Below are 144,179 nucleotides of genomic sequence, written 5' to 3'. Positions count from 1 at the left end.
GAAGCACACATGCCTTTAATCCCAGGAAGTAATTTGGCAGGACACAGAAAGATACATAAGGCATGAGGAAATAGAAACTCTCTTTTTAGACTGAGGATTTCATAGAGGTAAGAATGTGGCTGGCTTGTTCTGTTTCTCTGATCTTTCAGCTTTCACCCCAGTATCTGGCTCTGGGGGGTTTTGTTTGTTTGTTTTTTAGTTATAAGACCTTTTAAGATTTGTGTTACAGGCACCAGAGCTTCATGCTACCCATGCCCAGTGCTCTTCTCCACAAATGCTGGCAGATTCTTACAGAACATTACAAGAAACCAGAGTTTGCGATCTTACAAGCTTCTTCATTTTTGTGTGTAGACCGCATGTGTACGGGTGTGAGTGAGCCGCAGGTGTTCTCAGCACTAAGGACAGAGTCCCTGTTGATCCTTGCTGCTTACCAGACCAGTTGGTCTTCAAGCTTCCATTTGCCACCTCCATGAGAGCACGCACGGGGCTGGCAGCCTCCTAAGTGGGCACTACTACATCCAGCTTCGCTTGGGTTCTGGGGATTCGAACTCAGGTCCTCACACCTAAACAGCCAGCACTTTACCCACTGAACCATCTCTCCAGACCCACAATTTATACACACCCCCCACATACATGTACGTCTATGTGTGTATTGATTTTTCTTGAGGGGAGAGCTGGGTACTGAACCCAGACCCTTTGGCAAGCTGTCTTCTACCTCTTGAGCTAGAGTCCAAATCCTGTCCCCGGTCTTTATAACAACACTAAGAAATATGTCAGCTGCACCGGGCCTGTTTCGGGTGCCCGAGTTGCTATATGCATTTAGCACACAAAATCGATCCCACTCGATCTCTTCAATGCTTTTATACACAGGTCCTGGCTAGCACCTCGGCAAAGTACTCCGGAGGAAGTCCAGACACCGAATTAGGATGAAACAGTCGCAAACACGCAGCTACTTTGGGGACTCGGTGGGCAAACCTGGACTGGTACTCTTCTTTCGGTGGGCTCATTTTCCTTTTCTTTGGGGGGGGGGCGATGGGAGAGGGGAGAGAGAGGGTTGGAGACAGGTTTTCTCTACACAGCCCTGGCTGTCCTGGAACTCGCTCTGGAGACCAGGGCGGCTTCAAACTCACAAAGATCCGCTTGCCTCTGCCTTCCGAGTGCTGGTGCACTATCACACCCGGCTCATTTTCTTTTCTGAAAAGAAGACTCAATGTGCAGGGATAGGCGGGAGAAGAAGGCATCCATGTATTTCTCTAAACTTCTTTCTCAGCCTCCATTTAATGCTTTGCATCCAAAGACAGACAAAGAAAAGCAACATTTTGTTTTAGAAAACTACTAGATTTTCTAATTGTTCACAAATGTTCAAGGAGACGGGCATTCTTCGCTGCATAGCTAGTTGAGGGCGAATCAACTGTAGCAAAATCTGCGGGGCAGAAACGTGATTACAAGAGATGGAGGCTGGGAGTGACGGCAAAAAGCACTACATGATGTGGCTGGCCACGCTGGCCATGTGCACACACCCCGGCGGCACTCCTCGGGGTCCCGGGTTCTAGCGGCCCGCTTGGCAGCGGGGCATTCCCCCAGCAGCAGGGGTGGGGGCTGTGGGAAGCGCGTTCCGGGGGTGCACGTCCCACAGCTCAGGGAAGCCACCGCAGCCGGACCTGATCCGTTCCTGTGCTTGCGGCGCTGGCCGGGCCGGCCCCAGCTCCCGCGGCCCGCGGCTGTCAGAGCAGAGCTCTTCACGGCGGCAGCGGGGCCCAGGGCCCCGGGCCGGCCGCGGCCTCCCGGCGGGTGCGGAGCTGGGCGGCCCGGCGCCGCAGGCCTCCAGGCTCGCGCCTGCCGCTGACGTTTTTGTGCTGAAGAACACAATGGCACGCTGCGAGGCCTGGCCTTCCGGCCCGCTGGAAGTCAGCGAGGAAAACAGCGGGCAGGGAACGGGGAAGCCAGTCCGCAGCCACAACCTCCTCAGGGTTAGACGAGTGCCCGCCGGCCCGCCCGCCCTTAAATACCCCGCGCCCGCGCCCTGCTCTCGCCCGCGCCAGCACTCTCGCGCGCACTGGCACTGGCGCTCTCTCTCGCTCTCTCTCTCTCTCTCTCACTCTCTCTCTCTCTCTCTCTCTCTCTCTCTCTCTCTCCTCTCTCTCTCTCTCTCTCTCTCTCTCTCTCTCTCTCTCTCTCTCTCTCTCTCTCTTTCTCTCTTTCTCTCTCGTCTTTCTGTCTCTCGTCTCTCTGTCTCTCTGTCTCTCTCTCTGTGTGTCTCTGTCTCTATCTCTGTCTCTTTCTCCCCCTCTCCTTTCTCTCTCTTCTCTCTCTCCTCTCTCTCTCTCTCCTCTCTCCTCTCTCTCTCTCTCTCTCTTCTCTCTCTCTCTCTCTCTCTCTCTCTCTCTCTCTCTCTCTCTCTCTCCCCTCTCCCCCTCCCCTTTCTCTCCCCCCTCTCTCCCCCGCCTCTCTCTCTCTGCTTATGAAATATTTTAGACACCTTGGTTTTCTATAACCCCACCCCCACCGCCTGGTTGGTGGCACTTATCTTTAATCCAAGTACTTGAGAGACAGTGGATCTCTGAGTTTGAGGTCATTCTGTTATACATAGTGAGTTCCAGAAAGAAAAAGGGAAAGAAAGAAGAAAAAAAGAATTTGAAGCCGGGCGTTGGTGGCGCACGCCTTTAATCCCAGCACTCGGGAGGCAGAGCCAGGAGGATCTTTGTGAGTTCGAGGCCAGCCTGGGCTACCAAGTGAGCTCCAGGAAAGGCGCAAAGCTACACAGAGAAACCCTGTCTCGAAAAACCAAAAAAAAAAAAAAAAAAAAAAGAATTTGAAGGGTAGGTGGCACAAGCCTATAATCCCAGCATTTAGGAGGCTGCGGCAGGAGAGCAGGAGATCATCGGCTCAAGGGCACCGAAAGATTAAAAATCTCTTTTGTTGTTCTGTTTTCAAGCTGAGTTACTTGCTGCCCATCCTTTTCACACCTCAGTTTTGTTTTGCTTTTCCTTGACAGTTCTCTTCAGAGCAGGGAAGAGGGCCACAGAAGACATGGAGGGTACGGAGATGGAAAGAAAAAAAAAAAAACCTCACAGTCCTTCCGAGCACCGCTAGGGTCTGAGAAGGACAAATCCAAAGATTCATCTGCATAAATTGGCAGGGTGGCTCCTCGCTGCAGGATTCAAAACTAACAAACAGTTCCCGGGTGAATTCAGTTCAGTGGGTAAAGGTGCTTAACAGCAAGCCTAAAAACCTGAGCTCCATCTCTGGAACACACATGGTAGAAGGCAAGAACAGAGTCCTACTAAATAAGTAAACAAACAAACAAACAAACAAACGACACACAAGGGGAAAAACTCACATAAGCCAACTAACTGGTCATCAGAAGTCCGATATAATGTGGCTAGCACAGAGAAGTCATTTTGACGCTGAAGAGGGAGTGTTATTTCAACTAGACCTGTAAATTAGTTAATCTTATAAACAAAACCCCAATATTTGTTGTCCTTTTACATGGCTTTAAATATATTTATCCCAGTTGAATTTCACAATGACCTTGAAAGTCCCACCTTATCAATGAGGAACCTTAGCTTCAAAACTTTAAAAGTTTGCTTAAGTCAGATAGCTGGTGCATAGTCTAACCTAAATGTCAGGGTCCAGATGATCTGCAGGTCCCTTCTCAAGCACAAATCTTGACCCAACTGTGGCCCAAGGACCACAGAAAACTACATGCACACACAAAGCCTAGGAAGAATGTCCTCCAGGCCAAACAAGGTCGGCAAAGTGCAGAAGGGAAAACCATACTCTCTGCTCAAGCTCTGCTCGCCTTGTGCTCTCTCCAGCAGCTACCTACACCATAGATGAAGAACAGCAGGAAACATACAAACTCTTCACTCTTTTGTTTTGTTTTTCCAGACAGGGTTTCTCTGTGTAGCTTTGGCACCTTTCCTGGATCTCGCTCTGTAGACCAGACTGGCCTTGAACTCACAGAGATCTGCCTGCCTCTGTCTCCCAAGTGCTGGGATTAAAGGCATACACTACCACTGCCCAGCAAATTGTTCATTCTTGAAGTGAAAACCTGGTGTTTTGTGTCCTTTCCAGCTTCCTGTGGCACCCATGGCTGTGTTTGCCACAGCACCTAAATTCAGTTGGAATGACACTCTTCATCATATGTACCTTTGGCTGCCTCGGAACTCACTTAAGTGGACCAGACTGACCTTGAATTTGCTTCAATCCTCTGCCTCTGCTTCCCTTGAGTTACAAGGAGCTGGGTAAGCCACCACACCCAGCTTCTAATGTGTTTAAATTCTAAGCATCCTTTAAGCCTAGCCTAAGAGCCAAACCTCCCAGGGCCTTCCTTAAGCATGGACTTGTATTGGACCCTGTGATCATTTTATGGTTAAGTACACTAAATCAACTCTTTACTAGAATGGAAATTTAGTGTTGAATGCTGCATTTCTCATTAGACTGATGGGGTTTGGTTGCTTTGTTTTTTGACAGTTTCTGTATGTTGTAGGGAGTGGAGGAAGCCCTGAATGAGTGAAGCTGAGTAAATGTATATTATTGACTGGGCACAGCTATGACAAAGACCACGTGTTAGCGTTTAGACATTACCTGGCCAGCCCCTTGGGAATCTTGCAAGTAAGCAGGCAGTACCTTGGCCCGCTCAGGGTCCTGACAACATCATCCTATGTAGCCCCATTTGCATAGCTCGTTTGTGCATTGCCAGTAGTCAGAAGTTTTCCTGTATCCAACCCGGTCCCGCAGCCACTCAGACCCAAGTAAACACACAGAGGCTTATATTAATTATAAACTGGATGGCCTATGGCCCAAGCTTCTTGCTAGCTAGCTCTTATAACTTAACTCATTTTTATTCATCTATAAGTTGCCATGTGGCCGTGGCATTAACAGTCTGCTGGCATCTTGCTGCTCCTTGGGTGGTGGCTGGCATCTCCCCTTACCCTCCTTTCTCCTCTCACTATCTCTCTTGGATTTCCTGCCTGGCTCCATCCTGCCCTGCCATAGGCCAATGAAGCTTTATTTATCAACCAATCAGAGCAACACATATTCACAGCATACAGAAAGACATCCCACAGCATGCACAAGCCCCCTTTAAGAGGTAGGTTCCACCCGCCTTTCTCTCTCTTCCTATGAGACTGCATCTGCACCCTCTTTCTGCCCCCTTTCCTGACTCTTCCTCTTCTCTCCTCAGCTCCCCTTTCTCCCTTCTCCCCCAATAAAACTCTCCATGTGGGTGCTGTCTGCATGGCATGTGTCTCTTTCTCTCTCACCCACCATGAGGCACCTTGGCTCCAACTCACCAAGGTCTCTCTCCTGACGCTGTACAAAACATATGTCTCAGACCCATGGCAAATTGGCAAAGCCATTTTCCTACATGAGCCTGATTCATTCGTCTTCTGGTCCAAGTAGAAGTGTTTATAGAATCAAAATCCAACTTATATGTGAAAATTTATTGTTGGACCTAAGCCAAATAACAAAAATAATTCTAATGAACTCAATACACAATAGCTAAGACCCAAACTGGGATCAGATACCCCATTATGCTTAGCATTAAACCTTAATAATTCACTAATGAAACTATTTGCCAGAGAACTACTAGCTACAGCTTGAAACTCAAAGGACTTAGCAGTACTTTATACCCATCTAGAGGAACCTGTTCTATAATCAATAAACTTTTGTACCTCACCATCTCTCTCTAATTCAGCCTATCTACCATCATCTTTAGTAAAACCTAAAAAGGAGCAACAGTAAGCAGAAGAATAGCCATAAAATTGTTAGTGTAGTAGGTAGAGGTGACCTGGTGCTGAGGGCCGGTGGGGGGCAGTGGGAGTTCCTGGTAGGCCTAAGCCATGCTTGTGTCCTCCTTCCTTAGAGCTGCAGCCACCATAGGCCGCGAGTTTGGGAAACTGGCGCGGATGCGGCACGTGATCTTCTACAGCTTGTCACCCTTTGAGCAGCGCCTTCCCAAACTACTTCAGCAAAGGCAAGGCATCCCCAACGTGCTGCGCCGCACTCGCGAGCGCATTCTGCGCGTGGCTCCACCATTTGTAGCATTTTATCTGATCTACACATGGGGGAACCAGGAGTTTGAATGGTCCAGAAGGAAGAATCCAGCCATGTATGAAAATGACAAGTGAGCTGTAACACATCTGGATGCCAGTTCCCTGCCTTTGAAAGACCCTTCTCTGGGAGAAGAATCTACATTGTAGTGTCTTGAAGACACAGTAAACTACTTATGGGCTTAAAGAAAATTGTTAGTGTAACCTAGGTGATGGGAAATCAAGGGGCAGCCTATGAGATGGGAAGCAATGGGCTACATTTTCTTAACAAGAACACCCTTTATGAAACTTAAAGGACTAAGAAGGATTTAGCAGTAAATTAAGAAAAGAATAGAGAGCTTAATTGAATAGAGCAATGAAGTTCACACACACCATCTGTCACCCTCCTCAAATTAGATACATGATATCTGATATATAACCACCCATCTACTGTTCTACACTGAAGCAGTCAGCATCACATCTGAATCATCCTTGTTGGCAAATTTGGTGAGACAACTGGGATTTCTTAAAGGGAGAAATTAGTTAAAAAATATTTTCCCACATTAAAAAATGGAAAACATTTTTACAATGAAAAGAATTTAGTCTCTGTTTGATAATACAATTGACGGTCTGAAAATGGAACAATTAAATGAGAGGATAATTAATGTTGATAGGATAGATGTAATGTAAATTATAAATATTATTTGCTTGATCATTTAAAAAGTTGGTTAATATGAGTGCCAAGATAAAAATTTTAGAAAAACTTGTTAAACAGATCATAGAAAAACTCAGACCCAGACAGAGGAATTTAAAGGTGAACCAATCTCAGCGTTACATTATATACATTTACAGAGAAACAGCCTAAGACTTTCAAACAGCCAACCTTAATCTATCTGGTAACATTATAAGAACTGTCAAATGCTCAAGGCTGTGTAAGAGCTGACTGGACTCCTCTGCAAATGTTAGATTTGAGGAGATTCAAGGAAGCTATAGTCACATATGGTATGCATTCCCCATTTGTGAAGCAGATGTTAAATTTGTGGTCAACTTGTAATAGAATTATCCATCAAGACTGGAGAGATTTGGTTACAGCTGTCACAGAAGCTGGTCCCAATTACAATGGAGGTCCTGGTGGAAGGATGAGACTAAGACCATTGAACAATGAAGCAGGGCTAGAGGTATAGAAATCTCCCAAGATCAACTTCTTGGAGAGGGAGATCATGCTAAAGTAGAAAGGCAATCTCTACATGATGACCACACCCTGGCTTTATGCCGAATGGTTACCTTGAATGCTTGGGACAAAATTGAAGAAGTAGGAAAGAAAGTTGAGTCATTTGCAGAAATTATACAGGACCCACAAGAAACCTTCACTGATTTCCTTTTTTTTTTTTTTCTTTCTTTCTTTTTTTTTTTTTCAGAGCTGAGGACCAAACCCATGGCCTTGTGCTTGCTAGGCAAGTGCTCTACCACTGAGCTAAATCCCCAACCCCTAAAGCTTTTTTTTTTTTTCTTCAAGACAGGGTTTCTCTATGCAGTTTTAGTGCCTGTCCTGGATCTCACTCTGCAGACCAGGCTGGCCTTGAACTCACAGAAATCTGTCTGGCTCTGCCTCCAAGTGCTGGGATTAAAGGCATATGCCACCATGCCCCTGATTTCTTACAAAGGCTGTCTTCAACAGTAAATGGAATGATACCAAATTCAGAAGCTAGATAGATAATAATTGAATCTATGGCTTTTGAAAATGCTAATACACAATCCAAAAGGGTAATTAGGCCATTAAAGGCAAGATCAGCACACTTGGAGGAATGGATCTGAGATACAGTGAATATTGACCATGATGATGCTTGGATAGAAGAGGTGATTTCCAGAGGTTTGAAGGAAAATAATGTCAAATGTTTCAATTGTGGTAAACAAGGTCACCTAAAAAGGGACTGGAAACAGGGCATTCCTACAATGTTTTTTTCAAGGAACAATGGCAACAGAATGCCCCTCCCTTCTGGATTATGTAGAAGGTGTGGCTAAGGCAAACATTGGACTAAGGAATGTAGATCAACAAGAAACAAGGTAATCCTTTGCCTTTGCCATTGGAAAACTCCCCAAGGGGCCTCTCACAGGCCCCCATAACAAATTCTGTTCAGTCCTTCCTGTCATCATGGAAGAAACTCCTTCTCATAGCAATTAAAGAACCTAAAGTCTATTGTTAAAAAATAAATAAATAAATAAATAAATAAATAAATAAATAAATAAATAAATAAAAACCCATACTGCTCTGGATGATAGAACAGCTATAAAAGAAAGAACAAAAAGTTCAGGAAAAAACATGAATCAAAATTTATAAAGATTAGATTTGGAAACTCCCCAAAGTTAGGGTTGGGGAAGGGTTTTGTTTTTGTCTTTCAGGAAAATAAAAACAACCATCTTGAAGAATTTAAAGACCTTTGAACAAATAAGCAAAGAAGAAGAGAGAACTACCCAGAAAAAATTACCAAGGAGAGAAATAGTCTGACCCAATGTGATTTTTAAAGTCTCCAAAAAAGATGATGGGATCTCACAACAATGATTCCATCAGGATGATGATACCACTAAGCTGACCAACACCACCCAAAGATCGGTTTTGGACTACAAACTGCTCAGGACAATTTCGAGATAGCTAGCTTAGATGATCCAGCCTCACAGATTTCTCGAGCAAGGACTTGAGACAAGCTCTGTACTTTCAAATTATGCAGAAACTAGACAATAAATGATACAGTTACCTCTCCCAGAACTTGACAATTAACCCAAAATTTTTCTTTTCAGGATCCCCTAAAGATGCCTTTGCCCCTAGACAGGAGGAAGTGATTTTAAAAACACAATATCCACATTCCCAACAGTGAAGTGGGTAGTTTTTGGTCTTTCAATAGGTCATGGATAGTTGTTATTGTTTAGGATGGTTGGTGACAAGCTGTTCATTGTTAATGGTCAGGGAAAAAACTAAACAAGGGAAATTAGATTCAGAGTTCTTGTTTTAAAAAAGAAAACAAAAAAGAGGGTATAGATATGATAAGACAAAAGGTAGATTATTGAATCTACTATCAAAAAAAGACATAAAAATGATGAATAAAGAGTAAATTATTGAATCTATTTTGAAAAGAAAAAAGAGGATATGGATATAATAAGATAAAAAAGTAGATTATTGAATCTACTTTTAGAGAGTAACTACTCGTTTTAAATATTTTACATTGGATTGGATTTTGTATATTGTATACAAATTTTGCATATTGGTAAAAATTTGAGATTAATTTTGTTAGAAAATACTATATATATATATTTCTAATCTTGTTGAAGGTATTATACCTATACAGCACATTTAACAACAGAATGCAAATTGCTAGTCCTTAGAAGTTATTACCAACTAAATAGGATATAAAGAAATACAAGTTAATATTTAGTCACCTATTACAATTGAACTTGTAGTCATACTAGGTATGTTTTCAAGGTCAAACAGAAATATATTTTAAATAAACAGGTCAACTTCAAACACTTCAGAGATCTACAGAATATGGCATTTAAAATGTTTTAATAACATAGATTATTTTTTATGACAGTGAGACATGTCTGCTCATGGCAGCACCAGTATATTTCAGAGAAGATGATGGATGGGCATTGAAGAAACTCCATATGGAGTTTACTTTCATTGTGGCAAAAGTTAGCCACTGGACAAGAAACTGCCCTTGCCTTGACTGCTGACAGTATGTTGTCCAAAATGGACAAACAGAACACAAAAGAAAGTGACTGCCAATCCTTGCCAAGGTAAGGTAGGAAGTTCCTTTAGAAAATCCTGCTTCACAGATGAGTCTGTCAGATATGCTAGGTCTGTAGGCCAAAGATGGATGCTCCAATGTTGCAGAGAAATCTTGGGGGACTATCCAGGCAGCCAGCTGTTTCTGTCATTTCTCACATTTTTTGGAAGTCGCTTGTTTGCATTTCCTTCTTACTTAGGTAATATTATTTCCTTCTTGGGTCTCTTAGGGAGTTGAAGATCAGATAGTTCTAGTTTTCCTTGTTAACAAATTCAGAAAAGAAACTCACCAAAGAGGTGTAAAGTGTATTTTTGAAAGATATCAAAAGATCTAGGCATAACACATATATCTAGAAATGAGCTCAAATTGTGTTGTATTTTAAAAATGGTGTGCTGCAGGCATGACAGGTGGCAGCCATGGAGAGAGATGCACCATGCAGATGGTACTCATGTGGAGTTTTATTGAGGGGAAGGGAGAGACCGGCGCTGAGGAGAAAAGTGGAAGAAGAGAAGAGAAAAAGAGACAGGAGAGGGGGGAGAGAGGAGGTGCAGATGCCACCTCATGGGAATAGAGAGAAAGTGGGTGGGGATCCACCCTTTTATGAGGGGATGCCACACAATGTGCAGAGAGACCATGTAGCAATGAGTGTATGATGTCAGGACTGTGAGCGGGCCCAGGTATTGCCTGCATGTTGGCCAGGTCCCCAAGGGGTGGGTTTGAATGCTAACAAGTTGGACTATAGGGGCATTTTTGATAGTTAGATAAAGCCAGCATTCTACAGGAACCCCCCCCCCAGCTGCTCATCTTCTTTATGGTGTAAAGTGAGGACATAACCTCTCAAAGATATGAGAGGTTATGCTGCAGATATGAGGGACAGAACTGCCAGAGGCATCTGGAAGAGTCCAGAGCAGGGAGAGAAGTGGTACACTGCACATGACCAGCGGAGTGCACTGGGCCATGAGTAGAGGAGTGGAGGAGAGCGAGAGGTAAGAGTGAGGGGACCAAGAAGAACAAGGGAGCACATGGCTGAAATTGCAGCAGCATTGTACAGGAATGAGAAGCTGGGGGAAGGGAAGGCCATGACTGGCAAAGTTCAGGGTAGGGGGCAGGTGAGAAGAGCTGAGAGGAGCCACGGGTGCTGAGTGAGCCTAGAAGCCAGCATGCACTTTGGTATGCTGATAGGCACCAGGGTTAGCCATTTGCCTACCCCTGCTCTCTTTTGCCTCTCTTGCAGACAGCCCTGGCCATACCCAATCGGCTTCTCTTTCTGCGTTGGACTTTTCCAGAAGGCTCTGGATATTTTCTCTCTCTTACTCACATTGAAAACCTTCCCCCAATGGAGCGGCCATTTCGGCTGTTCCTTCATTGCGTTCCCTCTCATGCAACACTGGCCGTTATTATTACTGAATGAAAAAAAGAAATAAGAAAAAGAAAGGATGGACATGACTGCTCCCAGGTATAGTGGAGGAGAAAGTTTATTGTAGATAAAAGGGAGACATAACCAGAGTCAGAGACATCTGGGAGAGTCCAGAGTGGTCATGACCCTGAGCCATGTGAGGGCAAGGGCAGAGTGTAACCGGTGTAGCAGCCAGGAGGCCTAAAGAGAGCAGGGGTAACCAAAATGGTTGGATTATATAGGGAAGGGCAGCTGAGAAAAAGGGAATAAGAAATTTAGGGGAGAGGTAGGGTATGCGAGCCAGGAGGGCCCTGTAACGGGTAGGGATTGAGGGATGCAGGGAGAACCTGGCAGCCCGAGTCCACTTTGCTACATTAAATAGGCACCTCAGCTGTTTGCTCTGGGTTTGAAAGCTAACAATTACATTGTTTCCTTCCCTGTTATAGTGAGAACCAGGCCCAAAGTTGCAAAACGCTAATTCCAGCTACCTGGGAGACTGAAGCTAAGGATTACGAATTGAAGTCCAATGTGGGCAATTTAGCAGGAGATCCTATCTCAAAAAGAGATACAAAGTTAAAAGAGGGCTGGGGAGACCGGTCAGTGGTAGAGTGCTTAGCGTGTGTGAGACTCGTAGGTTTGATTCCCAGAACAACCAAAAACATTTTTAAAAAGTAAGTATAACAGAAATGTTTTTTGTTCTCTCAGAATCAGAATATCCAGTCTTTTGTTGTGTATACTCAAAACATGTTTTACTCATTGTTTTGTCTGCATTTCAGAAGCATCTTTGGTGTACTATATTGGGTCCAACTTCTTCAAATTCTGCAGCAGTGATCCACATGTCTTGGAAGGCAGACAAGGATGCAAGAATAGAGCCCCCCATCCACACTGATATTTTCCTTTCTGGGGGAGCTATAACCTGTACAGCGGTATTGGCAGGTGCCACCTTGGCCACATCCCTAATGAGTCGCTTATCCAAACCAGGAAAAGAGGTGGATCCTCCAGCAAGGATAATATTGGAGAAGAAGGAATTCCTGAGATCTGTATCACATCTCATTATGCTGCTGAAGCACATCTTATCTATGCCAGGAGCATCAACATTCACAAGCCATGGAGAGAAGAGAGCCTCTGGGCAACGAAAGACCTGGTTATGGAGTCTGAGTGTCTTCCCATCAGGAAGTGTGTACACTTTTTCTAGGCCAGGCTCCTTGGCCATTTCCTCCTCATAATTCATTGCCACATAACAAATATTCTCCTTAATGTCTGTAATGATCTTCCTGTCCCCAGTTCTGAGCAGCATGACACCATCGTCCTTCAGCAACATCATGAGGTAGTTGGTGAGGTCAAGCCCTGCCACATTTAGCTGCTTTACACCATGAGTTAGACAGTAACCCTCAAAGACAGGCACACACTGAGTAATCCCAGCCCCTGAATTCAGCACCAGGCCAGTGGTGAAGCCAGCAGCAAAGAGCGCCAATACAGCCTGGACTGACAGATAGAAGGCAGGAACTCCCAGGTTTTCAAAAAACACTTCAGAGATGCGCTGCCGGTTTGCCAGTGGGTTCAGTGCCGGCTCTGTGACTAAGACTGGGCCATCACTGGGCTTCATGCTCAGGTTGTAGTCATAAATATGCTTCCACATGGTCTCCATGTCCCCCCAGGAAGAAACGAGGCCCCGGTCCACGGGATAGCTGGGGGGGAGAGCAATGAAACATGTTAAGTCTTGTGCTTCTGTGGTTGTTGTTAGGTTGTTAGTGGTGATTTTTAGATTTGGCTTTTACACACACACACACACACACACACACACACACACAATTATTTGATAGTTCTTGTTTTGAGACAGGGTTTTACTGTGTAGCCCTGGCTAAGCCTAGAACTCTATGTGCAGACCAAGCTGGTCTGGAATTCAGCCTCCTGCCTCTGCCTCTGCTGGGATTAAAGGCACCTAAGTCTTTAATACTTACCCTCTCTGCTTTTTCAGCTAAAGTAAGTATCAGTATTGCTTTCCTGTCAGCAACGGAAGGTAAGTACCAGTAAACGGCATAGCTACCTTTCTCTTCAGTCACTTTGCTTGGCCAGTTTTCTCCTCTTGGGAGAATGTGACTTCAAAAAGTTGGGAAATTCCTACATTCTGGTAGAGTTGTAAATAGTTCAAGAGACAACACCAAATGACAAAGCTATAAATTAAGCCACATTCTTAGGCGGACACGCATAGCACGAACTATATACATTTGAATACATCTGTGTACAGAGTACAGAGGTTTTTGCAAGTGGGGTAGGGCTGGCTGAGGCCTTCAGGTTCCTCTCCCTGGTCCTTTCACGGTGGCTTTAGCTCTGGACTCTTTGCCCTCTTCCACACCCACCCAGGCCGCAGCATCCTGCGGTACCTGATGGACAAGAAGCTCCTGCGCTCCTGTGCTTGGTCACCCACACACAGCTCCAGCGCGCAGTCCACGGCAGTGTTGTGGCCCTTGGTCCGGCCTAGAATGTTCGGGTAAACGAACTGGGGCTCCCGGGTCCCAGCCAGGCCCGCCTTGATCATTTCCGAGCCGTTGTCGATCACCACTGGCAGCTGGTATCCGCTCATGCCGCCGGTGCCGCCGCCTCTGTGGCCTCGGGGCCGCTGCTCCAGGGCTGTGCCCGGACAGGTGCCTGGAACGCGGCGTCACAGAGGACCCAAGCACCCGCTGGCTGTGCGACCGCTTCTCGCTCTGCCTCTGGGAACTCGCAACATTCAGACCAGAAAACTGGGCTTCCCTCGCAAAACATACAAAACTAACAATTTGCAAGGGACTTTCTCGAAAACTATGAAAAGCTATTATTATTATTTTTTTTTTAAATGACTGTCCCAAAGCCCTTGAACTCTAGTTAACAGGAGTGTTTCAGGGCCAGGGGGAAACTGGTAATGCCCTTGAAACGGGAGAAGGGCCTAAGAATATTGCAGGAAGGCATGGTCTTGCTTCTGAAACGCTCAACTTCGGGGGGTGTTGGAGTGTGAAAGAAGTTTATGTCCTCTATGTATAGTAGACAATGCCACGTCTTTCCTGCAGTTTCTAAAAATGTACGCAATTTAAAGGGCAGAACTTTTTGTTTGGTTTGCAAGACATTTTAGCACAGGCTGGCCTCGAACTCACCAGAATTCCCCTCTTCTGCCTCTGAGTTCTGGGGAGTTCGCTCCCCCCTCCTCCCTGCCCTTTCTCCTTCCTCCTCCTCTCTCTCCTTCCCCATTCCTCCTTCCTTTTCTTTCCTCTTTTTCTTCATCTTTTTTTGATTATCTCTCTAGGTCCTCCGAAGCTAATTTTCATTTCCTAGGGCTGATTTTTAAGACTAAGGACACGTCTGCCACTTGGTAAGAAAAGAAATTCCTTAGATCCTTATGAAGTTCAGTTCAAAGTACATTGCGCGGCAAAAGGAGCGTCTTTGGTGTCTGATCTCGCGCATCCCTGGTTTAGGGGCTTTAAAACTGGTACAGATTAGAACCTTTGGTAGGTATTCGGAAGCAGGATGGGGAAAAAAAAGTAATTTACACGTCCTCCGACTAGAAGCCGGCCGAGGCGTAGTTCTGCGTCATTTCCCGGGCTATGGGACCCTGGCGACTGCGCGCCACGGCTTCCCCAGCAGGAGAGCACAACCTGCCGGAACTGAGAGGAAAACAGGGCCTGGTCTCCAGCGGTGCACCCGCCGGGCTTTGCAAGAAGTTTGCAAACAAGTTCAGACTTTGGAAACAGTTTCAGCGCTATTCAGTTAACTATATGGTCCCCCACCCCACCCCCAACTGAAAATTACATGAGTCTTGAAACGTTTGTAAAGTGTGTATGAGAACATCACATATCAAGAACCTTTCAGCACTCCAGCACAGCCAAGTTTCCGTAGTGTAGTGGTTATCACGTTCGCCTAACACGCGAAAGGTCCCCGGTTCGAAACCGGGCGGAAACAGGTCCGTTCTTTTAACCAATGCTGTCTGGATTCACTTTTCAAAAGCTTGGCACTCAACAACCTTGAGGACAAATCCTGTAAGTGGCGACTTGCCCACCTGAAGAAATACGTTAAGAGAACTGTTTTCACTCAACTATGTTCCTGTTGGAAACAAACACCCTTATAGCCAGAAGAGAACACCAAACAAAAAGAGCTGATAAGGTAGCTATTGATCCTAGAGGGCTCAAACGAAACCAGCTGTTAGCGCTATCATCTCTGGAACATTTTTATATATAGCCTTTAGTTCTCCCTCTGGAGTTTTCCATTTTCCCTTTCCATGCCAGGCTATGTTGTATTCTTAATCTGTGTGTCAAGTTCACTATATATCGAAAAGGGCTCGACAAAAGGGTGAAATTAAAAGTAAATTTATACTCAGAAATATAAAATAAAGAAGCAGCCTCAACGTTATTCTTATAAACACGACTGTGGTTTTATTCACAAATTCTTACAGAGATGTTATAATGCAAAAAGATTCCGATATGGGAAAAGTCTCAGATTTTTTGAGACCGTCTTTTCAAATAAAGTCCCGGGCAAATTCCTTAAGGTCCAGAAACATAACTTTTGACAGCAACAAACATTTAAGTTGTGATTTTTAAGATTTATGACGTCCGCAGGTTCTAGGGAGGAATCTATCCGAACACATCAAAACTTCCTGGCACTTTCGTATAGTGCAGCGATAACTCTGCGCTTCTTCCTTTACGGCACAAAATCTGAATTCGATGTAAATAACTGTGCTAAAATTGTTCTGGTTCAAGCGTAGGAAAACCTTTTTCCGGTAGAAAGCCCACCTTCCTCTCATGTTGCGCATGCCCAGTGTGCCTTGCTGCTTTGCTTTGCTTTCGTGCATCTCTGCCTTCTGTCACCAGGTAAGGGCATCCTGGAAGATGAGCTTCAGTGGCCGGCTCAAACAGAACTCTGGGGGTCCCAAGAGCTTTCGGGAATGCAAAAGAGGAAGGAGTGATTGGTCTCGACTCAAGCACATCCCTCCCACCCGCCACGGTCAGGAGCCAGGGTGCACAGCGCCGCAGTCTCCGCTGGAGGGGCGCTAATGAAGAGAGGATGACAGGAGAGGGAAAGAACTACAATTCCCAGCATGCAGTGCGCAGCGCGGCTCCGGGCGAGGTCGGCCGTGCACTCGAGCGGGGTCTCAGCCCAGAATCCGGGCCCACGGCTGCGGGCTGACAAGGTGAGCGTCTGGCGTAGGATGTGAGTGAGCACGGAGGTGTGTTCCGGCGCCCCGGGTAGGCTTCTGGGAGCCAGCTCGCCCGCCCTGGCGGACCTCGGCAGTCCCATGGCCCGTGTCCCCACTGGTCCACACAGCCGGACGTGACGCTACAGCGGAGGAGGAAGGGAGAGGCGGAGCGTCGCGGTGACGTCCTCCCAAGATGGCGGAGAGAGAGTGAGGAAACTGTTTCCCTAGGGCGGCTACCGGTGAGTGCCGCCCTCTGCCTGGCCTGCGGTCCTCGCGCGCCTGGATCCCGGGGTCCGGCGGGGCCTGGCGCCTTGCAGCTCGGGCGCGCTTCGGGGTGGAGGCGGGTGTCCTGGGAGAGGCAGCCTCGGCGGCGGCTGGCGCTGCAGCCCGTGGGAACTCGCGGGAGTGCGAGCTGGGAGGAGGGCAGGGCAGCGGAGGCCGGCCGGGCGGCCGGGCGGCCGGGCTGGGGCTGTCACGCCGCGGCTGCCCGGCTTGCGGCGGCCGGCAAGGGGTGTGTCCTCCCCTGGGGAGTGACGGAGGCTCTGACAACCCGCGTCTGGTGCGGCGTTTCCGCCCCCTTGCACCTGCCTAGCGCTTGGAAGGGGCCGCACCGGCTGAGCCTACAGGTTTCCGTGATCAGAGAGCGATTTCAACAACTCGCGTCCCGTTCCTATCCCCGCGGCCTCAGGGAGTCAGTTCTTAGTTTGTTCAAGCACCTCCAGATAAATATTCCTCCTGAGCTTGAAAGTTTGAGGGGTCAACTATAACAGCTTAGGATTTTAAGACCCTTTTTACAACTCATGAAACTGGTTTCCTTCATTTATTGCATTAGTGTCCCAGTGCAGTAAAACAAAGAAAGGCACATAATCACCGTGTGTGTTTGATGAGGCTTTGGGGAAGGAAGGGGGCGCGGGAAGTGAGAACTCCATTCTTCCTGTTTAGTCTTGTTCCTTCTCCACTCTCCCGTCTCTGCCTGATCTGATGAGGGCTGATGGTTATTGATTCGCTGTTTCTTTTTGTCTTTTAGATCAAGGGTAAAATTCCATTCTGATATCAAAATGCAGTATTCACACCACTGTGAGCACCTTTTAGAGAGACTGAACAAGCAGCGGGAAGCAGGATTTCTTTGCGACTGTACCGTAGTGATTGGCGAGTTCGAGTTTAAGGCGCATAGGAATGTGCTTGCCTCCTTTAGTGAGTATTTCGGTGCGATCTACAGAAGCACTTCTGAGAACAATGTTTTTCTTGATCAGAGTCAGGTGAAGGCTGACGGATTTCAGAAACTGTTGGAGTTTATATATACGGGAACTTTAAATCTCGACAGGTAAAGTACACGTTTTTACTCAGTTATAAAAGCTAGTCAGTCTTCAGAGCTAAAATAGATTCATATTTTTTTTACCATTCACTCTCTACACTCATTCTCAATGTTGACATGCACTATTATATGCATACACATGTGTTTGTGTGTGTATGTGTATATATACATATATCTGTACATATACGTACTATACACAACATGCATCACACACACACACACAGCTTCATTAGCTTTGTTTAGGATGAAAAGATGTTTGATAACCACAAAAAAACCCTTAAAATCAAGAATTCTGTCCGACGTACTTATTCACTTGGGGGAAAAAAGCTCTCTATTTGAATTTTGCAAATGTGAAGTTTCAACAGTGACTTCTAAGTGAATTTGAATTTCCCGTTGCTTTTGGTCTTGGTGTTCCCTGGGCCTTCTCCCCCACTCTGTCCCTTGCTTCTTATGAGGTTTTGGAGTAGTGTTGAAAGAACCACCTCTGGCTCATGTCCTAGTGCTTTGACTGCTAACTCATGTAACAATGTGCACGACTTTCTGATCATGGTTCTAGAAGGTAACTTTGTGGGAATATGAGTAACAATAACTCTGTTACTGTTGTTAGCCTACCCAAAGCTCCAGGCAAGCCAGAGGTTTACTGTGCTGCTCTTCAGACTCTAACTCCTGGCCCCAGTGGCGCCTCCAGTGGTCAGGTGCTTGCCTTGCAAGTGTGAGAACCTGATTTTGGATTCCTAGCACCAATAGGAAAGCATTTGTGTAATCCCGATGCTGCTGGGGTGGAGCTCACTAGCTGGCCAGCCTGCCCAGCAGAATCTGTGAGCTTCAGATTCAGTGAGGGCACCTGCCTCACATAATAAGGTGAAGAGTCACCAAGGAAGATACCGAGTCAGCTGTGGCCTCCACACACAAATACACATGCATCTGCATGTCCATGTGCACACGAATGCACACATACTGCTACCTCCAAAGATGCTTGCTGCTGCCCCTTCAATAGCAAGTAGGTTTTCAGAGTCTCAGAGTAGAGATATATTGTTTCCTCTATATGAAAATTAGACTAATAGTGATACATTCCTAGTTGTAGAAGAAGAGGTAGAGAGGGAAAAAACGAAATCTGGTCACATTATACTTGCCTTCTTTCCTTCATTTAGACTATTGACTGATAGAACAGATTTACAGGTCAGTCATGGTGGTGCAGGCCTTTAATCCCTGAACCTGGCATGTAGAGGCAGGTGTATCTCTTGAGTTCCAGGCCAGCCAGAACTACCGAAAGAAAAAATTATAGACATTGGAATTGTATCTCTCTGGCTGGCTGATCATGTATCTCCATTAATAATGCCTCTCTGGGCCTTAATCTCCTCATAAAAGTGAGTAGTAGTAGCTATTGGTGTTATTTTAAAGATTAAGGGAAGATTCCTTGAAGCCCCCAGCTTACAACGAACATTAGTTTTCTTCATGTTTCATCTCTTTACTCGGTGCCCTGTTTAGGTCTACATTTCTTAAATGAAAATTAGAAGGGAAAATCATGAACTTCTGCTACCTACTGATAAGCACTGTCTTCGTACATAATCTCTTCCAGACCATCTTTACGGATGCATGCATATACACAATTCAGATTCTTTCCTTTGTCTTGTAGCTTATTGTGGAATATACTTCTTATACATGCTAGAATCAAGATGCCTCTTGATTGTAACAAGCAGAGATAAATTAATCTCCCACAGTTATTTAAATGTGGTAAATAATTGATTAATTGGATGCTTTGATGATTGAGTGCTTCTAGTTAAAGAATGTAGAATATTTACTAGTAACTTCAGAGTAGTGGATTTTGGTAAACTTTTTGATTTTTACCTTTTAGGGTTTTTTTTAGTTTCAGTTTCCTTTTTCTTTTCTATTTTTTTAGAGACAAGATCTCTTTCTGTAGCTTAGACTGACCAGAAAGAAACTCTGTAACTGAGGATGGCCTCAAATCCAGTCCCCAGACTGCTAGGATTACTGACACAAGCCTCAGCCTCAGTACTGAGATTAAAGACACACATCACCATCACCCGGCTGGTTTCTCTTTCTTTCTTTCTTTCTTTTTTTTTTTTTTTTTTTTTTTTTTTTTTTTTTTTTTTCGAGACAGGGTTTCTCTGCGTAGCTTTGCGCCTTTTCCTGGAACTCACTTGGTGTTCCAGGCTGGCCTCGAACTCACAGAGATCTGCCTGCCTCTGCCTCCCGAATGCTGGGATTAAAGGCGTGCGCCACCACCGCCCAGTGGTTTCTCTTTCTTAATTCACTGTTTGTGAAAAAAATCTTAAATTGACTTGAACATCCTGGAAGCACATTCCTTTGTGCCTTCATGCAAAGAGCCAGTGTAAAGAAGAGCAAGTGTTTAGTTCCCCCCACCCTCACCCCTACCCCCGCCCTCCACCTGTGTGTGTGTGTGTGTGGTGTGTGTGTGTGTGTGTGTGTGTGTGCGCGCGCGCGCGCGCGCACGCGCGCACCTGCCTATGCCTGCCTGTGTCTTTCCTGGTGAGTGGTTATTATACTGGTGTGAACCTAGCCTGAAGTCTAAACGATTTATCCTGAAATAGGAAGGACAGTATTTAGCTATTAACTTAGCAGGGCTGGACTCTACCAGGTCCAAGCCCTTCCCCCTTCTGTCTCTCTTGCTAAACCATTAGATTACATTCCTCAAGCTAGTCACCAAGGTCCAGTCCCTTATTTGGTCACTTCCTTATGCCCAACTCATTCCCGAGGCTGATCACCAAGGTCCAGCTATCAAAACATCAAGGTTCAGCAGCCAAAGTTCATTATTTGTCTACATTGGCTGACCTGTCCATCTGGACTCACCAAGTCACCCTGGCACTCACTTCCCCTTTATTCCTTAAAAACTCTCTCTTGCAGAGACGCCTGCTGATGTCTTTACCCCATCCAAAGGCAGCCACCCCCACCCCCTGCCCTGCCCCAATCTCAGGAGTAATGAAATCTCCTTTGGTGTCTGGGTATGTTCTGTGCCACCTCCAAGGCCGCCCCACCTCATTGATAACATAACTGGGATTGGTTTATAGGACCACCCTCCACCACTCAGTTCTTGCGCCTTCTGGACTACTATCTGGCACCTGCCGCCTTCATACAGCAGTGGCTATTGGTGAGTTTCCTGTTACTAGCCATCTTGAACACTCCCCAAAACATCAGGTGATGACTGTTGACCGTCCTACGCCCCTGCTCTGTCTAGTGGGTGGCATGCTCCCTGAGATGGCTGGCAGGCACATTCCATTCAGTTCAGCTTGGCTGGAGGTTTTCTGTTTTTCTTATCAAGGCTCTTCTGCCGAAATCTGGTGTCTGTTCCAAACAGTCCCAAAATGCCATCAGCAGGTCCCCGGCTTTCTCCTCAGACCATTGTGTCTCCGTCTTGGTGGCAGAACTTGGGTGACAGTCCCTCCTCCCCAGAGACCTCCCTATTAGCCATCAAACCCTCACTCACTGGCCACCGTTAGTGATGAGATGGTTCCAGCAACTCCACTCAAACCGACATTACTGGTGCGTCTTGGTACTCGAGAACGGCCCTTATACCCCAGACGGTCAGACAGAAAGGACCTTGACAACTCTCGTGGCTGTGGAAAGATGAAGGAGACCCCTTTCTTCTCCCTACCAGCCTTCCCTCACTGGATTCTGTATGTCTGCCCTTGTTCCAGGCCTTCTTCCCTACACCTTCTGTCCTATCTCATGTCCTGTTGGCCATCAAAATTTTCTGTTCTGTTGCTTTTTTCCCCCCTCCCTTCCTCCTTCTCTCCCTTCCTTCCCTCCTTCTTTCCAGAGAGAAAGAAAGACATTCATTTTGGGGAGCTATTAAGAGCCAAACTAATCCTTTGGTCCCACTGATAAGCACCCTCCCTGCTTCCACCCTCTCCCCCATCACAGCTACCTTCCTTTCAGTCCTTTCCCCTCCCCTCTGCCTCTCATCTTGCCCAGGCTTCTCCTCTTGGTTGGCAGCTCCCGCCCCCAACTCAGGTTCATGTTCACTCTGGACTCTACAGATGTCTCTGCCTCTAACTATGTCTCCCTTTTATCTACAGTAAGCCTTCTCCTCCACCATACCTAGGAGCAGTCAAGTCCATCCATCCTCCCTCCCTTCATTCATTCATTCATTCATTCATTCATTCATTCATTCATTCATTTATTGTCATTCAACTGTTCTTGCAGAGGATTCCAGTTAAGTTCACAGCACTCAGGGTGGCTCTAGAGGAATCTGATGCCCTCTTCTGGTTTCTGTGGACATCTGTATTCATATACACTTTTCCCAACACATACACGTGCACATAATTAACAAAAATATATCTCATTTTAAAAAAAACTATTATTGCATGTGTATGGGTGTTTAGCCTGTGGGTATGTCTGTGTATCATTTGCATGCCTGGTGCCCATGGAAGCCAGAAGAGGGCGTTGGGTCTCCTGGAACTAGAGTGAGCCACTATGTGGGTGCTAGGAATGGAACCCAGGCCCTCTGGAAAACACCCAGTGCTCTTAATTGCTGAGCCATCTCTCCAGCCCCCCAAAATGAATGTCTTTCTTTCTCTCTGGAAGGAAGAGAGGGAGGGAGGGAAGGAGGGAGGAAGGGAGGAAGGAGGGAAGGAGGGAAGGAAGGAAGGAAAGAAAGAAAGAAGCAACATAATAGAAAATAAGTGATCTTAAGAGTTAGATTGCTTTGGTTATTTCTTGGTTCTAACGAGTTACTTAAATTCTTTGGCTCTTTTGGGGGAGAGAGAGTGGGAGAGAATATGTGTGTATGTGTCTGTATTGATTAGAATTGAACCCAGTGCTTCATGTATGCTAGACAAGCATTCTCCCACTGAACTTCCCCAGCCACAGCCCTTGAGAATTATTATACTTAATTAAATAATCTTCAGTGACTATTTAAAAGGTAAAAATGAATTTGGAAGCACTGTAGCTTGATGCATGTAAAGAAAACCACATTTAAAAAAGACTCACTTTACTAATTTTTTTCATGTATTTATACATGTGTGGATGCTCTTGGAGGCCAGGAAAGAGCACTGGGTCCCGTGGAACTTGAGCCACCTGATGGAGGTGCTGAGAACTGACCTGTGCTCCTTTTTAAGAGCAGTGAGAGCACTTAACCTCCTCAGCCCCAAGAAGATCAGTTTTTCAAGTAAAACTATAATTGCTTTTCTTCATCTGGTGTCTTCATTGAGATTATAGGCTGTGGAATAGTTTGTGGAAATTATTGTTTTGGCATTGTATAGTTAGTATGTGACTTAATGCTAGTTTTGTTATTTTTAGAGTTTATTTCTCCCTGTTTTCTGTTTGATGGTTCATTTGATGGAACACAAAGCACAAATATACTTTGAGACCAATAGATTTATTTTAGTTAAATGTATTAAGTGGTAGAGCAGATTTTATTTTTATCCTATGAAAATATATATAATGAAATGTTTATCGTCAGTGTTGATGCTGTAATGTACATTGTAAAGTACAGTTTGTATTAGAGAATACACTTTCTAATATAGAGAATTAACTCAATTGTAAAGATTCATGATCTATTCTAAATCTATTCACAATGAGCCTATAAGAAAATATCTTGAATAATATTTTCTTATCTAGGGATGAGACTCAAACACACTATATGCCAGAAGTTGATATGTAATAAGTTTAAAAATTTGAATGGATTTTCCCAGAGAATAAAATATTTTCAGCTGGTGAATAGGTTTCCAAATTCCATACAGCTCTTTAGCCTACAGTGAGAAAATGATTGTCATAAAAGACATTTTAGACGGCCAGGAGAATAGTAAATGAGGTGAAAGTACAACTCAGTGGCATTGGAGACAAAGGTGGGACTAGATGGTGGTGAGAAGTTGTAGAGAGCAGTGCACGTGCAAGATAGTTTCGGAGATCCCAGACAGTCAGTGTTCTGGTTGTTTTTATTTTACTTCAAAGTTTATTCCCTCTTAAAAAAGCAGTAACAATATTGTCATTATTATATGTTATCAACTATAATTGGAACCTATTTCTGACTTACAGGGAAGAAAACAGAAGAGAGCTTTGTTAGTGAACCAAGTAACACTTGGCAAAATGGCCAGCAGGAAGTTTACTTGAGGGTGTGTATCTATATGCTTGTATTAGCTCAAGATGTCACACTTCAATCTTATTAGCAGTTTATTAATACCAACTAAACTCTTGTTTTTACAACTTAGGAATTTTAAGCCAGTGATGTCTCACCCTGGTTAATTCATAGAATGCTGGATCCAGTGCTAAATACACCAATCACCTCTTTTCTATACTATAAATGTCTAATAATACTCCTCTTGGTACCACTCTTGGTGGATAGTAAATATGACTGGAATGTTGAACAGTGTGACTTGTCTTTCCATACAAAGCTAGCATGATAAACTTTTCTGACAGTAAGCTGAGCTAGAGAGAGGTTAGCACATTATGAACTCTTGTCCCTCCCAATTTTAATCCATGGGCCAGCTACATTGACCTAACAGGGAGTGCATTACAGTTGCAGATTGTCTGGAACTATCATTGATGGCTGAATTTAGTCTTTCAGTCTTCATTAACAAGACCCCTCCATGATTCATATTGACAGTAAAGTTTGAGAAGCATAGATAAAAGTACCTCAGAGAGCAGAACAGAAAAGTAGGAAATATTTCATTGAACTCTGTTGCCAATCCAGAAAACTTGATTGGCATCTGAAGAAACCTTGGAAGAGATGGGAGGAAGCAGTGTATTGTCAACAACATTAAAAAAAAAAAAAAATAGCAGGGCATGGTACGCATGCCTTTATTCCCAGCACGCAGGAGACAGGGGCAGGTGAATGCTGAGTTTGAGGCCAGCCTGGTCTATAGAGTGAGTTTCAGGTTAGTCAAAACTACACAGTGAGACCCTGTCTCAAAAGAAAACAGATTTGTGTGTGTGTGTGTGTGTGTGTGAGTGCACATGCACATGTGTGTGCCACAGTGTACATGTGGACATCAGAGGACAGTTCTGGGGACTAGTTTCTCTTTCTTGTTGAGTCAGGGTCTTGTTTCTGTCTCTGTCTCACACCTTGGTGTAGGAACACTGAGATCCCAGGTATGTTGGCTCTTACGTGGGTTCCTTGGCTCTTTAGGCTTGCTCAGCTAACACTTCTACCTGTGGAGCCAGCTTGCTGACCACCCAACATCCAGTTTTCAATGCAAGTCTTTTTTTGCCTGTTTTTTAAGCAGCCAGAAAATATAACATTTTGCTATTCCATAATGGTTCATCAACATCTATAAGTAGGCATTCTTTTCATCTTTTTAGTATCTATAAAATTGGAGATACCTGCTCAAACAATCTGTAAAATTACATTTTATAAATTTGTTACTTAGTTTAAGTTTTTCCAGAATTCTGCTTCATTATTTCTTTAAAAGACATTCAAGTATATGTGCAGTTGCTTCAACTTTTCCTTTTGGTTGGAATATTGTCATCTAGCCTTGTTTCCTTACAGTTGGAATGTTAAAGAAATTCATCAGGCTGCTGACTATCTCAAAGTAGAAGAGGTAGTAACTAAATGTAAAATAAAGATGGAAGATTTTGCTTTTATTGCTAGTCCCTCTTCTACAGAAATATCTAGTATTACTGGAAACATCGAATTGAATCAACAGACCTGTCTTCTTACTCTGCGAGATTATAACAATCGGGAGAAATCAGAAGTGTCCACAGACTTAGTTCAGGCAAATCCTAAACAACGTTCATTGGCAAAGAAATCGTCTCAAAGTAAAAAGAAGAAAAAGGCTTTCAATTCTCAGAAACCAGGGCAGAATAAAACAGTGCAATATCCCAGTGATGTTTTAGAGAGTGCATCTGTTGAATTATTCCTAGATACAAATAAATTGTCCTCCCCTGTGGTCGAACAAGTCATCCAAGGAAATGATAATTCAGAACTTGAGTTGACCTCAGTTGTGGAAAATACTTTTCCAGCACAGGATATTGTGCAAACTGTTACAGTCAAACGGAAACGTGGAAAGTCACAGTCACACTGTGCTCTGAAAGAACACTCCATGTCTAATATAACCAGTGTAAAGAGTCCGTATGAACTGGAGAACACTGGGGAAGAGCTGGATCAGCGGTATTCGAAGGCCAAGCCAATGTGTAACACATGCGGGAAGGTGTTTTCAGAAGCCAGCAGCTTGAGAAGGCACATGAGAATACATAAAGGAGTCAAACCCTACGTCTGCCACTTGTGTGGAAAGGCTTTTACCCAGTGTAACCAGCTGAAAACACATGTAAGAACTCATACAGGTAAGACTGCTGTGTGATGGGTTTGTTTTTTTGTTTTCTGTTCTATTTTGGTACTAGGGATTGAACCCAGGACCTTACCTGAGCACACACCGTACTAAGTTGTATCTCCAGCCAGTAGAGATGATATGAACATACAGCATTGACAGCCTTGCCACAAAATTGGCCATATTCTTTTATTTGTAAGACGTTTTAGCATTAGACTCTTAAACTCTTATTTGTAATTGTAACCAAGTATTTAACAGCTCCTTGTTATAATTGACATTTTAAGTTCTAGTGCAATGGGTCCTTACGTCATTTTCTCTCATAACAAGCGCAAACTTGGTCCCAACCCCTGGCCCTAGCTGGGTATTGAACCTAGGGCCTTGAGCATGCTCTGTAGCTAGAGTTTTCCTGCCTTGCCCACAGTCAGGACAAATCTTTGTCACCCGCCAGTCCCACAGCCGCTCAGACCCAACCAAGTAAACACAGAGACTTATATTGCTTACAAACTGTATGGCCGTGGCAGGCTTCTTGCAAACTGTTCTTATAGCTTAAATTAATCCATTTCCATAAATCTATACCTTGCCATGTGGCTGGTGGTTTACTGGCGACTTCACATGCTGCTGGTCATGGCGGCGGCTGGCGGTGTCTCTCCGCCTCAGCCTTCCGCTTCCCAGAATTCTCCTCTCTCCTTGTCCCACCTACTTCCTGCCTGGCCACTGGCCAATCAGTGTTTTATTTATTGACCAATCAGAGCAATTTGACATACAGACCATCCCACAGCAATGCTCTGCAAGTACTCCCCCACTAAGCTATAGCCCTTTCCCTTCCCATGTGACTTTTTTTGTTTTGAGACTGTGTCTTGCTAAGTTGTCTAAGATAGCCTTGAACTTGCTGTGTAAGTCTTGGATTTGTAATCCTCCTGCCTCAGCCTCCAGAGTAATTAGGATTATAGAGCTGTACCATTAGGCCTGGCTTGGTTCTAGCTTTTAAAGTATTTAACAGAGACAATTATTAAAACTCAGTCCAATTTTCACATATTACCAGTACTTCTCATTACATGCTTCTAGACTTCACTGGTTTTTTTGAACATCATTCTCAGCTTCTCTGTTACCTGCTTTGCATGACCTGCTGGCAAAGTGTGAGCATCCATTGTTACATGTAGGCTTGTGTTTTCTCATTGTTCTTGCTGTTCACTGTTAGGATTAATCTCTTTCCTCCTAGTGTTTTCAATAGTCTGAAGGACTTCCCATTTGCCTTGGCTACTTAGAAGTTACCATTTTCTGAAAACAAAACCAGTACCATTGGTACTCTTAAAAGCCTGAAAAGTTTATGACCTTAGCAAGTTAAACGGGATTTTTTTTCCTTCCTAATACAAATGTTATTGATCTTTTAGGGGAAAGGCCATACAAATGTGAACTGTGTGATAAAGGATTTGCTCAGAAATGCCAACTGGTCTTCCACAGTCGCATGCATCATGGTGAGGAAAAACCCTATAAATGTGATGTGTGCAATTTACAGTTTGCAACTTCTAGCAATCTCAAGATTCATGCAAGGTAAAAAAAACAAACCAAAAAACACGAGTTGTTTGACCTTTAAGTGAGTTAATTATTGTGACCTAATGAGTCCATTTTTACAAGTACCCAGAGCAAGCCTCACATTACCCCATGCTGATCATTTGATGCTTGCCCTGCCAGGTTATCACCTTGCTTTCATCTTCCTTGCATTTCCTCATTCCTCTCCTTTGGAATGGGAATTGTACCATGGAATTGATGTAAACCGTGTTTTGATTTTTACAAATGCTCACAACTCAGAGTTGCCCCAAGTCTCGGAAACTTTAGACCTGGACTTTTGACTCTTAGAGATGGATGGATGCATTTTCATGTGAGATGGGCTTGAACATTTGGGGCTAGAGGTAGATTATAGTTTGGATCTGAAATACTTCCCAAATGCTCATTTGTGGAAGGCCGAGTCCCCAGTGCAGCAATGTTGAGGTGATGTTTGAGGAAGTGGCTCTGACCTCATCAGAGAGTTAGGGGAGGTGACATTTTAGGTGTGGAAACCTGGTTAAATAACTGAGTCCGGAGCTTCTAGGGATTGTGTCTTGCCCTGGCCACCCTTGCAAGCTCCTCCTCTGCCTCTTCTTCCTGATTGCTGTGATATCTCTACGGCGCCCCATGGACCATGACTACAGTGGACTCCAAATGCCAGTATGGAGCATGGCTACATGGGGCTATGTGGGCAGGGTGCCTAGTACTTTATTCTCAAGCAAGTGAATTGACATTTTCATACCCATAGCTTTTGATGGGTAAGATTTGGCCAATTTTTTCCTCTTTATTTATTTATTTTTTTGATTTTTTGAGACAGGGTTTCTCTATGTAGCTCTGGTTGTCCTGGAACTTGCTCTATAGACCAGGCTGGCTTTGAACTCACAGAGATCTGCCTGCCTCCGCTAAGATTAAAGGTGTGCACCATTACGCCCGGCTTTTTTTTTTTTTTTTTTTTTTTTTTTTTTTTTGAGACAGAGTCTTGCTGTATATCCCAGGCTGGTCTCTAGCCCCAAATCCCCCTACTTCTCCCTCCTGAGAGCTGAGATTACAAAAATATACCATTGATTGGAATTATCATTTGCTTGTTTTGTTTTGTGGTGCTAGGAATTAAACTTAGACTTCCAGCGTGCTTTCCAGCTGAGCTGTTTCCAGTCGTTGACTTTGTTTTCACTGTGCTCATCTGTTCTTCAGCTGTGTCCTCCTTGGCCCAACTTCACCTACAATTCTTTTCTAGCCAAACCTCCAAGTTTTTCCAAAGTTTCCACTTTGCTTTTACTCACTGTAAATCTGGCTAAAAGTAGCAAGTAATGCTTATAACATCTGTGTACTGTGCAGCCTTGAAATGTCTTCCACTGGAAGAATTAAGTCTTTAAACCCAGCTCAGAGTCTCAGAGCATGGATAAAATGTAAACAAGTTATTTGCCAGATGCAAAATTGTTCTCAAGTTCAGTTCCCGGTGGCGTTATTTCCTTCTGTAACTCATGAGCACAGTCTTTATTGTCATTTTTCATTTGCTGTCATTCTTCCTCCCTCTCTCCCCTTTCTAAAAACTGTGTTCCAGTTGACCTCAACTTTTTAAGGTGTCCGCCTCAGCCTCAGGAGTGTTTTCGGCAAGTGTCCATCATTCTTACTTCTGGCTTCTATCCACATTTCTATCAGAATTATGGTCTTCTAAATTTACATCAGAATGACCCACTAAGCTCTGCTTGCATCTTCTAGAACTTCTCTAACCTGCATCTCTAAACTTTCCCTAGCTCCTCCTAAAGTCAGTTCTAAAAGCTCCTGGACCACATTGTGAGATACAACCACAGTGAACTCATCACTGGTACTACTTTTTTTCTATATACCCAGCTGTTACTGAGACATTATCTGAGGCAATTACCCTAAGATGGAAAGTACTATGTTGGCAGATAGTTGCGGAGGTTTCAGCCCAAGGTCTGTTGGTCGCGTAGCGCCTGGGCCTTAGGTAAGGCTAACCAGTATGACAGAGAGGGCACGGTGGAGTCCACCTCTCATCTTATGGCAGTCCAGAAGCAGAGGCTGACGAGGGGACTTGGAACAAGATATAGTTCTCCAAGGTGTAAACTTGGAAACTCAGTGACCTAGTTCTTCTAACAAGGCCCTACCTCCTAGTTTCCATCACCTAAAGGGGACCACGCCTTTGGCACTTGGCCTTTAGGGAGCATTCTAGATTCAAACTATTAACACTCGGAGTTAGGGGATTTGTTTTAGCTGAACTAAAACAAATTTGAACTGTCATTTGAACCTTCAAGTGACAGTCAGAAAGAGAACAAGATATATATGTACAGATGCTCTAGGTAGGGTGCTATGATATGGAACTTTTCTTTCTTTAAATTACATTTTTGTTTATTCTGTGTGTGTTTGTGTATACCTGTACTATGGATGGCATGCCTGTGGAGGCCAGAGGACAACCTGAGTGATCAAACTTAGGTGGCAGCAGGTACCTTTACCTACTGAGCCAACTCACTGGCCCCAGATTTTCTTCTGATTAAGTTTTTCTCAGTAAACTATGTAGCAGCTGTCAGCTGGGGGTGAAGGTAGATGAGAAGGAAGAACTTTTGACCAGTAAGATGGACTGGCAAAATAATTGCTGTATTTGGGGTTTGGTGATAACTGTTGTATTAGTTGGTTTTTGTCATATGTAGGAAGTGGGAATCTTGGTTGAGAACATTCCCTCCATCAGGTTGCCTGTAGGCAAGCCTATAGGTCATTTCCTTGATTAACGATTAATTTGAGAAGGCGCCCCCCCCCCTCACTGTGGTTGGTGCCAGACATGGGCAGGTGGTCCTGGGTGTATAAGAAAGCAGGCTGAGCAAGCCATGGTGAGCAAGCCAGTAAGCAGCATCCCTCCATAGCCTCTAATTCAGTTCTTGCCCTGACTTCCCTTAGTGATGGATTATGATGTGGAAATATAAGCTGAAATGTACTTTAGGTTATGATCTTTATCACAGCAACAGAAACTCCAAGACAACTATATAATGATAGCAGAAGTTTTTTAACTTCTTTCTCTACTACTGTTTTGAGACGTAAAAAAAAAAATTTTGGAGCAGGGGGTGGGGTGGGGGGTGTAGGGTTTTACATAGAAACAACTATTGAATTTAAATGTGTAATCTTAGCCTATTAAGATGAAATAAAATGCTGCATGAAAAATTATGTAAGAAATCCTTCATCTATACATTGACCTCCAGATTGCTTTACTTACTGTTATATTACTTTGTATTTACTAATAGGAAGCACAGTGGAGAGAAGCCATATGTTTGTGATAGATGTGGGCAGAGATTCGCCCAAGCCAGCACACTGACCTATCATGTCCGTAGGCATACTGGAGAGAAGCCTTACGTGTGTGACACCTGCGGAAAGGCGTTTGCTGTCTCTAGTTCTCTGATCACTCATTCTCGGAAACACACAGGTAAGAGGGAATACAGAGAGGTACTGGCTGCGGTGAGGCTGTAGATAAAAGAGATGGGAATTGTTCCCTTACAAAAGATAGATTAGATGTCTTAGTTAGATATCTGCATTGGTGTTTTTGAAGTTATGTTCATGATTTCACATAACTCTTGGATTAAAAATCTGACATTTTCTAGAATAATACAAGGAAGATGAAAACTTACCTTGTAGCTTATACTTATTAAAGCAGGATAATTCTGAGGATATATAAATTGAATTGAGACATGTTTTTATGACTAGAGAAAACCTTGTTAGCCTTTTTTTTTTTTTTAATCTCCTTTAAATAGGCGTGTGAAAGGGGAGTTAAGTGGGAGCTGGGTTGGGTAGGAAACTTGTTTTGTGGCTTGCTACCTCCTTTGCATAGACATTCTGAGTTTTGCAACCCAGACATGCATCAAGTGCAAACCACAGCTCTGAAACCCGGTGACCCTTCACTTGTACGGTGGATTGCTGAGCATGGTCTTCTTAAATGTGCATGTTCGTCTTGAATAATAAAGTAGAAGCGAGATTTGAAATGTGGCTTAACTTAACATGCTCTTACTCTTAAGAAACACATTGTCCAGGTGATCTCTTCTAGGAGAGAAGAGACATTTGCAGAAGGAATGTTTTAGTATGTGAAAAGTATCAAGCTAGACAGATAATATAAAATAATAGTTTGTTATGTTGAATTACTGAAAATGCCTCTAAGATACAATGTAGAAGGCTTTCCTATAGATGATATTTTTAAAAGATTACTTTAGATCACTTGTGATTGATAAATATTATATTGGTATAGTACACCACTTCGCTATCTTTTATTTTCCATCTAGGTGAAAAACCATACATATGTGGTATTTGTGGGAAAAGTTTTATTTCCTCAGGAGAGCTCAACAAACACTTTCGATCCCATACAGGTCTGTGTTTAGGGAGAACGTATTATTTTTTGTTCTCTCTTAATTCCTTTGTATGTAAACCTTGGCTTTGAAACCATTGTGGGCTATATAGTATCTAGTCATTACTTCGTGATAAAAGTTTTTAATGTATACATATCAGGTTTTTATTTGTTCATTTCTTTCTTTTATCTTTTTTTAGTTGTTAAGAGTATAATTTAAATTTGGTTAAGAATTGTGTACATTTTCTAAGAAATATGCCAGATATCCATCAAACAAAAACACTTGCATTAAATTGAATAAATATATCAAAAATGAATAGATAATACCAAGGAACTATCAGAATTATAAAGTAGTGTTCTTATATGCAAGTTTTCAGAATAGATTATAATATCAACATGTTTGTTATAACATGTAATATGTAAATGGTATGAAGAAAATATTAAAAATTAAAAATTAAAAGAAAGGAAAATGCTACTCTTTGAATATACTGGCAATTTCTTTTCAAAACCTGTTTTCATAAATCTTATCCAAAGTAATGTGAATAGGCGGGCTTGGGGCATTCACTGCCAGCTCCTGTATTCTCATAGTCCTTGGGTTTGGGGTAAAGCATTAAATGGTTCTTGAGTCATCACCCAGCCCCATAGTGCTGGGGAGCAAACTCAGAGCTTAGCAGGTGCTCTGCTTGCCGTCTGCCTCTGAGCTACGGCCCAGCCTGGACAGTTCTTACTTGAAAACAATTATATGGTAGAATACTGTCAGTCTTTCTTAGAGGATTTCCTCATCTGTGAGGTGTATGAGAACAAAAATTGTAATTATACTTTTCCCTAGTTCTATAGCCAGGTTTTAGCATACAAATGGCATCCAATATGTATCTGATAGCAATAAAAAAGATTATTTTTGAGAATTTCAGATAATGAGAATGCTTAATTTCTCCTGAAATTGGGTTATACTTTTTATGAAGTAAAAGTGTATCTGTGTGTATAGGATTTCTCATCTCACTGTCATAACAAGTGATTAAAATAATTTTTTTGCTTTATTTTCATCAACATTTTGATAATTTTGTGTCAGCTAGCAATTTTTAAAATACTGAGTTTTTAAAGTTCTTACCTTGTTTTTCAGGAGAACGACCATTTATCTGTGAATTGTGTGGAAATTCTTACACAGACATTAAAAATTTGAAGAAGCACAAAACAAAGGTCCATTCTGGTAAGTGCGTGTGCAGAACATTTACTGCCCTGTTGGCACTGGTCCTGAGCATGCTGGGACATGCCTTCAAGAGTGTAAATTAGATGTATATTTAAAACCAGGTGTAGGCAGATGTGGTGGTTCACACTTCAAATCTTAGTACTCAGGAGGCTGAAGCAGAAAGATCTCAAATTCAAGGCCAGCTCGGCTACAAATCTAGTTGCTGGCCAGCTAGAGCCACATAGCGAAACCCTGTCCCCAAAAGCAAACAAATAAACAAAAAAATCCCCAACAAAACAGGACTCGAGGCTCCTGTGCTCAGGCCTAATAACCTAAATTCTATTCCCAGATCCCACAGATAACAAGAAAGAACAATTTCCTGAGAGCTGTCCTCTGAAGACACATATAGACACTAGCACGTACATACACCTAGTGAAGTAATTTTAGAAAACCACAAAACAGCAACGAAAACTTAGATATATACATATAAAGTAGCTTTATAATTTACAGAAAATTCCTCTTTCCACTTCTTTCGAAATATTGAACTTCATTAAAATAAACAACAATAACAACAAAACCAAAAACCTTCGGGGGCTGGAGAGGTGGCTCAGCAGTTAAGAGCACTGCTGCTCTTCCAGAGGACCTGGGTTAGAGTCCCAGCACTGTCATGGCAGCCCACCACTGTCTGTAACTCCTGTTCCCTCTACTGGCCCCACAGGCACCAGGTATACATGCAGGCAAAACACCCATGCATATAAAATAGTAATAATAAAATACTTCAGCTATTTCCTCCTTTAAAAATATGACTTGCCACAATGCATAGTGGCACATATCACACACAGAACTTAGGAGACAGAGGCAGGAAGAGTATGGTTCAGAGTGAGCTACATGGACATCCCTTTCTCAGAACAAACCATGACTTGTGAGTAGTTTCAAAAATGAAAGTAAATATAACAAGCTAAGTAACATTATTTTCAATAATGCCGTCTGGGTGATTCAGACAGTAGTTAGGAAGAAAAGGGCCATCATGAAGATCAACCTAGAAAAGTGGGAGGAAGTGGGTAGCTCAAAAATGATCTGTCAGTATAGGAAGTCATCCTGTAGACTTTTAGGCCTGAGACTCACCGTACTTATCATGGCATTCTACAAGAAGAAAAGTCTCACAAGCATGTAGATGATAATAAGTGGGTGTGGTAGAATGCTCACCCAGCATGCATGAGGTCCCAGGTGCAACATCCAGCACCACAAAACTAAACATGTTAATACCATTGTAAGGATTGAGGTAGAAACATCTAAAAACTGCAGTGATCTGTTCAACAGTCCATTTAATACCTACGGGGTTCACATAACTGCAGGGCATATGGAGTTGAACAAGAGCTTACAACCTTGATATAACATCAGAGATCTAACTAAATTAAAATTGTCAGACATTGTAAATACAAGTGCTAAAGAAGATAGTTCTTCTGAAGCATTAGAATGGGCTTAAGTTTAACCTGGACATGGTAGCCCATGCCTATCTGTAGTCCCAGTACTCAGGATGCTGAGGGAAAGCAGACTGACTGCAAGTTCAGAGCCATCTTGGGCTACATAATGACAGTATTTAAAGAAGGGGAGGGCTGTTAGGAAAGAAAAGACTTGTTTTTATAGAAGTTGAAGAGAGAAGAATTCAGAGGATGGAGATGGCAGGATGGGTTCATTCCAAGCAGCGGACATTGTGATGAGCCACTAAGACAAGACAGCACAGGTTGTTCCTTGACTGGTTCAACTAAAGAATACAGAGAATTGTAACTTAATGAAACACATAGTGCACTGTTGGCCATCTAATGCTGCTACTGAAGTCACATGCAGTTTTGGGTGGCAGCAGATGGCAGTAGTAAAGTGAAGACAAACTGCATCTCTAGTCAGTGTGGTAACTTGTCTAGTCAACAGTTTCTCACGTCTGGAGATAATGATAAGTGGTGTACTACAGACTTGAAGCCACAGAATAATATGAGCTGCTTATTAAAATATCCAGTGTACAAAGATTTATTTACTGCCCTTCTACATTTGGAAGGAATTAGAGAAGTCTTAACTGAGCATTTACCCTCAAGGAATGCATAGCCTAGTTAAGGCCTTGAGGCATGACTGAGTAGAGTATAAAACAAGAATAAGAGGGATGGGTGCCACAGGGCAGAATATGAAATTTGACAAATATGTAATAAGGTAGATAAGAAGAGGTTCACCCAGGTTTAGAATGGTTAAACCTATTTGTATAATGGCATTGGTGCTTGCTTGACCTTGCTCTTGAAGCCCAGACATGCCCAACACTAGTAGTATCAGTGCAAGCTTAAATCAGGCACATTAGTGAGAGAGAAACAGGTTGCACATGGGTGTGGAGGCCCAGCATAATTTCTAGGACCTGTATGTGGATTAGCCTCCCTCAGACAATCGTGTTTTGTATTGTTAAAGGCAATGTACTTTCTGACTTCCATTTCAGGTACAGATCAAACTCCAGATTGCAGTGTAGATGACCCTGCTTTAAGTGAACAAGATCCCACACAAAGAAGTCCTCTGTCAGAAACTCTAGATGTGAAGCCTTCTGATATGACTCTACCCTTAGCGCTTCCACTTGGAACTGAAGACCATATGCTGCTCCCTGTCACCGATAGTCAGTCTCCTACGTCAGACACACTGTTGAGGTCAACTGTGAATGGATATTCCGAGCCACAGTTGATTTTTTTACAACAATTATATTGACTTTGAGGACATGGAATTGCTAAGACATCCCTAGTAGTAAATATAAACGTCTCTGGTAAGGTGCATATTCATATTAATCCCCATTCATTTGAGCTGTGTGAACATTATTTTTCACTCCTGGAAGTAAAAGCACCTGACCTTGCATCCATCAGTGCTGGTTTTGACTTTTGGCTTTCACTGTAAGCAGCCTTTCCAGGAGTGATGTCCACTGTGGCAGCACTATTTTGGGTGGGTAAGTTGTAGACACTGTTCAAGCTGCCTTAATTCCATTTTTATTTTGCATTTTGGACTTCTTTGTTCCTGAGATAAAATCTGACCTGTGGGTTTTCATTGTTGTTCTCTTCTAACTGTTTAAGCAAAATCTACAGTAATATCAACTTCAAAGTGTTTCTGTTTATAAACCCTATGGAGCAGTAGGTAAACTGTTGGGGTTAAATTTCATATTTATACCTATGAAAATTTAGATACTAAGGAAGAATTGTGCTATTTATTAATATATTCCTTTAGAGGTAACTTTTTTAATGAAGCCAAAAGAAGTATTTCTCTTAAAACCCAGAAAAATGTATGTAAATTTTTGTTCATTTAGAATGAACTCAGTATTCTGGAGAAAACCAATAGTCCAATCAGTTTTTGTTTTGAGTTGAGACTATATTTTTTTAAATAGATATTTGGTGTTTTTAAGTGGTCAAAAGACAGTTTTGAAATTTGATTCATTTTATATTTTATTAGATTTGTAGATTATTGGAAGTGAATATATAACAGTTTGAAAATTTTTGATAAGCCTATCTTTTATCGGTTATGCACTTTTTAAAATAAATGTTCTAAAAAGAATTTTCTAGATATAAAATACATACTAGAAATCACTTGGCTTCTAAATTTGATATATTACATAGAAAAATCAACAATCTTGAGTAGCTTGCCTAAAGCAACACACGAACACACACAAATAGAATTACTATTCTAACTTCAATTATAAGCTACACTTTTTGGTTATCAGTTTATTTACCAGTTTATATTTGAGTTTTCTATAAGTATGGGTTTTTCAATTTTATAAATTACACTACACCTTTGGGTTGTTGGCTGTAGCTTCTTAGTGGTCTTTCCACTCCAGGTGGATGTAGAGGATTGAGTGACACCCATCCAGATACCTGCTGCCACTTTCCCCATCTCTCTATCCCCGCACATTAATTTATTTCACTGCCTCACCCCTGCATTTTAATTCTCAGTTCCAGAGAGTCAGTTCCCATAGCACTGATGAAAGTCGTGGTGACTATTTCTCATTTCTGCCGTGAATTAGTTATGCTTATTTGTTTTCATGATTTAAACTACACTGAAATAAATTCAATGTGTTTACCAATACTGAATTCTTTAGTCATAATTCCCTCTTTGGGTCCAAGTCTCGGAAATGAGAAGACATAATAAAAACACCCAATTCTTCCAGACTGAAGTAGTGATGCCATTTCTTAGAGCACATAGCATTTTCACAGTAAATTACCACCAGTGAGACTGACTTAACTGGAGAGAGTGAAAAATGCCTCCTTTGTATAATAAACTTACTATTTCATTATTTACCTAAGAAATCTGTGTGTACATTAAATGAACATACTAAGTTTGAATATAATTTGTAAGGTTATAAAATGGTCAGATAATCTATTCTGGTTTAAGATCAATGAAAATTTACTGGAATGTAACAAAACTAAAGAAAATTAAGAGCCAACCCTTTTTAACACATTTTCCAAAGTGGAGAGAGATTTAATTCACATCTTCATTAATCCAAGCATCTAACTGTAGTTGGCATTTTCTTTGGGCAGCCAGCTAGCTCCCAGATAAAGACATAGAGACTTATTATTATGAATGCTCAGCTTTAGCTTAGGCTTGTCCCACTAGCTCTTTTAACTTAATTTTACCTGTTTCTGTTCATTTTTGTTTTGCCTTGGGGCTTTTTACCTTTCTTTCATTCTGTATGTCCTACTTTCCTGCTTCCTCTGTGTCTGTCTGACCCCTGGCATCTCCCTGGCATCTCTTTTTCTTTCTTCCCTCCCCCTCCCTGAGTCTAAATTCCTCCTCCTATTTCCTCTTCCTGCCCAGAAATCCTATACCTCCTCCCTCACTATTGGCAGTTCAGCTTTTTATTAGACCAGTCAGGTGCCTTAGGCAAGGTAAAACAGCCACGAATCTTTACATAGTTAAACAAATATTCTGCATCATAAACAAATGCAGCACATCTTTGCATAGTTAAACAAATATTCTGCAATCTAATGAACATTTTTTTTAAGTGCTTTAGTTAGCTGGGCATGATAGCACATATCTGTAATCACAGCATTCTGGAAAGTTGAGGCAAGAAGATTAAAAAAAAAAAATTCCAAAAATCACTATGATGATGTCATAGTTATATGAGGGCAAAAATTGCCCAGTTTCCTCAAGTGTAATGATAGTCTTTTTTGTTAATTTATCTTTTTAAATTTTGAGATAGTCTTACTTCATAGCCCAGCCTGTCCTAGGACTTCTGTTTAACTAACCTGAGGTATCTATTCAAGATTCTCCTCCCTCGCCCTCCAGAACATGCAATACAATAGCCAACTTGGTAATTAGCATTTTGAAAGCTTCCAAATTTATTATTTTCAGTATTATTTCATATAATTGCAATATGGAATAGGTAGGGTTGGGTTTTTTTTATTTGCATTACCTGCATACTTAAAATTATTTTAAGTTGATGTGGCTTTAGTTATCGCTTGCTCTTCCATAATTACGTGTGAAGAAAGTTTAAAGACTGAATGTTCTCTCATCATTTTTTAATACTACAGTGTTACTTATTTGAACCTGTGTGTATTTTAGATGTGTCTGGTAATCATTCTAACACAAAGAATCACTGGGGTCAGTTGTTTATTTTGTTATGATGCTGTGTTTTGGGAAAGATTCTTAAGTATTACAGAAGGTTTTGAAAGTCTTTAAAATGCTGAATATCTTAGAAACTATTTTCTAATTTTGTTTTATACTTGTATTATTTTACTCTAGTGTTAGCTTTTAGACTTTTTAAAAAAGAAATTGTAGATTATATATTAAATGAATTTTGCTGTTGAATAGTATTCATGTTTAATTCCATGGGATCATTTCAATAGACAATTTTAGAAGCCTTTTTCAAGATTGAAAGTTCTGTCAGTTTATTGCAAAAATAGTTTAGCATTTCTGTACATTTTAATCCTACAGAAATGGCACTACCAGAGTAGTTAAAGCAGGTAGTTAATTATATACACTAATTTTTAAAATATCCTAGGCCAATAGTTGTAATGCCTTTACTCCTGTCAGAATGGAGTTTAAGAATAATGGCATTCGTACCCACTTCAACTTAATCTACTGAGTCAGATGGTGCTGGGGCAGATGGATGCTAGGAAAGCCCTACAGTTGATCTCAACATGTACCAAACACCGAGAACTATCATCCTAAGCACCTAGGTGCCCTCTCTTTGAGAAGCACTTAAGATGGAATTCTTGAATATAATCTATCTTTTTACCTGGAGATATTTGTCTATTATTTGGCTAGAAATACCACCAAATAAAAAGATTAAAGTCTGCATTTTTCACTCACTATTTTGATATCAATGAAATTGAGTTATTGGAACGCTGATTGGTTACTTTTTGTTTTAAGACAAGATTTTACTATGTGTCATTGTGTTGAGCTTGAATGTATTAAATAGTCCAGATTAGGCTGGAATCCACAGTAATCTTCCTGCTTGAGACTCCTCTGTCCTGGGATTGTAGCTCTGCATCACCACACTTTGCATTAATCTCTTGAGACAATGGTATAATCTGTTTTCTTGCCCTCTTCAACCCCTGCCCTGTTTATTGATGGAAGACTTGCTGCATTTAAGGATTTATCATGTAAACATAATAACCTTCCAGAAAATGCACAAAAACAAGTAACTCTACCCACCTTACAGTTGAGCCAGAAAGATCAGTAACAGAAAAATAAGCCATAATGCTATGAGAGTGGTGTAGCACAGGAAGTTAAGGAAGGAGGTTTGGGCAGTCAAGAGTATAGTGGGATAGAGAGAGAAAGGGCCATTTTCACCTAGACAGACCAGTGAAGTGACTGATGGTCACATGTGGCCGATGGAAGAGGAGCTGGACAGAATGCAGAAAGTATCAAATGAGAAGGAGCTAACTGTCAGCTATGTCCAGCCCAGCGTCCATACTGACTTACTTGAAATAGTTCTTGGACAGGGTGACCTACCTAGCCACATTTATAACCCATGATGTCACATCCTATGGTAGTTGACTGCTAGAGAGCAGAGATTAGGTTTGCAACATGATTCCATACTAGTGACCTCAGGTGACCGAGTGCCTTACCAAGGAGCATCAGTCCTTAGGCTGGCAGCTGGGCACATTCTTAAGAACTGGGGCCGTGAAACACAGCAATGGTAAGTAGACGTGTAAAGGAAAAGGTCCTTCAGAAAAGTCCAAGTCTGAAGGAAGTGAAGTGTGCCAGAGAACCTGGTGTTTTAACACGAGATCACGTCTCAGACAAACAACAAAGGCACAGTGAGATAGTTTCACAGAACAGTGTGAAAATGAGAGTAGGGGGTAAAAAACGGTCAGCGTTACCAGGTTTGGTTTGGTTTTTTCTTTTTTCATACTGTGTATTCTGGTCATGGTTTTCCCCTCCCTCACTCCTCCAAGATCCTCCACACCTCCCTGCCTGTACCTAACTCCAGGCCCTTTCTTTCTCTCTCTCTCTTTAAAAACCAAACAAACGAAAAGAAAAACCACATACACAAATGGAAACCAAAATATACAGAAAATACCCAAAGCAATTTGAGACAAATTGTCTATAAAAAAAAAAATACTTGAGTTCTTTTTTTCGGGACAGGGTTTCTCTGTGTAACAGCCCTGGAACTCACTCTGTAGCCCAGGCTGGCCTCAAACTCACAGAGATCCACCTGCCTTTGCCTCTCGAGTGCTGGGATTAAAGGCGTGCGCCCACTGCCAAGCCCATTGAGTTCTTTTTGTATTGGCTGTCTAGTACTGGGCATGGGGCCTATCCTGAAGTGTGGGTAATCTACCCAGTGGGACTCCGTGGGAGAAATGAATATTTCTTTTGCAGGTAGATGTTGGTAGCAGAGAGCCTCTCAGTTAGCGCTGTGAGCCCATGTCTACTCCCTCTCGGCACTGGGACCTGTTCGACTTGAACTTGTGCAGGCCCTGCGTGTGCTGCCACAGTCTTTGAATCCTTTTTTTTTTTTTTTTTAACCATTCTCTGAAGATTTATTTATTGTGTATACAGTGTTCTGCCTGCATGTATGCCTGCATACCAGAAGAGGTCACCAGAGTTCATTACAGATGGTTGTGGGCCACCATGTGGTTGCTGGGAATTGAACTCAGGACCTTGGGAAGAGCTGCCAGTGCTCTTAACCTCTGAGCCATCTCTCCAGCCCCCAGTCTTTGAATTCTTATGTGCACCAGTCCTGTTATATCTGGAGGATGCTGTTCCCTTAGAGTCGTCCATCCATCCTGGTCTTAGACTCTTTTTACCTCCTCTTCTGCATAGCTCCCCGAGCCTCGAGGGGAGGGTTGATGAAGACATCTGTTTTAGGACTGCGTGCTCCAAAGTCTCTGTTTATGCTGCCCAGGTGTGGGTCTCTGTGTCAGCTCCCAGCTACTGCAAGAAGCTTCTCTGGTGGCTGAGTGATAAATGACACACTGATCTGTGGGTACAGCAGAATGCCAGTAGGAGTCATTGTGTTGCTGTGTCTCTTCAGCAGAACAGTAGTATTTGTTTTTCCCTGAGGCCCATGGCCTATCCAGTCTCCAGTTCTTGACTCCTCGAGTGTTGTCAGACATGCATTTCTTCGCGTGAAGTGGGTCTTAGATCCGTCCGGAGCTGGCTGGGTACTGCCCACTGAGTTTGTGCCACTGTTGAACCACCGCACCTTGCAATTGCCAGTGGAGATCCAAGCGTTGGCAGCTGCGTTGGTGGCCATCTTTCTCTGGAAGTAGTGCATTCTGGTGCCATGAATGCTGATCAGTATGAGGAAAGCCTCCAGCTAGACTTCCTTCTCTGTGTTCCTGACATGTGTGAGTGTCTCTTCAGCAATAGGGCCTTACCGTCAGTCTGTAGAGAGCAGCCAGTAGTCTTGGCAACAGCTTGAGTTGTTTGGGGGCTCCCATAGGGTCCTTTGGTCGACATTTGAATTCTCTGAAACCCATTCCTGGCACTGGAAGTTTCACCTGGTGGTGGAATATGTCTCATTGGGGCATTCTCTCCCCTGTCGTTTGGATACATTTAGATTTCTCTCATATCTGTATATATTTTAGGAAGCTTCTACAGTAGTGGGGCTCTTAGTGTTAGTTGTCCCTCCTTAGCCCTCTCATCCTCACCTCTTCCCATTTAGTCCTTCCACTCTAGGTCCTCCCCACCCCCATCTCTTCATAACAATATATTCTATTTCTCCTTTCTTTGGGAGATCTTCTCCTCCACACTGGTCCCTGACTTTGTACCTAACCTCTGGTTCTATGGATCGTAGCACACATATCAAAGGCTTTAAAGCTAATATCCACTTCTGTGTCCGAGTTCTCTAGAACACATGATAGAATGAATATATATATATATATATACATATATATATATATATAGAGAGAGAGAGAAATTTGATATGCATATCAATATATATGTGTGTGTGTATATATATATATGTGTATATATATATATATGATTTATTTGAATGGCTTACAGGCTGTGACCTGGTTAGTTCAATAATGGCCATATCTCAGAATCCTGAAAACATGGACTCTAATACCAGTGAAGGAATAAGCTTGCCAGCAAGAGTGAGGGCAAGCAGGCAAAAAGTAAAAGCGTCCTTCTTCCATGTCCTTAATATAAACTGCCACCAGAAGGTGTGGCCCAGATTTAAGGTAGATCTTCTGACTTCAAATGATCTAATCAAGAAAAATCCCTTATGGGTGTGCCTAGCTGCTTGAGGTTTAGTTAATTCCAGATGTAGTCAAGTTGACGAGCAAGAATAGCCATCATAACATTTAAGATAAAACATAGCATATTTGTCTTCTAGAAGTCTAGGTTATTTCACTCAGGGTGATTTTTTTTTTCTTAGCTCCATCTATTTACCTGAGAATTTTATAATTTTATTTAACAGCTGAGTAATATTCTGTTGGATAAATACACCATGTTTTAATTGTCCATTCATCCATTGATGGACATCTAGGCTTTTTCTAGTTTCTGCCTGTTATGAATAGAGCAGCAACAAACATGGTTGAACAAATGTCTCTGTAGCACGATTAGAGTCCTTTGGGTATGTGCCCAAGTGTGGTACAGCCACCAGATCTTGAGGTAGGTCTCCAGCTTCCTGAGGAACCACCACACTGATTTCCATAGTAGCTGTACAAGTTTGTACTCCCACAAGCAATGAATAAGTGCTCCCCCTATCCCACATCCTCAGCAGCATGAACTGTCATTTGTTTTACTAATCTTGCCTATTCTGACTGGTATAAGATAAAATCTCAAAGTAGTTTTAATTTGTATCTCTCTGATGACTAAGGATGTTGGCCATTTAAGTGTTTCTCAGTCATTTCTGTTTTATCTTTAATTTCAGATTATTTTTAAAGTGTGCTACTTAATTTTTTGCCTTCAGAGTTAGAGCATTATTAGTATATGATCCATGACTATAATCAGCTTTTTTAAAGCAGGATCTTAAAAGACAATTGCTAAAAGGGAAGTAGAAGCCATATAACATGTTGTAATTTTATTCAGTGTAAGACGTACAGAGGAAGTGGGGTTCTCCCACAGAACTTATATGTCTCCTCGAGTCCTCGCCTAAGTAAGGATAAGTCTAGTGGAAAACAGCTTCTTAGCCTACTCTCCTTAGCCTGCTCATCTTTTGGAAGAATGTCTTCTACCTTATCTCTCAGATGGTATCCAAATGTATAGAGGGAACTAAATGACATAAAAGCATCAGAATAAATGTATCTGAGCATTCTGCTGGCCTCTGAGGCAGTGAACAATGACCTGTAAAACTGCATCATCAAACCTTCCCTAAAAAATAACTGCTTCCTTGTTAGAACCAGTACTTGTCCGCTGAACTGGCCTGACTGCAGTTATGTGTGGACAGCTCATTAAGGCTCCATCTTTAGTAGCCCTGAATAGTTCCAAATGCAGGTTGATCATATACTCCCACTGCAAGCTCAGGCAGACTTATTCACTGTCCCTTTCCATCTTACCTGCTACATCCCCCCTTGTAAGAATATGTAAACATTTGGCCCTACTGTAGCACACAGGAGTAGACTGAGACCCACGAAAGCCAACTGCATTGCTAAGGGATGCTTGAATATCTAATCCTGAAAGACCATCTCTACAGACTCCTGTAGGTTCTTCCTCAGCATAGGATGGACTACTACTTCAAGGCAATAAGAAATGGACTGCAGCTGCAATGAATAACATGAGTGAATTGCACTAATATTGAGTGAACAAGAGTCAGACACAGAAAGGGTGTATAAACTCAGGATAGCCACTGTCTATGCAAGAAAACTTTTTATTTTCTTGTGTTATTGGTACTAACACCTGTCTGCAATGCCTAAAAGTCTATGTGGAATACTTTGGAACTTTAAACTTGGAAATCTGAAATCCTCGGGAAATTTCCCAGTTGCATCCTTTCTACTATACCATTTGGTTATGATGTCTGTTGTGACCTTTGCTTATTACTCCACTGTCTGTGGTTTTTGTGTTTACTTGTTTTTCATTATAAAAAGAATTAGAGTGGTCCCATGGTTTCTTCAGGGTTGACAGTGTAGTCTATATTAAAAATCAGTTTTTTCTCAACAAGGGGCAAGTACACAAAGTTTTAACAAATTTGATTTTTAAAAAAACTTGTTCTAATTTATAAAGGAAAAAATAGACTATAAAATATTAGTCTCTAAAAATGATGAGACAAATGTGTGAAAACTATTCAAGCTTGTTTCTTATAGATGTTGGCCGACTGGAACAAGAGCAAAGCCTGCAGTAGATGCATGGTCATAAGCCTCTCCATAAGTTGGCGTCCAGTAATAATGCCTTTTAAGACCATTGGAGACTTCTGCAAGGTAGACATGTCCATCCACCACATATGGTTCCACATCTGTGTTATCTGGCTTTAGCCGGCCACTCTTCATCAAATCTGAATATGCCTAGGATTTTTAGAAAACTTTCATTAGGAATATAATTTATTTAATTTACAGTTGTTGGGCAAACAAATAATCAACTTAGCTGTGTTATTTTGTAGGTTGAAATAAAATATTCTTATTAACATTGCTTAATTTTAGTATTATTCCAGATAGTATAGGTAAATTTTATTATTTAGTTATATATAATGGAAATGTAACTTATAAAATTGATTTCTAAGTTTTAACATATGAAGCATGTTTTCATATGTAAGTCCTTTTGTGAATCTCTGAGTTAATTCTCTATAATACCAATTTTGTGACCCATGGCCAGAGGTTTTCATGTACTCTTAAGAGGTGGTAGTTGGCAGAGTGAGGAGTCCCGTGTACTGGCACATGCCTGTATTCTCAGCACTGCAGAAGCTGAGGCAGGAGGATGGTTGAGTTCAAGATCAGCTGAGCTGCATAGCAAAATCCTGCCTCCCTCAAATAAATCTGATGATCAGTAGGGCCTCACACCTCAGAATAGACAAATAAATAAACAGCTCCACATGGAGTTCAGTTGATAAGTCCCCCAAGTCAATACGGAAGTTTAGTTAAAAAAAAAAAAAGACAATTCCATAGTGTTAAGTCACCATTTAATCGCCTATCAATTGTTTTTTTACTCTAGAATTTTCTTTGTGTGTCCCTGTGGCTTCTTGGTGTATATGTTGAGAGTGTCATACACACTTGTGAGCTGTTTTGTCAATAAAGTTGCTATTGTAAAACAACAGGGGAGAACTTTTGACAGGAAAAGATTTCCAACTTTGGTTTTGCTTTCTGTTGTAGCTTTTCATTATTTTTGGTTCCATAGTCTGTATTCAGCTTGTGCTGTGTGGAAACCTAAAGAACATGAGTGTTTCTCTGAAAACTATGGGTAGTTTTTTAGGCCTGTTATTTTTGGCCCATCCTTTTACAAATCTTACGCTTTTTTTCTTCTCCCTTTTCAAATGAAACTTTTTGTCACTATGCTTTCTGTCTCTAAAGTAGTATGATTCTCAGGAGCTCATGGAACTTTTTCCAAAACTAACCACATACTCAAGCACAACACAAGTCTCAACAGATACAAGAAAATCTGAAATAACATCCTGTATTGTATCTAACCGCAACAGAAGCTATATTAACAACAGAAAGCTTCTAGGTTCATGGAAACTGAACAACTTGCTCCTGAGTGAAAAATAGGTCAAGACAGAAATCAAGAAGGAAATTAAAAACTTTTTAGAATTGAATGAAAATGAAAACACAGCATACCTAATCCTATGGAACACAATGATGGTGGTTATAAGAGGCAAGCTCATAGCACTAAATGCCTACATCAAAAAATTGGAGAGATCTCATTAGTAACTTAACAGCACACATGAAAGCTCTAGAACAAAAGGAAAAAATAGTATTCAAAAGGACTAGGTGGCAGGAAATAAACTCGTGATTGAAATCAATAAAATACAAACAAAAAACCACCACAAAGAGTCAATGAGACACAGAGTTGGTTTTTTAAGAAAATCAGTAATATTGACAAACCCTTATCCAAATTAACTAAAAGGTAGAGAGAGAAGATCCAAATTAATAAAATTAGAGATAAAAGGAGGGAAATAACCGATACCAAGGAAATCCAGAGAATCATAAGGATACACTTTAAATGTCTGTACTCCACTAAATGGAAAAATTTAAGAGAAGTGGATAAATTTCTTCATATATACCATCTACCAAAGTTAAATCAAGATCAGATAAGCAATTTAAACAGGGCTATGACCCCTAGTAAAGTAGACGCAGTAATTAAAAATTTCCTAAGTAGAACCTAGAGAGATGGCTCAGAAGTTAAGAGTACTGGCTGCTCTTCTAGAAGTCCTGAGTTCAATTCCCAGCACCACATGGCAGCTCACAGCTATCTGTAACTGCAGTCCCACAGTAGGCAGTGCCCTGTTCTGGTGTCCATACATGCAGACAAAACAACCTTATACATAAATTACCTAAAGAAATCAATTTAAAAAAAAAAAAAAAAGTCTTCCAACAACAACAAAGAAAGCCCAGGACCAGATGGATTTAGCACAGAATTCTACCAGACTTTCTTCATAAGTAGTTTTTTTTTAAATATATATATATTAATCATATATATATATATATACATATATATATATATATATATATATATGATTTTCGAGACAGGGTTTCTCTGTGTAGCTTTGGAGCCTTTCCTGGATCTCACTCTGAAGACCAGGCTGGCCTCGAACTTACAAAGATCGTCCTGCCTCTGCCTCCCGAGTGCTGGGATTAAAGGCGTGTGCCACCACCGCTGGTTCTACCAGACTTTCAAAGAAAAATTAATTCAATATTCTATCCCACTAAACAGAAGGACCATTGCCTATTTCTTTTTACCCTGATACCTAAGCCACACAAAGACCAAACAAAGAGAATTACAGACCAGTTTCCCTTATGAACACAGATGCAAAAATTCTCAATGAAATACTTGAAAACCAAATTCAAGAACACTTCACAAAGCTCACCCACCGTGATCAAGTAGGCTACATCCCAGAGATGCAGGGATGCTTCAGCATAGTTGTGTAGTGTGAAGGACTCAGGTTCACATGCATGAACACTAAGTGCTACAGAGCTTCTACAGGTGCCTCTGATTCCTTTTCTTGACACACGAGGAACTTTGCTACATCAAATCAATTGTAATTTTTGTTTTCATTTGGAGGAATTGGAAAATTGTGTGGCTTAGTGATCCTTAATACTTGTATATAGCATCAGATATCTTTCCTAGCAGCTACTTTTTAGGGTTTAAGTTAAAAATTACCCAAATTATAGTGTGACACCATTTTTTGAAACCATTTATGAAAGGAACTTACAGGTATTGCAGAGCCCAACAAAACTCTGAAAACACTTACCACACACGTAGCATCATCAAATTTGTTCCCCCAAATGTAGATATGAGATAACATGAGGTTTGTTTTCATTGACTGTGAAAGGGCAACCAGCCCTTCTCCCTCTATCTTGTTGCTGACTACAGACAATCTGTAGAAGAGAAACACCGTGGAATTCTGAAGTCCCACAAAGAATCCTAAGTCAGCATCAACACCTACTAAATCCATTTTATTAACATGTTTTAATGTGCTGATCTAAATATTGGCTGTAGAGGTCTTTTAATCCAAGGAACCTATTTTTTTTTTAATTGAATGTGTCATATACCCAGGAAAGTTTCCAATGTTTTAAAAATAGCCTGCTTGCTTCCCTTCCTTTCCTTTCCCTTCCTTTCCTTTTTTTCTTTCCTTTCCTTTCCTTTTTCCTTTTTTTCCTTTCCTTTCCTTTCCTTTCCCCTTTTTTCCTTTCCTTTCCTTTCCTTTCCTTTCCTTTCCTTTCCTTCCCTTTCCTTTCCTTTCCTTTCCTTTCCTTTCCCCTTTTTTCCTTTCCTTTTTTCCTTTCTTTCCTTTCCCTTCCTTTTTCCTTCTTCCTTTCCTTTTTCTTTCCTTTCCTTTTTGTTTTCCTTTCCTTTCCTAAGATTTATTTATGTATTCGGGTGCTTTGCGTGCTTGTACGGCTGCACACCAGAAGAGGGTATCTGATCCCATTGTAGATGGTTGTGAGCCATCATGTGGGTGCTGGGAACTAAACCCAGGACCTCTGCAAGAGCAGCCAGTGCTCTTAACCACTGAGCCTTCTCTCCAACCCCTAATTGGTAAATGTTTTGAGTAGATTACAAACGTAAGTATTGTGTTAAATGCTTATGAATTTTCTGTTAGCATTCAGGATAAATGAGAGTTTGGGGGGCTGGAAAGATGGCTTAACAGCCAAGAGCAATTGCAGTTCTTGCAGAGGACCCAGGTTCTGTTCTCAGCACCTACCACAGGCAGCTCACAACCATGTCTAACTCCATTTCCAAGGGATCTGATTCCCTCTTCTGGCCTCTATGTATGCATTTGGTGCATGTATAAACAAGCAAGTGGATACACATATATATAAATAAAAAGAGAAATAAAGATTTTTTCTCATGAATTTGAATACACAATTATCCTATTAGAGTCACCCATTTTTAAAAAAGATACTCCTTAGAATTTTTTTTACTTATTTTGATTAAATATAAAAACCATACTAACGCTTTAAGACTCCTGTTGTGGGAAGTTAGAGTTTCACTGAGGTACTTTGCACCTGCGTTTTCTATTCTGTTAAAAGAAAGATCTATTACTTCCAGGGTAGTATTGCTTTTCAGTACATCAGCCAAATACACCATTCCATCACGAGTTATTTTATTGCTGTGGAAGGAAGCATATTTAGCAACATTTAAAAACACAAAGTATTGTTCTTATAGTCATAAGCTACTTGAAACCATATAGTAAACTTTCTATTTCCAGTTAGTTTGCTCAACTTCCAAGAATAAAAATTCTCCATGAGGGGCTGGAGAGATGGCTAAGAGGTTAAGAACGCTGGCTGCTCTTCCAGAGGTCCTGAGTTCAATTCCCAGCAACCACATGGTGGCTCACAACCATCTGTAATGAGATCTGGTGCCCTCTTCTGGCAGGCAGACATGCATACAGACAGAACACTGTATATATGATAAATAAATCTTAACCATCACAACATTAAAAAAAACTGCATAAAATAATGCTTCCATATGTCTAGCAATCAAGTTATTACAGATATATTACTATATAAGCTAGCCTAATAAAGCCTACAGCTTGATAAAAGTTCAACAACAGTTAGAATTTCTAGTCACTGAAAATAATGTCTAACATATATCTTACATACTCTGAACATTTGTGTAGACTATCCTCAAGACTTAATCTTTGCATTATCATGTAAATTACCACTTACCAGCTGACATCAAGGTAGCGTAGGCTGCTGTTCAGAAACAGCGCGTTGCACAGCTGTTGCATACCAAAATTTTTTATGCCATGTTTACACATATGCAGTTCAACAAGGGAGTGATTTTCTTTCAACATGTGGCCCATGTGAACTGTAGACTCTTCCTAAAAATAGGTAAGGTCTTTTCTGAGTTTGAAGTATTACTTGTCCATTTCAAGAGCATATATTTTCTTAAAGTTAGGTGGATTTTTGTTTTGTTTCTTGGTACAGGGTCAGCTTGGGCTGATCTCAACCTTGTCTCTGTTGCCCAACCTCCTGAGGACTGGTGTTACAGGTGTGTGCCACTACATCTGGCCTTAAATTAGCTTGTTAAAAATACTGCATTAAAAACAAAACAAGACCGGGCGGTGGTGCCACACACCTTTAATCCCAGCACTCAGGAGGCAGAGGTAAGCAGATATCTGTGAGTATGAGGCTAGACTGGTCTACAAAGTGAGTTCTAGGACACCTATGGCTACACAGAGAAACCCTGTCTCCAAAAACCAAACACCAAAACAAAACCAACAACAAAACACAAACAAAAAACAACAAGTCTGGGTGGTGGTGGTGGTGGTGGTGGTGGTGGTGGTGGTGGTGGTGGTGGTGGTGGTGGTGCACACCTTTAGTTCCAGTACGTGGGAAGCAAAAGCAGGTGGATCTCTGTGAGTTCAAGGCCAGCCTGGTCTCAGAGTGAGTTCTAGGTTAGCCAGGGCTATATGGAGAAACCCTGTCTCAAAAAAACAAAACAATTTTATTAAGACTCTTAGTTTAGGGTTAAAGCTACAATTCCCTGGGTAATGAGGACCTGAGTTCTATTCCCACTATTCACAGAAGCCAGGTATGGCTGCATATTCTTGGAACCTCATTGCTGGCTGATAAAGACAGGCGGATCATGGACTCTTATGTCCAGTTAATCCAAACAGTGAACTTTTATGTTCATTGAGAGGCTCTGGCTGAAGGCAATAATGCGGAGAGTAATTGAGGTGACCTTTAGCTTCCTCCTCTGAACCCTGCATGCACCCTTACAGGCATACACAGTCACATATATATGCATATACACATATACAACAAAAAAGAGTCATATTTGCACTTGGCATATCTTTTTTTTAAATAAAACTATCATTACTGCCTCAAATTATATCTCGTGTGTGTGTGTGTGTGTGTGTGTGTGTGTGTGTGTGTGTGTGTGTGTGTAAGGGGAGCACAAGGGAGTGGACCAGGTCTCACCACATAGCCTGGGCTGACCTGGGAATTCAACATCCTATCTCAGCCTCCCAAGAGCACTGGGGTTGTGATGTGTACCACTATGTGTAGTTCCAAATGAAATGTGTACCTTCTTAGAAATAGGTAGCAGGAACTTGTATTTAAAAAAAAAAAAAGCAGTAACTAAGTGACTTACAAAGAGGATGGATAATGGATTTACAGTAACAGTCATAGTTATTTTAAGAGGAAAACTAGCAAAGCAGTTTTTATATCTTAGTGTGTAGACTTCGCCATTCCCTCAGTGTGTCACCGGTCATCTTGATGGCTTAAGATACAAAGACAGTTCTCAGTGTTTTGAGACCCTCCGCTCTGTTTTGTCTGCCTGCCTGCCTTTTGTAGTGATTTCAAGTTCTGGAATATGTTTGTTCATTTTTAAAGTTTACGGTCTAGCTGTTCCTAGGTGAAAGATATGTGTGTGCACGTACATTTTCTTCCTCAAAGGTAGTCTTGAGTTTTTATCCACAATGAAGCGTAAGTGGGCCAAAGCAGTTTTGTTAAGAAGTCCCTGTAATATGCTTTGTGAACAAATCATAGTATTTTACTCCTCTTAAAAAAATTGTTTATACTTATTTTATATGTATCCGTGTTTTGCTGCATGTCTGTCTGTGCACCATGAGTGTGTCTGGTGCTTGCAGAAGCCGACTATGAAAAGTAGCACTTTAAAATATGCTTACTTCTCAGTGATAGGAGGGAGGAACAGTGAGCCAGATAATTTTAAATTATGGACAATATCTGAAAGTTCGAGGTTTATGTGAACAGTGAACCTCTGAGTTCATTATTTGAACTAGATAAAATGTGCTGGGCCTTCTTTTCTCCTCTCACTGAGACCTGTCACAGAATGAGTTCTTATTTATGAGTTTGTTTTTGTTTTTGTTTTTACATTTCCCCGGAGGGGGTGAGTGTGCATGCACATGTCACAGTGCACATGTGGAGGTCAGAGGTCAGCGACAGAAATCAGTTCTGTTCTTCCACCATGTAGTCCTTGAAATTGAACTCAGCTCATCAGGTTTGGCAGCAGAAGCTTTTTAACCCCTGAGCCATCTTGCCCGTCCAAGTTTTTTATTTCTTTAAGAAGAATCCCACCCAAAAGGCTGTGGAAAAAAGAAGCCACAGTATCATCTCCCCCCAACAAGAACCTTAATCTATAGAAGGGATCAAGTTCAGACTCGCCAGACTTTATGCACGCACTTGTGTTATGTTCCAAGATATGGTCCAGCCATACCAATATAACAAATGATAAAACAGCCGACATTGGGTGTAGAACATGGCTTATGAAACTTTAAGCATACATATTCTTTCTGTCTTACACAGAACCTGAGTTTTATAAGCTTGCTGCTTAAGTAACAGCAGCTAAATGCATGTGAGTCACCAAGAAGTGACATAATTCTCTTTTAATACGTTTACAAGCTGCAGTTATATATAATAGGACTGTTGAAGAATGCAGTGTATTATTCATGTACCATAAACCCCAGTTGGGACCCTAGTCTTAGTCCTGTGGACACTGTCATCATCTGAATACTGACCTGTTCTCCGTACAGTATAGGTCGGTTCAGGTTTATCCCCTTGATTGCTTGGTTTTGAGTCAGTACTGTAGAAAATGCTATCACGCTTTGCAGTCCCTACAAACAGGTAAAATCCATTAAGGAAGTTAACAGTGTATCACTCTCCCTGCATAACAATTTCAAGATAATTATCTGAGTTCTGATAAAATTGTACAAAAGTTAAAACATCTCTTCTCAGAAGTGAATTGTTATCATATTCCTCCACCATGCCCTAAAGTCTGCAGCATGCATAGGGGGTTTCCCAATGTTTCCGTGCCTGTTTCCTACATGTGACTCTGGGCTCGCTCCTCAGTCATTTAGGTTCTCCACAAATGAGGAGACAGCCCTGTGGGTCCCCACCTCGTCTCCTGCACAGACACGCTTGTGCAGTCATTCCTGTATTCTTAACTGGCAGTCAGTGAGTGTAACTAGGAAGGCTGTTAGACACACTTTTATAGCTCCTGTATGTTTCCAACTCCGACTGGAGGGCCTGACCCTCATCTGTGTGAGGACACCACACACACAGCCTCTTAGCTGATAAATGGCGTTTTCTTGCTGCCTCTCATCCAGTTGGTCATTAAGTCTAAACACCTGCCTCCAAAAGATGTCTCAAATTAGTTCATCTCCGAATGTTTCTGTGGTGGTTCCTCCTGCCCAAGCTCCTCGCCTCAAACCTGGATGGCTGCAGCAGCTATCCCAATGGCCTGTTGGCTTCTTGCTGCCCTCCACTTCCCACAGAGAAACTGGTGACCCTTCAAAGCACTGATCAGATGTCCCTCAACTTTAAGCCTTTCCATGATTTGCATTTATATCAACTTCCTCTTCTCTGCCCCAGGATCTGTCCATGAACTTCTGTTCCTGAGGGCACTCTTAATTCTGCTCACACACTCACCTCCCTTATGACCTGCCATAGTTCCTGCCCTGGGAGAAGTTTAGTACTGTTTTACTGTTTAATTAATACCATCCTGTTCATTTTTTTTTTTTTTTTTTTTTTTTTTACTGAGGATTGAGCCTAAGCTCTTACGCATACTAGGCGTGAACTCAAACTCAGCCCTTTTTAATTTTTCTTTATTTTGAGACAGGGTCTTGCTAAGTTGTCTAAACTGGTCTTGAATTCATTCTGTAACCTCCAGGCTTCCTGACTCTGAAGTATTACCTTCTCAAGTTCCAGGCATCCATCTTATCAAATAAATACCTCCTCCCCAACATCAGAGTAGTTGGTTTTCTTGGAAGTACTCACCATTCCCTAGAATTGTACCAGCTATATCTTGCCCTTTAAAAACATCTTTCCAAACCATTGCAGATTTTGTGTCCTACTGAACTGGCATTAATCTGAGTTTATGCAACAGATTTAAAGGTCTCAAGACTTGAAAGCACGACCAAGAAAAGTGTGATTTACAATTTGAAGACATGCAAAAAATGCAGATCTTGTTATCTGGTGGGTGAAGCTTCCAGAGCCATTTTTAGCATCATTACAACTTTCACAGTACAACATACTCATTGCAAAATATCTTCTATCAGAAGAAATCTATATTAGTATTTATGAAGTAGTATTTGTTGAATGTAAATGAGCATATCATTTTCTGTAAGTCACATACAGGTTAAGATGAGTTATGCATAGAGTTTAGAATATCTTTATTATGCTAGTTATTGTCCAATTATTGTGTTTGCTGTACTATGATACTTTAAAACTTTACCTTATATACAAGTGTCTTGCCTACATGTATGTATGTGCACCATGCATATGTAGTGTCAGTGAGGCCAGAAGAGATACCAGAGCCCCTAGAACTGGAGTTACAGGTGGTTATGAGCTGCCACATGGGTGCTGGGAACAGAACCAGAGTCCTCTGTAAGAGCAGTAAATGCTTTTAACTCCTGGGCCATTTCTACAGTCTCTATAATCTGATTAACAGTCTATATCACTGTGTGAATGGAAAACCACATTTCCCGCAAGGGTAGAGTAAACATTAATGTCTTGTCAGGGTAGCAGCATATGTGTGCAGTTCCAGCACTTGGGAGACAGGTGGAAGAACTGTGAGTTAACTGGCTTGGGCTGCATGGCAATCCTTTGCTCAGAAACAAACCAGAAGAAACCCATCTTCTAGCTTCTCCTGCTGTTTCCCTGGGAGAAGACTCACTGCACCAGTGACTTTCTCAGAACCAGCTCACCAGGTCACAGTCGCCCAGATCCAGTTTCTCCAGGGATGCGTTTATCTGCAGCATTGCAGCAAAAACCATGCCGCCTGTATTTTCAATCTTATTTCCAGTCATTCTCAAGTATTTGAGAGTTTTGTTTTTCTGGAAAAGAGAAACAGTCAAAACCTAGTTGCTTAAATTTGAATTCACAAAATTCTCAATTAAATGAGTCAGCAGGTTATATTACTATTTGCAAACTAATTTTTTTTTTTTTTTTTTTTTTTTTTTTTTTTTTTTTTTTTTGGTTTTTCGAGACAGGGTTTCTCTGCGTAGCTTTGCGCCTTTCCTGGAGCTCACTTGGTAGCCCAGGCTGGCCTCGAACTCACAGAGATCCGCCTGGCTCTGCCTCCCGAGTGCTGGGATTAAAGGCGTGCGCCACCACCGCCCGGCCTGCAAACTAATTTTTATAGACAAAGAGTAGGATATATTCTGTGAAAGTAACCTGTAGTGCATTCCTGCTGAGCTCCTGGCTTGGCTCCAGAGAGTAGCACCTAGCCCTAATTCTTCCTTTGTTTAACCACACCTTTTGTTTCTCTTACCTTTTGTTTCTCTTAAATCGCCCTGTGTGAATCTTGTCTGAGAGTCAAGGATCAGAGAGTCTCCCAAGGATCAAAGGCCTATGCAAAACTTGGTTCTGGAAACCCAGAAAACTGAGTTACCTGATAAATCAAGTAATTTGTACTTGGCATTTGGTCTCTGGAAGCTCCTTTTGGGGTTCTTTGAAGGTATGGAAATTAACTGGCTAAACTGTAATAGTAAATAAAAATGCCCTAGGCGAAGGGAAAGTGCTTCAGTCCTTTGAGGCTGGACCCCCTACAGCCATGAAAGGCTAGGTTCGTTCTTAAGGTGCCTCTGAGTCTTTATTCCATGGACCCGCGTGAACCCACACACCTGTGTCGAGACCATTCAGTTACATTTGGTGCCCAACATGGGGCTTGAAGAAGGACAGAGGATCTGAAGGACAGAGGAGCTGGAGAGAGCACTCTCAGGGTAAGAGGACTCCAGGATCGGCAGGGTCATGGTGAATTTAAACTCCCCATCTCAGGAGCAACAAAATGTACAGTTGCTAAATGTTTGTCAAATAAAAAGCTGTAACTGCACAATCTTTAAAGATAGAAATACAGTAGCTTCTGACACAGGAAATAAATAAAGGAAAAAGACCTTTCTCAATAGAGAAAAGGAAAAAAAAGAAAATAAAAAAGGAAATCTTCCCAATAGAGAAGAGGGAAGGAAAGGAAATAAAAGGAAATTTCTCAATGGAAAAGGGGAAAATTTTAATCAAGAAAAAAGGATTTTCCCAGTAAAAAGGGGAAAAATATTAAAACTAGGCCTAAAGAGTATAAGGCCCTGTAAAAGAAAAATAAAGAAAAAAAAAAAGCGCCTCTTCTCAGTAGTAATAGAAGAAGAAAAAGTTCTTTCCGATTACAAACATTTCAGGATAGCTAAAACTCTGAGCTCTTTCTGCCTGCAAGCATCTGAGTTACAAAGAATCAGCAGGTGGGCCTCACTGCTGCTGGCTGAACAGCAAATGCAGAGCTTAGAATTATGTCGTCTGTTTGCTTAACTTTGGTTTTTAAATGTTTTTTTATTTTTTCCCCCAGAGCAGGAATAACTCAACATTAAAGATCCCTTCGTTGGAAATGTTTTCTGTTTTTCACTAATGATGGGAATAACGCATTATTAATAGTCCTTTCATGGGAGAAAGAGGAAGTCTAAATGGGCCCAACTTCTGGTGAAGAACGGTTGCAGTCAGGACATGGAATGCTAAGTCGATGCTGTTTGAATTTCCAGAGATATTAATCATTCAGTATATAGAGGTTGTTCTCTTCTTTTGATTGTCTAATAGTGTTTGGATGAATGTTTGATTTTCATGGTAGATAAACTAAAGGAACAGGATTCATAATTTTCAACTATATATTGGGTATACTCTTGTCTGTTGATCATTACTGAGAATTTGGCTCTGCTCTTTAAGTTGCTTTCTAGAAATTCTTGGTTAAATTCTGTAGAAATGCTATACCTGAAACAGATTGGGTTGTCAGCTTATTAAATAATATGATTGCTAGGATAAAAACTCACAGAAAATAATCTCTTGCTGATAAAGAGGTTACAAAAATTTTTTCCAGTAAATAAAATACAGATAAATTGTTTGATCCACATTGACAAGTTGCATTAACATGTTACTTAGAATCTATAAAAAAGATCCTCTTTTTAAGATTTTATAAAAATACTCCACAGTATTGCCTAAAGTTACCTCTTAAAATCCTATAGAGATTGTATTTAATGCTTTTATAGATGATATATATATAAAGGACCATGGAAATAGAAGCTGGTGATAAAATTGCTCAGTTATTATTACTTCCATATCTTAAGCACCAAGTGGCGCCTATATGTAGGACTGGAGGCTTTGGGAGTTCAGGGGAAAAGGTGTTTTGGAAAAATGCTGCGGGCCGCAGAAATATATCATAAGAACTCAGCTGGTTATGGCAAAGTCACTACCTGGAGGGATCAGGGAATTCCTCCAGAGGAAGCCAAATCCCAAGGAGTTTTTGGTGTTACTTGGCTTGTTATATATCAGCTGTATTCTGTTATGAAAATCATGTGTGCCTTCATAGCTTTCCCAACTGACTTTCCCCTAGAAGGGCTAACAGTGTAGACTGATCACTCTCTGGACATACACATTCCAGGTATTTGGAGAACAGCCTCAGGAAAGGCTTTCTCTGGAATCAGATTATCTCCCTTAGCCACTTCAAGGACTACAGGATACACCACCCAGGTGGACGCCCAACTGCCAAGGACTAACAATGATAACACCCACCTGAAAGTCTCCTGACTTAAATTCCACAAGGAGACACCACCAGGGGGGCGCCAACTTCCAAGACTAACAAGTGATAGCAGCCACGTACAAGTCTCCTGACTTACAGTAAATTCACAAGAGGACGCCGCCTAGGCCAGGTGGACACTAAGTAATAGCTTTACACAATTTAGCTCAGACCCCTCTTTTTACAGCTTATACTATAGACTCTACTACTTACCTAACACTTCTAGGAATAGATAAATTCTGTGAAAGTATGTAACAGAACTAGCATGCTGTAATTAATTATTGAGAGGAACGAACTGAGATGGGGAAGAACTAGATTGAAGAGCTAAAGAGAGGACTAGAGGAACGAGATGGAAGATGAGGAAGAGCCAGATGGGAAGAACAAGATGAGGAAGAGCAGATGAGAGAGAAGGAGACAGGAGAGGAGCTGATAGGGAAAGAGCTAGATAGATGAGAACCTAGAAGGGACAGAACTAGATGAAGGAATTAAGATAGAACTAGAGGGGACAGTAGATAAATATAGAGAAATCAGCAAGAAAGAGCTAGAATGAGAACAGAACTGAAGCTGTGTATAAAGGATGTTATGCCAGAGGAATTAAAGCGAATGGACAAAGAATCTGCGTGCGTAGACTGATTTATCAAAGACCTAAGATTCTCTGCTGGTTGATAGAGCTTCCGCGGACCCTGGGAGGGGACTATTGAGGGGCTGGACCCCATAGTCCTCGTTACTGGCGCCACGAACAGACTTAACTGTTTAGGTACTCAGGGGACTACGAGAAGTAGGTTTTGAAGCATATCCAGGGATAGAGGTATCGCTTCACAGAGGCTGCCCAGTTAGAGGTTCAACTCTCCGGAGGTACGATTTTGGAGACCTCCGAAGTATCACCTATAATCAGTCCTCACCGAAGGATGCTGCAGATCCGGGACACCACCCCCCGTTTGGAGCGGTGAGTAGTTATGAACCCCCCCTCCCCCCCCCCCGCAAATAGTCAGAATGAGTCTGAAGAGAAACAGCTTCTGATAGAAGTTACAGGACACAGGCTTAAGACAAAAGGCACTTCAGTCCACTCCAGTCAGTTTATAAGCTTAAATAAGGAAACAACAGACTATCTTAATCCCATAAGGCCTCCTAAAAAATGTATGGAAAGATTTAGGAGACCCCTAAAAGCTGCCAACCTTATGAAATTAATTTACCATCAACTATGATAAGCGCAGAGATTCTAACCCCTCCCTTTTAGGGAGAAACCTGCCGTTACTTCATTCAGGGTCTTACAAGGAGGTAACACAATATTCTCACACTACAAGACCTCCTGAGAGCATAAACTAGAGCTAATGAAGTTCACTATGTTCTACATAGTAGTAGCAGGTCCTGCTACAAACAGCCTTTCTTGCTAAAATTAATTGAAATCCAAAGGCGAACTTGAGCTGTAAACTTCTAATTGTTAACTAGAAGCTTGATCCAGCAGCCTTCATTTAAATAACTATGCAAGCCTCACAGCCAGAGCCGGTTTAAAAACTAAGGGCAACTCCCAGCTCTCCTAAAAAAGTGTCCTTTTCTCTCTTTCCTTTTTCTGGGTTGACTATTTAAGTTCTTGGTAATTTACAAAAATCTTGGCCAAGTACAAGAATTTCAGTTAACCCATTTCAAAAAACAGGTCCTGGTTAGGGGACGCCCTACTACGACCTGTATGGATTCATCAGACCCCGAAGACGTTTGGAGCTTGGAATCCTAAACATCTGCCTGCTTCTCTCTGAACCTAACTATCTGCTATCTGCATCTCAGCTCACTTGGGCCTTTGAGTCTTCTCCATCCCTTCTCCTCACCTTACCATTCCCGGTGGCTATCTGGCTTGATACAGACTAGACAGACAGGCTGCAACTGCTAAAAAAAAAAAAAAAAAAAAAAAAAAAATTCCTTCTCCTTTGTTTTAGTTTGGGCCTGTAATTTACTGTGCTTATCTCATTTCATGATACACCTTAAAGGATTTATTAAATTGTTACTCTCCTCATATACTATATTTTTGAATAAGAGTTCCTGTTTCTATATTAAAATAACTTCAGTACAAACTTAATATTTTTAAGGCTAAACTGACAGGTATAAAACCAAGTTCTAAGCTTATAAGGGCAACTAACTTATAAATTGTTAGGAATAAGTTTACTTTAATTAAAGACAATTAAAAATAAAACTTATTGATTGATTGGCCGACCTAACATTTAAAAAGTTTACACTTTGGACAAAACTGCCATACCCCTCATTGCCAGGGTTTTGTCCAAACTATGCTTTAAGATAATTTAGATTATATTTCCATTTACCAGGTTTAAAGACAATTTGCCTTAATATCCAATTTCAAGTAACAGATAGTTCACCTGACAGATTTCAAAATGACCCTTTACCATTCCTTTATTAAAAGAAATTCACTTTACATTGGCTATTTTTAATAATCAATCACTTATTTCTCCTGACAAGTTTAATACATAGGTGCTTTTGGATATAAAGTTTTTATAGGGATATAAAGGTTTAGATATAGAGAATGTTTAGGAAAGTTAAAAAATAACATGATATATGAATTACCAGTTATTAGGATAGATCATTGTAACACAAAAACATCTAGATATGTTATTAATAATACACGAATCTCAGTAATAACCTAGAGATACTGAGGATGTATGCCTAAGTTAGATCTGTGGATAAAGTTTTTATTGAGGTCTGAGATATATAAGCTTTAGAAATGGACTTATATACCTTAATACAAGAATGTGGACCTCCCAGAAGGGACACTGGGGCTAAATATAGGCTGTAACTCCTCTGCTGTACAAGGTATAAAAATTGTCCCAGTAAAGGTTGGTCCTGACTTTACTAAAGAAATTAAGATTATTGTACAACCCTCTACAAAACAATTCAGATTCATGCAGGGCAGCGCCTAAGGGAGCTGCTGGTATGGATTCCAGCAATATGGCCTTCTGGGTTCAGGAAATTAAATATTCCAAACCAACTAAACACTTAAAATACAGGGGGAAAAGTAATTGGCTTGCTAGACATAAGCACGGTTGTTTCTTATATTTCAGGAAAAGATTTGCCAAGTACTTAAGATGACTATTACTCATTCATCTCTTATAGGCCTAGGTCAACCTAATATTATTGCTAGCAACTTAAAAATATTAAGATGGTCAAATAGATAAAATTATGACATATTTTGCCCATATGTCATCCACCATACCTAACACACTATGGGAAAGAGACATACTGTAACAAATGGATGTACCATTAATCTCTGTATGAACTAATATCATCTCAAATGCATTAGATGGGTTTTAAACTTAAAGGAACTTGAGTAAACAAGCTCAAGACATAATTGGGCCCTTTATTCCAGAAATCATACATGACAGACATAGCCTAAGGTATCAAAATTTATCCTAGGGGCCACTGTCCACTGTTGACTCCGTTACTTGTAAATCTGATGCTCCTATCTGGGTTAAGTAATGACCTTTAAATGCTGAGAGAATTGTGATTGCTACCTGTCTGGTGGAGGAAAACTTAAATATTGGGCATATAAAGCTCCCCACCCACATTTAAATCACCCCAATATCTTTTTATTTAGGAATATCAGGATTATAGACTGTTACAAGACCTTAAGAAATTAAATATAATTTATTAAAGCCAAGGGGAACCTCACAGCCTGGCTTCCCATCTCCCACGACCATCCCCAGAAACCAAAAAATAATTGCCATAGATGTACAAGATCGCTTCTTTACCATGCCTCCTCACCCTAAAGATTGTCAGCATTTCAAATACTTTGTTTGCCTACTCACCCTGCCATGATGGAGGCCAAAGCCGACATACAGAGCAGGAAATGCGAGTTCTGTTCATCCAGGACTCATTCTTTGAACAGAGTTCCTCATTTCATCCATACAGATTAACTTTCAGAACTAACTGTCAGTTATAGCTTCTTCACGGTCCCCCAACCTAATAATTGTGTGTGTGTGTGTGTGTGTGCGTGTGTGTGTGTGTGTGTGTGTGTATCTTACAATAATTTTATTGCACAGATGATGCCAAACTATAAAACTTATGAGTCTATAGAATGGCAAATAACTCTACAGGATATACTGGCACCTTTTCTTATGTCTGTCCAACAATTACAAATTCTTTCCCTATGGAAGCTCACCATGAGGCTTACATCCTTATGATTTCTGTTTATGAAATAAGAAGTAATACACCATTTATTTTTACTGCTTTTCAATTTTAGGAATGCCTAGAACTCATATATAGACAATAGCCTTACTTATACTTCAAGAACTCTTAAGAATTGGCGCTTAGGTTTTTCATATGTCCCACTACAGGCATTCCTTATTACTCCCAGGCCAAGCCACAAAGTTACACCTAAGCCTCTGTGATCTTCTCACGGGTATTTGAAAAAGTCCTGATGTTTTCATACTGTCAGGAGGAGGATATGCCTACATGTCTTCACAGGACATTGACCTGCCTTTATGAATCCTGGATCGCCTGGTCACACCATATACTAGGCACTGCAGGACATAGGCGCTCTAAAGCTGCCAGACTGAATACAGACTGTTATTTACCTCTAGATTCTTAAATATTGAGTGTTAAATATAAATAAATTGATACAATTCCAGATCCTTTTGATGAACTGTTCATCAATGATATAAAACTCATAGAAATATGATTAGAAATAATAATTCTCTTCTAAATGTATTTTATTAACTTTTGTCAAAGGATAATGAGACTTGAGAGATATATAAATGACATTTCAGATTTCATTCTCTGGCTATCCTGATTCTGTTGAGACTCCAAGGATTCATATTTTTGTCTGACAACATTTACCACTGTTATATTGCTAACATATCTAAGCTTTTGTCCATTAAGAAGGTTCTTACAAGCTTCAGGAGATCAAAATTTGCCAACGCTCACAAGCCAAAGAAGGACTGGGAGGAATGCAACCTAACTACAGTTCTTATCTCCCACTTACAAAATTTCTTTTTCTCCTCTGGGTGGGGGAGGAGCCTTCCCTCTCCCTGGCCTGGTATCCCTTCTCTTATCTGCTAACCATGCATTTAATATCCATAGGTACGCCTAAGAGAAAAAGTTTCCTCTTTAAAACTCCTCATCTTTAAAACTCTTCGGCTGCATGTTCTACCATTAATACACACATTTGTTTCCAGCAGAAATTCTAACCATTTAAAGAGTTACAGGTTTCCATCCTCTGGACCATGGACATGCTGTCTAGCTGCAGGTCTGCACCCCACCCTCCAGCCCACACCGATGTGCTGTCCAGCCCAGCCCTGCGTCACGCCCTCCAGCCCTCGAGACAGAAAATTCTGCTACACTGCCTGTCTCACAGAGCCTGAAACAGCCTGCGCTTCCTGGGTTTCCACTGCATCCAGGCCTCAAGACCCCCAGCTTCGCCCCCATATCCGCAGGAAGTAACCATGAGAGATTTCTATAGCCCCCTTTGTCACGTACCCCTCTTTGTGCTGAACTTTCCAGCCCAGGGGCTGGACTGCCCTTAAAAATGCTCTATTGTTAATTGTATAAGTTTTGCCCATGATCCTGAATTGTATGTATGTAAGTCTTGCTATGTATACCCTGACACAGGTTATTACTGTTCTCTCATAGCTAATAGTTTAATATTGCATTGATTACAAATTTAAATTAGGTAAGCCTCAGCTGCAGCCTTGGTCCCACAGGTGTTCAGGACTAGCTCAGGTAACTCTTTAACTATGCCTCATTAAATTACAGGTTAACCAAATTAATACCACTAACCAAAGATTAATAGATAGAGTTAATGTTCCAAACTAACCATTTCTTTTTGATAAGTCACAATCATGGTATTCAGACACTTTTGACCATATCATGCAATACTTGCTAAGGATAGATTTTTATGTTATTCCTCTGCTCCCTTTTTGAGACAGAGCTATTTTAACTATATACAGCTATGCCAATTAGATGGTTAAACTAATCCTCAGCCTGCCATCTATATAGACTATTGACTATAAATATATATATATATATATATATCATAGGTACAATATTGACTAATACCAATGTTAATCATTACTTATCATTTTTCAGAAATCTCCAAACTTAAGTTTATCTACATATTCACTACCTACAAAAAAAAATTTTTTTTAACTAAATGAAAAAAGGGGAACTGCTGCGGGCCGCAGAAATATATCATAAGAACTCAGCTGGTTATGGCAAAGTCACTACCTGGAGGGATCAGGGAATTCCTCCAGAGGAAGCCAAATCCCAAGGAGTTTTTGGTGTTACTTGGCTTGTTATATATCAGCTGTATTCTGTTATGAAAATCATGTGTGCCTTCATAGCTTTCCCAACTGACTTTCCCCTAGAAGGGCTAACAGTGTAGACTGATCACTCTCTGGACATACACATTCCAGGTATTTGGAGAACAGCCTCAGGAAAGGCTTTCTCTGGAATCAGATTATCTCCCTTGGCCACTTTCAAGGACTACAGGAAACACCACCCAGGTGGGCGCCCACTGTTAGTCCCAGGTGGACTAACAATGATAACAGCCCACATGCAAGTCTCCTGACTTAAGGTAAATTCCACAAGGGGACACCGCCTAGGTCAGGTAGACATTAAGTAATAGCTTTACACAATTTAGCTCAGACCCCTTCTTTCTTACAGCCTTACTAACTTTATAGACCTCTAACTACTTACCTAACCACTTCTAGGAATATTTAGATAAACTTCTATGCTAACAGCTATGCTCAACCAGAACTCCCAGTTCAAGCCTCCCTGTAATTATCATTATTGATAGCATCCGGCCAGGTCCATCACCAGATGGAGGAAAGTACCTTATCAGAGATACCTCTGTACTCTCTAAGAACAGACTTAAGCATCCAGGCCACCTGTTTGAAAAGGCCTGGTGGATGTGCTAATTCAGCTTAACTTCCTCCTTTCCCAAACCTTAGTTGATTCATTAGTCACTTCCCCTTTGGGTCACAAATGGTAATTAACAACTAGTGCCCTTCTTTGTAATTCTTATCAACCCTCCATTTGATCCTGATAGTGGACAATCACTGCCTGAGGAAGTTCAGGCTGAGTGTCCTGGGTGGAGGGGAGGATTGTGATTTTGGGGAGATATATAACTATAAAGCAGGGGACACAGAAAAAGAAGAGGGAAGAGAATGGAAGAACGAGATGGGGAAGAACTTGAGAGGAACGAGCTGAGATGGGGAAGAACTAGATTGAAGAGCTAAAAGAGAGGACTAGAGGAACGAGATGGAAGATGAGGAAGAGCCAGATGGGGAAGAACAAGATGAGGAAGAGCCAGATGAGAGAGAAGGAGACAGGAGAGGAGCTGATAGGGGAAAGAGCTAGATAGATGAGAACCTAGAAGGGACAGAACTAGATGAAGGAATTAAGATAGAACATAGAGGGGACAGTAGATAAATATAGAGAGAAATCAACCAAGAAAGGAGCTAGACATGAGAACAGAACTGAAGCTGTGTATAAAGGATGTTATGCCAGAGGAATTAAAGCGAATGGACCAAAGAACTCTGCGTGCGTAGACTGATTTACCGACCCTAAAGATTCTCTGCTGGTTGATAGAGCCTTCCGCGGACCCTGGGAGGGGACTATTGAGGGGCTGGACCCCCATAGTCCTCGTTAGAAAAACAGTTATCAATGATAACAGCCTGAATTAAAAGTGAGGTTACATGGGGTCGAGACTGGAAGGTACTGGATTCTGGTGCTGATGTATCTATAATTTCACAAGAATCCGGGGAGGAAGAGATCTGTTACAACAATGGGATCTCAAATCAATATTCCTGCAATTTCAAAAACAGCTTATAAATTGATATTTAAATTGGGATATATCCCTGAAAGAGGCCTCGCAAAAAATTATAAGGGAAGGTCACAGGCTATTCAGGTTGTATAAAGACAAGATAGGACAGGATTTGGTTATCCAAATTTAGAGTAGGGGCCACTGTCCGTAGCCTAACTTTATATCAATATTTTGTAAATCAACCACTGGAAATGACTTGTAAACAATTTCCTTAGTCTATTATTTATCACTATATGGATGATATTTTATTGGCTGCCTCTGATACAGATACCTTAAAAAATGTTTAACGTAGTACAAAAAATTTTACCCTGTTGCAGATTACAAATTTCTCCTAAAAAATACAAAAAAAAAAAAAACAGATTCTTTTAGCTATTTAGGCTATAAATTAAATAAACTGAGAATTCAGCCATGAAAAGTACAGATTGGGAAAGATTGACTGCATACTCTTAATGATTTTCAAAAATTATTGGGTAATCTTAACTGATTGTGGCCTACAAATGGCCTACTCAATAATTAACTAATTTGTTTCAAATTTTGCAATATGGCTCAGATTTTAAACAGTCCAAGGCAGTTAGCAGCTAAGGTTGAAAAAAAATTAGCTCTGGTAGAACAAAAATTACAAAATGTCCATATGGATAGATTAGACCTTACAAAGAGATATATTTTAGTAATTTTACCTTCAAATCATTCCCCTACTGGACTCATTATGCAGAGAGAGGATTATATTTTCATATGGATTTTCTTAGCTCACAAACAGTAAAAAAATTAAAAACCTATATTAAAAAGTTTCTAAAGTAATCATAAAGGAAAGATTAAGACTTCATCAATTGTCAGGTATGGATCCAGCTGAGATTATGGTACCCTATACCAATTCTGAAATTAGGCAATTGTTGAGAGATCTAACCTCACCCCAAAAAAGATGCTTTTTAAACAGAAGGGGGATTTGAGGACCCCAGAGATAGACTGCATAATGCCCTACTAATTTTAAAAGTTTTTAAATGTGGGGCTGGAGAGATAGCTCAGAGGTTAAGAGCACTGACTACTCTTCCAGAGGTCCTGAGTTCAATTCCCAGCACCCACATGGTGGCTCACAAGCATCTGTAATGAGATCTGGTGCCCTCTTCTGTGTACATAATAAATAAATAAATCTTTTAAAAAAAGTTTTTAAATGCTAATGAAACAGGAACAACATTGAGTTATGGAAAGAATTGCTGGATCGAGTCAGCCCATGTATTATAAATATTTTAACACCAAAATAGTCCAGGGAAAATGTTAAGTTAGGGCAGAGGTTATGCTTATGTTTCCACAGGAGATAATAAATTGTGGATTCCATCGAAATTGATAAAAATCTGCCATGAGCAAAAGACATCTCCAAGATGCTGAGTTGCAGATCGTCTCTGCTGAAGTGGAGACACCCGAGACCTCTGCCACAAACAACTGATCCTCCCACCTGGGGACAACTGAAGAGTTTGTGTGACAAAGGAGAGAGGATACTTTGCATGACTCACAAGCCTCTGAATGCTACAAACTTATTTCTTGTCATGCTTTCCATGGTAATGGTGCAGGTAAAAGGGATGGATCATAATTTTGGGCTTACATCCCCCATCCTCCAATTAACATAGCAGTAGGTTGGGGGGATATGAATATTCCTTGCTATAGGTCACAGGAATATATTATAAGAACTCAACTGGTGATGGCAAAGCCACTCACTACCTGAAGGGATCAAGGAATTCCTTTAGAGGAAGCCAAATTCCAAGGAACATTTGATGTTATTTGGCTTGTTATATATCAGCTGTCTTCTGTTATGAAAATCATGTGTGCCTTCATAGCTTTCCCAATTGATTTTTTCCTAAGAATTGCTAACAGTGTGGACTGATCACTATTTGGACATATACATTCGAGGTATTTGGAGAACAACCTCAGGAAAGACTTCCTTTCCTCAGGCCCATCCATTCTTCTCCTTTTACAATTGGAATCAGATAACACATTCAAGGACTAACAGAAATAACAGTCCAGATCACCACATGCTAGTCTCCTGATTTAAGGTAAATTCCACAAGGAGACACTGCCTAGGTCAGGTGGAGCTTAAGTAATAGCTTTGCACAATTTAGCTCAGACTCTCCTTTTCTTACAGCCTTACTAACTTTATAGACCTCTAACTCCTTACCTCACCACTTCTAGGAATATTTAGATAATCTTCTGCACTGACAGCTATGCTCAGCCAGAACTCCAGTTCAAACGTCCCTCTAATTATTGCCATTAGCAGCATCCGGCCAGGTCCATCGCCAGATGGAGGAAAGTACCTTATCAGAGATACTTCTGTACTCTCTAAGAACAGACTTAAGCATCCAGACTACCCATTTGAGAAGGCCTGGCAGATGTGCCAATTAAGCTTAACTTTCTCTTTTCCCAAATCTTACCTCTAGTTCCATATCTCCCTTTAACTATCACCAGAGGCATCTACCTGTACACAGGTTGCCTAGCAACCGAGCATACTTTCCCCCACCCTGCAGAAAAACAGCAGATAATAAATAGCTTGGGCAGATAAGGGTCAAAGGGATAAAAAGGCAGTTTTATTTTCAGAGAAGGATAGAACATAGAGGTATAAGGAGATGGGGAGGAAGAGAGGGTAGAGAACTTGAGGACAGAGAACAGAGAGGGATAAGGAGGATTTTGACCAAAGAAAACGTGTGGACGAGATGGAAGATGAGGAAGAGCCAGATGGGGAAGTACTAGCTGGGTAAGAACAAGATGAGAAGGACCGAGATGAGGCAGAATTAAGATGAAAGAATTAAGATAGAACTTAGAGGGAGCAGTGGATAAATATAGAGAGAAATCAGGTAAGGAAGGAGGTAGGCACGAGAACAGACCTGAAGCTGTGTAGATAGGATGTTATCTCAGAGGAAAAAAGCAAATGGACGGAAGAACTTGGTGTACTTAGATTCATTTCCCAAAAATAATTCTCACCACTCGTAGGTTTACCTTCTGAGCCCCTGGCAAGTATATTAAATAAGGCTGTTCCTTTATTAACATACAAGAATTCCTGTAATGGTTAATGAATCTTCTTGGCTACCTGGTCCTTACGACAACAGAGGTCCCGCTCAGCCAATGGAGGAGGGTAAAGTGACTGACAATTACACCATTGGAGTACAAGGAATTCCATTTGCATGGGAAATGGAATTCAGTGCCTAAATATAACCTCTCAAGTATGGCTATCCATAGTCAATACTACCCAGGATTATGGTAATAAGTTTTATATGCTTCATGCATCCTGTTTTAAAGAACAAAAGATTAATACTACTAATTCCATAAATCTACCGTTCTGTGAGATGAGGGTTACCAACAAGGAATCTGACTGGGTACATTGGCAACAGTGTAAGAGTGAGAAACCTTGAGTGCTAATTAATATTTCCCAAGGAGACATCATTGATTAGAGCCTTATGGCTCCTCTCAAAGAAAATATTCTCACCCAGAGTTAAAATGGAAATGGTATAATATAAATAGAACTGTAGAAATCAGTGCTTCTATTAATGAACCTACTCAGTGGATGGAGTTGGAATGGCAAGTCTTCTCCTACAATTGGGTGATTCAATTCAGACTAACTTGCAGAAATTGGAAAGTGCCTTCCACCCTCTTAAGGTGTGGGAAGGAAAAATAAACATTAAAGATAATAAGTACACTGTCTTTTCAACTAAATCAAAGCCATCCCATTATGGCATGTGTACCATTACCTTACTTGCTATTAAAGGGACCTGTACAATGGCACCCAAATAATTACAGCATCACTTGGGAACAATGTCCTTCATACCTGTGTTAATTCTAGTATGTTTTTAAATTTGACCTTTGAAAGTTTATATATTCTTAGAGCAAGGCCAACAATTTGGGTACTAATGTTGTTGAGGTCATGGTGTAGTAGGTAGCCATTCCAGCTTTGGTCTGGAAGTTCCAACCCCCATTGAGGCTTTGGTAACTGTCACGCCTACAAGGCAGGGCCAGGAGAGGACACTGAAGACCCGAGATCCGGAGGGGCCAGCACGCTCTCAGATCCTGGACCCTGGACGGTGGAGGTGGACCGAGCAGAGCTCCAGAGAACACCGCTGGACTGTGATACACCTTCCCCAGACCCTGCAACCTACCTATCCCTTCATTTGTAAGTGACGCCATTAAATAAATCTCCTTTTAACTATGTGGAGTGGCCTTAATAATTTCACCAATATCATGGCATGGTGATCCTGGTACAGGAGCTCGCTGAAAGAATATTAAAAAGAACACATCGTATGGCTGGACTGGTGGTTGCAGTTATTGTGGGAATCACTGCATTGACAGCGATGGCAGCGACAGCTGGAATGGTGCTTCATAAAGAAATCCAAACCGCTGAATTCATCAGACACTGGCATAGACATTCAGAAGAACTTTGGACTGAGCAAAATAAGATTGATAATGAGATAGTAAATGAATTAGCTGAACTAAGGCAAGCTGTTGTGTTGTTAGAGGATCAGTTAGAGATTTTGAAGGAACAGGTAAAATTAAAATGTGATTGGAATGTTTGTTGTTATTGTATCACACCCTTAAGATTTAATGAAAGCAAATATGATTGGGAAAAGGTTAGGATGCATTTTTTTTGGGTCACCCTAATTCTTCTCAAATGTTTTTTGATTTACAGAAAGAAATCAAAGAAACTTTTGCAAAAAAAAGTTACCTGATATGAAAGGAATGGACATTATGGAAAATCTAGCAGATACTACAGCTTCATTCAATCCTACAAATCACTTTAATAGATTTCTTATCCTAGCAGGTATTACCCTTGTTCTAGCAATAGTAACTTTATTGGCTTTAAAATGTGTTTTAGTCTACTTACATAAGATTGTGAGACAAATAGATAGGAAGAAGGCTATATTTACTGTAAGGCTACATAACCTTCGAGATAATTGATTTTTTTTAAAGGAAAAGGGGGATTTGTAGTGCATTCCTGCTGAGGTCCTGGCCTGGTTCCAGAGAGTAGGGCCTGGCCCTAATCCTTCCTTGGTTTAACCACACCTTTGTTTCTCTTATCGCCCTATGTGAATCTTGTCTGAGAGTCAAGGATCAGGGAGTCCCTCAAGGATCAAAGGCCTATGCAAAACTTGGTTCAGGAAACCCAGAAGACCATGATAACTGATAAATCAAGTAATTTGTACTTGGCATTTGGTCTCTGGGAGCTCTTTTTAGGTTGCTTTGAAGGTATGGAAATTAACTGGCTAAACTGTAATAGAGAGTAAATAAAAATGCCCTGGGCAAAGGGAAAATGCTTCAGTCCCTCAAGGCTGGACTCCCTGCAGCCATGAAAGGCTAGAATCATTCTTAAGATGCCTCTGAGTCTTCATTCCACGGATCTGCGTGAATCCACACACCTGTGTCGAGACCATTCAGTTACAGTAACTTCTAATGTCTCATAATAGCTGAATATTTTAAAAAGGATGACCAAGAAACAAATACCCAGGAAATAAAGGAGATTTTAATATTCTTTCATTGGAAATTCTATAAATTTGTTTCATAAGAAAAATGTATTACTGAGTTGAAATTCACATGGCAAGAACTGACCATTCTGAAATGTTCAATGGCATTTACTTCATTCACCGTGTTGTGTAGCCAACACTGCAGCTAGTTCCCAAACCCTTCCCCCATCCCTGAAGCAGCCCTCTATCCAGCCATCATTCCCCACTTGTTGGGGGGGGGCTTCGGAATCGAAATCAGTGCCTCATATGTGCCAGGCTGGTGGTTCTCAACATGTGAGTCACAACCCCTGGGGGTGGGGTTGAACAACCCTTTCACAGGGTTCACATATCAGATATTCTGCATACCTGATATTTACTTTATAATTCATAACAGTAGCAAAATTCAGTTATGAAGTAGCAACAAAATAATTTTATGGTTGGGGGTCACTACATCATGAGGAACTATATTAAGGAGTTGTAGCATTAGGAAGGTTGAGAACCACTATGTTAGGCAAAAGTTCTGTCATTGAGATACATCCACAACTCCAAATTTTATTTTATGTGTATGGGTGTTTGCCTGCATGTACATATACTGTGTACATGCCTGGTGCCCATGGAGACCAATAGATGGTATTGGATCCCCTGGAACTAGAGTTAAAACCAGTTATGAGCTGCTGTGTGGATCCTGGGAACAGAACCCAGGTCCTCTGCAAGAGCAGCAAGTGCAGGCAAAATAAAAACAAATAAATCTTAAAAGCAAAAAGCCAACTGTTGTCTGAAAACAGCTCACCTCCTTAGCAAAGGCACAGGACTGAACACGGCCTAAGAAACAAGTCAGTCTTAGAAAACAGACGACCACCACAGAATCATTAGGGAACATTCCACCCAGAAGATGCAGTGATTGCAAGTACATGTGTAACAGACACTACCAGACATAAAGTGGATACAATGATAATCTATAATTTCAATATCCCACTCTCATCAAATATATGTCAGAGAAAAAGATCAACAAAGAGACTGGAGTTAAACTGCCATAGCTCAACGTGGATTTAACAAGCCAGGCATGCCAGTGTGTGCGCTCTGGGGGTAGAGGCAGGAGAATCAGGCATACAATGTCATCTTTGGCTATACAGTGAGTTTGAGACCAGGTTGGGTTACACAAGACCCTGTCTCAAAAAAAAAAAAAAAAATGGGCTTCATAGACATCTATAAGATATTACTTCTAGCAGCTGTGGAATACCCAGTGTTCTCCACAGCCTGTAGGACTTCATGAGGCAAATAAATTTTAGTCACAAAGTAATTTTCTATTTTTTTAATTGAAATAATGTCTTGTATCCTATCAGACCATAGTGGAATAAAATTCATGGCAAGATAAAGTACAATGAAGTACAAATGCATGGAGATGAAGGGTACACTCAGGAATGATAGTGGGTCACTAAAGAACTCAGGTATTTAGAATTCCTAGAATCCAGCGAAAAACCAACCTCTCAGGACCTTAGGATATAACAAAGGCTGTTCTTAACGTGTAGCCATGAGTACTCACATTAAAAAAGTCAGAGGAGCCAACAAGATGTCTCAGTGTGTAAAGGGACTTGCTGCCAAGTCTAACAACCTAAGCTGGATTCTGTGCTTGCTGGTTTTGTGTTCATTTATCACAAGTTAGAGTCAGTTGGGAAGAGAGAACCTCAACTGAGAAAATGCCCCCAACCAGATTGGCCTCTGGGCACGTGTGTGGTACACTTTCTTAATCAGCGATTGATGTTGTTATTTTTAATCAGAGGACTAGATAATTATGCACCAGAAGATCTTAGAAAAATAAGAACAAAGGGGCTGGGGAGATGTTTAATGGGTAAAATGCTCACTGTATAGGCAGGAGGAACTGAGTTCCAACCCTAATCACACAGGCACAATGGTGCATCAGTAACCCCTACCCTGGGGAAGGTAGGGGCGAAACAGGCAGTTCCCAGGGACTCATTGGCTAGCTAGTCTAGCTAAAATGAGCTCTAGGCTCAGAGACCCTGTCTCAAAAAATAAGGTGGTGAGTAATAGAGGAAGACATAGCATCAGTCTCTGGCCTCCATACACATGGACACATGTGTATACAACACACACACACATAAACACACACATGTGGGCATGCACACACAAGCAAAGCAAGAATGAACCAAATCTAAAAGTGATGAGATGGACACTGAAAGGATAACCCACAGACTCCATTATACAAAAAATTGACTCTTTGAAAGGATGAACAAGAGTAACAAACCCTAAGCCAGACGAGCCTAGAGAACTCTCATCAAAGCTAGAGGTGGTAAAGGTTTGTTACAAGATGAAATCTAAGATTCTTAAGGAAAAGTTTGAAAACATATTCCAACAAATTGGAAAATCTGAAAAAATGAATATGTTCCTAGGCACATGTGAACCACCAAAATTAAATCCAGAGGCTATAAAGAAAGTAAGGAAAGAAAGATAAAATCATCACACAGAACATGATCTTTTACCATATATGGAAAGTCTCCAAAAAAGCTGTTCAAACTGATAGGTTCAGGGAGAGCAGAATGCAAGATTTACCTAAAAATCAATTCTATTTCTATATTCTAGAGATGGATAACCCCACGTAATGTTAAGAAAATAATTCCAAGCCAAGTGAGGCAGCACACATCTTTAATGCCAGTACTCAGGAGGTAGAGACAGGCAGATTTCTGAGGTAGAGGCCAGCCTGGTCTACATAGTTCTAGGCCATCCAGGGCTACATAGTGAGACCCCCTTTAAAAAAATGAAACTGTTCCATCTTAGTAGAATCAAAATGCATAAAATATAAGGGATATAGTTAGCAAAACAAGGATAAGATTTGCACACTGAAGAATGTAAACCACTATATACTTCAAAGGAAATGAGCCGAGTTGTCAGAACATCCCATGTTTGCGGACTAGAATAGTTGACATTGTTAAAACAACAGGATTACCCAAACTATCCGTAGACTTGAATCATTAGAGTCCAAACCCCAGCTGCTTTTCTTCCTGAAATTGACAAAGTGCTTTTAAAATTTGTCTGGAAATGCAATTGACCCAGAAGAATCAATATAATCTTGAAAAATTATTACAGATACATGACTCATGTCTTCATTTTTAAAAACTACAATTAAGAATCAAGACAGCATGGAATTAGCATGAAGACAGACAGATTCATAGAGCTTGAAAGTACCACAGAAATAAGCCTTACATTTTTGTTCAACCAAGTTTTTAAAAATTATTTTTTATTTGTTGAGATTATGATAGAATTATATTGATTCCCCCTTGCTTTTCTCCCTCCAAACCCCATATACTTCTCCTTGCTCTCTTTCCCAACTGATGTTTTGAAAAAGGTACCAAGACAAATGAATGGGAGAAGGAATAGTTTTTTCATGTATGTCCTTGTGATAACTAAATATCCATATATAAAAGAATGAAGTTAGACTGCTACTTCTCACTATATACAAAAATTAAGTCATAGTGGGTGAATAAAAGAAAATTATTAGAATCAAATAGAAATGTAAACTGCAACTTTGGATTAGCCAAAGCTGCCTTAGGTAGATCACTACAGGCATAAGGATCCTACCAACTAAATAAATGTGAGTTTTGTCAAAATCAAAACGTTTTGTTTCAAAGAACAGCAAGAAAGTGAGAGAAAATATTTTCACATCATAAATCTGATAGAGTCTTATATCTAGATATATGAAGAACACTTACAACTCCAAAAGACCACCAGCCAGCTACAAGATGCTCCACTGTAGGTCTATGTGCTCAGAAAACTGAAGCCAAAGGAGCCCTTGAACAGAGGTTCAAGATTAACCTGAGCAAAATAGTGAGATATCATCTCAAAACAGACAAAATCTAGGCTTTAAAAAAGGGCAAATGACTTGAACAAATGTTCCTCCAAAGGAAGAACACACAAAAACCATGGGAAAATGTGAAGTCCATTATTCATTGGGGCCTCCTCACACACACTTACTGAGATAACTATAGTGCTGAGGATGGCAGGACCTAGAACACTCACATTGTCGAAAGAAGTGTTCAAAGCTGCAGCTACATTGGAAAACAATTTAGCAGTTCCTCAAAATGTTTTACAGAGCTATAACATGGCCCAGCAATTTCACTCCTAGGTATATACCTGCTACAAGTTATTTGCACACTGTGTGAAGGTGTGTTGCTGTGATTGGTGTAATTAAAAGTTGAACAGCCAATAGCTAGGCAATAGCTAGCCAATAGGTGGGACTTCCAGGCAGAGAGAAAACTCTGGGAAGAAGAGAGGTGGGATTTTGCCAGCAGACTAGGAACAAGATGGGAGAGGTAACTGAGTCATGTGGCAGAATATAGATTTTTAAAATATGGGTTAATTTAAGCTAGTTGAGAAAAAGCCTAAGCTAAGGTCAAGCTTTCATAACTAATAATAAGTCTCAGTGTCATTATTTGCTGGCTGGCAGTCTTAATGAGAAAGTGCTACTACATATACCCTCCACCAATCAAAAATATTTGTCTGTGTAGGAACATGAAGGTGCAAATTAGCATTATTCATAACAGCCAAAAGTAAAAGCCCAAATGTCCATCAACAGATGAACACAATGTGATATACACACAGAATGGAATGTCACTGAACAATAAAAAATTTGTTATGGGGCTGAAGAGATGATTCCGCAGTTAAGACACTGGCTGCTCTTCCAGAGGATCTAAGTTTGATTACCCAAATAGCAGTTCCCAACTATCCATAACTCCAATTCCAGGGACCCTGACACCCTCTTCTGGCCTCCTAGTGTACCAGGCAAGCATATGGTACACAGACATGCATGCAGACAAAACACACACACACAAATAAAAAAGTTCAAACTGTGCTACAACATTGACAATACTAAGCCATCTATTATATGATTCTATTTATATGAAATAACCAGAATAAGTATAAATGATTAGTGGCTGTGAAGGCTGAGGAGCAGAAGCAAGGCTTCACTAACAGGTGGAAGGGTTTCTTTGGAGGTTATAAGAATATACTAAAAACAGGGGCTGGGAGACAGCTTGGTAGAGAGAAGCACTGTTCTGCAAACATGAGCATGTGAGTTCAAATCCCCAGCACCCAGATAAAAAGCCAAGCATGGCTGCAATGCCTGTAAGTCCAGCACTGGGGTGCAGAGACACCTGAGCATTCATTGCCTAGCCAACCTAATCTAAATGGCAGGCTTCCCATTTACAAGAGACTGTCTAATGGCAATAATGTCGAGGTGATAAAGGAAGACACTGGACTTCCTGCTCTGGCTTCCACATGCAAGCATTCAGGCACATGCACCCACATATGCATGCAAACCCCTCCCCAAGTGAACACATATGTATACATACACATAAAAAATATTTAAAATAGTGGTGGTGGTGATTATGCAACTCTGTAAAGAAATTTATTTATACACAGGGTCTCACTATGTAATCCTGGCTGGCCTAGAACTATGTATGTAAACCATACCAGCCTCAAAGTTACAGAAATCCCTCTGCCTCTGCCTCCCAAGTGCTGGGATTAAAGGTATGCGCCACCATTCCCAGCCTCTCTAAACACACTTTTAAAATTTTCCCTTGAACTGAAAACATTGAGAAAATATGTTTTGTATATGCAAATTACATTGCAACCAATTTTGTTAATGTTTTTAAGGAAGAAAAGACTTGTGTGGGCATGCCATTCAGTTTGAAGGTAGAGTTTATCATAGAAAGAGAGTGACGTGTCTGGTCACGTTGCAACCACAGTCAGGAAGCAAAGAGATGAGTGCTGGGGTTCATCAGGCTTTCTCCTTTCCCACGTTTTATTCGCTCTAAATCCCACAGCCCGTGGAACAGTGCCACCCACATTTATGATAGATTTGTTTTCCTCAGTTAAACCTCTGCAAATGTCTGTTTTGACAGGTGTCTACTGTGTGATCCAAAGTCCAGGCAGGTCGAACATAAATTTAAACATAAATCTACTCTTTGTCAACTTGATACCCAAACATAATCTCTTATAAACTACACCCACCACTGGTCCTCAGAGGCACATGGCCATCTTGTAAGCATCATGCACCAAGCTCAATTCCAATCCCCCACTAAGTCTTAGCAGCTCCAACTTTATTCCAAAGTCTAAGTTCAAAAGTCTGCTCTGAGACTCAAGGTACTCTTAACTGTGAACCCCTGTAAAATGTCAAAATAAGTTACACACTTTCAGTATACAACAGCACCAAGTACTCTCCCATCCCAACAGAGATATACGAGAGGACATGGAAGGGTCAGACGACAGCGAGATCAAACCTGAAGCTGCATGTCCAGCATCTGGTCTCCGCTGGAGTTAGATCACTCTGCCCTTCCAGCCCTGTTCCCTGTGGCAACTATGGCCTCTTTCAAGGGCCGGCTCCTCTTGCTGCCTACAGGTTTCCTCAGGAAACAACCCATATTTCTGGTGTCTCCAATACCCCGCCTTACTGTTACCACTTAGCCCCCACCCCTCATGTCTTCACACACAGACCAGAAGCCCCACGGAGGGATCTGACCCTGCTGCACCTTGTATGGCCTCCGTGTTATTCTGGAGCCGTGGTGCAAGTCTTCACAAACCTCCCATGCTTGTATCTTGCATGCCTGCAAAACCTCCACTATAGGGAAGATGCCCCTGAGTTCGGCTGCCAGCTCATGATATAACCTGGCCTCCTTGGACTATAGCAGCCTCTGCATGCCATCATAGTTGAACCTGGAGAGAAAACTTCCTTAGGTGCCCATTTTCCAACAGGGTACACTGAAGATTGTATTTCTTTCTTACATGAAAGACATGTACTTTCAGATGAACTTGCCTTGTTACACCCTGGAGATTTCCACCCAACGGTCTTGCAGTCAAGGCAATATTTCTACTGCATGGTGCAAAAGTGTGAGGTTTCTCTTTATGATGGCACTCGCCTTACCAGTCACAGATGCTCTGTCAGCTCCTGCTGTCTCCAGCCCTTTAGCCAAACTGTGCCTCTCTCCAGGATTTCTGTTGTCTTTCACTGTAAATCTGACTAAGAGCCCTGACTGAGCAGTAACCGCACACAGCCTGGACATTATATTGTCTTGAAATTGCCTCCACCAAACAACTTGGGCCATTACTCTTGACTTCAGCCTCCCTCGAGATCTCAGGACATAGAAGACAATGAGATTCTCGGCCAGACTACACCACACGTGCTCTCTAAGGCAGTTCCTGGTGGAGTCTGTTCCCTTCACAAGCCCTGGCTTCCCGTCCTCATTTCTCTTTCTTTCTTAGATTTTATTTATTATTATTTTATGCTTTTGCCTGTGTATACATCTGTGCAGCAGTTGTGTGCTTGAGGCCCACAGAGACCAGAACAGGGTGTCAGATCCCCTGGAACTGGAGTGATAGACAGTTGTGGATGCTGGGAACCAAGCCCGGGTCCTCTGCAAGAACAACTGTTCTTAACTTCTGAGGCATCTTTCCAACCCCTTACTTTTCTATTACCATCATCATCATTGTGTGTGTGCGTGTGTGTGTGTGTGTGTGCGCGCATGCGTGTGTGTGCGCGCGCATGCGTGCGTGCTCAGGTGTGCTCACCTGCCATGGCAAACATGCGGACAGCAGAGGACAACTCTTGGGAGCTGGTTCGCTCCTTCTACCATGGATTCCATAGAACAACTCAGGTCACCAGGCTTGCATGACAAGCCATCTCAGTGTCCATATTTTTACCAGCACCCTGGGCTTCCAAACTCCCAACACAATGGCTCATTAAACCCCACTTACACCTGCGCATGGTCCCAAATGCTTCTACATTCTTTCCACATACTAGTTCTAAAGGCCTACAGACTATAGAAGTTTATCACAGCAATACTGTCTCAGTAGCAATCTTCTGTATTGCTTATATCTCTTCTTGCTGTGACCAAATCCTTGCCAAGAAGCAACTTGAAGAAGGCAAGGGTGGTGTCTGGTTCACAGATCAGGAAACAGCCTGCCATGATGGGCATGGCAGTAGGGATGGAAGGTGACTGGGTCAGGCTGTACTGCAGCCAGGTGTCAAAGAAAGAGAAATGGGCGCATTCCTTCAGAGACAAGGTCTGACCTGTGTAGCCCGGACTACCCTTGATCTCAGCCACCCTCCTGCCTCTCCTTCCAAGTTCTGAGGTTCCAAGTGGGTACCACCATAACCAAGCAAAGCTATTTAGTATTTTAATGAGTTCAAAGTTCTCAAGTAAGAGCCACACTTATATAAACTGAACCACACTAAAACTATATGTTTAAGGGGCTGTGCTGCGGGCCGCAGAAATATATCATAAGAACTCAGCTGGTTATGGCAAAGTCACTACCTGGAGGGATCAGGGAATTCCTCCAGAGGAAGCCAAATCCCAAGGAGTTTTTGGTGTTACTTGGCTTGTTATATATCAGCTGTCTTCTGTTATGAAAATCATGTGTGCCTTCATAGTTTTCCCTACTGACTTTTCCCTAAGAAGGGCTAACAGTGTAGACTGATCACTCTCTGGACATACACATTCCAGGTATTTGGAGAACAGCCTCAGGAAAGGCTTTCTCTGGAACCAGTTATCTCCCTTAGCCACTTTCAAGGACTACAGGATACACCACCCAGGTGGACGCCCAACTGCCAAGGACTAACAATGATAACAACCCACCTGAAAGTCTCCTGACTTAAATTCCACAAGGAGACACCACCCAGGGGGCGCCCAACTTCCAAGGACTAACAAGTGATAGCAGCCCACGTACAAGTCTCCTGACTTACAGTAAATTCACAAGAGGACGCCGCCTAGGCCAGGTGGACACTAAGTAATAGTTTTACACAATTTAGCTCAGACCCCTCCTTTCTTACAGCCTTACTAACTTTATAGACCTCTAGCTACTTACCTAACCACTTCTAGGAATATTTAGATAAACTTCTGTGCTAACAGCTATGCTCAGCCAGAACTCCCAGTTCAAGCCTCCCTGTAATTATCATTATTGGTAGCATCTGGCCAGGTCCATCACCGGATGGAGGAAAGTACCTTATCAGAGATACCTCTGTACTCTCTAAGAACAGACTTAAGCATCCAGACTACCTGTTTGAGAAGGCCTGGCGGATGTGCCAATTAAGCCTTACTTCCTCTTTTCCCAAACCTTACCTCCAGTTCCAGATCTCCCTTTAGCTATCACCAGAGGCATCTAGCTGTACACAAGTTGCCTAGAGACTGAGCACACTTTTCCCCACCCTGCAGTAAACGGCAGACAGCTTGAACAGATAGGAGCCACAGGAAAAAAGAAGACAGTTTTATTTTCTCCCATTGACCTAGCAACTTATAGATTTTTAACATCCTTTACCAAACACATTTAAGGTTATAGTTGTGCACGTAAGATCCCTCTTCTTAGATGTTACCCATATTTAGCCTTTAGTTAATTCATTAGTCACTTCCCCTTTGGGTCACAAGTGGTAATTAACAACTAGTGCCCCTCTTTGTAATTCTTATCAACCCTCCATTTGATCCTGATAGCGGACAATCACTGCCTGAGGAAGTTCAGGCTGAGTGTCCTGGGTGGAGGGGAGGATTGTGATTTTGGGGAGATATATAACTGTAAAGCAGGGGACAGGGAGAGGAAGAGAGAAGAGAATGGAAGAACGAGATGGGTAAGAACTTGAGAGGAACGAGCTGAGATGGGAAAGAACTAGATTGAAGAGCTAAAACAGGACTAGAGGAACGAGATGGAAGATGAGGAAGAGCCAGATGGGGAAGAACAAGATGAGGAAGAGCTAGATGAGAGAGAAGGAGACGGGAGAGAAGCTGATGGGAGAAAGAACTAGATAGATGAGAACCTAGAAGGGACAGAACTAGATGAAGGAATTAAGATAGAACCTAGAGGGGACAGTAGATAAATATAGAGAAAAATCAGGCAAGAAAGGAGCTAGACATGAGAACAGAACTGAAGCTGTGTATAAAGGATGTTATGCCAGAGGAATTAAAGCAAGTGGACTACAGAACTCGGTGTGCTGAGATTCTATTTCCTGATAATAGTCCTCGCCGTTAGTAGTTCTCTCTCCTGAGCCCCTGGGATGTATAATATTAAGGCTGGTCCCTCTAATATTATACAAGACCTGGCGCCCTTGGGTACCCAGTCTCAGGAAGAGTAATCTACCAAGCACACTCAAAAAGCAGTGGTGTGCTTGGCGGAGGCTGTCCAGAGACGAGGCAGTCTCTCCGGGGAGTCGTAAAGGTGACCCCTGAAGTGCCGGCTACCGACGGACCTCACCAAAGGTGCTGCAGACCGGGAGGAACCCCAGGCCTCTTTGTGGTGAGTAGTTGAATATCTCCCTTCCCTATTAAGAATCCTTCTTGCGGACGGGCGGTGGTGGCGCACGCCTTTAATCCCAGCACTCGGTAGGCAGAGCCACAGGATCTGTGAGGATCTCTGTGAGTTCGAGGCTAGCCTGGTCTACAGAGTGCGATCCAGGAAAGGCGCAAAGCTACACAAAGAAACCCTGTCTCAAAAAAAAAAAAAAAAAAAAAAAAAAAAAAAAAAAAAAAATCCTTCTTGCACCATGAGTCAGAACGAGTCAAAAGAGAATCAGTTTTTGATAGAAATTACAGGACACAGGCTTACGACGAAAGGCATTTCAGTCAGCTCTAGTCTGTTTACAGGCTTAGATAAGGAAGCAAAGACTATCTTAATTCCATAAAGCCCCCCCTAAAAAATGTAAGGAAAGATTTAGGAGACCCCTAAAAGCCACCAACCTTATGAAATTGATTTACCATCAGAATATGATAAGCGGCAGAGATTTTAACCCCTCCCTTTTAAGGAGAAACCTGCCATTACTTCATTCAGGGTCTTACAAGGAGGTAACACAATATTCTCACACTACCAGACCTCCTGAGAGCATAAACCAGAGCTAATGAAGTTCACTACGTTCTCCATAGTAGTAGCAGCATCCTGCTACAAACAGCCTTTCTTGCTAAAATTAATTGAAATCCAAAGGTGAACTTGAGCTGTAAACTTCTAATTGTTAACTAGAAGCTTGATCCAGCAGCCTTCATTTAAATAACTGTACAAGCCTGACAGCCTGTGCCGATTTAAAAACTAATGGCAACTCCCAGCTCTCCTAAAAAAGTGTCTCTTTCTCTCTCTTTCCTTTTTCTGGGTTGACTATTAAGTTCTTGGTAATTTACAAAAATCTTGGCCAAGTACAAGAACTTCAGTTAACCCATTTCAAAAAAACAGGTCCTGGTTAGGGGACGCCCTACTACGACCTGTATGGATTCATCAGACCCCTGAAGACGTTTGGGGGTCGGAATCCTAAACATCTGCCTTCTTCTCTCTGAACCTAACTATCTGCTATCTGCATCTCAGCTCACTTGGGCTCCACCCTTCTCCTCACCTTGCCATTCCTGGTGGCGTGGCTATCTGGCTTGATACAGACTGGACAAACAGGCTGCAACTGCTACAAAAAAAAAAAAAAAAAAAAAAAAAAAAATCCTCCTCCTTTGTTTTAGTTTGGGCCTGTAAATTTACTGTGCTTATCTCATTTCATGATACACCTTAAAGGATTTATTAAATTGTTACTCTCCTCATATACTATATTTTTGAATAAGAGTTCCTGTTTCTATATTAAAGAAAAATTTCAGTACAAACTTAATATTTTTAAGGCTAAACTGACAGGTATAAAACCAAAGTTCTAAGCTTATAAGGGCAACTAACTTATAAATTGTTAAGAATAAGTTTACTTTAATTAAAGATAATTAAGAAATAAAACTTATTGATTGATTGGCCGACCTAAACTGTAAACTGTTAAGGATAAGTTGTACTTAAGCTATAAGCTATTAGAGATAATTTTCAGGATACAAATTAAAACTTGATCATCATAAATGATCAAATTCTCTAATGTATACAAAATCATATTTATATACATGCTATGTATGCTAAATTTCATATAATCAATTAATTACTTAGCCCCCTAACATTTAAAAAGTTTACACTTTGGACAAAACTGCCATACCCCTCATTGCCAGGGTTTTGTCCAAACTATGCTTTGAGATAATTTAGATTATATTTCCATTTACCAGGTTTAAAGATAATTTGCCTTGCTATCCAATTTCAAGTAAAAGATACCTCACCTAACAGATTTCAAAATGACATAAATGCTTTTGGATGTAAAGTTTTTATAGGGATATAAAGGTTTAGATATAGAAAATATTTAGGAAAGTTGAAAAATAACTTATGATATATGAATTGCCAATTATTAGGATAGATCAATGTAACACATAAATATCTAGATATGTTATTAATGATACATGAATCTCAGTAATAACCTAGAGATACTGAGGATGTATGCCTAAGTTAGATCTATGGATAAAGTTTTTATTGAGGTCTAAGATACAGAAGCTTAAGGAATGGACTTATATGCCTTAACACAAGAGTCTGGACCTCCCCAGTAGGGACACTGGGGCTAAACATAGGCTGTAGCTCCTCTGCTGTACAAGGTATAAAAATTGTCCCAGTAAAGGTTGATCCTGACTTTACTAAAGAAATTAAGATTATTGTACAACCCTCTACAAAACAATTCAGATTCATGCAGGGCAGCGCCTAAGGGAGCTGCTGGTATGGATTCCAGCAATATGGCCTTCTGGGTTCAGGAAATTAAATATTCCAAACCAACTAAACACTTAAAATACAGGGGGAAAAGTAATTGGCTTGCTAGACATAAGCACGGTTGTTTCTTATATTTCAGGAAAAGATTTGCCAAGTACTTAAGATGACTATTACTCCTTCATCTCTTATAGGCCTAGGTCAACCTAATATTATTGCTAGCAACTCAAAAATATTAAGATGGTCAGATAGATAAAATTATGACATATTTTGCCCATATGTCATCCACCATACCTAACACACTATGGGAAAGAGACATACTGTAACAAATGGATGTACCATTAATCTCTGCTATGAACTAATATCATCTCAAATGCATTAGATGGGTTTTAAACTTAAAGGAACTTGAGTAAACAAGCTCAAGGCATAATTGGGCCCTTTATTCCAGAAATTTTAAATGACAGACATGGCCTAAGGTATCAAAATTTATCCAAGGGGCCGGCCACTGTCCACTGTTGATCCCAATACTTCTAAATCTGATGCTCCTATCTGGGTTAAGCAATGACCTTTAAATGCTGAGAGAATTGTAATTGCTACCTGTCTGGTGGAGGAAAAACTTAAATATTGGGCATATAAAGCCCCCCATCAGCCTTTAAATCACCCAAATATCTTTTTAATTAGGAATATCAGGATTATAGACTGTTACAAGACCTTAAGAAATTAAATATAATTTATTAAAGCCAAGGGGAACCTCACAGCCTGGCTTCCCATCTCCCACGACCATCCCCAGAAACCAAAAAATAATTGCCATAGATGTACAAGATTGCTTCTTTACCATGCTTCCTCACCCTAAAGATTGTCAGCATTTCAAATACTTTGTTTGCCTACTCACCCTGCCATGATGGAGGCCAAAGCCGACATACAGAGCAGGAAATGTGAGTTCTGTTTATCCAGGACTCATTCTTTGAACAGAATTCCTCATTTTATCAATACAGATTAACTTTCAGAACTGTCAGTTATAGCTTCCTCACAGTCCCCCAACCTAATAATTATATGTGTGTATGTATGTGTGTGTGTGTGTGTGTGTGCGTATCTTACAATAATTTCATTGCACAGACGACATTATATTTATGTCAAACTATGAAACTTATGAGTCTATAGAATGGCAAATAACTCTACAGGATATACTGGCACCTTTTCTTATGTCTGTCCAACAATTACAAATTCTTTCCCTATGGAAGCTCACCATGAGGCTTACTTATGATTTATGGTTATGAAATAAGAAGTAATACACCATTTATTTTTACTGCTTTTCAATTTTAGGAATGCCTAGAACTCATATAGACAACAGCCTTACTTATACTTCAAGAACTCTTAAGAATTGGCGCTTAGATTTTTCATATCTCCCACTACAGGCATTCCTTATTACCCCCAGGCCAAGTCACAAAGTTACACCTAAGCCTCTGTGATCTTCTCACTGGTTTTTGTAAAGGTCCTGATGTTTTCATACTGTCAGGAAGAGGATATGCTTACATATCTTCACAGGACATTGACCTGCCTTTATGAATCCTGGATCGCCTGGTCACACCATAAGTTAGGCGCTACAGAATAAAGGCACTCTAAAGCTGCCAGACTAAATACAGGCTGTTATTTACCTCTAGATTCTTAAATATTGAGCTTTGAATATAAATAAATTGATACAACTCCAGATCCTTTTGATGAACTGTTCATCAATGATATAAAACTTATAGAAATATGATTAGAAGTAACAATTCTGTTCTAAATACATTTTATTAACTTTTGTCAAAAGATAATGAGACTTGAGAGATATATAAATGACACATTTCAGAGTTCATTCTCTGGCTATCCTGAAGTTTTTTTTGAGGCTCCAAGGATTCATAATTTTGCTCTGACAAAATTTACCACTGTTATATTGCTAACATGTCTAAGACTTTTGTCCATTAAGAAGTTTCTAATCAGCTTCAGGAGATCAAAATTTGCCAACGCTCAAAGCCAAAGAAGGACTGGGAGGAATGCAACCTAACTACAGTTCTTATCTCCCACTTACAAAATTTTTCTTCTCTGGGTGGGGGAGGAGCCTTCCCTCTCCCTGACCTGGTATCCCCTTCTCCTATCTGCTAACCATGCATTTAATATTCCATAGGTACACCTAAGAGAAAAGTTTCATCTTTAAAACTCCTCATCTTTAAAACTCCTCAGCTGCATGTTCTACCATTAATACACATATTTGTTTCCAGCAGAAATTCTAACCATTTAAAGAGTTACAGGTTGTCATTCTCTGGACCATGGACATGCTGTCTAGCTGCAGGTCTGCACCCCACCCTCCAGCCCACACCGATGTGCTGTCCAGCCCAGCCCTGCGTCACGCCCTCCAGCCCACGAGACAGAAAATTCTGCTACACTGCCTGTCTCACAGAGCCTGAAACAGCCTGCGCTTCCTGGGTTTCCACTGCATTCCAGGCCTCAAGACCCCCAGCTTCGCCCCCATATCCGCAGGAAGCAACCATGAGAGATCTCTACAGCCCCCTTTGTCACGTACCCCTCTTTGTGAACTGAACTTTCCAGCACAGGGGCTGGACTGCCCTTAAAAATGCTCTATTATTAATTGTATAAGTTCTGCCCATGATCCTGAATTGTATGTATGTAAGTCTTGCTATGTATACCCTGACACAGGTTATTACTGTTCTCTCATAGCTAATAGTTTAATATTGCATTGATTACAAATTTAAATTAGGTAAGCCTCAGCTGCAGCCTTGGTCCCACAGGTGCCCATGACTCAGGTAACTTGTTAACTATGCCTCCTTAAAATACAGGTTAGCCAAATTAATACCACTAACCAAAGAATAATAGATAGAGTTAATGTTCCAAACTAACCATTTCTTTTTGATAAGTCACAATCATAGTATTCAGACACTTTTGACCATATCATGCAATACTTGCTAAGGATAGATTTTTATGTTATTCCTCTGCTCCCTTTTTGAGACAGAGCTATTCTAACTATATACAGCTATGCCAATTAGATGGTTAAACTAATCCTCAGCCTGCCATCTATATAGACTATTGATTATAAATATATATATCATAGGTACAATATTGATTAAATATCAATGTTAATCATTACTTATCATTTTTCAGAAATCTCCAAACTTAAGCTTATCTACATATTCACTGTCCTACAAAAAAAATTTTTTTTAACTAAATGAAAAAAGGGGAACTGCTGCGGGCCGCAGAAATATATCATAAGAACTCAGCTGGTTATGGCAAAGTCACTACCTGGAGGGATCAGGGAATTCCTCCAGAGGAAGCCAAATCCCAAGGAGTTTTTGGTGTTACTTGGCTTGTTATATATCAGCTGTCTTCTGTTATGAAAATCATGTGTGCCTTCATAGTTTTCCCTACTGACTTTTCCCTAAGAAGGGCTAACAGTGTAGACTGATCACTCTCTGGACATACACATTCCAGGTATTTGGAGAACAGCCTCAGGAAAGGCTTTCTCTGGAACCAGTTATCTCCCTTAGCCACTTTCAAGGACTACAGGATACACCACCCAGGTGGACGCCCAACTGCCAAGGACTAACAATGATAACAACCCACCTGAAAGTCTCCTGACTTAAATTCCACAAGGAGACACCACCCAGGGGGCGCCCAACTTCCAAGGACTAACAAGTGATAGCAGCCCACGTACAAGTCTCCTGACTTACAGTAAATTCACAAGAGGACGCCGCCTAGGCCAGGTGGACACTAAGTAATAGTTTTACACAATTTAGCTCAGACCCTCCTTTCTTACAGCCTTACTAACTTTATAGACCTCTAGCTACTTACCTAACCACTTCTAGGAATATTTAGATAAACTTCTGTGCTAACAGCTATGCTCAGCCAGAACTCCCAGTTCAAGCCTCCCTGTAATTATCATTATTGGTAGCATCTGGCCAGGTCCATCACCGGATGGAGGAAAGTACCTTATCAGAGATACCTCTGTACTCTCTAAGAACAGACTTAAGCATCCAGGCTACCTGTTTGAGAAGGCCTGGCGGATGTGCCAATTAAGCCTTACTTCCTCTTTTCCCAAACCTTACCTCCAGTTCCAGATCTCCCTTTAGCTATCACCAGAGGCATCTAGCTGTACACAAGTTGCCTAGAGACTGAGCACACTTTTCCCCACCCTGCAGTAAACGGCAGACAGCTTGAACAGATAGGAGCCACAGGAAAAAAGAAGACAGTTTTATTTTCTCCCATTGACCTAGCAACTTATAGATTTTTAACATCCTTTACCAAACACATTTAAGGTTATAGTTGTGCACGTAAGATCCCTCTTCTTAGATGTTACCCATATTTAGCCTTTAGTTAATTCATTAGTCACTTCCCCTTTGGGTCACAAGTGGTAATTAACAACTAGTGCCCCTCTTTGTAATTCTTATCAACCCTCCATTTGATCCTGATAGCGGACAATCACTGCCTGAGGAAGTTCAGGCTGAGTGTCCTGGGTGGAGGGGAGGATTGTGATTTTGGGGAGATATATAACTGTAAAGCAGGGGACACGGGAGGAGGAGAGAAGAGAATGGAAGAACGAGATGGGTAAGAACTTGAGAGGAACGAGCTGAGATGGGAAAGAACTAGATTGAAGAGCTAAAACAGGACTAGAGGAACGAGATGGAAGATGAGGAAGAGCCAGATGGGGAAGAACAAGATGAGGAAGAGCTAGATGAGAGAGAAGGAGACGGGAGAGAAGCTGATGGGAGAAAGAACTAGATAGATGAGAACCTAGAAGGGACAGAACTAGATGAAGGAATTAAGATAGAACCTAGAGGGGACAGTAGATAAATATAGAGAAAAATCAGGCAAGAAAGGAGCTAGACATGAGAACAGAACTGAAGCTGTGTATAAAGGATGTTATGCCAGAGGAATTAAAGCAAGTGGACTACAGAACTCGGTGTGCTGAGATTCTATTTCCTGATAATAGTCCTCGCCGTTAGTAGTTCTCTCTCCTGAGCCCCTGGGATGTATAATATTAAGGCTGGTCCCTCTAATATTATACAAGAGGGCTGAAGAAATATCTCCAAGGTTAAGAGCAATTACTGGTCTAGAAAAAGACCTGAGTTTGGTTCCCAGCACTCACATGGTGGCTAACAGTCACCTGTCACTCCAGGTCCAGGAGATTCAATGCCCTCTTCTGACCTCTACAGGCACTAGGTACACATGTGGTACACATACATGGAGGCTCATACACATAAAAAAAAATCTTTGGGGCTGGAGAGATGGCTCATCAGTTAAAAGAACTGTTCTTCCAGAGGACTTGGTTCAATTCCCAGCATCCATATGGCATCTTACAACCATATGTAACTCTAGTTCCTGAGGACCCGACTCCCACTTCTGGCTTCTGCAGGTACCAGGAATACATGTGGTGCACAGACATATATGCAGGCAAAACATCCATATACATCACACACACACACGCACACACACGCACACGCACACACTCACACATATACACACGCACACGCACGTGCACACTCACACACCTCCACACAAAATTGAAATGACATAAGCTCACATTAGCTTTGGTTATGTTGTTTCCAAACTACAAGAAGTTGAAGTTCACAAATGAAATGCTACTCTGCAGTATGTAAACACTTACCTGCAGTGCTTTAGCGATCAATTCTCCACCTTCAGGTCCAATATCATTAAACATGAGGTTTAAGTAAGTGATATTTGGCTGTTTCTATAATAAGGAGAGAAAAGAGCTATTGCATTTGTATTACAGGAAGTGAATTAATCTATACACATAATTTATTCAATTAAAATTATCTCCATATAAAATCTAACAGAATTCCAACCAAGGCAATCACCATTTAAGGAGAAAAAAGGAAGTCACTCTTCTCTTTCAAACACTGCAATCGCAGTATCATTGAAAGGAAAAGACTGAGTTTAGTTTCACCAACAACTGAATGTGTGGACATCTTTGAGTGTTTAACCATGGTTTGCAAAAGACAACTCAGCTCTGCTGAGACCAAATCCAAGTGGATTTCCATGTATTTCAAGAGCTACACCTAGAGCTGAGACTTGAGATCCTTGTGTTTTCCATACATGGTGTTTGCCTGTACACCATTCACCTATATGGTTTCATCTCAGCAGAACAATGGATACGGACAGCTGGTATCAGAGCAATACCTGAAGCAGTTTTGAAGCGTAGTAGGCACCAACATCACTTATGCTGTTATACCTCACATCCAGACCTGAAACACACAGGTGAACAGAAACTGATAGTCCTGACAAAGAATGCTGAAAACAGGCAAGTGAAAAGCAGGCAGTGTCTATTCTTAAGCAAACGTACCGTGGATACGTAACTGGTTCTTTAAAACTTTGGTAAGAAGCCAAAAATCTTCACCTGTTACTTTCTGTACTGGGACTAAGTGATTGTTACCAGCAACGTTTAATGTGATTCCTCCTTCTGGTCTGTCAAAATAAAAAAGACAAAGAAAGTGATAAGGAGGACAATGTTGACACAAAGTTTGAAACCCTTCAAATGTGACCTTGCAAACCAGCTTAACATAGCTAATTTCCCCATCACTTGATTTCTCTCATGCACCCCACTGTCTTACTTTTATTTCTGTTGTAATAAAACATCCCACAAAAAGAAATTTAAGAGTCAGGCTCTATGGGTGCATACCTTTCTTTCTCTTTCTTTCTTTCTTTCTTTCTTTCTTTCTTTCTTTCTTTCTTTCTTTCTTTCTTTCTTTCTTTTTCTTTCTTTCTTTCTTTCTTTCTTCCTTCCTTCCTTCTTTCTTTCTTTCTTTTTCTATCTACCTATCTATTTATTTATCTATCTATCTATCTATTTATTATTTATTTAGTTTTATTTTTTTAGACAGGGTTTCTCTGTGTAGCATGCATTCTCAGTTGCTTCATGTATTCAGCTGGATTTCTCCAGTCTTATCCAGTTCAGCACCCCTGTGTCAGGAATGACGCTGCCCACAGTGGGCTGCATCAGCTCATGGTAATTAACTTAAGACAATCCTCTATAGACATGGGCATCAGCTAAGCAAATGTAGGAAATTCCTCATTGTTCTCAAGTGATTCTCAGTGTCAGGTTGACAAAGCTAACCATCCAACCCACTTTAGACTGAGCACTTTGAGAATGCTTTAGGTTTCTGCTGTGATAAACACCATGACAGAATCAAGTTGGGGAGGAAAGGGTTGATTTCATTGTTCAAGTCTTGGGTCATACTCCAATACTGAGGGAAGTCAGGGCAAGAACTTAGGGAGGCAGGAACTGAAGCGGAAGCCATAGAGGAACTCTGCTTCCTGGCTTGCTCAGTCAGCCTTCTTGTAGCTCCCAGGACCACATGCCCAGAGTTGGCACTGCCCACAGAAGGCTGAACCCCTCTGCGTTCATTATTAATCAAGAAAATGTCCCCAATGGCCTTCAGACAGGCGATCTGGTGGAAGCATTTTCTCAGTTGTTATGTCTCTCCCTAGGTAAATCTAACTTGTGTCAAATTGACAAAAGAAAAAGAAACAACAATAACCAGGACAAAGGATATGCCTGAATTCACCCAGCTCATGGGAACTGAGACAACTGCAGGTGCCCTGGCCCTGGTTTGAGGGCCCCTGGACTAGCACTCTCCCCAGAGTCTGACAGGGGACCTAAGACCTCAAGGTGTTCCACGTCTGCCCATTTCCCTGAATCAAAAGCTATGTCTGCCTTACCAAACCATCTTCAAACGGGATAAAGCCACTGGGTGGTCTAGGATTTCACAGAAATGAGGATCCGTGGGTACTTTTGATACAGTTGAATATTTATCTTCCTTACCTCTTTTTAATTTCTTCATCCACTTTTTGGAGTATATGCAGTATATAAGGATTAGTTTTCCGTACATTTTCTGAACAAAGCTGACTGTACTGTTCCTGGAGGGCGTCCATAGACGCAGGAGCTTTGGAAACATAAATGCATTCTCATCACATATAAATTATGCCCAAAGTTTCAACAACTAAATTTCTTTCAAAGGAGAGAGAGAGAGAAAGAGAGAGAGAGAGAGAGAGAGAGAGAGAGAGAGAGAGAGAGAGTGTTGAGGGTGAGGAAGAAAGAGAAAAGTTGGGAGGGGGAGCAGGGGGTCAAACAGGTTATAAATGCACCAGAGAAGGTGGGCAGACTGTGGTTCCAGTCAGCACCCTAGCTGAAAGGGGACGACTAACCTCTACCATGAATTGGGTAGCTGAGGGAGAAGTGTCCAGAGAAATTACTCTGGGCAAACTCAAGCATCTAAGGGAAGTTCAAACTCAAACTGAGTCTAAAGTCTTCCCAGGTGTCCCTTTGGGTTGCAATGATCTCACACTTTAACTAGGCTGCATTCTTAGAAGCTGCCTTCTATAATTTCCACATCTCAGATACGTCCATTGCTGTGGAGCGGCATCTGCACTATCAGAGTGTGCCACCCACAGCTGCAGAACAAGATCTAAGATCCGGTATAATTAAGTTAAAAGGAAAATAACTTTGCATATATATATTTGGTTTTTCGAGACAGGGTTTCCCTGTGTAGCTTTGCGCCTTTCCTGGAACTCACTTGGTGGCCCAGGCTGGCCTCAAACTCACAGAGATCTGCCTGGCTCTGCCTCCCAAGTGCTGGGATTAAAGGCATATGCCACCACCGCCCGGCTCTTATATTTTTTAAAGATGTATTTGAACTTTATTCTTATTTATTTGTGGTGTGTGTGTGTGTGTGTGTGTGTGTGTGTGTGTGTGTGTGTGTGTGTTGACAGAATTGGAATCTTTGGTCTAGTTTTATACCTTTCAATTAATGTTATATGGTGAGTAGTTCTTTCAAACATTACTCTCTAAAACATACATCAGGAAGGTGCCTCATGTGGATGGATGTACATGCATACTAAATTCTATCACCCATTTTAGGAAACTTTTGGCTATTTAAATAATGTCGCACAATATTTTCCAAGATGATCAAAGAATCTTGGAAGTGAGTTTAATTTGTCAACTACTTTTGAAAAGTGCCGATTTAAGTGAAGGTAAACAGAGACCTATGTAGGACACTTCTCAGGACATTTAAGTCACTCAGGTGTACGGAGATTCTCTGAATTGCCCAGGGGAAACCGGGTCAGAATGCAGCATCTCTGAGATGTATATGGAACACCATTTACTAAGTGCAGTATTAGCATCCGGGAAACACAAACACTCCGGTGGTTTCTAAACCGACACCACTTCCCTGCCTCAGGCTACTAACTTCTTGAGATGGAATACAGGCGCTTCTGGTGTCTGCCCCTACAAGCGCCAGGGAGCAGACAGAAATTGAATCTCTAAACTGTGCTTTCTTCAGAGGCCCAGCGACCGTGCCCATGGAAAGCAAACTGCCTTATTCTCCCCTCCAGGGAGCATGACAAGAGCAGTCAGGCGTTCAGCCTGAGTACACCTCTAACTTTATGCTTAATTTGTTAAATTCATGGACGCAGACATACTCAAAGTGCATGTGGAAGTATACGTATGAATAAAAATGTCACGATCATTCACTTTCTATATACTAACTTAAAAATGAAACCAAAATAGATGAAGAGGTTAAAAGAAAAGAAAATGTGGATGGTCTAGAAGTGAGAACTCGGAAGTCTCAGGAGCTTCCTGCTTGTCTGGGATGGTTTCCTGGGGCACAAACTCGTGGACTCAGAAGAGGCCCAGCGCACCTTCCCAGACCCCAAGAGCAAAGCCGCAGGCACTATCCTGCCACACCTCTCCTCACAAAGCCAGGCGAACCGGTGGTGCTAAGGGCGCCCCAGAGTTCTGCCCCTACCTGGGGCTTCTGCAGATGGGATCCGCCGTCCTTCGGTTGGCCTGCAGCTGCAGGGCCGGGTACCCCTTACCCAGCTCGCCCGGCAGGTCCGACCACTGAAGAGGAAGGTTGTGGCTGGGCTTTCGCTACAGAGTGCGCCTGCTGGGTCTCGGGCTGGGACCATTACCGGGCCAGCAACCCGAGTCGCTCCCATGGCAACCACAGAGCTTCCTCCAGAAGGAAGGGGGAAGAGGCGGGGCCACAGTTGAGAGGGCGGGGCACCCCGTAATCAGTAGGCAGTGATCGCTCACCTTAAATTTACCTACTTTGGGTTATAGTCACTGAGAGGAGAGCTTCAAGGGTTGGGAGCCTAGCCTGCTGTGCTAGGGACCAACTACAAATCCAGTGACCTAACCTTTCTCCCCAAAAAGGACGCGAAAGGCTAAGCTCGGAATCTGGTGGTAGAACCTCCAGGTGTAAAGGGCGTGGGGCTGTAATGTCTTAAAGGGTTTTGTGAAGAGTGGAGCCCTTTGGAAGGGTTTCCTGGAGAAGGTGACTTCCACACTAGTCTGAGACAGCCCGCCCCAGGGCCAAGCTGCAGAGGCACAGGTACAGTCAGTACCTTGAGTATGGACGCAGGCAAGGTCATATCCATGTGGAATCTGAAGTGTAGTCGGGCTGTGAAGGGGTGGGGCCGATTGCAGACCCACCGATGGAGGGTGAATTTAGAGGACAGCCCAGAAGCGGGGCCTGAGATAGCCTCAGAAGCCTAAAAGAGGCAATAAAGCCTCAACTAGCGCTGGAGACCAGGGGTGCCAAGGAGTATTACAGGGTGTCTCAGTCAGGATGCAGTATTGAATATGTGAGGAAGGCCAGAGAGAAAGAGGTGGGTTGGGTTGGAGCCAGACAGATCCCTGGAGGGTAAGAGTGGATGAAAGCCGGCAAGGTAAAAACAGTTACAAGGTAAAGAACAGTCTGTGTGGTGGCGCATTCCAGCACTCGGGAGGCAGGGACCCGGAGCTCTGTGACTTCGAGGGCAGCCTGGTTTACAGAGTTCCAGGAAAGCCAGAGCTACAAAGAGAACCCTGTCTCAAAAAACATGCTGCATGCTCTGTGTGTGTGTGTGTGTGTGTGTGTGTGTGTGTGTGTGTGTGTGTGTATGTGTGTGTATGAGTGTGGGGGTGTGGAGTGTGTGGGTAGGGGTGTGCCTGCGCCACCAAGGAAGCAAGCAACACAGAAAGACTGAGACCAAGGTCCGTCTTAGCGGGACCTGCACCTTCCTCCAAGCCCTCTTGGCCCTGCCTAGTGGAGAACCGCCCCTGCACTTGAGAGATCTCCAGACTGGCGGGGCTGCCCTTCTTGACCCCCATGCACTACTGCAAATGGTTTCCTTTGGCAGGTGCTCCTGCCCCGTGCTGGTTCGTCCCTTTGGTTGGCTTTTGCTTTGCCTGTTGAGGGCTGGTTTCTCTGTCTACCAGCCTCACCAGGCGGGAGGGGCCTACCCACTGGCCTCCACTTACAGGGAAAGAGTGGCCGAGAACTAGATTTTCACCCCTTAGCCTGCTTTACAGATAACAACTCTGGTGACTTTATGAAAATACGTAAGATATACATTTTCCCAATATTTCCTGGGCGTGACGGCAAGAGCAATGATCTCTGGCAAACTTCCATAACTCATTTGAAACTAAATCAAAATAAGTATCTTAAAAGTTAATTTTCCTCCTGTTGTTTTTGAGACTGGGTCTCACTGTGTACCTCTGGCTATCCTGGAACTCACTGGGTAGACCAGGTTGGTCTCAAACTCACAAAGATCCACCTGCCTCTGCCTTCCCAGTGTTGGGGTAAAAGGCGTGCACCACTCTATGCTCGGCTTTGAAAGATTTTTTTTAAATTATGCCTATGTGGTGTCGTGAGGGAAGGTATGTACATATGAGTACGGGTGCCCACAGAGGAGAGAAGAGGGTGTGGGGAGCGGAGTCACAGGCAGTTGTGAGCCTCTAGATGGGTGCTGGAACAGCACCTGAGGTCCTCTCCCAGAGCAGTAAGTGCTTTCAAAGGCTGAGCCATGTCTTCAGGGCCCAAACAAGCCATGTAAAAAGACGAAATTAGGCAATCTGTGTGTTAACACACGTGCACAAACTTCCTAGAAAGAGGTGTTCACGCTTTAACTCTTACCCTAACATGAAATACAAAGAAACAGAAAATTCATGTTGCAAAATCGTTTCAGTCTTTTGTCTGTCGTCGCCATCGCCCTCGCGTCCCGTTACTAAGTCTGGTTGTCAGGGAAATCTGATTTTTTCCCCTCCTCTTCACAGTATTTCAGATTTGGGATCATGGAACTTTATAAACTCGTGACAAAGGAAGTACTAAAACAAGAACATTTACCCAAGGTTCTTCAGAGAAATGACCCCCAGCGGGTCACTGATAGAACGTTTTTCATGGATGGTTCCAATCAGAGTTTGAAAACCATCCCGCCAGACATTTTGGCATTAAAGGAATTAGAAGAACTGCATCTGGAGAACAATCAGATTGAAGAGATTCCCCAGGGCATCCAGCATTTAAAGAATGTCAGGGTCCTCTACCTGCACAAGAACAACCTGCAGAGTCTGTGCCCGCAGCTGGGGGAGCTCAGCAGCCTGGAGTCTCTGGACCTGAGCTGCAACCCGCTGTTCTATTGCTCGCTGCCAGTACTCAGCTGCCTCCGCACCCTCCGGGAGCTGCGGCTCTACCGCACCGGCCTGAGAGAGGTTCCCACCGTGATCTGCAAATCCCTGCACCACCTGGAGCTCTTTGGACTGTCAGAGAACCACTTGGACTCACTGCCCAAGGAAATCGTGAACCAGACCAAGCTCAGGGAGATCTACTTGAAAAAGAATCAGTTTTCGGTTTTCCCTTCCGACCTCTGTGTACTCTTGAACCTGGAAGTGATCGATCTAGACCACAACAAACTGAAGGCCATCCCGGAGGAAATCGGGCAGCTGAGGAGGCTGCAGAAGTTGTACGTGGCGTTTAACAACCTGCCCCTTCTACCCGAGTCTCTGAGCCAGTGCAGCAAGCTGTCGGTGCTGGATTTGACCCAAAACCTCCTCCGCTCCCTCCCGGCCACCATGGAGCAGCTCTCGGAGCTCACCGAGGTCGGGCTGAGCGACAACCGCCTGGATAAGGTGCCGCGCCTCCTGTGCCGCTGGGTGTCGCTGCAGCTGCTGTACCTGCGCAACACCGGCCTGCGCGCGCTGCGGCGCTCCTTCAAACGCCTGGTCAACCTGCGCTTCCTGGATCTCAGTCAGAACCACATAGACCACTTTCCCTTGCAGATCTGCACGCTCAAGAACCTGGAGATGCTGGCGCTGGACGATAACAAAGTGGGACAGGTACTGCTTCCCTTCCCGCTCTCACTCTGCTCTGCCTTTCCTTGATGTGGCGCTATGTTCAGCCAGCATGTTGAACCCGCTACCTCAAACAACAAACATAACAGGCGTATCAAAGATATCCCACAAGGTGGCACTTTATATTCTTCCGTTCCAAATGATAGTAATTCTAACCTCCATCTAATGTTCACTTAGGACATGGGCCACAGCCACTGGGGTGTTCCCATTCGCAAGGACACACGAGACAAAACCGAACTGAATTGTTTTAAGGATCAAACCAAGGGTTTGGACTCTAGGGTCTCTCCTAACATAGGCCACCTGACAGTTTCCATAAGACTTAGACTTCACCCCCTGGCCCCTGGAAATACCTTAGTCCTTAACTTTCCATTCACGGAAGACTGAAGAACAGGTTGGGATTTTTTGTTTGTTTGTTTGTTTGTTTTTCCTGGAGAAACTGTCCCATGGGTGCGGGGTGCACTTTGGAATTACTCATCACAGCATTCACTGTTGGGCATCTGAGGAATGGCAGACCACTAGAATGTCAGTGGGGGCACAGGCAGATAAGATGCAGGTTCCTTATAGAATTGGATACGATACAATGAAAGCTAACTGAAGCCGTATGTGCCAGTGTGGGGACAACTCAAACCGGGATGCTTATTGAATGGGGGGGGGGACCCGACAAAACAATATATTCATTGTTGAGCCGTACAAAATTACAAATACAGAGACCAGTGACGTGGCCCACTGGGTAAAATTGCTTGCTGCCAAGCCTGGAAACTTGAGTTTGATCCCGGGAAGGCAGGGGGATCATTGTGGAGGGACAGACCAGACTTCTGTAAGTTGTCCTCTGACCTCCCTACTCACCGTGAAGCATACAGGCCCACAAGTACAAACACACAAATAAAGAAATGCATCAAAATTTTAATAATACACATATAAATAAACACACATATATACCACTCATTTAAAGAATATTTATAATAATAAAAGTATAAAAAGCAATAAAAAATATAATGAATTGGAAGGAAAGTCACCAAGTTCCCAAGAGTGGCTACCTTTGGAAGGAGGGATCAAGAAAGGTATTAAGCTCAGTGCTTGTCTGCCATGTGGAAGTTCCTAGTTCAGTCACCAGGGCCATAAATAAGTAAATAAATAAATAAGCACAATAAAATAGGGGCATGGAGATAGGAAAACCACCTGGAAGCCAGTGGGTAGTGAGCTGGGAATACACAAAATAGTGGGAGCAAGAGAGACGACCTCAAAAACAAGGTGGAAGAGAACTGACTTCCAAAAGCTGCCCTCTGCCCTCCACACACGTGGACTGATTGTGCCCCGACACACACGCAGAGGGTGACCCAGAGAGAGTCAGAGAGAAAGAGAGAATGGGGGAGAAATCCCTTCCAGAGGAGAAAGTGTGTCATCTAACAGTCGGAGTAACTCAAAATAGAATGCATGTAGGAAGATTTTCTAGTTAGCTTTCTGCTGCGGTGGTAAACACCACGACCAAACACAACTGGAGGAGGAAAGGGGTTATTTCCTCTCACACTTCCTGGTCAGTCTGTCACTGAGGGAAGTCAGAACAGGAACTCAAACATCTCAGGCGCAGCACCCAGGAGGGCTGATCCCCACGGGCTGCCCCCAGGCTCGCATTTGGCTACCTTTCTGATACAGTCCAGACCCACGGCACAGGCATGTTTTGTACCGTGGGATGGACCCTCCCACATCAATTAGAAATCAGGAAAATGCCCCACAGACATGTTCACAGGCCACTCCAGTGGAAGCAGTTCCTCAAGTGTGGTTCCATCTTCCCAGTGTGTTCAGTCGAAACCAAAATTAGCCACCACAGAAGGGTAACACTGTCCTAGTCATGGCTAAGTCATGAGCAATAGCTAACCTTTTCTTGAGAGAAACTTTAGTTCTCAAAAGAGAATTGCATGAATTCTGCTTGCTAACAAGAGAATCCCAGCTTACCCTGTGAACCAAACTGTGCCGGAGTATAGACGTGTAGACAGATATTACTGTACTGAACGAGAAAATCTTTATGAACTATTACTTAGAGTTTCCAGTTATTCTGATTATATGTTTTGCGCTTTGGTCCCTCCTTGTCTGATTCTGTAACTTATAACTTATTTCTCTTCTTTGTGGTGTATGACTTTTACCTCTCCCACACAAAGACTCCCCTGATTGATTTCTGGCTCTTGGAGCCTGGCAGTAGCTTCTCCTTGCCTAGGTAGGTGTGAAAATAGCTTTCAATGGGCACCTAAATTTATTTTACTTGTACAGTAAATTACTATTAAAAGAGAAAGCAAAAACAGAGTATTCAACCTCAAAATGGTCAACTATGGTATCATAAATAATTGCTCCATGTTGGTACTCTGCAGATGTCTGTGTCCAGATCTTTCCATTTTTATATTTTTTTTTTTTGTGTGTAGATGGATAGATGATGTGTGTGTGCCACAGCATGCATATGGTGCTCAGATGACAACTTGGTTGGGTCAGGTTTTGCCGTCTACCTTTGTGTGGGTTCTGGAAATGGAACTCAGGCCAACACAAGTGCTTTCACCACCGAGCCACTGTGCCGGCCCTGTGTGTCTACATTCATTTCCACTATGTGTTAACATGAATTGATGAACAATTATGAGGTCTTGAAATTCCTGGACAAAGGGTGAAGACTTGTGAGCATTCAATGTACTTTGAAAATGAAATGTTGCATCAGTGTGTTAAGTAAACAATGGTGAGGGTTAGAATTACCAGGCTGTAATGATGGATGAGGTTGAAGTCTTCCTGTTTTCCATTTTATTGAATGCAGGTGCCTAGTGTTGAAGGGGAGCCAAGTGCCCTGTGAAGAATTTTTAACCTCAGTTTCTCTGGAGATAAACTTGATCTGATTTTTTAAGTCAATAAATAAACTGGGTTTGGTGACCTGTACCTCTAATCCCAGCTCTTGGGAAACAGAGGTAGGAGGATCAGAAATCAGAGGTCATCCTTAGCTACATTGCAAGTTCCAGGCTAGCTTGGGCTACACGAACTCCTGTCTCAAAATAATAAAAGCAAACTAACAACCCTCACCCCCCCCCAATGGAAACATTCTTAGCATTTTTAGAAAAATAAACCTTCACCTTACATTAAAAAAAAAAAAAGATCTAAGAAATTCCAGTTCTGCAAAACTTTTACAGAAATTTAGTTTATTCTTATAGTATGCTTCCTTCTTTTCCGATTGTGAGAGGCACTATTCCCCACTGATGAGCTATAGAAAGGCACGGGGGAGGGTCCTGAGCAGTGCGGAGGTCTAACCAGAGTGGGAAGGAGGGCGGCACAGACTGCAGAGAAGGTAAGAGGAAGACAGGAAAATGAGGAAGGATTTCCCACGGGGAAGGAAGTCAGATAAAGGGGTGTGCGAGTTAAGAACAAGAAAGGAAAGCATCTTTGTTACACAGTGTGTGGGGTGGTTATGTAAGTTAGAATAAGGTTTTTCCCATGAGATTCTAGAGGAACCAGAATGAGAGCATGGTAGACCTGGCAGTTTTCTACTGGTGGTGATGCTCTTTGCTGTCTGGGAGGTGGTGCTACCTGGCTAGGCAGCAACATATCCAGCCGCTGTGTTAGAGGGTTAGAACACATAATCTTCTTAAGGATTTCCTTTGAAGTCTGGCAGTCTGTAAAATAACCACCTAACTTCCAAATAAGGCGCAAAAGCCTTGGTGTTCAAAAGAAGGCAAAACATGATGAGACGGATCCTAGTATCTACACAGGGTGTCCTAATTAGAAACACTTTGAACATATGTTTGCTTCCAGCTGAGTTCAAAGGCAGTTTCAAAACTGTCAGGTGAAAGACCTTGGGATCTAAAAACCAGGTGTCACCAAATGTATCAATTCAGGAAATAAATGTATTACAGATATTATTATTATAATATTCTATATAATTATAGTGCTCTTTCTTCCAACATTATCAAGCATTTGACATTCTCTAGGTAACACATATACAATGAAGCAACATGAATTGACCCAACTCATGAAAAGCAGAGGAGTGGCAGTGTTAGCGTAGACAGGTCTGGCCTTGTGTTTTCAGAGGCTCAACTTCTCATCCGAAGAGCTGAAAATTAGAGCCCGCACCAATTTACACAAGAAGCAAGGTTCTATCATTTGAGCAAAGTGATGGCAGAGATTATAGGCAGATACACTGTCAAGATCAATAGGAGACCACATGAGTAAGGATGCTCATGGCCCCACACATTCTATGCTTCATTCTGTGGGGTTTAAAGACTAGTTACTTGGGGTGGGGCTAGTTTGGATGGCTCTCTATTTTTGATTGATAGATTAGATCATATATTCATTTTTTTTCCTACTGCATATGTTCCTTCCTATAATGCATCTAGTTTTAATTATGTCTCATTTGTTATACATATACACAAGCTAGTAAATAGAGGACGAGCCCCAAAGATTACTAGAGAACACAATTTTATCTTACTGCACGTGCAACCCTAATCTAGTTTAAGCCATGTTGGCCCTCCTATTCATCATATCTGGATACACTTGGAATATGCTTGAAAAGATACCATCCAAACTGAACTGTAACCAGAACAGGACGATTTATACGTTTGTTTAGAGATGGGAGTACATGTAGCCTGATGCAGGTGCGAGTCCCAAGGGGCTCTGAGCTTACTAGGTGCATTGTTTGGAAAGGGATGTATGTGCATGGTGTCTGCAGTGAAAGAGCTAGCCAGCCAAGTGCATTATTACAAGAGAGGGACAATGTTGTGGAATGTTATTTTAAGGTGTGTTACTTTTGTTTATGTTGCATTTGTTTAACTCTGTGAAACTGTGATACTGTGCCTGTCTAAAACACCTGATGGCCTAATAAAGAACTGAACGGCCAATAGCAAAGCAGGAGAAAAGGTGAGTGGGACTAGCAGGCAGAGAGAGAGAATATATAGAAGGAGAAATCTGGGAGGAAAAAGAGAATAGCCAGAGAAAGAGGAGGACTCCAGGGGCCAACCACCCAGCTACATAGCAAGTCACAGAGTAAAATTTATGGAAGTAAGAAAATGGGAAAAGCCCAGAGGCAAAAGATGTATGAGCTAATTTAAAGTTAAGAAAAGCTGGCTATCAACAAGCCAAGCTAAGGCCAAACATTTATAATTAAGAATAAGCCACTCTGAGAAATATTTTTGGGAACTGGGTGGTGGGCCCCCCAAAAGAGCAAAAACAAACAACAATAGGACAGGGTATGGCTGAACCCAAACCAAATACTGCCCCACACTTGCCTGCCTCAGCAGGAAACAGGTGGAAGCCCAGTCTGCAAACACATATGGTAATTATGCAGTACACATATGAACATATACGGAAGCGTCCATTGCTAGGAGACATTGACAACCCTACTTTTGGTTTAACAGCTTGTTTCGAAGCCAAAACTCAACTTATTCCTTAAAATTCTCATCATAAAGTCAGTTAAATTTAGCACTGGGGATTTGTGTACAACTTTGGTGACACTAATGTCAGTATTGATAACCCACTACCACCAGACAACTTAATTTTGAGTGTTTAAAAACAATCTCAACCTTAACTTTAGCTTTTTGGAATACTTCCAGTTACCACCGACTGTGAGCTCACTTATAAAACTGAAGACTCTTGGACTCACAGGAAATGACTTTTTATCCTTCCCAGAGGAAATCTTTTCCTTAGTGTCTCTGGAGAAATTATACATTGGACAAGACCAGGGATTCAAGTTCTCCAGTGTGCCAGAAAACATCAAGAAATTGCAGGTAAGCCCTCCCAAGGAACAGACAAGAGGTGCATGCCACCCTGCCCCAGAGCTAATGCTGAGAGAACATGAGGCAATGTTTCCCACATTGCATAAAGGATGTATTTGTATTGGATTTTCAGCCCCAAACCATGGGTTTTACATTTCGGGGCTCTGACTGTTACTGAACAAGCCCTACAACACTGTACTGTGATTGTTATTTAGTATGTCTTGTACCTATTCTTTTTCTGTCCCACCCGCCAGCTCCCAAATAATAACACAGAGATTTATTATCAATTATGAAAGCTCAGCCTATAGCCTAGGCTTGTTTCTAACTAGTTCTTTTAACGTAACCCATGTATAGTATTCTACATTCTGCCATGTGGCTCGTGGCTGTTACCACTTGCCATGCACATGCTGCTTGCTCTGTGTCTCCTGGTGTCTCTGCCTCTGTTCTTTCCAGAGTCCCCACTGTCCCCAAAAGTCCTGCCTAATCTCTTCCTACCTACCTATTGGCCATTCAGCTCTTTATTAAACCAACCAGAAGGCACCTTGGCAAAGACACATCTTCACAGTGTAAATAAATATTCTGCCACAATGTCTTTTTAAAAAAGATATCTTATAGCCGCTCAGTGGTGGCGCACACCTTTAATCCCAGTACTCGGGAGGCAGAGGCAGAGGCAGGCAGATCTCTGTGAGTTCGAGGCCAGCCTGGTCTACAAAGCAAGTTCCAGGAAAGGCGCAAAGCTACACAGAGAAACCCTGTCTCAAAAAAAAGATATCTTTTGTTTATTCCCAACAATTTCATATACATATGCAATGCATCTTGATCCCATCCCACCCCAACTCCCCTGCTTATTCCCCCAAGACACCCCCTTACATATCTGCCTGTCTTAGTTAGAGTTACTATTGCTGAAAGGAAACACCATGATCAAAAGCAACTTGGGGAGAAAAGAGTTTATTTCACTCACAGTTCCATATAGCAATTCATTGTCAGAGGAGCTGATACAGGTGCCATGGAGGGGTGCTGCTTACTTGCTTGCTCCCCGAATGGCTTACCTAGCCTGCTTTCTTATAGAACCCAGGACCAGCAGCCCAGGGAGGTCACCCACAGTGGGTTGGGTCCTCTATCATCAATCACTAATTAAGAAAATGCCTTACAGCTGGATCTCATTTTCTTAATTGAGGTCCCCTCCTTTCAGATAACTCCAGCATGTATCAAGTTGACATAAAACTAGTCAGCACACCCTCCAACCTTCAGGTCCAGTCTTCTTTTTTAATCCCACTGTATCCATTTCTGCTGCCTGCTAGAATGCTGATTGACCATTGTGTGGCTTGCTCTTGTGCAGGTAACCACAGCTTCTCCTAGTTCATAAGTCATGTCCTTGTCCAGAAAACAGCATTTCCCAGCACTCCTCCCCATCCTCTACCTTTCTGTCCACCGCCTCTGCTATTACATTCCCTGAGGGGATTCAACACCAGTGCCGTATACGGGTTATTTAAAATCCGCTTATTTTCAGCCTTTTGACCATTTTCAGTCTCCACATTAGCTGCTGCCTAATACAGAAAGAAGTTTCTCTGGCCAAGGTTGAGGACAGAACTAACCTATGGGTATAAATGTAAGTATTATAAAGGCAGTTGACAACATGAGCATTTAGCAAAAACACAGAAATAGTTTCTTCACTGGCACTTATGACCTTCCAGCCATGGGCTTTTGACCAGGTTTATAGTACCAGGCACACATTCCCGCCTGTGTGGGCCTCAAATCCCAGCAGAAAGTGATTGGTTACCCCCATAACTTACATGCCACTATTGCATCAGTGGCTCTTCTTTCTACTATTGCATTTTGGTATTTTTATTTGTAGAAATTGACTCATACCATTTTCTATTTAATTTATATATTTCATAAATACCCCATTGAAAAAGACATTGTTTAGAAGTTAAAGTGTCCTATAAGTAACATGATTGGGAGCCTAAAATTTTGGCACCCAGGATTCCCTATAAGGAACAATATGACCTGACTTTCTTGCTTGGTGATGGGCAATCTGATGACAGGTCCATAGTTCTCTGCTGAATCCTGAATCAAAATAACTTCATCCACAGTAGTGTTTTTATATGTGTATTTGTGGAGAACTGTTTGTCCATATTCCTCTTCCCTCTTAATGATAATGATGTAGTAGCTCTGGGCTATTCATAACCTTTGGAACAGAACTGAGCAATGGTATGTATAATACTGATAATTCTCACTGTGACACAGAGATCCTATCCTTAATTCTCCATTACTCTGTCTATGCTCAAAGAACACCTTTCACCATCTTGTTCCTTGTACAAGACATACCATTACCATGGGGTTAAATGCAAATATTAAATATTATTATTTTTATTTTGCCCAGTAAAGTTGAAAATAGGTAATCCAAACCAATTATCCATGGTTTTTGGCTACTTTAACCTATATGACTTGGGGCACTTAGTTGAATAATTATAGCAATTGCCAAAGATAACTAGCTATTGAAAGGGAGTACATGCTGTAATGACCCAAGTTCCTTTTTATGAGGTTTTGATAAAATTAAGTTCCAGTATTCTCATTTCCTGTGTAAATGGAAACTAAATCCAATGGCTTTACTCAAAGCAATTGTATTTCTTGATATTAATTATGTAAATATTTACTAGTTAGTCCTTTTGCCATTGGGACCAGTATACCTTACTAAACCATCCAAGGAAAGATGGGTTTATTTGGGCTTTCCATTGGAGGATTTCAGTCCTACACACTGGGAAGACATCATGGCAGGAGGGCTTTGTGTATGGCAGAAGGAATATGTAGCAGAGGCTCCTTAATCTTGGCAGATCAGGAAACAGAACTAGACCAGAGCTAGGACAGGTATGACCTCCCATGGCCTGCATCTGGGCTTGCTTCTGCCAGCTAGCCCACATCTTAAAGGCTCTCCAACTTCAAGAAGCACTGAAGATTGGGGAATAGGTACTGAAAGCATGAGGCTTGAGGGACATTTCAGATTCAAACCACAACAAACATGTTTCTCCATTGTCCCAAGGCATGAGTTCCCTACTGCACATGAGTGGATACTCACAGATAAGTCTGGTTATTGTAATTCGCTTATTAAGATAAGTGTCCTCACCACACCCTCTCATGTTATGGCAGAATCTTAAAGAACTATACATAGAAAACAACTTTCTGGAGTCCCTGCCTTCATCCTTGGGGTCAATGTCAAACCTGGAAGTTCTTGATTGTCGGCATAATCTTCTTAAGCAACTCCCAGATGCCATTTGCCATCTTCAAGGTGAGGAACTTCCTAGAGCTACAGCCTGGTAGAGTGAGCTCCACATTGCCCAGGAATGGCTTCTTTGACTTAAGAAAGACCAATTTCAGAGTCTGTAGAGCTAATTACAACTTTTTGTATGTAATTCCTGTATCATCAGCCACTGACAGGCTCTCTAACAACACAAGGGAAGCCAGGTGCCTCTATATTTGTATAGCTAAGAGTCTTAGTAGTTTATGATTTGAATGAAAAAGAGAAGCAAATAGTGGTTGCTTAGAAAATTAGTATACATCCATGATTTCATTACACCACCATCAGCACAACTGACTGAATGAACACATGTGATATGGCAACATTTAGAGTTGGGATCCTGATGTAAATGTTTATCTAGATCACTAAGTCATTTGAATAAAAGGAAAATTATTGACCCAGAATGATGAAATCAGCAAAGGGGATTTTTATAATTGCATGATTGACTTGGAAAAAGTAATCACACTTGATTCCTAAACACTCAAGTATTGTTTGGCTGAGTCATTCCTTATCCATATATCCATGTACCCTCCCATTTATCAAGTCTTTGCTGAGTACTGACTGGGTTCTTTCCTGCTGTGGAAGATCAGACATAGACAGACATTTGATTAGATGGTATTAGAAGCCATGTGTTTGGTACCTCCCTCCTCTCCAACCACTTATCAGTGGATCTCACCTGGGTGGGTTTAGGCACTGAGATCCTAGGTTACATCAACCAATTAAAATGAAAATCTTTGCAGATTTGAGAGAGCTACTGCTGGAGGACAACTTACTCAGCCGCCTCCCGGATAGCCTTGATCATCTGGTGAAACTTAAAGTCCTAACACTAATGAACAATCCCATGAAAGACCCTCCAATGGAAGTGTGTGTCAAAGGCAATGAAGCCATATGGAAATACTTGAAGGAAAACAGGATTAGGAAAATAATGGCCACAAAGGTAGACTCAGTACAGATTCTTTATATTTTTATTTGTAAATTTTTATTCTTGGACAACTTTTTGTGTGTATATGATGCATCTTGATAACACTTGCACCTTATTCCCCTCAACCCTGAGCTCAGACCTCCCTCAACCTGTCCTCCTTCATGTCCCTCCTCTTCATGCCTGCCCTTTTTAATAACTCACCAAAGCCAGTTAATGTTGGCTGCATGCCCATGAATGTGGGGCAGACACTAGAGCATGGGAACCCTACCAGCAGTCACACCCTTAAGAAAATTGATTCCTCCAGAAGCCCTCAACTGCCAATAACCCTTCAGCAAGGGATGGGGCCTCATGAGCCTGTCCGTGATGAATTGTTGGTGGCTTGATTGTGTGTAGGCATCCACAGCTGCTGTGCGTTAATGACTGTGATGGCCATGTTGTGTTTAGAGGGTGACTCCCCCTCCTGGGATCTTATATTCTTTTCTCTTCTGTGATGTTTTCTGAGCTCAGGGACTAGGGAATGAGCACTCACCACTTACATATTATCAACTCTGACCAGTTCTGATTCTCTGCACTGACTGCCACTCACTGCTGTAAGAGGCTTCTCCAAAGAAGGCTGGGTGCAACACTAGCCCATGGATAATAGTCAGTTTCCTGATGGGCCCTGCCCAACCTGTCGAACAGTCCAGAATAAAAGAGTGAGGCTTGAGAAATAATAAATAGGAAAAACAGAGACATAGACATAAAAGAAAAAGACAGAGACACAGGATAGCTTCAGGGGGGCTCTGAGCCAATACCACAGCAGCCCGAAGTTTATTTATCATAGCCTTTTTATACCCAAAGCAAGGGAGGCAAAAGACTTCTTCCTCTCAAGGACACCATGGTTCAAGGCACAAACAAGTGTAAACACATCCTTAATTCTCAAAACATCTAGTAACCACACCTTTGGCAAAACATCCTGTTATACAACCTTGAAGACTAAGACATCTGGGAAGAGTTGGGCAGGAAACAGCACCAGTAGTGAAACCTCGGACCAGACATTTTTATCTGGTGTGTAGCATCCTTTGTGCATTAGGTAGCCATGATTGTTTGGGGCAGACATCTGACAGTTGAAGTTAACCATTTTATTCTTTACCTTGGGCAAAATCTCCCTTCCTGATCATTTTAATTTCTGATGTAGAGGAAGGACCACCCCAGAATTGAGCTTTAACCCTTTCATTTCCTAATCGATCAAAAGACCTTTCTGTTTACCATGTAAACTCTGAGTTGGAAAGAAATATTTTGCCGAAGGAACTGTTCTAACACCTACTCTGTGTTCTGGAGTGGTGTAAATGGGCCTTGAATAAAGGATTGGCAGGATTAGACATCTGGTAACCATGCCTTTGGCCAAACATTCTGTTATCCAGCCTAAGACAAGCTTGAACTCTCTGACCTTGAGTCAAGAAGGAATCAAGGCACAATCTGGGGTCACTGTGGGATCCCACAATTCCCCCCTTTTACATTTGTTTATTAAAGGTCCTCTGGACCCCTCAGATGACTGTGCCTGTCGTAGGTTGCCTTCTCAACCACCCAGTCTTACCTGTCATTGGCATATGAATTCCATTATTCGTGGCCTGTCTTAGGTTGAAAGGTGGTGAAAAGGACTTAACTGTCTTGACTACCAGCCTCTGGAAAATTACAAGGTAGAGTGCAGAGCTTAACTCTATGCAGCTCTGATTCTACCAAGAGTTCACAAATAGCTTGATAATTATAGGCAAGCAAATAATGTTCCCATGGTTGCAATACCTCCTAATACAAGAGTAAAGGATGAATAAGATGGAATGACCTTTTTACACTGGTCCAGGATGTCTACAGCAATTTAGTTGCATCAAAACCAAACTTTTCCTTATTTAAAATCAGTAATCTCCTGATGGCAACTTCATCAAATTTAAGGACTCATTAGCATCATACCAAATTCCTCTCAGATGAGCCCTAACATTTTCCTACCCAGTAGCATTTTTATTGTAAACAGAAGAGGCTACACAAACCTAGTTATATTTAGCAGGGCGTTTCAAATGAAATTTTTCTTTAACTTTTGAATCTCATCTCCTAACAACTGTACTATTTCAAATAAAGCATTCAGCTTATGCTTCATTTTCATATCAATATCTTCTTGAGTTCTTGAGGCTCATAAATACATTTTGAGACATTTGATACACATACTCTGCAGTCTGATAGATTGAGACAATGTTACTGCAGTGGTAGTGGTGGAACTATCAGGGAAATTAGGGCAATAATTCTAGCAGTTGCCCTTTGTCATCATACCATGGTTCACTAGCATTAGCAGGTTAACACCATAATTCTAGTATGATTATTAACAATGGACACACAATTGATTAAATTACAATCTCAAAAACTTATATCAAAGCTACATTTGAACTGCTCCAGTCATGAATACCAAATATCAGCAGCAAAACTTTTATCCTACTCCTACTCATCAGTACATTTTTAAAAAATTTAAAATAAAGAGGGCATGATATGGTGACTGAGAATATAACTCCACTATTTATATTTTTTTAAGCTGTATCTTGAGACTGCCATGAGCTTATAAATCAAAATGTCCATGCCATGGAACCGCTTCTGTCCATCCCATTTCTGAGATCTGAAAACCTATGCATACATTCAAAAAGCCAGTTCTGATATTAGTCTTCACATTTTCGTTGAAAGCTCAAGATCAGGCCCAGTTTGCCAGCTTCCTGAAGTCCTTGTATGCTGCTCAAGCATAACACAAACCTTTCCCTTGCACCATGATCAATTGTGTTTTTCAGTTTTGGGGTTTATCAAAAATGCACCCATGCTTAGTAATGAATTGGGGAGGGGGGCAAGGTCTCAGGGCTCTCCAACCACATAGCCACCCATATCACTCCCACTGCTGGCTCATCTTCGAGGGACCCCAGTGTCAACTGCCTCTTACTCCATGAGCTCAAGTGGCTGCCCCTGTGTCCCCTCAGTCCTCTCTATTCAGCACCCCAGGTCCAGAAGAAGCCAGCCTCGGCTGCCATACCCCAGCTCTGTGACCTGCTCTGCCCATGCCCTGCATCCTCTGTGCACTCATCCTTGCTCAAAGGCCAAATGCAACCCCAGGGCAGCTGGCCTGCCAGACTTGGGCCAGACGCCATCCCTCAGCAGTCCACAGTTACTCCCTTACCACTGCTCCATGGATGCTCACAGGCAGCCCTGCAGCTCTACCTCACCTTGCCACTGGGAGCCTGGTCCAGTCAGCATCAGCAGCTCCTGAGCTTCCTCCAGCAGCAATGGTTCCTCAGGGTTTCGGAGTGCATCCTCCAGCCACGCCAGTCAGGTTCTCGCAGACATCCCGGCTGTCTGTGTTCTCCTGTCTAGGCTCCTTCGTGGCAGAAGGCAACACAGACCCCCACTGTTCTCACTGCTCTCTCAACACCCACCGCAATGCTGGTAGGTCTCAGGGATGCCGGGTCAGGGCAGCTGCTGCTGCTGCCGCTGCCATGCAGCTTCTGCAGCTAGCAGTGGTGGCGTCTGAAGTAGTGCTCATTCTCAAGCTGCTGGGTTCTTGGTGGGTGCTCATGGCGGGTACTTGGTCCCAGACAGCTTCCTAGTTTTTCCTCCATATGTCTGTATCCAAGGTTCCATGCTCAGGGAAACCAAGGGTGCATCTGCTCTATCCTAAGTATTTTTTTTTTAAAGCCTCCATATAGCTTTATTCCTTAAACCTACATTACTCAGATCTCATAAAAGCTTTCATGACTTACTTATAACTTTAGACCTAAGTTAGACCTGTATCCTCAGCACATCTAGATCACTCATTCAGACTAACACCATCATTCATTCAACCCATATGACATACTCAGACATTTTTATTTTCAAACTATTTTCTCAGACTTAAAAACAACATAAATTCAAACCTTATGTGCTGTAGCCCTAATTTAGCTCCTCTGGCTTTTAAAATATCTTTAAATGGATGTCTACTATTACCCTGCTCTATATTTATGATTTATTACTGAGTTAATCACCACATTTCCATTTAATCTTATCTGAGCACTCACTTCAACTTGTGGTGTCCTTCATTGGATCCCTGCATTCAAGTCCCTGTTTTGGCACCATCTTCCAGGCCCTGCCTAACAACCCTGACAGGGAGTGAGGATTGAGAAATAGTAGATAGAAAAACAGAGACATAGACATCAAAGAAAAAGACAGAGAACAGGATAGTTTCAGGAGGGCTCTGAGTCAATACCACGGCAGCTCTGAGTTTATTTCTCACAGACTTTTTATACCCAAAGCGGGGGGCAAAAGACCTCCCCTGTCAAGGACACCATAGTTCAAGGTACAACAAATGTAAACATCTTTTTTTGGCAAAAAATCTTGTTATCCAGCCTAAGGGGCAAAGAAGCTTGAACTCTCGGACCATGAGTCAAGATGGATCAAGGCACAGTCTGGGGTCACTGTGGGTTCCCACAGTTTCCCTTCCACTGTGTGTCTGGGCATCGAACTTGGGCTGTCAAAGTTGGTGTAAGTTCTTTACCCACAGAGCCTTCTCAAAGCCTTTTTAAATGATTTTATTGGAGTGAAAAAAATTCCATTAACAAAGCAATGAAATGAGGTTAAGACATTTAAGATCAGAGTCTTAGAGACCAGGATCCGGCATGAGCTAGGATCAAAGTGGGGAGAGCCTCGGGATCTTGCTCTCAGCTAATGACTCCATGAGACATAGTACACACTCTTCAACCGTACAAGCCAACATCATCTCATGCACAAATGATATGTTAGCTCCCCAACTATCATCGTGCTCCACAATTGTTTCCCCTGCAACATGCTTCCACTTGATAGTCAAGTGAAAGTGGGTCTCAGTAGGCTCTGGTGAAATGGACAATTCTTTGTTCCATCTGGAATAATAGTCAGTTCCTGAGTCTACAGATTCTCTACTGCAAACCTGCCATCCACTTATACTAAGTAGTTAGTAATACTTCTGTTTTTGTCAAAATTAAACTATGCTAATCATCATTAAATTTTAATAAAAATAATAATACCTAAGCTGCAGCATAAAGAAGGGAAGTAAAATAAGATACATTTTTTGTTCAAATTTTTTCAAGATACATCTGCTTACAATGACTGTTCTGGAAGAATGGAAGCTGTATTTTTATTGGTTAGTTCCTAAAAGCATTTTTGAAAGATCATGTACTCTTCTTGCATATTTTAAAAATGGGTATTCAAATATTTTTGCTAGAAAATTGAGATAATTACAAGAAATTCAGTTTCCAAAGCATCTTAAATATAGTTGAGTATTTTATATGTGCCTAGTGGAATCTCAATGCCATTGCAACACCATTATCAATATCTATTCATAACAATTTGGATATGCCTATCTTTCATAGGCAGAAAGTTTGTTCTATATTCTTTCTTTCTGGAATATGGATTACATGTTACAAGGATCTTAGACAGTGTGTGTACGTTAATTCTATTTTGGACATTTTGGTTTAATTGTTTTCTGTTGATGTCAGTGCTGAAGATGGGTCCTTTTCTTGCTGACGGACAGTGCTGGGGATGGGTTGTTTTCTTGCTGACGGTCAGTGCTGGGGACAGAATGCAGGAAGCTGCCAATGCTGAGCAAAACCTCAGTCCTGCGTGGCACCATCAGTCATAATTTGTCCATAGACCATCCTTTTGTACTTCTAACCAACAATTTTTCAGACTGTTTTTATCTTGAAATTTAAATTTGGAGTTGAGGGATGGTTCAAGAGATGAATTGTTGCCATTAGGTCTGAGGACCTGAGTGTGGTCCCTGGAGCTCGACATGGTGGGAAAGAGAGAAAAATCTCCTGCAGGATGCCTTCTGACCAGTGCATGCTCACTGTGATACTCACACACCACACAAAGTCCATAAATAATGTAATAATGTTTTTAAAAATTAAGCTATTTTTTTCTGTGGCCATAATTTTTAAAATATTCTAGATTATGTATATATAATTACTCATACTATAAATCATATAAACAATCATTATTGTAAATTTTATCATTTAGGCAGATAAAATATTTTTAAAGAAAACAAATAAAACCCCAACACACCACACACTTAGTTTGTACATATGTGCTTAATGACTACTAGTTACAAAATGAGACAGATTTTTTTTCATAGATACCACTTTGTTTTAACAATGGAAGTCTCGAGATACTGTTGATATAGATGAATTAGTGAAACAAGAAGCTGTTTCACTTTTGCTGTATTTATTCATTTTTTTAATAATAATGCAGTACCATTTCCAAACTTCAAGATCCCAATCAAGACAGAGTCTTTAGCTGACAACACTGGTCTTGGTTTTGTCTTGACGCAGAGTTTGCAGCCAACACAGCCTGAGAAACCCTGGTCCTGCGGCCTGAGTCTCCCTGTCAGCACCAACCCAAGTATTTTGTTCTAGTTATTTATAACAGAGATTTTAGAGTCCTAGGCAAGATGCCATAGGGTGTGAGGTGTGCCTGTTCTTGCTAACATACCACCTGGGTTGTGTAGGGGAGAGGGTGATGAGAAGCTGCATTCCTGGGCTGAGCTTGGGAAGGTTGCATCTGGAAGCTGAACTCAGGAAGCTGATGACCTCTTGTGGTCCAGGACTCAAGTCTACTTAACTTCAAGATAACAAAAGCCTGTAAATGTCCAAAATGCCTCCAGAGGCAGTACTGTTCCAAAGAGTCTGTCCTTAATCCTTCCACTTATTTCTTGACTGGTGCTCAAACTGGATCCTGAGAGTTCTTGCAAAGACCAATCTGCCCAGAGATGATGCCCCCCAGACAAGGGTGACAGTCTTGGCTCCATTCACTCTGCTAAAGCACCCTCGTCAAGCCTCTTTCCATGAGTCGTCAACATAAGACCCAGCCATCTCATTAGTTTAATCACCAGAAGTGGCTTTCTCTTTTCCCCCAGACAATGTTCTAGCACTGGAGATGCACCAGTGAGCAAAACCGACAGGTGTTTCTGTCTGCTTATTGCTTAAAAGCTAGTGGGATTGCATTAAGCGTGAAAAATAAAACAAAGTTTTGTATATGTATCTTTTTGTTGTTTTGTTTGTTTTTAAGATGGGGTTTTCTTTGTGTAAAACTCACTCTGTAGACCAGGATAGCCTCGAACTCACAGAGCTCTGCCTGCCTCTGTCTCCTGAATGTTGACATTGTTCATCATGCATCTTTTCAGTTCTTGAGAGGCAGAGCCCAGTGGATTTCTGAGTCCAGGACAGCCTGATCTACATAGTGAGTTCCAGCAGCCAGGGAAACTAGTGAGATCTTATCTTTTTTTTTAAAAAAAGTAATGAGAGTTTTTTGGGGGAAATCAAGTAAAGGGAATTGAAATTGCTAGAAGATTTTCCTTCTTTAAAAGATTATTATATTTATTCAGTATGGGTGGTGGGTAGATGTGTGTGAAGCACATGGGTCCCACAAGTCAAGATTGAAGGTCAGAGGGAACGCTGAGAGGGGAGAAATAGTTTCCCCAGGGAAGAGCACACCAGCTGGTTCTCCAATCCCAAATGGACTGCTCTGAAAACACACACACAGGTAACGTCATACAGACTGAGCAGGTTATATTTAGGAATATCTATGTATATACGTGTACATATATGCATGTTACAACAATTAGTGCAAAAAGAGGCCATTAATTTGAAAAAGAGCAAGGGAGATATATAGGAGGACTGGAGGGGGAAATGATGTGATTATATTATAATCTCAACAATAAAAGAAAAAGAATTGAAAAAGTGTGGAGATCAGACAAGAATGTGCATGGTCTGTTCTCTTTCTTCCACAGTGGGTCCTGGGATCCAATTCAGTCACAGGCTTGGCAGCAACCCTCTGCAGCTGTGGAGTCAGTCTCTCACACTCCGGTGTTCCTCCCTTCCTTCCTCCTTACCTCCCTCCTCACTCTCCCCATTCTTGTGTGTGTGTATGTGTGGTGTGCCGTGTGCGTGCGTGTGTGTGTGTGTGTGTGTGTGTGTGTGTGTGTGTGTGTTTTAGGTTGAGAGGGGTGTTGATTTGCCTGGGTATCAGGGAAGATCTCTTTGCAAGCAAGATGCCTGTCTTGGCTTGGGCTGCAATAAAAATAGCACAGAACAGAGGGCTTAAAGGGCTGGATTTTACTTCCTCCCAGCTCAAGAGATGGGGAGTTTGACATCAGGCTCCAGCCTGACTGGACTCTCTAGTGGGCTCTCTTTCCTGTCTTTCAGATGACTTTCTTCTGTGTCCTTATTGATATTTCTTGGAGGGCACTAATCCCTTCATGAAGGCCCAGTCCTCATGATCTTATCTAAATTTATTCACCCCTGCTGTAACTCTATCTCCAAATACCATTCCGCTGGTGGGGGGCGGGGCTTCAGCATAAATGGGGATCCAGGTCAGTCTGCAGCAGCATGTGAGCAAGCCTCTGGGAGGGTGAACCATCTGATATTGGAAAGAAGACTTGAGGCAGAGCAGCCACCTGATGCAGAAGCCCGGGGTTAGCCTGGCACCCGGTGTATCCAAGCAAGAGAGAGGCCCCTGTGTCTGGAGCAGACGGCAAGGAAAGAGGAGCTAAGAGAAGTGAGAGGGTGGGGTCAAGTCAGTGAGTCTTGACTCCGTGGTGAGGACTCCAGCTTTTGTTCTGAGAGAAATGAGGAGCCAATCATTGGAGGCTCTGAGCAGAGTGTGCCAGGAGAGGACAGGCGCTCCCAAGTAGGTGGGCAGCACAGCCTCTGGGGAACAGTGGGGACTGGTTTTTAGTAGAAGCCAAGGCATCTTCAACAAGAGGGAGGCAGAGTGCGTACACAAGCGTACAACAAGATTCTCTCAACTTCTGCCATTAACTACATTGAGTGCCATTTCCATATGTTCCTTAATCATTTTGGAACTCATACTAGACTTGTATTTCAAGGCAGGATCTCATGTAGCCCACTCAATATAAGCAGGGGGTATGAGATCTCTCTCGAAATGATATGTGTATCACTTACTGTGTCTCTTAGATTGCGCATAGTCATGCCCATAGTCTTGTGGAATGGTCATGGCTAGGGACTCCTTGGTGTTACCCAAACCATTTTAGTGCTGGTATTTCCGCTGCTCTAGTCTAGACTGGAGGACTGTCATGCCTGCGCTGGGCTAGGCGCTCTTACGCTTAGCTGGAACGTCTCACAAACCATGTCAGCCTGCCAAGCTCACGTTCACCTTAGGGCCATGATACCGCGCACGTTTACGTCGCATATGGCGGCTTACCAAAGCCCTTAGCTCTTATCAGCGCCTGGGAGACAGTCTTGCGCTCCATTGAAGTGATCTTATGGTCATCTACGGCTTAGCTATGCCAGGTACCGATCTTCGCGAATGTAGGCCTGTTCACTCGCAAGTGCGCTGAGGTGAGGCAGGCCAACAGTCACATTTTCTTAGCGTGCTGAGGATTTGAACTAGGCTTCTCAAAGGTCACTTCTACGAGAGCAAATGTTCACTCTATACGTGCAAGCCGTGTCACTACGCACACCCTTCACTGGGTTTGACGAGAATGTGTAAGACAGCCGTAAAAACGCATGCACTAGCATCACGTTCTCAAGTATATCTGCAGTTTTGGGTCTATCCTGCTCTTATTTCAGGGACTTCAGGCGTGTGTGGCGTGCGAACTCTTCATGGTGCGTGTAAGGATCTCCTGTCTGTTTTGCGTAAGCACTAACTAACAGGAGCCGACAACAAAGGAAAAACCTCTCAAAAGATAGAAAGCGCAAAAAGGCTGCAAAGGAAATACTGCTCAAAAGGTCACATATGCTTGGACACATACATTATGTGTAAATGCAAGAGGGTATGACGACTAAGGCAATAAAATTGAGACTCAGCCGCCGAGGAACAGACTACGAATCGATGTGATGGATCGCTACACTAGAGCATCCAACTGATAAATCCACCAATACTTCAGGTTTATCTGTCGATAATTAATTCAAGAAAGGATACTTGGATAATTTGAACTGAGACATGTCAGGATGACCATGGAATTTATATGCTCCTGGTAACATGTCTTCAGGACATAGCATTGCTGGCACGGATAGCAATAAAGGGGACATGAGGTCTCACTGAGATGAAAGCTATGGCAGGACGTCGCTCGTGAATTAACATCTGTGGCACGCATGTGGGCGATGAACAGTCCCCGTGGCATCCTCCCCACGGCATGGTATTTAAGGATTAAGAGTTACAGCCGGGGTGTTAATTAGATAATATCTAATGGGACTGGGCTTCATGAAGGGATTAGTGCCCTCCGAAGAATTTATTATCTATATAGGACAACGTCCTAGAAAGTATCTCATTTTCGTATATCTTAACACATTGTGAGGGACAGCGATGGATTGTGACAGGAAATTCATACGACAAGCGTTGTCTAATCACCGCTGGCTCTGGATGGACCATGGCTACATTACTCTGCAATCTCTTGCAGCTAGAGGCAGGAAGTAACATATACAGCCCTTTGAAGTCTTCGTAAGAATTATGTAGGAATAAACTCATATGGTTTTATATTGACTAGCATCTATTGGCACTCAGAGTCTCCACACGCACTCAGGATATATCAGGCTGTGCTTGCACACGCTGTGTAGAATTGTGATAGATTCCTATACTGCAATTGTGGATCAACATTAGACTCTTCAGTACAGAACATGCTGTAGTCAAATGTGCACCAGGATACTCGCTCACTCACAAGCTCTCATTTGACATTCTTCTTGTACTACCTAAGACACCAACTCTCATCCCTGTTACCAAAATCTCACCACATTACCTCCAATTCTCCCATACACTGATAAGGGAGCTTGCAGCTATCTTCATATTCTCATTAATATTCTATTTAACTCTGTGTCGCTGAGCTCGATCGTGTGTGTGTGTGCGCCAGCCACACTCGCGGATTGGCACCAGCACACAAGCATGGGGGAAAAGGCGCAGAGTGCAGGGGCCGCGTCGCCCTCAGTAAATAAAATGGAGAGGCAGAGAAGACACCAAATAGCATCTTTGGGCTCCATGTGCAGACATACTCACACACATACATACACCAACACACATGTGAACACTTATACACACACCACACACATACATACACATGCAAAGAAGATAATATGAGAATGTTACAGTTAAGTGTTTTTCACAGTAGAATTGTATACATAGACGTGTGTGTACACACACGCACCTTTGTGGAACACATGTAACATATAGGGAAACAAGGCAGAAAATCTCAGAATGATAAATAAATCAGATCACCAAAATATGAACACCTTTGGTGAGATTTCTAAATAGTCAATGGATTAATTATTCATCCCAAACAAATGAAAATTCTGCTCTAAAACATCATCTTTGTTTTTTAAGATATACTAAAGACACACATTATTATTATCATTTTGTGTGTGAATATGTGTATGTGTGCGCATATAAAGGTGTATGTGTGTACAGGTGTTTGCTTATACAGGTGTTTTTGTGTATATGTGATGTGCAGGTGTGTGTGTATGTGTGTGTGTGAGTGAATTAATGTTATGTTTTGTATAGTTCTCTTAAGAAATTGTTCTTGAATGTAGGTTTGTAGGTTCGTAGGAAGGTTGAGAATAGTAATTATAATTTTGTATAGCTCTGTTTATGTTAGAATTATTATGTTAAGTTTGATGCAGTTGCATCAAGAGCTTGCAACTCTTTTAAAATATAAAGAAGAGGAACCTGTTGTAGCCCACTAGGTTTCCTGGTGGCTGTACCCAGCAGGACTGCATGGGAGATTGATTAGACCACGGCCCTGAGTACTAGGTGTTTGTAAGGGTCTAACTAGCTCCACCCTTGGCATTGTTATAAATAGCCCTTTGGAATAAAGCTCTGGGCTGGTGGATAAGGATCCAGGCCCACCTGAGACTATCCTGTGTTCTCTCTCTGTTTCTGTCCACTCTATGTCTAACTAAGTATCTTATCCCTCATTCCTCAGAGTTCCTGGGGTAAATAATTGTGAGGGCTAGTCCCCACAATTCATTTACATTCTTTTGCTCTATTGGAGAAATGTTCATTCCTTAGGAGCAGCCTACTGAAACCCACCATGGTCAAACTGAATGCCCCTTCTGTGGTCATGGTAAAGCAGCATCCTAGTTCCTCCTCCTGTGAGGCTGGGACAGCCATCTTCTCATCCTATCTCAGTGACCACAGGAAGTTTGGTCACAGCACATAATAAGTGCCTAAACCATTGCCCACAGCCCCGGGACCTCGAAGGCCCAAGGCTGATGTCTAGTTCAGTTAGCTTTTTAAGGAAGCAGAGGTTTTGGCAGAGGATGGTCCATCCGGTGTCACAGACGCTGTTGTTGTAGCTCAGGTCAAGCTTCTGCAGCTCGGCTAAGTGGCCTGTCCGCATGGCTGAGGCTGGAAAATAAAATCACTCTAAATAGAAGGATGCTCTCTCCTTTGGCTGTTCCCCATTTCCAGTAATGCACCTCTTCTGAGATTAGTAGCAATTGATAACTTACTTTTAGCTAGTGGTCTCATTTGGGGCATCAGAAAGTATTTTAGTGAGAAACTTTATCTCCATGATTTCCATATACACCTTGAAAATAGACTCACTCCCTTTTCTAGACCCCAACTGGAAGAATTTCATTTTTGCATTAGTTTAAGGTCTTTGCTACACTGGACTCCCTGCCCTACTGCAGATATTTCCTAATTAAATGCACAGGCTAATGGCTCACTGGCTTTGATTAAGGACCATTTGGTGCACAGCCATCTTGCTGTTAAATGCTGACTAGTTATTCATTGGTTTGTAATTCTATCTAACTATTCATCCAACAATTATTTGACTGAGTACATTTATTTTGGAGGTGCTGGGAGTTGAGCCTGGGGTCTCAAACATGCCAGGTAAGTACTCCACTACTGAGTTGTATCACCATCCCTAACAGTAAGTCCAATGTACAAACTGTTCTGTTCACATTAGAGACTTCTGGTACACAAGACAGTTTTCTCTTTGAATAGCCTTTATCATATTGTGGCCTAAGGGAAGATGATGCTTCTGCAACAGGAAGTAGGCAAGTTACCCAAGGCAAATGGCACCTGCATGCCTCTTCAGCTGAACCAGGAGAGGGTTAGGAAGAAGAAATAAATGATGCAGAATCTTAGAGTAAAGGATCTTGGGAGTCTTCTCACCCTCTGACAGTCTCTATTGACGGCCACCACGGCCTGTCCTCCGCTCCATGCTCTTTCGGCCCATCATGAAGCTGATCTCATGGAAGGAAGCCCTTTTGGGGACCCCGGTCTACCCACCCCCACCACCTTGGTCAGCTCATCTCGAGGAATACTTGTGGCTCCAGAAATCAGGGAGCTGATAGCAGAGTAGTGATGGGGTTCCCAAAGCTAGATGGGAGACACCAGGCTTTCCATTGCTCCCAGATGGAGGTGAACACCAGGACTGTAATTCCAGGGCATATTGGGCTAAGGTACATTGCCTGGACTCTGATAACTTAAATTATTGCTTATTTAATTCTCTTTCCATACTTCTAAACTGCCCTAGGGCAAGTATCAGGTTTGTGCTACAGTACCTCTTTAAGCCTTCTCATGTCTTTTTTTTTTTTTTTGACACAGAAAGAATGAACTTCACTCAAAGCCTTCAGCAAGCTTATATCTGTAATAATTGATACTCAGTTCAATTATGTTGACAAGCTGTTTTCTTTCTCTTTCTTCCCTCCCTCCCTTCCTTCCTTCCTTTTCTTTCTTTCTTTCTTTCTTTCTTTCTTTCTTTCTTTCTTTCTTTCTTTCTTTCTTTCTTTCCTTTTTTTGACAGGGTCTCTCTGTGTAGCCCTGGCTGTCCTGGAACTCACTATGTAGACCAGGCTGGCCTTGAACCCGGAGTTCCACCTACTTCTGTTTCCCAAGTGCTGGAATTAAAGGTGTGTGCCACCACCACCTGGTATGTTTTTTCTTTATTTTATGTAATTTTTATGTACTTAACTTTAAAAAATATATTTGTATATGAGTGTATGTGTCTATGTGGGGCTACCACACCTAACCGCAGGTGCCCCTGCAAGCTATGGATCCCCCAGTGTGGGCACTGGGAACCACACACAGGTCCCCTGCAAGAGCATTATGCATTCTTAGTTGTGAGATATCGCCCCAGTTCACTGTCATTATTTTTTTTTTATATGATTAACTTATTTTGAGATGCCAGGGATTGAATCTAGGATCCAGTGCATGCTAGGCAAGAGCTTTACTACTGAGATACAGCCTCAGACCCTTACCCCTTTCTTATTTAATAAGGCCCAAAGCATTTTGGAGTCAATTTTGGGGAAAATTAATAGTACCACATAGTTAGGGCACAGTTAGTGCAAGTAGACTGCAGAGGATGGACTCTGCGATGGGAGGTTGGAGCAGAGTTCCCTCCTCACCACCTTCTTATCTTCAGAAACACTCTCCCCGGTCATTCGGCTTCAGAATTACATTACTTGGTTTAACCAGATTTTTTTTTTAGCTGATAACTGGGGAAAAAGGAAGCTGCACAGGCCTAGGTCCCTCAGCCCCAGGTCTGCCACCTGGTCCCTCAGCCCCAGGTCCGCCACCTGTCCCTCAGCCCAGGTCCATCACCTGGTCCCTCAGCCCAGGTCCATCACCTGGTCCCTCAGTCCCAGGTCCATCACCTGGTCCCTCAGCCCCAGGTCTGGTCCCTGAGCCCCAGGTCCGCCACCTGGTCCCTCAGCCCCAGGTCCATCACCTGGTCCTCAGCCCCAGGTTATCACCTGTCCCTCAGCCCCAGTCCACACCTGGTCCCTGAGCCCCAATCACCTGGTCCCTCAGCCCACATCACCTGGTCCCTCAGCCCCAGCCCATCACCTGGTCCCTCAGCCCCAGGTCCATCACCTGGTCCCTGAGCCCCAGATCCATCACCTGGTCCCTCAGCCCCAGGTCCATCACCTGGTCCCTGAGCCCCAGATCCATCACCTGGTCCCTCAGCCCCAGGTCCATCACCTGGTCCCTCAGCCCCAGATTCACCACCTGGTCCCTCAGCCCCAGATTCATCACCTGGTCCCTCAGCCCCAGGTCCGCCACCTGGTCCCTCAGCCCCAGATTCACCACCTGGTCCCTCAGCCCCAGGTCCATCACCTGGTCCCTCAGCCCCAGGTCCATCACCTGGTCCCTCAGCCCCAGGTCCATCACTTGGTCCCTCAGCCCCAGGTCCATCACTTGGTCCCTCAGCCCCAGATCCGCCACCTGGTCCCTCAGCCCCAGGTCCGCCACCTGGTCCCTGAGCCCCAGGTCTGCCACCTGGTCCCTGCTTTGTGCCAAGACTGTCCTGGGAGGGATTAATACAAACCCAGGAGAACCAGGTCTTCTGTCACCAGAGCACAGCTGCTCAGCCTCAGCACTCGGAGAGACCTTGACAGCTTCAGTGTTTGAAGAAGGAGCTCCAGGTTCCCCCCAACACACTTGTTCCAAGAAAGGTTGAGTCTTTCCAGGGCAGGGAGGTGAACAGAGGCTTCAGCTAAAATTGTAATGATAAGAGCATTAGTAACTTGGATCCCATGGGAGACCACGAGAGCCAGAGCTGTCTATGAATATGCCTAGGGCTGAAAAGGTTGTACTTGGGACCCTACTGGCAACATTAAGAAAGCTAGACTTAGTTAAATGGGATTCCCCATTAGCTGGGATTTCTTTTATTTCTTTTGTACTTAATAAGGAGAAAGGGCTAAGGAGCCCAGAAAGCTGGTCAGAGTTTTCAGAGTACACCTGGATTGGTACCTATGCCAATGTTTGGTCCCAATGTTGGAAATTCAGAGATGGGGCCAAGCTTCTCTAAGACTCAAGCTGTATTTGTGTTTATTTCATGTAATTACCCAGTCAAAGTGTGGTGGTTTGAATGAGGAAGGTCCCCATAAGCTCATATATTCAAATGCTTGGTTCCCGGTTGGTGGAACTGTTTGGGAAGGACTAGGAGGCATGCCCTGTGGAAGGAGGTGTGTCATCGTGGGTGGGCTTTGAGGTTTCAAAAGCCCACACCAAGCCCAGTTTCTCTCCCTCTGCCTCCTGCTTGTGAATCAGATGCAAGCTCTCAGCTACTGCCCTAGCACCATGACTACCTCCTGCTGCTGCCATGCTCCTCACCATGATGGTCATGGACTCACCCGCTGAACCTTAAGCAAGCCCCAAATTAAATGCTTCCTTATATACGTCGCCTTGGTCGCAGTGTCTCTTCACAGAAATAGAAAAGTAATGAAGACACAAGGAAAGGAACTAACACATTTTGGATGGAGTTTTTAAATTAATTCTCAGATGGCTCCTAAGTTAAAGTTAATCATGACAACTCATCCCCAAGCATAATAAGCTTTTTTTTAACTGTCTGATTTCTTTATAAAGTATTCAAGAGGAAATCCCGCCCACTCATGGCACATAGGTCTATAATAAAGAAAAGTCAAATGTTCCAGTTGTCTTATAAAAGTGATGTAGAATGTATATCAGCTTGACTGGTAGACTTGTGTCCATAATGTGCTTGTGTGTAATAGTTGCCTTGTTCTCTACTGGCTGCACAGCTGCAGTGGAGGGGCTGTCTCTGGAGACCTGCCACTTCCTCAACATTTTTTTCTAAAGCAATATAGACTTTTCTTAATAGGAGGTATATTTATGAAACATCATATTGTTCCCAAAACTACTGTATTCTGTAATTTTTCCACATGAACATTAAGCAGCAGAATGTCTGTTTTGTGGGCCTAATTACTTGGTGAATTACAGTCTCCATTGAGAAGTCTGTTACCTACTTACAATAACTAAATGTAGAGAATGTCGAAAATGTGCTTTAGGGAGGGACATTAGACAACCATACAAATAAGTACATGAATTAGATCTTAGTCTTGAGACAGGTACTTGCTGTACAGCCCAGGCTGGCCTCCATTCTGTGATCCTCCTGCCTCAGCTTCTGGGGTATTGGTGTTACAGGCAGGCACCACACATTTTGCCTTAATTATAAATTTTGACAAAGGCTACAAAGAGGCTCCTAATTTAGCTGGTGACTGTGTTAAGGATCAATAGTCACACCTAGACCTGAAAATTGTGTGGGAACTACCAGGAAAGAGCAGAGGCTAGAAGCTGAATGTTCCAGAGATCAGAACCGGAGCAGCTGAGAACTCAGAGATGCTGAAGAGTCAGCAGGAATCTGCCTGAGGCTGGGTCCAAGAGGTAGAGGGCTGCTGGGCCAGCTCACCAGGCCCTTTTCGGTCACATTCAGGAACATGGGCTTTACCTGAGCTACTACAGGAACTGTCCTGGCCATTCTAAAACTGAGGAAACCCTATTTGCTTTTAAATGAAATTTACAGATTCTGCAATAATATAAACAACTAACATTTGTTGAGCATTGTGAGCCAGGCAGCTTTCCCAGAACTGTCTATGTATTAAAGCCACTTGTTTTTTACAACCCTGTGATGTCCATGCAGTTGCCAAGGTTTTCTATTTTACAGATGAGGAAGTAAAAACGCTGAGATCTCAGGGACCTGCCACAAGATCCAGAGCCAGATCTGACTGCCGGTGTGTCGTCAGATGAACTGAACACTCCCCACAGAGTGATTGTAACCAACTTTAAGGCACTCATAGACCCATCAAACACATCATAGACATTCTGTAGACATTCCAAGGCCCCATGCTAAAATCATCAAGTCTGAAAGGTTTACAGCCTGGCACAGGGCTGGCAGAAGTCCACAGAAAAGACCAAGTATGTGGGGCTGAAAGGAGAGCAAGGGTTCTCCAAATACAGACTTCTTTAAGTGGTTTTATTAATAGTTACTAGAAAATAACCTTATCATTAATAGGGTACATTTATTTCCTTTAATTATGGACCTGTCTGCTCCATGGCACAATTTTAAAGGATTTTTTAACTGTCATAATATGTAAAAGAGGATCAAAAGCAGGACTGTTTCCACTGTCATCCAAGAATCACCATGGAGACACACCTCAGGGTGTGCCTATGAGCGTGTTTCCAGAGATGTTAAGACACTCCCAGGCGCATCCATCTCTCTGCCCCTCAGTGTGGCTGTCACGTGACCATGCCCCGGCACTGTATCTCAAACTGTGCACAAAACAGACGGTTTTCCCCTTAAGCTGCTTTCACCAGGCATTTTGTCCCAACTTCGAGTAAAGTGACTAGCCATGTGCACACTTACAATGAGTGTATTAGGTTTCTTGTTGTTTTAAATTTTTATTTGGAGAACAATCTGTATCTTCTTTAGTGGTTGATGCCAGAGAATATACCTTGTTTCTAGGGAATGTGGTGGGGTTTTGTTTTGTTTTGAATTGCTCTTTTAAATCTTGAATCAGGACAACACTTTAAAGACATTAATAATTAAACAATCTCTGAGACTGGTAATATGTCCTCAGGAGCCAAGACCAGTCTAGTCAGTCAGTCAGATTTCCGCTGCTGTAACAAAAGGCCTCCGAAGGCTGGGCATGGTCGTGCCTGCCTATAATGCCATCATGCGGGAGGATTGGGTGGAGAAGGGAGATTCTGAGGCCAGCTTGAGTTACATAGTGTGACCTTGTGTCAAGGACGAGACAAAACAGCCCAAGGGAAGCAAAGAAGCAAAGATTTGGCTCCATGACTTCAGGCTCTGATGACACAAAACGTCTTGCTGAGGACAGAGTGGTGGAGGAGAGCTGCTCGCCTCAAGACAGCCAAGAAACAGGAGAAAGCAGCGGAACCGGGGTGCTCCAGGATGCCTTCTCCTGACGGAACCACAGCTCCTACAGATCCCAGCACTTCCGAAAAACAGCCCACTCAACTCTGAGTCTGTCATGGTTGACACACTGATGAGGTAAGACACAACCCAGTCGCCCCAGGATACCACTCCAGTGCCTACACTACTTGTATTAATAATATGAATTATGACATCTACCAGTTTCCTTCTGTGAGTCTGGAATTCCTGAGAGGATATTTGCATGACTGAACCTCAATGAAACCCTTGCTTGCAGGTTCAGATGAGTTCTACTAGAACACGTCACACACGTCACAATTCATTGCTGGAGTAGTTAAGTGTGCCCTGTGCAGCTCCACTAAGAGAGAACTCTTGTACTTGGTTCCCTGGGGCTTTTTCCTCACAAACATTTTCCTATTCTGGTTTTATTTTGTGTCCTTTCCCTGTAATAAATCTTTGCTATGAGTACAGCTATATACTGAGACTTGAGTCTTCTTAGGAATCAATGAAATTGGAATACTGCTGGGGACACCAGTACTGTATGCACAAAGTGCTGGTTTACCTGAGTGGTATGTTTGGGGATATTCCACAATATCCCTTCACCTCTAAGCACCTCCTTCCACTTGCCAGCCGTGATGGGAAGAAATTCCAAATCTGGTAGACCCTTGATGTAGGCTAGGATAGAGGCATGGCCTTCAGGAGTCCTAACACAGCATAGGTGCTGTGGGGAATGAATGCTGAGTGGTCAGCTAGACTCAGACACTAATAATTGTGATGATATATTGTATACCCTGTTATTACTCCTAGCCACTTCTGGAGTCACATGACCATGCATGCACTGTCAGCAGTCAGGCAAAATGTTTAGTCACTTCAGGGCCTATGTCCTACATTATCTGTGCACGACGTAGTCACGTAATCTGCACACAGCATAATCATGTACTCTATGCACATGCATGGCATCACTACATAAGCCCATATACGCATGTGCAAGGTGACCTATAAAAGCAGGCTCTACCCGGTCCCTCTCACCAGAGGTAGCACATACCTCTCTCCCTCTCCCTCTCTTCTCCCCCCTCCCCCTGCACCTTTCTTTTAGGTAGGCCTACCCACCTCTACCCTTTCCCTTCCCTGAAAAAAAAAATCTTATAGTGGGTTCCATTGCACCTCATGTTTTCTCATGCCCGGTAAATAACACCAACAAATAAACAGCATACCCTAATAAAATTTGCCTGAAAATCAGAGGACAGAGCCAGCCACTAGATTAAACATAGAGGCCAGGCAGTGGTGGCACACACCTTTAATCTTAGCACTCATGAGGCAGAGCTCCGTCTGGATCTTTGTGAGTTCAAAGCCACTCTAGACTACATGAGATTGATTCAGTCTAGGACAGAAACAGAGGCAGGCAGTGGTGGCACACACCTTTAATCCCAGCACTAGGAAGGAAGTACTATGGCTGGGCCGAGAAAGGTATATAAGGTGTGAGGAGACAGGAACTAGAGCCCCTTTCTGATGAGAACTCAAGCCTTTTTCAGCTAAAGGCCTTTTTGACTGGAGCCCTTTCAGCTAGAAAGCTTTCTGGCTGAAGCCCCTGTAGATGTAACCAACCGTCTTATTAAATAAGAAACAGAACCAATGCAAAGAAGAAAGCCACGAGATCAGAGCTAAGAGCCTTACCCTGCAGCTAGCCTCTTCAGCCAAGAGACCTCTCTGAAAGAGACCTACTTCCTGTCTGTTTGTCTTTATATAGTCTCTCTGTTCTCACTTCTCATTGGTTGTAAACCCAAACAGATGACTGCCTCGTCACTGCCTGTATGTACAGCCCTCCAGGTCTTCTATGGTATTGAAATTAAAGGTGTGTGTCTCCAATGCTGGCTGCATCCTTGACCACACAGAGATCTACCTAGCTCTTCTACCAAGTGCTGAGATTAAAGGCGTGCACCACGAACACCCAGCTCTGCTATGGCTTGCTATTAGCTCTGACCCCCAAGTAACTTTATTTATTAACATACAAATAAAATCACACTTCAGTACAAATAAAATACCACCATAAGCCCCTTTTTGGCTGGACCCCTTTTGGCTGAGGACTCAGAGACATTAAGTCAGAGGATTCGTGGAGTTGGTGAGGTGACAAGTAGCTGTGGCTTGTTCTTTTGTCTCTCTGACCTTTCAGCATTTACCCCAATATCTGGCTCCGGGATTTTTATTAAAAGATAGTTTAGCAATTTGTGTTTCAAACACTATCTCTTTGCATCAGACTCACAGCATCCTCAATTCCCGTTCCCTCTCAGCAAAATTACAAGTTACTGGACACAGACTTCCAGAGTTGGCTTCATATAACGTAAAGCAAAATGCTATTCGGAGCTTAGGCTGTAGCTTGGTTGGTAGAGTGCTTGCCTAACACACACAAAGTCCTGGGTTTGACCCTCAGTGCCACACAAACTGAGCATACTAGTGCATGCCTGAACTCCCAGGCCTGGGAGGCAGAGGCAGGAGGACCAGAAGAAGTTCAAAGTCACTGTCAGCTAAATAGCAAGTTCAAGGCTAGCCTGGGCTTTATGAGATCCTGTCTCAAAAACTAATAAAAATAAAATAAATGCCACGGTCATTCATACAACTTTTAAGATCACTTTTAAGAGAATATATTTCCTGAAAAAAAAAACAACAACAAATAAACAAACAACCAATTAGTCTTTAGTGACTAGTCCTTTTCTTGGAATGAAATTCATGGTGTATATATGTGTGTGTGGGTATCCCTCAGGTCATTGCCTGGTGCATGCTGGGAGCTAGGAAGCTCTCTTACCAAGGGCTGTGAAAGTCTCACTTTCCAAAGCACAACCATTGATCAGTAATGACTTCAGTGCCGGCAAAAATCGGAGCCTGCTGAGTAGGTTTTCGGAAGAGCAGCCCACCTTTCTGTTGGATGACAAATCCAGTTCTTGAAGGTTTGAGAGTAAAGGGATCACCTGAGCTGTGGAAATATCAACCATGACATGTATGAGGCACTGCTTCACAGAGTCACAGGAACGTCTGGCTCCCACGGTCTTCCTAGCATGGCTTCTACAGAACTCATCTGTACGGCACTACCCTCCCTGAGACCCCCACACAGACTCTACCACAGGCAAATCAGCCTCTCTCCAGGTTGCTCTTCGGGCTTCTCTGTTCCCGAGCCTCTCTGTGGACTAGAACGTAAAAGCAAAAGTTTAGGAGACTGAGTTCTAATCCTAGAACTGTGCAACTAGCTGGACCTGGTGGTTCAAACCTATAATCTTGGAATTCTGAGGAAAGGGGGGATTGGTTGTTCAAAGCCCACCTGATTAGCTTAGTGAAATCTTGTCTCAAAATAAAAGGCATAGAAGAGGAGGACTGGAGGTAGAGCCCAGTGGTAGAGTAGTTGCTGGTGTAAGTAGGCCCAAACCCCATGACCACAAAAACTATCGGTAGCTAACCCTGTATGAGATCAGCACCAGCCAGCTCCTCTGGAGCTTGGTTTCATAATCATAAGACACCTGCGTCACAAGAGAATTAGAGAAATAAAGGCTTGCTCCTAATAGATTCCTTTAGTGCTGGCACACATTAATGTCTGACATAGTCGTTCTCTTCTCAGAATGTCCAATGCCAGTAAAGACAAGTCACCAGAGCACGTGCCTGCCGGTGACAGCATTGGAGAGGGGACCTAAGGAGCCTGCTGAGCCGAAAGGAGCTGCAGGGAATCATGGAGTTGCCCTGGTCCTGTTGCCTTGAGAGGCATGCGTCATAGGTTTTTCAGATTATAGTCCATGGATTCTGGGGCACTGTGAGCCTTTCAGTTCCCGAGAAACCGAGGCACTCCCTCAGGCAGAGAAACACTCAGGCCACCTCGTGATTCCCTATATGTTCCATCAGGTAACTCTGGCCTAGTAAGTATGTGCTGGAGCTACACGTAGCCAGAGTCTACTATCTTCCTGCTACTCGCCTGCTTCGAGGCCTCTCTGGAGCACTTACCAACATAGGAAGCATTATCCTAGGAGACCTGTGGAGCTGGCTTATCTCGTGGAGCCTTCCAGGGCCACCCAGGCACCTCTCAGTCACTGTCATATCTGTAGTGGTTTGAATGAGGATGTCCCCCCCCAGGCTTAGATGTTTGAACACCTGGTTCCCAGTTGGTGGTGCTGTTTGGGGAGGTTTAGGGGGCGTGGCCTTGCAGAAAGTATGCCAATAGAGGTAGGCTTTGAGGGTTTAAAGACTCTACACCATTTTGAGTTTTCTCTCTGCTTGTGTTTGAGGTTCCAGATGTGCACCCCAGCTTTCTGCTCCTCCAGCCACGCCTGCCACTTGCTGCCATGCCCCTGCTCCACTACCATGGACTCACTCTTAAACCCATGAAATCACAAGCCCAAGTACTCTTCCTTCTATAAGTTGTCTTTGTCGTGGTGTTTTCTCACAGCAACAGAAAAGAATAACTGTTACTCATCTTTCTCTCAGCACCCATGACTGCACACTCTTTTCTTGCTTACATATTTGTTTTCTTCCCTCACTGAAGGTGAGCACTGTGTGTGGGAGACTACCTCATCCCCAGAGTGGGGACCAGTATCTGAAACATCAAGACACAAAAGTGTATATGAGAGAGGGGGTATGGGAAAAGAAAGAAAAGGAAGAGAAAGTCAGACTCGTAGTCCCAGTTGGGGTAACCATTCCCTGGAATCCTCCTCAGCAATTCACATTTCACCACATACTGCGGATAGGTTTTGTTTTATTCCTGCCCTAGAAGACTGATGCTCTGTCTGAATTTCCATGGGCCATGGTACAGAGCCTCACAATTGGAAGATTAATCAGCAGTTACTAGCTAAATAAGCAGTAATTCTTTGAAGTTATTTGCAGTGATAAATAAGTGTTCAATTATTTAGCATCATAAGGTAGAAAATGGGATGCATGTTGTGGGGAACCCATGAAATCCTGAGTGAATATGTACAGTGGACACAAGAGCAGCCATGTCAGGGACCCCAATGCCTCAATCCCACAGGAACGGCAAGGCCTTCCCTGGTCCAAGTATGGATGCTGACAGTGTTTGCAGAAAGTTTCCTCCTTGTGATGACTGTTGCCTGAGACTGCTCCCTACAGAGACTCCCTAGATTAGTTAATCCCTCCTCTCTCAAATGTGTGTAATAAACATCCTCCTCTGTCAGATGTATGTAATAAACATCTTCCTCTGTCAGATGTATGTAATAAACAGCCTCCTCTCTCAGATGTATGTAATAAACAGCCTCCTCTCTCAGATGTATGTAATAAACACCCTCCTTATTCAGATATGTGTAATAAATAAACATCCTCTTCTCTCGGATGTATGTAATAAACAGCCTCCTCACTCAGATATGTGTAATAAACATTCTCCTCACTCAAATGTCTATAATAAGACCACCTCTTTATTCAGCTGTATATAATAAGCTCCCTCCTCTCTCAGCTGTATGCAATAAAACCCCTTCCTCATTCAGTGGTATATAATAAATGCACTGAATTTCCAGGCTGTCAGTGTGTCTTCATCAAAGCACATGGCCCACCTGCTGTCAGCCTTTCTGTGTTTCTGTCTGCCATTCTTCATCCCCAACACCCCAGTCACACCAAGTCCAAAGCCATGCAGATCACAGCATCACAGCAGCATCTCACTTCCTTTTTTTAAAATCAAGCAGCAGAAGAACAATGCCATTTGCTGCGGTTCTTACATGATCATCAGCTGCCCGGGAGACTCTCCCATGTCCTAGACAAGGGGGCTTATTCCCGCGCTGTGCCAGCAGTTAACAGTGAAACCCCTCTAGCACATTCTCACCCCTGAGAGCAGCAATGTGAGATGTGACATTCAGTGTTGAGCTGTGCCACAGCGATCTGGTAGCCAGGTAACTCAGTAGTGTCCCCTCAGCCCGTGACAGAAGGGATAAGGCTCTCGAACAGTGCTCTGTGGAGAGTGAAAAGGACTTTCCACTTAAAGCCTTCATGAACACTTTGAACTTTTCACACTTCCAGATTGAGGGACAAGAGTCTGAGGAATAATTCAGCAGACCCCGAAGGTGGTTGTTAGACCTGGAATTTTATTTTTACCATTTTCCTTCCCCAAAGTGTATTTTAAAATCTATATTATTATTATTATTATTATTATTATTATTATTATTATTATTATTATTTGTCATCCATTTGCATATTAAGCATGCCCTTAGTGGGAGACGGGAGTATGCGGGTACCTACACTTGAGCAATGGAGAGATTCAGGATCAGATCCACTCCTACCTTGGAAGTTGCCCTCTACCTGAACAAAGAAAGAGCAAAGGCTCAAAGGCCACAGGATGCCAGGTATGTCTGAGGCCGGTGAGGCCTGAGTGGAGTCCAGTGAGACGAGGATCGCGGAACAAAGGCAGAGAGAAGGTCTCGCTATGGGAAAGTGCACTTCCGTATTACAGGTAACAACCACAGAACTACATTGACGGTAGGAAAATAACTACTGCTCTTTGAAGTTGTGATGCCCACCCATTATGCACCACCAATGGCTGCTTTTCAGTAACTGCCTTTTCTTTAGTGTCTTGACGCTGTCATTTAAAAGCCACATTTTGGTGTTCTCTCTACAGACCTGTACATAATCAAGGTTGTGACACTAAGACACTTGTTTCTAAAAGGCGAGAGAAATTCAAATTTTTCTCCTTCAATTACCGATTCTTAGATTCTTTAACATTTACTGGGTGGTCAGCGCACACACAACTCTGATGACCTGGTCAGTGAATTCAAGCATCCATCTCAACTCGCTAACTTCCCAGACGTTTCCACAGGTTCTGCTCCACGGGGTGCACTTACTCAGTGATTCCACATCATGGGCTGTGAGTGAGCGCTGGTGAAGATCTAGGACTTCTAGATGCTCCAGCAAAGCCAGCTGAGCGGGCACTTCTTCAAAGCCTCCGCCCAGCTCCTTGTTGCCGGAAAGATCCAGTGTCCTCAGTACATCCAAGGATGCAAAGGTACCATCTGCAAAGCAGGTTCCAACCCCTCCTGAAATCCATACTGTGAGGCAGTGGGCAGGCGAGTGGGGAGGGAGAGGAGCAGAGCCAAAGTGGGGGGAGTAACTGCAGAGTCCCTGCCGACTGGGCCTCAGCAGACCCAACAGAGACTTCACAAGCCCTCTCTCTAAGATCCAATTGGCTGCCACTAGTTCTTGTCTGAATCTCTGAGGACACTTGCCTATTCCACCAACTACACTTGAGTGTTGACCTTAGATTTATTTCCTCAGGCTGCCAGTTAGAAGAACACTGAAGGCTCTGAAAGTCACAGGGGAAAACGGTGTCATTCCCTATAAGGAGGCCACTCTACACAGAGAGCAAGCGTTCCCATGGATACCACTAGAGCCATTATTATTACTTTATCAGTATCAATACCTTCTGGGCACTGAGCACAATAAAGCTGATGTCTTCAACAGCGATAATAAGCCTACCCAGTGTCCAGCTCATACCTTAGATTTGCTGGCCTTTCAGAGCTAGTCAGTTGAAAAGCTTGTCTGTTCTGTGGTGTTCAACCTTGAGCCTTCCAGCATGTAGGAGTCCTGGCACTGAGACATCCCAGCCTCTTCGCCTCTTTTCACTTTTGATTTGAGATATTTTCATTAAGTTGCCAGGGCTGGACTTGACCTTGTAACCTAACATCCTCAGGTCTACACTACCAAGCCTGACTTAAGAGGGTCCTTTTATTTTGTTTTGTGTTTTTCTGTTTCTTTTTTGTAATAATAAAGTCTAAGTTTACTGTGAACGATTTCAAAAATAAATAAGGCTAGCATGCACTAAGGCCCTGGTTCAGTTCCCAGAACTGAAGCAAATAAAGAACAAATAAATAAAACAATGAATATTTAAGTTCATATGTTCTAATAGATTTTAAATAACATCTATGCTATATGATACATTTAAATTTTTTTCATTTTTCTATTGTGTATGAGTGTCTATGGGTGTGAGTGTGTGTGTGTGTGTGTGTGTGTGTGTGTGTGTGGGTGAGTGGGTGTGAGTGCCAAGTTATATATACGGAGATCAGAGAACAACCTTAAGGAGTTGGTTCTCTCTTTCTACCATGGTCCTGGGAACCAAATTCGGGCAGCAGACGTGGGTGTTTTTACCCAGTGAGTTGCCTCGCCGACCCTGACATATAATAAGTTTTATACTTTACATGCATAATCTTAAACTTAACAATCGTTAACTCACCCAGTATTCTGACACTCTTTGGGGATAATCCACAGGAATGCAACTTCAATACCTTCAGGCCTGAGGTGCATTTTAATCCTTGTGCTATGACGTCTAGACTACTGCCAATGTTCCTGTTAATGGAAAGGTCAAATACTTCGAGTCTCTGCAGCTTAGGTAGCAAGTGTCCTGAAAGGGAATAAATCCAAACAGAAAGAGTGTCCATGTGGAAGCCAGAGGTTAGCCCGAGGTCTACTGCAGCTCCCTGTGCCCTGGGGACAAAAAGCACCTGCGGGCAGTCCCAGCAGCTAATCACAGGCATCTTTCCTACATTTTTCTGGGAAGAACTCTTATGAATTCCACTTACCCACAAACTCCGCATCCTGTGACGTGAGGGCGCAGTCCGCAAGTTCAAGTGTTTGAATCTTGCTCCCTTTTCGGAATGTACGGAGAACCTGAGGCAACTTTCCTCCCACGTTGCTGTTCCAGGATAAACTCAGTTCTTCAAGTGCAGGTGTCATTTCAAGAGCGGCTCCTAAGTGCCAAATATCCCATAATTCAGAGGGCGCTGACTCAAAAAGGCAGAGACGGTCATTCACAACCAGGACCGCCAGTAATTAGGGAATATGGAAGCTGAGGCGGGTACTGTGTTTGCTGATGAGGAGCAAGGAGAAGAAAGGGACCCGGGTCCTGCCCCTAACAACCGAGTGAGCGCCTCCATGTGCAAGCACAGCATTCTAGTCCTTCCAAAGTTCAGGAAGCCTGTTCCGGGGGAACCACAGCTGTAAACAATTGACTCAGAGGCAGCGTCTTTGCCAGGCTGTTCTCTGGAAGTCAGGATCTATTGCGCGCAACCCGTCTGCTCCCTTCACCCACTCTCCCTGGCATCAGACTGGGCACAGGTAGAGGAGAGGCAAGCCGGAAACCTAACACCACAGCGGTAGAGCTCACTTGGACACCAAGACTGTAACGTGCACTGAACATTAGAAAGAAAAGAAGCAGAGCTAGGTGGCCAGGCAGCAGCCACAGCCACAGCCAGGGGGCTCAGAGGAGAGGGGGAAACTTCGCTCCTTCTTGCCTGGAACCATTTCATAGAGAAAACCACTGAGGCGGGACAGCAACCAATCAGAGGTGTGGGAGTCTTGAAATCCTCCCAAGGGACTAACAAGAAAAGACATTTGGCACTCATTTTGTTAACACAAATCTCTGAAGATAAGGGAATGACCAAAATATTTTATCAAAATAGAAAAAAGTAAATAAAGCAGCAAACATTTTAGTAAAGCATTTGGGTAAGTAGTATGAGTTTGCACAAATGTTATCCTTTTTTTCCCAGCGTATATTTAACTTAATTAAGGCTCTAGTTCCAGCTAAACCAAGTTTTAGTTTTTTAAAAAACTTACTTTGATCAATTTTTTAAGGTGGGTTAGAAAAATAAAGGAGGTAAGTATTATTTTGGAATTTAAAAACAGATTAACTGCTATCTACTCCAGTTCTTCCTTTTTATAGATGAGATTGTGAGACCCAGAGTGAGCTAGCATTACAATAGCCCGGTAAAAGCCATGCAGTCGGAGTCTGGTCCGTTTTGTTCCGTCCTTATCCACAATCTGGGGTGCAAGGCACGGAAGTGCCCAGCCATGCTCTTGACCCTCCGCACATGCAGAGACAACACCGACTGCTTGCCCCTGAGGGGTCAGGACGACAAGATACTTCAAGGGAAGCCCTGTTTTCTGTTTCTATTTCTAAGTTTTCGATCTGTGTGTTTAAATGCGTGTATGCTCTTGTGTGCGCATGTGCGTGCATGTGCACATACATGGGAAGCCATAGAATGACCTTTGGTGTGCTTCAAGTGCCTCTATCTTCCTTGGGGTTTTTGGTTTGTTTGTTTGCTTGCTTGCTTGCTTGTTTTGTTTATGAAAAGAGGTCTCTCACTTGCTCGCTGGAGCTTGCTGAGCTGGCTGGCTAGCAGGCTTCAGGGATCTGCCTGTCTCTGTCTCCATGGCACTGTGATTCTAAGCCTATGCCGCCACATTCAGCTTCCATGGGTTCTGAAGTTCAAACTCGGGTCCTCATGTTTGCAAGACAAGCTTTTTATGAACGTAGCCACTTTCCCAGCCCCTGTTCTTTTATTGTTTTTCAAGTTGTCGTGCAGAGAGAAGTCCCATCTTAGGGGAGGCGTCACCTTACCCAGAGTTTGAACATCCTCAGTGGTGAGTCCGCAGCCACGCAGCCTGAGGACTCTCAGCTTGCTGGCCAGATGCATTTACTCAGTGAACAAGTGGAGTGTCCCGCTGACAAAGTCATTCCAGGAAATGTCCAGTTCCTCCAGGTCTGAGAGGAAAGGCAGCAAAACAGCTCAAGTGGGCAGAAGAAAATGCAGATCTGTGTGTGTGACTTGTGATTTGTAATGATCAGAACTCAGTGCCCATGTGCTCGGGATGTAATTTTGGATAATATGAAAATGCAGGGGGCAGGCATGTTGACATTCAGCAAATCAGGGATCTCTTGCTTGCAACTGAGGAAATTGTTCCATTTATATTCCCCATTTCTTGGGATATTTTCTATTTTTTTGCCAGAAAGGGAAAAAAAATTGCACTCTATAAACACAGTGATATCTACACACAACTGTATAGAACTTTCTGTGTTATTGTTGACCGCTGAGGTAGAAATGGCAACTCTGTTTCTGCTCCACTACTACAGCTGTTACTGGTGTGTGAATACTGCTCTTTATGTTGCTAAGCCCTCTGACACGCATCCCCTGGCTCTATCAGACCCTCAGACTGGAAGCTGGAGAATGTGCCGGGGCCAGGTCAGCAGAGAAAAGGATTGTCTGCATGTTTTTGTAGTTGGCTTTTTCTTTTTCAACCAGCTACCAAATCATGACACAGAGACTTCTTATTAGTTATGAATGCTTGGCCTTATCTTAGCTCTTATTTTACTCTGTTTCTCTTTATCTATGTTTTGCCTCGGGGCTTTTACCTTTCTTTCCTTCTGCACATCTTACTTCCACTGCTTCTTGTGTCTGGCTGGCTGGCGGCTGCCTGGCTTCTGGACCCTGGTGTGTCCCTCTTTTTCTCCCTTATTCTCCTTTTCTTCTCTATTGTTTTTTTCTAGATTTCTCCTCCTACTTGTCTCTGCCCACCAACCCCACCTATCCCTCTCCTGCCCAACTATTGGCTGTTCAGCTTTTTAGTTGATCAGTCAGGTGCCTTAGGCAGGCAAGGTGAAACAGCAACACATCTTTACATAATTAAACAAATGCAGCATAAACAAATGTAACACATCTTTGCTTAGTTAAAATAATATTCCACAACACATTTTCTTTATTATCTTGATCACCCAGCCATCACTACCTTCTATTTATTGATTACTATTAATTTTGAGACAGAGTTTCCCTATGCAGCCCTGGCTGGCCTGGGATTTGCCAGGTATCACAGAGATGCACTTGCCTCTGCCTCCAGTATGCTGGGATTAAAGGCCTGCCCCTCACCATGCTCAGTGCTAGCTTATGTTGTTGTTTTTACTCTTTGGAGGGGCCTACCACCCAGCTCCTAATTAAATCACACATGGAGGCTTATTCTTAATTATAAATGCCTTGTCTTAGCTTGGCTTATTTCTAGCCAGCTTTTTTTAACTTAAATTATCCCATCTATCTTTTGCCTCTGGGCTTTTCCTTTTCTATTCCTGTATATCTTTCTTTGTTTCTCCATTGCTGGTTGTGTAGCTGGGTGGCTGGCCCCTGATGTCCTCTTCCTTCTCTGGCTTCTTCTTCTCTCCTTTAAGATTTCTCCTTTGATTTATTCTCTCAGCCTGCCAGCCCTGCCCATCTTTTCTCCTTCTCACTATTGGCCATTCAGTTCTTCATTAGACCATCAGGTGTTTTAGACAGGCACAGTAACACAGCTTCATAGAGTTAAACAGATGCAACATAAACAAAAGTAACACACCTTAAAATAATATTCTATGGGTTTGGAGATTTAGCTCAGTGGTAGAGCACAGCACAAGGCCCTGGGTTTGGTCCTCAGCTCTGGAGGAAAAAAATATTCTACAACAACCTTATACCTAAATGGCCAGTGATGCGAGATTTTGTGGATTCAACCTTCTCTGAGGATCTATCACAGCGTGTTAAAGAGCAAAGTTACCCTCTGTGGAAAATTCTCAAAGGACATCTTCATCTTCAGGAAGAGCAAGACTTGAGGGTGGAGATGGCCTAGTGGAGGAGGCAAGGCACGCATGAATGCTGCAAGTCTGTCTGAGCATCTCAAGGACAGCCCAGGATGCAATGCACTGGGCTTTTGTAGTTTCGGGTCAAGAGAATCTGGAGTTACCAGTTCTGAAATGACAGCTCCAGCAAAAACCTCTTTCTTCTAGCAGATGCAAAGCACTTCAGCCATTGATCCTGTTCATCATGACCAAACTTTATACAGGATCAAACCACTGAATTCTAAGGCAAAATCAGCAGCTCCAGCAAAAACCTCTTTCTTCTAGCAGATTCAAAGCACTTCAGCCATTGATCCTGTTCATCATGACCAAACTTTATACAGGATCAAACCACTGAATTCTAAGGCAAAATCAGCAACAAAAATAGAGGAAAAGAAAAATCTTGCTTTTCAGACACCAAACGCTGAGTTGGCTGCTGCTGACTGCTTTCGTTCCAGTTTTTGTTTGAACTCATAAAGGAAGTTGGGCCTCCTTCCTGGTGACAACTTCATGAAGAAAATACAACTGCTGTACTCAAAACACAGGCCAGTGGTAAAAACCAGCTTCCATCAGAGTCCCCTGAGGACTGGCTGAGGCATGGGTCCTAGAACAGCCTCCATCAGAGTCCCCGGAGGGCTGGCTAAGACATAGGACCTAAGGCTCAAAGAGCCCAGTTCTGTAGGTTTGGGTCGGTAGGTTTGGCTGCCTTCCCAGAACTGCTCAAGCGGTTCTGATCCTTAGGTGATGGCTTATAGTTCCCACTAAGAGTCCTATCCCAGGGCTGCGGGCATGGCTCAGTGGGTAAAGACACTTGCCCACTCGACCTGAAGACTTGAGTTTGATCTCAAAGTCCTGTGCTATATAGAGAGGGAAATGACTGTCTCAAGTGTCTTCTGACCAATACATGAGATATGTCATGCACATCAAATGATTAGTGTAACTTAAAAACATTTTTTTAAAGAACCCTGTCCCATAATGGCATCGATTTTAATTTAAATTAATTTTAAGTAATTAAAATAATGTTATAGTCTAAATATCTGTGTTTTCTCCCCTCCTCCATGCACACATTGAAAGCTAATCCCTACTAAGAGGTAGGATCTTGGGCTGGAGAGTTAAGAGCCCTGCTGCTCTTCCAGAGGGCCCAAGCTCAATTCTCAGCACCCCTGTGATGGCTCACAGCCATCTGTAACTCCAATTCCAGGGGTCCAATGCCCTCTTCTGCCACTGATAGCACACAATGCACAGACACAGATGCAGGCAAAACACCCATACATGTAAAATAATAAAACAAAAAAATTTAAAAAGAGAAGAACAGTATCCTCATCACATAATTAATTCATGAAGGTGGAGCCCTCGTGAGCATAATTAGTGGCTATGGTGGTTTGAATGGGTGCCTATAAGTCTTGGCATTTGAATCCTTGGCCATTTGTTAGCAGCCCTGTTTGGGGAGGCTCAGGCAGTGTGGCGTGGATGAAGGAAGTGTGTCCCTGGGGCAGGCTTTGAGGTTTCAAAGGCCATGCTCTGTTTCCAGCACACTCTGCTTCCTGTTTGTAATTGGAGATGTGCACTCTTGGCGGCTGCTCCAGCCTGCATGTCTCCCTACTGCCTGCTACCTCACTCCAAAGTTAAGGACTCTAACCTTTGGAGCCATAAGCCTAAAACAAACTCATCTCCCTATAACTAGCTTTGGTCAGTGTTTTATCACAGCAAGAGAAAAGTAACTTCCAAAACGAGCTAGCTTGAAGGAGCTTGCCCAGTCCACTCTGACAGGATACCACTAGAATACACCTGTGGAGTATGAGTGTGCTTAGACCTCACTAGAGTAAGTCATATTAATCTTGCACTTCCTAGATTCCAGCCAGACTGTTTCACTATTGCAGCCCACGTACGTTAAGACCAAGTTGAGGACAGTAGTTGTTTTGCTTTATTCTTTGGTGCTGTGGGATGTCTTTCTGTATGCCGTGAATATGTGTTGTTCTCATTGGTTAATAAAAAGCTGACAGGCCAGTAGCTGGGCAGGAAGTTAGGCAGGAAACCCAAACTGAGAATGCTGGGAAGGAAAAGGGCAGAGTAGATGCAGCGATGAGAATGCCACACTGAAGAAAGGTACCAAGCCATGTGGCTAAACATAGATAAGAATTAGGTGTTAATTTAAGTGTAAGAGCTAGTCAGTACTAAGCCTGAGCTACCAGCTAAGCATTTTTAAGTAATATTAAGTCTCCAAATCAATTATTTTGGAAGCTGCTGCTGGGTATTTGGGAATTACTGGCAGAACAGAAACTACTGTCTACACTTTGGCTCTTTGAGGGCCCACCACCCAGCTCCCAAACAATCACACGGAGACTTATTACACTTACAAATGCCCAGCCTTAGCTTGGCTTGTTTCTATCCAGCTTTTTTTTAAGTTAAATTATCCCATCTACTTTTTGCCACTGGGTTTTTCCCTTTCTTTATTTCTATATATCTTTTCTTTCCTTCTTACTCCATATCTGGCTGTGTGGCTAGCCCCTGGCATTCTCCTCTCCTCCTTTTCTCTCTTCTCCTTCTCCTTCTCCTCCTCCTCCTTATTCTTCTTCTTTTTCTTCTCCTTCTTCTCTTTTTTCCTTCTATTTATTCTCTCTGTCTTGCAGCCCCTTCCTAGCTCTTTATTAGACCATCAGGTATTTTAAACAGGCACAGTAACACAGCTTCACAGAGATAAACAAATGTAACATAAAAAAATTGCAACACAGCTTTGCATCATTAAACAAATATTCCACAGCATAAACAAATAAATGTAACACATCCTCAACTAATATCCCACAAGAGAGGACACCAAATTCAGGTGCAGTTTTGGCATCTCTCATTGGCAGACACACACACAGTCTCATCGGGGGCTTATTTTAAGGTATCTGAGAAGCAGAATACAAGAGTGGCACGGGAGGAGGGTTCCTGACACCCCTAGGCATGCTATGACAGCAAACGTGGTTACTTTTGTTTGTACAAGAGGTAAGCAGTGGTTGCTGGGAGTAATGCTTTTTGTCACTCAACAAGGCAATACCCTTAACTTCTCTGCATCTGGTGAGTTGATCATTTTGGGGAACAGATTTATCTCAAAGAGCAAGAAGTAATCACTACATAGGTAAAATTGCTCTGGAAGAAAAGAAATGAATTGATCTCCTCAGCTCAACTCACATCTGAGAAGCTTTAGGAAGGACCTTTATTATTTTTTTTTTATTTTTTTCAAAAGGGAACCACCCACAGAAAGCTTTTATTTGTTCAAAGATCTCAATACCTTTAGCCATATGTTTTCTCCAGGTCCCGAGTTCCTCCAGTCCCGCCCAGCCCTGAGGTCTCTCAGCCACTTATAAAATAATTATTCAAAGACTTAATATTATTTACAAACTTGTGTGGCCTATGGCTTTAGCCACTTGCCATCTAGCTCCTTCATCTTAATCAACCCATTTCTATTAATCTATATGTTGCCACGTGGCCATGGCGTTACCCATCTGCTGACACCTTGTTGCTCTTCCAGCAGCTGGCTGGCGACTCTCTGTCTCTGCCTTTCTTCTTTCCTGTTTCTCTCCTTGGATTTCCCGCCTGCCTCTAAGCTGCCTCACCATAGGCCAAAGCAGCTTATTTATTAACCAACAGGAACAACATATATTCACAGCGTACAGAAAGCCATCCCCCAGCAAACATCTTTTGCAGTAAAACAAGAAACAACCCCAACAACTTCAGTACTTTCAAAACCAACCAACCAACCTTGATTCTCATTAGAATATAAGGTGGTTTGTTTTGTTTTGTTTCACAATAGTGAGTTAATGGATCCCAGGCTGGCTTGAAACTCCCTGGATAGCCAAAGATGACCTTGAACTTCTCCTTTTCCGCCACCTCCCAAGAGCTGAACTACAGGTGCGTGCAGAGCTAGGGTGGAAACCAGGGCTTCGAGAAAGCTAGGTAAATGCTCTCTTAACTAAGCTATATCCCAGCCCTTGGCATGAGTTTGTTTAGCTTTTCTAAATAATAAACAGTGTGTTTTGCTTGCTTTCTGAGACCACGTGAGAGACCTCAGTGTGCCATCGTGGGTTCACTATGTGAGAGACCTCAGTGTGCCACGTGGGTCAGTGGAGTGGGGGGGGGGGGGGGGGGGGGTCACTATGTGAGAGGCCTCAGTGTGCCACGTGGGTCACTATGTGAGAGACCTCAGTGTGCCACGTGGGTCACTATGTGAGAGAGCCTCAGTGTGCCACGTGGGTCACTATGTGAGAGACCTCAGTGTGCCACGTGGGTCACTATGTGAGAGACCTCAGTGTGCCACGTGGGTCACTATGTGAGAGGCCTCAGTGTGCCACGTGGGTCACTATGTGAGAGACCTCAGTGTGCCACGTGGGTCACTATGTGAGAGGCCTCAGTGTGCCACGTGGGTCACTATGTGAGAGACCTCAGTGTGCCACGTGGGTCACTATGTGAGAGACCTCAGTGTGCCACGTGGGTCACTATGTGAGAGGCCTCAGTGTGCCATGTGGGTCACTATGTGAGAGACCTCAGTGTGCCACGTGGATCACTATGTGTGTTTTGACTGTTCTTGATATGAAGGCCTTACATCCTCATACAAGGCAGCGTCATACAGACCTGCTTCCTTCGCAGCTGCAGCTGTTAATCCGCAGGTGTTGAAGTCTAGACACCTGTCCGCAGCCTTCCTGCACGGCTTCTTCAGGAACCAGTCACTTTCTTTCATACTGGATTTCCGTTCCATTTCTAAACCAAGAGGCATAGCTATGTAAAACCCAAAGAACTTGCTTTTGACAACAGTTAAAAATATAAACAATCATGATCCAGCGTGGAAAGAGATGGGTACCAGCCCTGAGTTCGTTCCCTTAGGAAACCTCCCAAGGTGAGATGCTGACCTGGGACAATCATTGGCCCTGTTCCTGCTCCCAGGTGTTCAGATATGCACTGAGAGCCTGAGGCAGTCAGTGGACTTCCTCTCCTGGCCAGCCCGGGCTTCTCAGCTTCAGAACTGAGTTGTGCACTGAGCAGCTTGGGCTAGCATTTCAGAGGTGTGCTGTTTGAAGAACATCCATCTCTCTGGCCAATTCGAAGTAGGTAACTCCCAAAACCAACCAGTGAAGAATGGCAGGTACAGATGTCATTATCAAGGTCCAGGAGGCCTTGAGGAGCGAGGGAAAGATGTGCAGGTCAGTTTCCAGACGCAGACCATTCGGCTGCAAACGCAGGATGCAAAGAGAGCAGTTCCTGAGAGAGCTGCGGCATTTTTCTACTGCCAGGGGTTCCCTTCAGAAGCCTCGCGTGTCCTCCTCACTATTAGGAAGACCTTTGCACCACCCTACCAAGTTCTTCTGTAACAACACCATGCTAAAATAATATGTGTGTATGTGTATATGTGTGTGTGTGTGTGCATATGTGTGTGTGAGCACATACACACAATAGCAAAAGTCAGCGACCTTACCAAACACTGATTACATACCAATTCTTCATGTGTTTGCATGCAATGCCACTTAAGGCACACAATGTACTTCTGTCATAACAAAAGAACATGAATGTACTGATGGTGGCCTTAACGTGGTTTTGTTAAGTGAAAATGTGTAATTTTGGAGAGGTACACATAGCACATTGAAATCCAATACAATTTTAACTCCTAAATATACACATATTTTTACTCACCCTAACTAAAAAGTGTAAGGCCAGCCAGGTGTGGTGACACTTGGAAGGATGAACCTGGAGGATTTCTATGAGTTCGAGGCCACTTTGGTGTCTACAGTGGCTGGCCAGGACTGCTTAGCAAGGCTGTGTCTTAAAACACAAAGAAAAGTTGTAAGGCCACATAACTAAGGATGAATGCATTTTGTGTTAGTGGGAGCTAAAGTTATCAGAAGTTTAGACTAAGGGGTTGAGGTAACCAAATTCCAGTTAGCTATATTGTTTATGGTGACACACTTCTATTAAGGTGGATGGTGTTGCCATAACCTACCAGTAGGGGGCAGCACCACACATCATTTCACATCTTCCCTAAGGCCTGTTAAGTTTTATCATGGTTCATGGGAGCCCAGGTATTTGGGGGAAGTCTGGTAGAGTGGAGACGTAGGAAAAACACAAATCCCATGCCTAGCCAATTCAAATTTTAGATAAACAAGGAAATGTTTTTTAGTATGCCTCATGATTGCACATAATTTATCAGGCAATTTTAATTTTGAGTAGGGCAGGAAGTAAAGAGAGACTATTGTAAATACCTTGCCAGCAAATACAGAGCATTTTACCCAAACTCAGTCCCAGAAATCATTTAAATTGTTTCAGAGATTGGAGACCTAGAGAACTAACATTTAACAGCAAGAAGCAGGGGCAGCATTTGAACTCAGAACTGTTTGCTCCAAAGTCCACGTGTGCTCTGTGTATTTGTGTTTGTGGCTCCTGTGTTTTAAGTGTGTGTGTCTGTGTGTGTGTGTGTGTGTGTGTGTGTGTGTGTATGTGTGTGTGTGTGTGTGTGTGTGTGTGTGTGTTTTCAGACAGGGCTTATCTGTGTAACTGCCTTGGTTGTCCTGGAACTTATTCTGCAGCCCAGGCTA

At 42.5% G+C, this 144,179-nt stretch overlaps 5 protein-coding genes and 1 non-coding gene across 10 annotated transcripts; 3 read left to right on the top strand and 3 right to left on the bottom strand.

Moving 5' to 3' along the window:
• Positions 1–11,942: 11,942 nt before the first annotated feature.
• Positions 11,943–13,838, bottom strand: Actrt3 (actin related protein T3). The gene is made up of 2 exons (XM_028872691.2): positions 13,595–13,838; positions 11,943–12,898 (listed from the first exon to the last, which is right to left on the bottom strand). The coding sequence occupies exons 1-2, from the start codon at positions 13,792–13,794 to the stop codon at positions 11,983–11,985; spliced, it is 1,116 nt and encodes a 371-aa protein (XP_028728524.1). The 5' UTR covers positions 13,795–13,838; the 3' UTR covers positions 11,943–11,982.
• A 1,232-nt stretch (positions 13,839–15,070) lies between these two features.
• Positions 15,071–15,143, top strand: Trnav-aac. The gene has a single exon. It is a non-coding gene; the product is annotated as a tRNA-Val (tRNA).
• A 1,366-nt stretch (positions 15,144–16,509) lies between these two features.
• Positions 16,510–37,100, top strand: Mynn (myoneurin). Of its 4 annotated transcripts, none has more exons than XM_028872619.2 (8): positions 16,510–16,613; positions 17,402–17,698; positions 25,158–25,951; positions 27,327–27,486; positions 30,732–30,910; positions 31,758–31,841; positions 32,940–33,026; positions 35,482–37,100. In XM_028872619.2, exons 2-8 carry the CDS (start codon positions 17,433–17,435, stop codon positions 35,739–35,741), a joined length of 1,830 nt encoding a protein of 609 aa, XP_028728452.1. In that variant the 5' UTR covers positions 16,510–16,613; positions 17,402–17,432; the 3' UTR covers positions 35,742–37,100. The 4 variants fall into 4 exon arrangements, with proteins under 4 accessions (XP_028728452.1, XP_028728453.1, XP_028728456.1 ...); XM_037206525.1 differs by lacking the exon at positions 16,510–16,613 and adding an exon at positions 23,708–23,784 and having other exon boundaries at positions 17,682–17,698; XM_028872620.2 differs by lacking the exon at positions 31,758–31,841.
• A 7,162-nt stretch (positions 37,101–44,262) lies between these two features.
• On the bottom strand, positions 44,263–93,408 carry Lrrc34 (leucine rich repeat containing 34). 2 transcript variants are annotated; one of them, XM_037206524.1, is made up of 12 exons: positions 93,269–93,408; positions 91,288–91,408; positions 89,809–89,930; positions 89,646–89,710; positions 89,113–89,196; positions 54,733–54,861; positions 52,546–52,641; positions 49,730–49,884; positions 49,015–49,170; positions 47,809–47,935; positions 46,175–46,233; positions 44,805–44,911 (listed from the first exon to the last, which is right to left on the bottom strand). In XM_037206524.1, exons 2-12 carry the CDS (start codon positions 91,395–91,397, stop codon positions 44,896–44,898), a joined length of 1,119 nt encoding a protein of 372 aa, XP_037062419.1. In that variant the 5' UTR covers positions 91,398–91,408; positions 93,269–93,408; the 3' UTR covers positions 44,805–44,895. The 2 variants fall into 2 exon arrangements, with proteins under 2 accessions (XP_028728451.1, XP_037062419.1); XM_028872618.2 differs by lacking the exon at positions 46,175–46,233 and having other exon boundaries at positions 44,263–44,911.
• Positions 93,409–93,656: 248 nt separating this feature from the next.
• Positions 93,657–107,334, top strand: Lrriq4 (leucine rich repeats and IQ motif containing 4). The gene is made up of 5 exons (XM_037206523.1): positions 93,657–93,856; positions 95,563–96,618; positions 102,204–102,377; positions 105,513–105,651; positions 106,401–107,334. Exons 2-5 carry the CDS (start codon positions 95,581–95,583, stop codon positions 106,679–106,681), a joined length of 1,632 nt encoding a protein of 543 aa, XP_037062418.1. The 5' UTR covers positions 93,657–93,856; positions 95,563–95,580; the 3' UTR covers positions 106,682–107,334.
• An 11,264-nt stretch (positions 107,335–118,598) lies between these two features.
• Positions 118,599–142,369, bottom strand: Lrrc31 (leucine rich repeat containing 31). Its single transcript, XM_028872694.1, is given in 10 exon segments — positions 118,599–118,663; positions 118,666–118,718; positions 118,720–118,948; positions 121,878–122,045; positions 128,041–128,208; positions 132,053–132,220; positions 133,438–133,605; positions 133,784–133,951; positions 135,601–135,744; positions 142,228–142,369. Coding segments are annotated over 10 exon segments (1,473 nt in total).
• Positions 142,370–144,179: the final 1,810 nt, after the last annotated feature.

Source organism: Peromyscus leucopus, chromosome 6, assembly GCF_004664715.2.
Source record: "Peromyscus leucopus breed LL Stock chromosome 6, UCI_PerLeu_2.1, whole genome shotgun sequence".
Lineage (NCBI taxonomy): Eukaryota > Metazoa > Chordata > Mammalia > Rodentia > Cricetidae > Peromyscus > Peromyscus leucopus.
The sequence above is the reverse complement of the archived record's forward strand: the minus strand, read 5'-3'. Positions and strand labels throughout refer to the sequence as shown.

Excerpts from the sequence above, each read along its gene's own strand:
- Lrrc34 (XM_028872618.2), bottom strand. The coding sequence starts at position 91,397 with ATGGACGCCCTCCAGGAACAGTACAGTCAGCTTTGTTCAGAAAATGTA. Across the intron at positions 49,885-52,545 it reads CTATACTGTACGGAGAACAG|GAAGAGTCTACAGTTCACAT; the intron begins GTCAGTATTCAG and ends ACCTATTTTTAG. Across the intron at positions 49,171-49,729 it reads CGCTACCTTGATGTCAGCTG|CAATAAAATAACTCGTGATG; the intron begins GTAAGTGGTAAT and ends TTCCTTCCACAG.
- Lrriq4 (XM_037206523.1), top strand. The coding sequence starts at position 95,581 with ATGGAACTTTATAAACTCGTGACAAAGGAAGTACTAAAACAAGAACAT. Across the intron at positions 96,619-102,203 it reads ACGATAACAAAGTGGGACAG|TTACCACCGACTGTGAGCTC; the intron begins GTACTGCTTCCC and ends GAATACTTCCAG. Across the intron at positions 102,378-105,512 it reads AAAACATCAAGAAATTGCAG|AATCTTAAAGAACTATACAT; the intron begins GTAAGCCCTCCC and ends ATGTTATGGCAG.
- Actrt3 (XM_028872691.2), bottom strand. The coding sequence starts at position 13,794 with ATGAGCGGATACCAGCTGCCAGTGGTGATCGACAACGGCTCGGAAATG. Across the intron at positions 12,899-13,594 it reads AGGAGCTTCTTGTCCATCAG|CTATCCCGTGGACCGGGGCC; the intron begins GTACCGCAGGAT and ends TCTCCCCCCCAG.
- Mynn (XM_028872619.2), top strand. The coding sequence starts at position 17,433 with ATGCAGTATTCACACCACTGTGAGCACCTTTTAGAGAGACTGAACAAG. Across the intron at positions 30,911-31,757 it reads TCATTCTCGGAAACACACAG|GTGAAAAACCATACATATGT; the intron begins GTAAGAGGGAAT and ends TTTTCCATCTAG. Across the intron at positions 31,842-32,939 it reads ACACTTTCGATCCCATACAG|GAGAACGACCATTTATCTGT; the intron begins GTCTGTGTTTAG and ends CTTGTTTTTCAG.